The sequence below is a fragment of the Rosa rugosa genome, chromosome 4 (assembly GCF_958449725.1).
Source record: "Rosa rugosa chromosome 4, drRosRugo1.1, whole genome shotgun sequence".
NCBI classification, from domain to species: domain Eukaryota; kingdom Viridiplantae; phylum Streptophyta; class Magnoliopsida; order Rosales; family Rosaceae; genus Rosa; species Rosa rugosa.
Window position 1 is genome coordinate 8,932,567 of NC_084823.1, and position 128,433 is coordinate 9,060,999.

The following is a 128,433-nucleotide window of genomic DNA, read 5'->3' on the forward strand; positions in this document are numbered from 1 at the left end:
AATGACTTATTGTATTAACTTTTTCCCTCTAGGCGTACTCAAGAGTACTTGTGATGTCTAGGCAAGGTTTGATCTGAGAGAACGGTTTTAAAAGTGAGCAACGCTCCACCAAAATCTCGCCTTACCTTACCTGGTCACAACTAAATTGAAATTACCGAACGGATTGAGTGACTACGATTTGTCTACGGTTTGATTTTTATATTGGATTAGATTTTGGTCAAGAAACTTTGATGTAATCATTGGCTATTTTAATAAAGTTTTCGATTTGTTCTATACAATGTCTTGGACATATTTTTAATTCGAACTTTATTATTTTTCAGTATGTTTCCTGGAGAGCTAGAATGCCTCGTGGATAGTGCAACTACACATACTATCCTTCGAAATAGACAGCTATTTCTATGGATGACACCATCTCGATCTTCCGTGACTACGATGGCTGGATCATCTCGATTGATCCATGGTCGAGGACCAGCCCAATTTATGTTACCAAATGGCACGACTTTAAATGTCACCGAAGCTCTTTACGCTCCTAGGGCAGGAAGAACCCTATTAAGCTTCAAAGATATAAGAGCCAATGGTTTTCATGTGGAAACACATTGTGAGAATGGACAAGAGTTCCTTTGCATCACCTCTAATGACTACGGACATAAACGAGTCTTAGAGAAACTTATGTGTCGCTCTAGTGGGTTGTACGCAACCACTATTCGAGTCATTGAATCCAACCATGTCATGAGAGATGATTTATGGGATTCCGACACATATAGGCTTTGGCACGACCGTTTGGGACACCCAGGTCGTGACATGATGATCCGTATATTAAAGACTTCACACGGACATCCCTTTTTCAGAACGAAAGGAAGTAAAACTCGAAATTTGGATCAAGGAGGAGCACCTGCGCCTCACGGCGCCTTTCCCCCTCAAGTCCGGCCATCACCGGTCGGCGCCGCCATCCCCCTGCGGCCCAAGGGTGGCTTTGACGCCACCCCTGCTCCCTTGCCTCCAATTTTTACTTCTAAGGTCCATTGTGACTTCATGGCTCAACCAAAATCCTCATTGGTTGTTTCCAAAGCCCATCATTCGTTCTGCAAAGCCTGCTCTTTAGCAAAATTAGGATCGAGACCATCCTATGCAAAGGACACTAAAGAAAATATACCATTCTTGCAAAGAATCCAAGGTGATATTTGTGGACCTATTCAACCATCATGCGGACCATTTCGATATTTTATGGTATTGGTTGATGCATCGACACGCTGGTCACATGTCATGCTATTGTCCACAAGGAACGCTGCATTCGCTAAACTCCTAGCACAAATCATTAAGTTAAGGGCTCACCACCCTGATCATCCTATTAAGTCTATAAGATTAGACAATGCTGGAGAGTTTACATCAAAGACTTTTGATGATTATTGCATGTCCATTGGGATTGATGTTGAACATCCTGTTCCTCATGTTCACACCCAAAATGGTCTCGCAGAAGCCGCCATTAAACGACTACAAATGGTCGCTAGGGCATTGGTAATGCGCACCAATCTCCCTATTTCTGCTTGGGGCTATGCAATATTGCATGCAGCTGTGCTTATTCGTCTGAGGCCCACTGCCACTCAACCCTTTTCTGCGTCCCAGATGGTGACTGGGTATGAGCCTAATGTCTCACACTTACGCATATTTGGGTGCGCCGTTTATGTGCCAATTGCGCCTCCACAGCGCACCAAAATGGGTCCTCAACGACGATTAGGCGTTTACGTTGGTTATGATTCTCCAACGATTATCCGCTACATAGAACCCTTGACAGGCGATCTCTTTACCGCTAGATTTGCGGATTGTCACTTCGATGAGACAGTCTTCCCGTCGTTAGGGGGAGATAAGAACATCAATGTTCAACAGGAACGACAGGAATTGTCGTGGTCTGTCCCCACTCTGTCTCATCTTGATCCCCGAACCGCACAGTCCGAAATTGAAGTGCGGAGAATTCTCGATCTTCAGAACGTAGCAGAATCGATGCCTGATGCGTTTTCTGATATCGCAAAAGTGACGAGATCACATATACCTGCTGCAAACGTGCCTGCAAGGATTGATGTCCCTAAAAGTAGAGGACATGACGCCAACTCAAGAATGCATGAGCATGGCGCCAACGTCCCATCTCTCAATGATGGTGACGTTATGGCTAGGCCCACGGCTCCCGCCAGGAAGCGCGGGAGGCCCATAGGTTCGATGGATTCTCGCCCAAGAAAGAAAGTGAGTTTGGCACAAAATAATCCATTAATCATCGATGTGAATAATCCATCTCATGAGAATGTTCCGGATTATGGTTATGTCCAAGAGACATCATTGGGGGACGCTCCAATGTCAGAACCAACTCCAGAGAATAGAGAGATCTCCATAAATTACACTAGTGTACATGAGATGATGGATAGAAATTCTATGGCGATTGATGATGCATTCGCATATCATATTGCAAAAGGAATTATAGAATATGATGATATCGAACCTCGCTCTGTTGAAGAATGTCAACGAAGAGCAGATTGGCCTAAATGGAAAGATGCGATCCAGGTTGAATTGGATTCACTAACAAAGAGACAGGTATTTGGGCCTGTAACGCAGACACCCCCAAGTGTAAAGCCTGTTGGCCATAAATGGGTCTTTGTTAGAAAGCGTAATGAGAAAAATGAGGTGGTAAGATATAAAGCCCGCCTTGTGGCGCAAGGTTTCTCACAACGCCCTGGAATCGACTACGAGGAGACATATTCTCCCGTAATGGACGTTATAACGTTCCGCTACCTTGTCAGTTTGGTAGTTTCCGAAAAACTTGACATGCAGCTTATGGATGTGGTTACAGCATATCTCTATGGGGATCTAGATTCAGAGATATATATGAAGGTTCCAGATGGACTTCAATTACCCAAATCAAGTGGCTCTAAACCACGGAGCGCGTTTTCAATAAGATTAAAACGCTCACTATATGGATTAAAACAATCTGGACGGATGTGGTATAACCGTCTAAGTGACTACTTGATTGGGAAGGGATATATTAACAATGAAATATGCCCATGCGTGTTCATTAAAAGAACAAGTTCCGGATTTGCAATAGTAGCAGTTTATGTCGATGACATGAACCTAATTGGAACTCTAGATGAGTTGAAGGAAACTGCTAAATACTTGAAATCCGAATTTGAGATGAAAGATCTTGGGAAAACACGGTTTTGTCTCGGTTTAGAACTCGAGCACCGTAGTGATGGGATTTTGATCCATCAGTCTGCATATACTCAGAAAATTCTAAGGCGCTTTAATGAAGATAAAGCGAAGCCTGCGAGTACTCCCATGATCGGCCGTAGTCTTGAGCCCGGAAAAGATCCGTTTCGTCCAAGGGATGAGGACGAAGAACCCTTAGAGGCCGAAGTGCCCTATTTAAGTGCAATAGGCGCATTATTGTACTTAGCTCAATGCACAAGACCGGATATCTCATTCGCAGTGAACTTGTTAGCTCGACACAGCTCTGCGCCAACACGCCGCCATTGGATTGGTGTAAAGACCATCTTTCGATACCTAAGAGGTACGATTGATATGGGCCTATTCTATCCCTACAGAGAGAAAATGAATGACGGAAAATTGGGATCAGACCCCAAAAGGCAAAACGCCCCCGTCCATGGAATGGCCGCCGGCCATGTTGCCGCCGCCGCCGCTCATGGTGGCCGGCGTCCTCCTATCTCCCTCCATCAAAACGACAATGATGTCTTGATGGGTTTTGCTAATGCAGGGTACCTCTCTGACCCTCACAAAGGTCGCTCCCAAACAGGTTATGTCTTTACCATGGGAAGCACTGCGATATCTTGGAGGTCTACGAAACAGACCCTTGTTGCTACTTCCTCAAATCATGCAGAGATTATTGCTCTACATGAAGCTGTACGTGAATGTGTATGGCTAAGGTCTGTAATTCGACACATTCAAGGAAGTTGTGGTTTGAAGTCTACCACAGATGAACCTACATGAATTTATGAGGATAATGCAGCTTGTATTGAACAAATGAAGTTAGGTTTCATCAAGGGCGACAACACCAAGCATATATCGCCTAAGTTCTTTTATAATCAGCAACAACAATCACTTCTAAAGATTGAAGTGAATCAAATCCGATCAGAGGATAATGTAGCAGACTTATTCACTAAGTCGTTACCTAAATCCACCTTCGAGAAACATGTGAAGAGTATCGGATTAAGAAGGTTATCCGAACTCCCATGATTGTAGCAATCAGGGGGAGATTTCGACATCAGGGGGAGTTACTCAGTCTCGAAGGATCAAGGACGTGTTGCACTCTTTTCTCCTCCTCGAGTTCATTTTTATCCCACAGGGTTTTTCACTTGAGCAAGGTTTTTAACGAGGCAACGGATGAAGCGTCACCACCAAGTTTGAGCGGCACAAGGGGGAGTGTTGAAGGATATTGACACTTAGTGTGCCTAGTCAAACTAGGATAAGTTCTATAGTTGTAATAGGAGAGGTTTCCTACTCCAAGTTAGATAAGGAATCCTTGTACTCTTAGATTATGCACTTTGTAATCCCTATATATAGGGCTCCTATTCTCTATAATGAAATACACTTCTCTCATCAATCTCTCTCAATACCAATATACTTAAACAGAGGTTATAATTTTACCAATTATCACCAGCGTGCCCTTTAGTTTCGCCACTAACTGGCAGTGCTCCAGGTCCAGAGGTCCTAAACCAACAACGCCGTGAGGCTCTTGGAGCAAACAAAGAATGAAGACACAGGCAACAACTCAGTTCTTATAATTTAATTTTACGAAAACTATGTCATTTTGTGAGAAGTATATTGCGTCCTCAAACAAATGTGCAAATATTGTGAAAATAATTCCTGCAGTCTTTTATGACCATAAAAAATCTAGATCCATAACGAGAGTGAGTTGCTTTGCTTGTATCCAATTTGGACCTCTAGTAAGTAGACTGGTTCTGTTTATTGCCATAAGAGCATCATGGTGACAGCAACTTCTGCAGTAATACCTCTGAAAAAGAACGCCTTTTGAAACAGAGAGTATCTCTAGATATGCTACTTTGTTACAGGGGCATTTTTCTTTGATGGAACTGAAGCTAAGTGGTCACCAATCGTAAAGATTTGCATCTATGAATTCTGCCCCATCGGCTTAGGGACATTAAGTTCTGCCTTCTTCTTTAAGCACTTGTAATCCGTTAAAGAAAATCTCGTTATCATCAAACCCTGTACATTGACCAACATTCTAGTTAAAATAAAAAAAGAAAATAAATGAAATAATATAATTCACAATTCATACAATCTCAGTTACCTGAACCCAAGTCTTCAGCTTCATCCACTGAAAGTTCTAAAAGCCTCGAATTATAAGAGGGCGGATCAAGTGCCTTCCAATCAGTATTTTCATTGTCTTCTAGGTACATTTTGGTCTCTGTTACCCAGTCTTCAACAATGCTAGTGTTGTCAAATGATATAGGATCCACATACTCATGCTCTTTGTTCTTATGAACCCTGTAAGAAAATCGATTAGCAAAAGATTAACATTTACAAAACACATATATAGAGCCTATTGGTTTCTACTTACATCTGTCTTAGTTGCAAGTTGTACTGAACAAAGACAAAATTACTAAGCCATATATTGATGCTCTAAGCTGTTTCTCGTCTTGTGCAACTGGTCAAAAGGAATCTGATTCTCCTTGCACTGAATTAAGCTGCAAGTTTGACTGAGAATACGAACTGCAAAACATGCCATATTTGAGCAACCACCGCCATATGTAGACCACCATTCAGCTGTTTAAACAAACAGAAGTTTTAAAGAAATAAGCCCAAAGATGAAATACCTACAGTCAAACTACAATGACATAGGCAATGGTCTGGCTACAGTTAAGTATCTATCATTCTATCGATTAAAATTATATTAGCACACGGTTCGTGAAACTATTTTCTTGAAAAAATACATATGCTTCTTTAGATATCTGCTGTACAGTCCAGCAAATACAGAAGCCATGTTTTGGAAATAGCGATGCAATCTAACTAGAGATCCTCACCGGGAAGCAGAGTGTCTCTAGCTCTAATGGCCAAATTCCTCCCCAGATCTCCAACAGCATTTTTGTACAAGTTTATCTCTTTGCTAATCTCATCTTGAACTTTTAAATCTGGAACCAATTTCTCTATGCAGTCAAGCATCTTTGACATAATCACCTTGTGCATTTCTCCCTTGATGCTATAGAAAAACTTGGGATTAAGGTAAAAACCAGCAGCATGAAGAGGAAGATCCCATAATTTTTGCCTCCTGTAATCCATAATATTAATATTCCAGTAAGCCATATATTCTTCTTTCTTGACAAGTTCTCTCTTGATTGTTTCTTTTGCTCGATACATTCCTCCAAATACATATCCCGTTGCTGCCTCCTTCTGGCTACCAACAATTCTCAAAATTCGCAAGAGTGGATTTGTTAATCGAGTAATCATAATGCACGAAGACCAAAATGTGTGATTACTTAATACATCCAGCATTGCTGATCCTTCTGATGTTTGAGAATAAGGGCAACCTTCCCATTCTTTTGAAGTAACCATAGTCTGCAAATTAAATTTAAGGTCAGCCATTTGTTTCAAAGTCATAAAGTCTGTAGCAAACCGAGTTACTCCCAGCTTCACAATGTCATTTCCAAAAGTATACCTCCGCATCATTTTCAGAATGATGACGTGTTTATAGATAAATCTTGTAACAGATCTAGCCTGTTCTATAATAGATTTTATCCACTCAACTTTTCCAAAATCCTCAAGTATCAAATTTATGCAAGCAGCAGCACAGGGAGACCAGTACAGCGTAGGGAATGTATCCATCAACCTCTTCCCAGCTACAACATAGTGCTCTTCACTATTTGTAATTACTTGCAAAACACGCCCAACTCCAACTTCTTCCAACACTTGCTTAAGAATCTCATTCAAAGCATCTGGAGAATTTATAAATGAGGAAGCATCCACAGATTTCAAATATGTTGTTCATTCAGGACTGTACACTGAGAAATATAGCAATATTCTACCCTTTTCGGAGTTCAATTGGTTTACTAGAAGAAAGCAACCATTCCATTCCCAAGTATTCGTGTGCTGATGAATATCATTCTTTACTTCTTCAACCACATTATTTCATATCCAACCCTGAAGATCATGATACGAGGGTGGTTTACTCTCCATTCCCGGAAGCAATTGCATCAATCATTGGCTGAAAATAAACAAAGTTCTTCACGGCATCCAGAGGAGCCTGAATTTCATATAGAAACCGTTTTTCAACTTCACCATTACTGCCAACAGTGCCAGCATTGGCAGCTATTGATCCATTTTCATCTCTTACCCTCTTCCGGTTTTTCCCGTTTGTATTACTTGTGCCAACTTCTGCTTCATTTTCAAACAAATCTGAATTGGGATGACCAACTGATCTTCCCTGCGTGTTTTCATAAAATGGATTGTCGACCTCTCTACGAATAGGAGCTGGGACATAACTCAGTTTAGTAGCATTAGCAGAACCAGAACCCAAACCAGCAGTAGTAGCTACAAAAGAAGTTCCACCCCTCCACCCTACTCGTCTATCAACGCCCTCCTCTCGATTTTCCAAAAAACTGAAATTCGGTACTCCAACTTTTCTCCCTACAGCATTACCCTTATACGAGTCAGCTACTGCAAGAGGCACAGCAGTCAATCCCTCTAGAACATCACTCCTAAAACAATCATCAATCTCAAGAGGCACATCAGTCAGATTATCACCAACCCTAATCCCATTATCAACACTCATTCCCACATCTTCCTCTTGATTTATCAAATTGGGCCCTCCAACTTCATTTTCAGCAAACACATTGTCTAGTTCACTAAAACTACGACTCGGGTTCGCACCCATTTGACTCTTTCTGTGCCTAAAAGATGCAATTTTTTTTCATCTAAGCACTGCAACATGGAAGCTCGAACATCAGGAGGGACCTGATCACAAATGGGACCATTTCCTTTTCTACCGGCAAGGTGAGATTTAAACCTATTAATCCCTCCACCCTGAAACACTTTGCCACAATATAAACACTTGTTTAACTCAATTTTTGGGTCCCCAGTTTTAATGTAGATTTGACAGTGTTTCCATCCTGGGTCTTGTTTCTGTGGGGAAATAGCTATGGGCTCAAAACCCTCCAAAGATGTCATCTTTAACAGACTAAATGATCAATATCAAACACTACCCAGAAAATGCTGCATGCATCAAATAAGCTGATAAAGGTTCTGAACTGTGAGATGGATTCAAAGGAGAAGATGACTTACTTGTCTTTGGTCACTGCTCTCTCAGTCTTTGAGTGCGTTTGGGAAACAGAGAAATGGTGAGGGGTTTGTACACAAAGTAAGACTTGGTGTGTTTTTATATGTGAACCCTTTATAGGACTTGGTGTGTTTTTATATGTGGGTTTTTATTTATTTTTTTAGAAGGGTTGTTTTCTTGGGTTAGATACGTGTAATGGGCACCAATTTTCTGTAAGGCCCAGGTTGGCCCGATGGCACAGGTTGTAAGGGCGTTTTGCATTTTCCGAAACCACCAAGTTTTTTTCTCCAAGTTATAGAAGAATACTCGCTCATCGGAAAACAATTGAAAGTTTAATGCAAGAACTTTATATACTTGTGACGAAGTGTTACTGAACAAAAATATAAGCATTTTCATTTCAAATTGGTTTTGTAATCAGAAACTCAGATGTAATCCCTCGCTCAACTGGTTCTAAAAATATTAGTCATGTCACTGTTCCTATGGTTTTTTTTTTTTTTTGATGAAAATAAAATACTTAAATAAGGAAGTCTCTTGGGCAACCAATGTTTACAACGTCAAACAATAAGGCACTAGAAGCCTCACTAGGAACCCTATCATTTCAAGACATAGGAAAAGCAGCCCCATGTCCTAAATTTGCAATGGCATCAGCTACAAAGTTTGATTCCCTAAAGATATGTTTAAAGGAAATTTGAGAAAAGGAAGTTGCAATAGTTCTAGTGTCTTCAATTAATTTGAGCAGCCTCCAAGGTGGGGTCACCCCTCCATTAACTGCATCGATAACCAGCTTCGAGTCTCCTTCAACTTCAACTCTTGTGAAACCTTTGTCTTTGGCCGCAACCAGGCTATCCCTGAGAGCAGTAGTTTCTGCGACAGGGGTAGTAGAGTTGCCACTGTTCCTATGGTTGAAGGAAGAGCTCTAAAGTAAGAGATGACCTATTCTATGCTTTGGAGAATAATGTTTCCAACATCCAAGTTGAAGGCGACTGCAAACTTGTTATTGAATATATCAACAAGTGTGTAACACCCTGCAATCTAAAAATGATTATCAATGGCATCAAAGTGATCACCTCGTTGAATCATCGTAATCTGTCTGCCTAATTTTAGATCAATGGTCTTTCTCTCAATGCTTTACCCAGTTCATTTCAAATTGGAATGACACAATACTGAGTATGAGTGATTTTTTTTTTTTTTTTTTTTGTGAGATATAAATGAAAGGGAAAATTGTCCAAACAGTGTCTAAACTTTTCCAGACTATTAATTTTCATACCTATACTTTGAAAAACATCAAAATGGTACCTGACGATTTAAGCCCGACCCAATTTATGTACCTAGCAACAGTAAAGCCGTCAACTCCGTTAAATTTTGAGGGGTAAAATTGGTACTTCCGATTTTTTTTTTTTTTTTTTTTGGAGTTGACCCCCTTCTTCCAGCTGCCTTCGAATTCTTTTCTCTCTCTTTCTTTGATTGATTGATTCGCTTCACAATAGTGCTCTTTTCTCCATCTTCCCTTCAATTCTAGATGTGAAGACGGGTCTTGGTGTTGAAGAACAACCTCCTTGCTCTCGCTTTCACCTTCTTCATCTTCGTCATCTATCTCTTCGCTCTCGGCTCAATCACCTACAGCGTCTATGGCCGCCGGGTCAAGTTCATAGCAACTGTCCAATCCGTCAAGGTTTCGTTCTGGCCAGTATTGGGTACTGCTCTTGCTTTCCAGATCGTGTTTTTAATGGTTGTTCTTGTTGCTGGGATGTTCTTGTTCTTGGTGGTTAGAGGTCTTTGGTGGTGTTTTTCGGGGCATTGACTGGGATTCTGGGGTTCTGCAGCTCGGTTTCGGAGCTGGGTTTGGATGGGGCCACTAATGGGCGGAAGAATTGGAAGAGTTTGGCATTTACTCCTTCAGCTCCTGCTTTGGTTGTGTAGGTGGTGGATGCGTTGAAGCAAAATTACAAGTTCTATGGAGCTTGGCACCACCGTAAATGGGTACTGAGCAAGGGGCATTGTTCTTTAGACCATGAACTGGGTACTGAGCAAGGGTCAAACTCAACACAAGCCCAGATTTTATAGAACCTAATTAGCAAAATCAAATCGAACTTTTAAACCTCCTAGCTCTAATAACTTATAAACCTCCTACAAATTTTTTTTATTTTTTTATTATCACTTTTCTGGGTTTGGAATTTTGAATGATGTGGAAACATTTGGTTGTTGTGATTTTCAGTTTATGAGCATGAAGAGAGGAAGAAGAAGATAAGAAAGGAGGAAGATTCTGATGCTTCTTGGTACAACTTGGATTTTGTAAACTTTTTGGGTATGGTTAGATCAATGAAGAGTTTTGGGTTTTTGTTGAAGAATCCAATTGTCAAGGATTTGTTATTGTTGTTGGTTTATGGTGTTGAAATTGTGGCTGGGAATCTGGAATGAAGAAGGAGGAGAGAGAGAGAGAGACGAGAAGGAAGATGACAGAATGGTCAAAGAAAAAGTGTTTTTAAACTAAATGATATATATAATTTTTGTTTGCCACATACTAATACCATGCAAGTATTCTGGTGGTTGGGGCTTTCATTCCCATATGTGCTGGGATGGGTTCGAGTCTCCCCAACCTCAAAGTTGGGGGTTTATTTTGGATTTTCATTGTTTTAAAATTGATTTACTGTATCAAAATACATGAAGTACCGTTTTTACCCCTCAAAATTTAACGGAGTTGACGGCTTTACTGTTGCTAGGTACATAAGTTGGGTCGGGCTTAAATCGTCAGGTACCATTTTGATGTTTTTCAAAGTATAGGTATGAAAATTAATAGTCTGGAAAAGTTCAGACACTGTTTGGACAATTTTCCCTAAATGAAAAAAGAAAAATTATGGATTGGAAATTGTTGCTAGTCTCTTTCTCTTTATCTGAACGGAAATGTGTAGCATGTGAAAGGAATGTTTTAGAGTGTGTTTGGATGAGGGAAAAAATGATGGAATTTAATTGAAAGTGAGGATTTCATAATTCCTACAAGCTAATTCTCTCGTTTGGCATTATCATATTGGAAATTTTAAATTTCTCTGTGGAAAAAAACGAAGGAATTCATTGTTTAAATTCCCCACTTCAATTTCCACCAAAATAGGTGTCATTTACGAATTCCTTTGCAATATTCAATTTTCATTTCCAAAACAAGGTTTTTTTCTATTTTATTTATTTATTTATTTTAAACTTTCTTAATTTATTACACATTTCAAATCCTAAATAGATACAACCAAACAATAGAAATTGCAATTAATGGAATTTTAGATTGATGGAGTTAAAGATTCCATTATTTATAAATTCCTACGGATTTCATAATTTTCTCATCCAAACGCACCATTAGCTTTGCCCTTTTATGCATTGTCATTAACATTGGTGTTTAGGTTTGCATAAGTATATATGAACAGAACAACAGATCATCTGTTACAGGTGCCCTATTTCATTGCAAATGAGGAACTCTTTGTCTCTGAGAGTGGGATTGCTTGGATAGAGAAGGAGCAGCAGGATATCTGAACACCAGACATAATAGGATAAGCTTTCGTTTTCTTTAGTACAGCTACATGTGCACTCTTTTGTCTCCACTGTTGGACTGACTATGCAATCATCCAATTATTTAAGGTACACCATGGAATCAGTTGTACAATCACATAATCACCCATCTTAACCTCTTAACTTCCACCGTAATTTTTTTTTTTTACTTATATGTAGAAATCAAGTTTAACAGCCTTTCACACAAAGTACACACCAAGTCTCCCATTTCAATTTCACCGAAAACGCTCCCGACCTGCACACGTGTCTCTTACAGGAGCTTGCAGCACGAAAATAGTCCATGCACCATGCGCCATTTTATCACACTCTTTCTCAAACTCTGCAATGTTGTGGCGCCTGAGAAATAGAGAGAATCAAACTCACTCTATAAATTAGGCCTCCTCCTCTTCTTCTTCTTCTTCTTCTTCTTCGGCCCTGAAACTCTCTCTTTCCATTTTTCCGGTGAGCTTCGAAAATTGCAACAGACTTGGAATCTTCAGATAAAAACTATCAGAGAAAGGTGCTGTGTTCTCCACTCAAGCACCACATAGTTTCTGCAGAGAAAGGTGAGTAGCTTCTCTTCTTCGGTTACCTCATCGTCTTCTTTTGGAAACCCTAGCACAGCTTATTGATCTAAATTTCAAACCCTAGTTACTAGTCAATTGGATTTGTTTCTAATACAAAAAGACCTAAATTCAATTTCAAGCTCTGATTACCGGTTTAAATCAATGACTGAACTAGTCCCCCCAATTCTTGTGCCGAAGACCTCAAGAAACATGTAATGAAGGTTTTTGAAGATGTGACCAAACACTGTGAGGACAAGATGTTGAGAATTCAATTTGACATGGTTGGGGACTACGACTCCTCAATCAAATTGCAATTCGAGTGTTCAGTTTTGTGGTAGATGCCGGCTTCCTTGATAAAGCGAGAGAGCTCCTTAAGCCTCTCTCTAATCAGGCAATGCTGCCGGAAGTGGCGGTCTTCACCATGGTCATTATGGCCTACGCTGGTGCTGGCAGACCAAGGATGCTCACAAGGTCTACCAGCACATGTTTGGTACCGGTGTTACCCCCACCTCCTACACTTACACTGCATTCATCACCGCTGGTGATGGGGTTGTCCCCAACTCCTATACTTACTCAGTTTTAATCAAGGGACTCGCTGCTGACCCAACTTTTTTGGAGATGCTAAGAAGTACTTGCTTGAGACGATGGACAAGGGGAAGCGGCCCAATGCTGCTACATACACTGCTGTGATAGAGACCTTTACAAGGCAGCTGAGGATGAAGGCAAACAGTTTGTGGAAGTGATGATTTTAAAGGGCAGACCGACACCTGTTATTCGAAGGATCATGATTATTGTCCTTTCCAAGTTGAAGGGCTGAATCTTTCCTTCATTGAGGTTATGCTAGAAGTCTTCAGGATTGGGTGGTTTCATATAGGGGGAGGTAGTGAGATTCGGTTATCTTGTAGGATTGGATTTCAATTAGGGATTTGATGCTGTTTTGTATCATTTTGAATGTGACATTGGAGTAGTGAAACTGTGGATGCTGAAATTGAAGTATATACTCATATTCAATATCAAATATGGTGATGTTCTTTCTGTTTGTTAGTGTTGACATTGAAAGTAATCTATGGTGTTAGTTCCTTTAGTTTCTGTTTCTTTTATTCTGGTGTTCTGCATCAATGCTTATTTTATATATAGTTCAAGCGGAGGAATGAATCTTTCTATAAAATACTTTGACTAACTTTGAAGACTATGGTTTTTACATCCATTATGTGTGTTTAAGTATCACATTTCTATTGAAGCATGACGCTTTAGGGTTACCAAAGTTCAGGCATTCTAGTTGGGAGAATTATGAAATGCATCCCTCATATATTTGGTCTATAAATGCACAACTAATTTATTTATTTATTTTTGTCTATAAATGCTCTAATAATTTCACCTGTAGAAAGAACAAAATAATCTTCAAAACAGAAACAAAGGCGTTGATAAGAGGAAAAAAATATCTTGAATGGGATGAAGCTTAGATTCATAATTTAGAGCGACAGAAATACAAATTAATATTTTTCGGTGGGCAATGTTATTTGGTTGTGGCCGGGCCCTATTCCACCGGAAAGGTCTTTCATTTTATTATATCCTCTTAGACCAGAAGGTAGTTGTTAGTTGATCTTTTTGTCAGTTAGTTCATCTCATGTTGGTTTCTTCTTTTATCTTTTGGTTGAGGTTTCTTCATGTATTGTAGGGATTCTTCTTATTTTTCTACTGGTGTAGACTGCTTCTCCACAGATTTGCATTTTCTTTTTATGGAGTAAAACTTTGGTCCTTCGTGAGGAAAGAATAAATGCTAATCAAGTCTCTATTTATATATACAGATGTAGCACTAGGATGAAGGCATAACAACACTGATTCATCTGGCTTCGGCTTGATGGAAGGGGTTGTCATATGGCCCAGACGTATTACCAAGAAAGGCCTATCGAAGCAGACATTGACTATGTATAAGCATGGTTTTTCTGACCCAGTGGACATTTCACTATTGGTATTCATATACCGTCTTGAAGGAATGTCATTTAACGGTAGTGGTATTTTACCCTCAATCACTAATTTCACTGTCTCTAAGCACTTAATTGTGATGTCTTGCTGTACATAAATGGAGCTCATTTTCTCAGGGCTTTTTTGCCGAGGAATTTTTTTTTTTTTTTTTTTTTTTCAGAAGATATATAAGCTTTAAGACTGATCACTGTGGGATTCCACACCTGTACATTGATTGACTCTTTAACTGTTCCTAGTTCCTAGATTCAAACATGAGGACATGCTTTTTTCCTCATACCAAAGATTTGTTTCTTATACATTAGCTTGTCAGGTACACCAGATGATGGGCATTTACTCAATAACTAGTTTGCCTCCACATGATGTTCTTTTTGCCTTTGTTCCACATGATAGTCATTTATCCAATCACCAGCTAGGTTTTTGTTGCAAATCAAATCATGAATATGTTATTGTTCTTATTTACTAAACTTTTTAGTATGTACTTTTTAGGTAATGATCCTTACTTTTGTTTGTTCTCATTGAAACGTCTAACAGGCACCCATTTAAGGCAACAAAGAAGTTGAATTCCAAGCTCTTGAAGAACGTGGCCATCTCATACTATGCAATGTTCCCCAATCTGGATCGATGAGTTACTTTTCATTGGTCAGTGCTTCCATGTCTGAGGTACCTATATTTGGTCTAAAGGATTCGTTCATCTAGTTACTTTGGACTCTTTGGCTGCTGAATATTCAGAGTGTTTCAATGACTAGAGCTCGGACTCCTGGATCAAATCATTTTTCCTCAACTCAAGTTTGGCTCAATTTTTTAACAACTTCAAGCTTCACTCATTTTGGTTTTTGCCTCTCATACTTCAGCTTAACTCGTACAAAATGTTAAGCAATAACAAAAGTTCGAACAAAAATACCAAAGATACTAATAGCAACAGTATTGGTGACTTGGTGAGTGATCTTTTTAAACATAGAAATACAAAATAAACTAAAAACTACCTATTACAATACATGTCAAGGTCGAGCATAAGCTTTTCTAGAATTTACGAGCTATATGTATTGTAGTTTAGCTCTGCTCGGTTATTTTTATTGAGCTCATGCTCGACTCATTTTTATCTGGATTCCAACCCTAACCTCTCAGCATCCACTGTAAGAAAAAAAAAGTTTTACTTGTATGTAGACAGTAAGTTTAGGTAGGTGCTGGTTAAGCCTAGCCCTATAGGCCTCGAAAAGTCTTCACTCTTCACAGGCTTCATCCGGCAATTAAGTGCAAAACGGAGAATGGTAATAAAGTGAAGCAGATGCTCCCGTGGGTCCCATTCCAATTAAAACATCACCAGTAGTTACAGTTTTACTCCAACCATTTTCACCCAAAACAAAACCTCCCAACCTGCCTCGTACAAGAACTGGTAGCACGCAGATATTACATGCACCCACGGCCATTGTATCACTCCACAGGGTCACACGCCTTTCTCACTCTCTCCCTCTCTCTCTCTCTCTCTGCTGTGGCGCTCATAAAGCAACACTCCCTCACTCCTTCTTCTTCTTCTTCTCTCTCTCTCTCTCTCGATTTCATTTTCCGGTGAGCAGTGGTGGTGCCGTACACACTCTCACCGACTTGACTTGCGAGTTGGGAAGATGTTCTACTCTCACAGCCTCCTTGCTCGCAAAGAGCCGCTCGGCCAAATCTGGTATAAAAGTACTCGATCCTTCTCTGTTTACATGCAACGTCATTTTTCTTTCTTTATAGATAGACTCTGCATCTTCTCTCTTCGAAAATGCAATGCTCTCTCTCTCTCTTTGTTTCAATTATTTCTTCATAGATTCTCTCTCTGTTTTTATGTATGCTAATTAAGGATGGCCGCCACCATGCACGCTAAGATGAACCGCAGGAATCTCAACCAGATCGACCTCATCAGAATCTGGTATACCAACTCCCTCCCTCTAACTCTTCGTTTTCATTTTTCAATTTCGACCGTACATATCTGGTGTTGATGCAATTTTGATTTTGCAGCGAAGAGATTCTGAATCCAAGAGCTCCTATGGCTCTCCGACTCTCCAGTATTCTCATGGGTATACAACTTCCACTTATTTACAGTACTCACTCTCTTTAATCTCAATTTGCCTCTCTCTGCTTCCATCATCCTATAACCACCTCTGTTTTCAGGTGGAGTCGTCATCGTCTACGAACGTAAAGTGAAGCTCCTATTCGGTACTCTTCTCCTTCTTCCTTTTTTTGTTGTTGAAATTTTTACAAAATCAATCTTGTGTTCCAACGATTTCTGACGTTTGTTTTGAATTTCCACACAGATGATGTGCACCGTCTTCTGGTAATTTCAATTTTTCTCAACCATTTTTGGTTTCCCTTATTATTCTGTGTTAACTTAATTTAATCGATTCCAATTTTGTGTTCCAAGGATGAATTAAACGAAGCATGGAAGAAGGTGAAATCCAACACAGACTCCACTATCCTCCCCAAACGGAGAGCTCAGGCCAAGTCAGTACAACGCTGCGTTTCTTTGTGTTTAGGGAGGAGAGGGGTAGAATTGTCAATTCCTGAATTTCACTGTGGGTTTTTGCAGGAAAGAAGCAATAACTCTGCCTGAGGCTGAGCATCAAGATACTGATCTTGTTGGTGACATCGAGCAGTCTCTTGATTTCTCTCACCATGCCACGCTTTTCCAGCAGCAAACCGGCTATTTTCTCATGGTAAATGACCTTAATGGGCTCTACTTTCCTGGAGATTCCTCTAGTTCTGTAAAGGGTATTTTTGTGAATCAGTAGCAGCTACGGCTAGTATGTGTTTGTTTGCTTTTAATATTGAACTGAAACACACCATCGGTGGGTTAATTGTCCCCCAACACCTCTTTAACTCCCATTTTGTTTTATCTTAATGAATGCCTGAGAAAGTTTTCCGGCCGGCTATAGTGAGATTAGCCTGGTAATGGAGCTGTTTATATTTTTTTAACTCGTCGATGGTGCATCAAAGATGTTTGATGAAATGCCCGAATGAGCGCATTTAGACTTTAAAACGACTCGTAGTTTGTTTTTTTAATAATTTGCCATGATTACTCTTAATAAGAGATTACTTTGAAACTCTATAGTGAAGAAAAGTAGTTGAATAGAAGCACGTCTCCCTCTCTCTTAGATTTACCCACTCGGTAGTCCTTTTATTACAAGTTCTGATGCACCATGGCTCACCCTTATGCTGACCTAGCTACTACAGAAAGAATAAATAAACTTGTTTCCACTATTGTGCCTAGTATGAAATGCATACAGAAACTTGATGAAATCATTGCAATATCTCATGGCTACCCTATCTCTTTCTGTGCTTGCAGCAACTGGATAGTGTAGATGTGGGAGAACCACTTAACGATAATGCAGCAGAGGGAGATCAACCTCAGAACTTACATCAAGGTCCTTCCTTTCTTATTCATTTAGTCTGCCTTCTTCAGTTACCTTTAATTGTGACCACACATATCCATAATCTGTTCATCTGCTAACTTACCCCACCCCTCTCTCTCGCATTCAGCTGATCCTGAGGATATCACATTGCCTAAATGTTATGATCCATCAGATGCACATGCAGATTTGTTCAACCCTCGCTTTGAGAGGTGAATCATTACCACAATACAGTATAGATAAACTTTTGATTTTTGATTACCATTCCTGAAGGTTGAGGAAAACAAAGTGTTCATGCTTTTGTGTTTCCATGTGCCTTTTTCATTGGAGTTTGCAAACTCTGCGCCCAGCTAATTTTATGCCCTTTCATTCCTGTTATAACAGATACTTAATCAGTCTGTTGCAAGAATTATTCTTATTTATCTCTTTGGATGATATGGCAGATTTGAAATTGAGGGATATGACGTAGACCTCACATCAGGAGAGCCCACACATATTCGACCACCTTCTCCAAATTATCTAATACCTTCTCCACCTCGTCAAGACCAGCGTCAGGAAGGACAGCAGGCTAATAATGTGTTTGATGAAATGGTGCAGATGCAGGATGTTCAAGAGAATGCTCAACCGAGGCAGAGGCCTATAAGGAGGAGAAAGAGAAAAACACCTGCCTCTGTAATGGATAATGATCAACCAATCCATCCTGGACATGTGTACCAATCTTGGCTTCAAGATACTTCAGATATAGTTTCAAGAAGAAGAAGAAACCAAAAGGTTTGTCCTGAATTCCAAGTATATCCTTCAGTGGAGGAGTTAAGCATACTCATATGTACATTCCATGCACTGTCCTCATTATGTTCTTTTTTTGCAGCCCAAGAACATAATGTCTACTATGAAGATTGGTAAACTCATGGAGCAGCCAGCTAGTGTTCTCATGGGTCGTTTATTTAAACCTGGAAGTGGAGAAACATATTACCCAGCTCCTCTCTTAGAGCTATTCAAGGAAAAACATACCCATGACTCACCTTCTGGTCAGTATCATAGTTCGTAATTCGAGAACTTTGACATGAATAATTCAAGTAACAGAAAGAGGGCCTCAATTATGGTTTTGTTTGCAGCATTCACCTCGCCACCTCTGCCTCCAGAACCATCATCATGGTCACCACCTGGAAGACAAACTTATCAAGACCTGGTGACATATTTAAGCCAATACAGCTACTTTTACTTTTCTTATTTTTCAGGAAATTATAACAAGTTTATGTCTGACAAGTTATAATATTTTAAATGTGAAGCCTGTTGAAGATTTTCTTAGTGGAGGTGGCTCCCAATCATTTGCAACTCCCACGGAACAGATACGAACAAATTTAGTTAACAATGACCGACAACATGAAGTGCTGGATGATCTGCGAGCCAATCTTATTGGCAAGAGAGGAGCTGATGCCAACCTGGCAACACCAAGGAATTCTGGTATATATATAATCTCTCTTGATCTCACATCTCTAATATTAAAGCATTTATGTTAAAAGTATGTACAGTAATGGCTAACTCATTTTTGCTTACAGGAGATGAAAGAAGATCCGTCCTGAGCTCCTTGTCTGGGAAGGGAGTTGACAAAAACAGTTCAGAAGTCAATTCAGGACGGTTAGCAAATCTTTTACCCGAATCTATAAGAACTTTTTATTTATTAATTTAATTTTTTCTTCAGTGTACTTGTGGTTGGAGTACTGATGGTCACAGATCCAACAGGAAAAGGCGTTATTCATCTAAACATAGCAACGATGGACTTGAACCAGTGTCGGAGGATAATGGATATCATCACTCTGATCCAAACTTCAAGGTATCAAGGTTATCTGGAAATGGCCCAACACCTGAGCAAGGTAAAATTTACCTGTTGATGCAGCATAGTAGCTATGGGTTTATAACTGCAATCTTTATTTTTGGAGATTTCAATGACCGTCATGTCTATTTTTGCAGAACTATTGATGGAAACTGGACCGACACAGACACAACAACCTATCATCAATCAGCCACTGGAAAAAGTGACTGATGCAATTCGAATGTATGTTTGTCTTGCACGTCTGCTAGATTGTCTGGTGAATAAGTAGCTTTGATCTGATTGCATTATGTCCTTCTCAAATGTATGCTTGTCTCAAAGATCTGTTAGATTGCCTGGTTCTTAAGTAGCTTTGATCTGACTGCATTTTTTCCTTGTACTGGAATTCTTTCAGGGAACTGAAATGCCATTTTGAAATACCGGGTGGCCCTCAAGTAGAATCCCTGAACAACCTGACTGCTGGAATGAATCGAAGAGGAGCGGCTTTGCTTTTCTATCAAACTTGTGGTAGGAATCCATACTTTCTTCCCTTCCTGCTTATGTTATGCGCCTGTTTTTACACCTAATATGCTTACGTTCTGCTTATGTTCTGGCATCTGCAGTTCTTGCTACTCGTGATTTTGTAAAAGTTAAACAAAATGCCCCTTACGAGGATATTCTCATGACTAGAGGACCAAAGATGTGATAGAGGTAAGATTACCTACACTTGTGTATCCTTACCGCCTTGTGTCATTGACATGTTAAAGACACTACGCTGACCTAACTGTACTATTCTATAACAGAACTCGTGCTGGAATGAGCTAGGAAAGTGATGCTAGTTAATGAAGAAAGTTGACATTGCTCCTTTTGTGGAAGCTGATGCTAGTTTTAATCTAAATATCCTTTTTCGAGTTCTAATTTTGATAGATTAGATATACCTAATCTAATTACTATTTATGGTGTATTAAATAATTAAGAACTGCTATTTATGGTGATTGAGTTATGTGTTAGATATTCAGAAGGAGTTTTAATGATCTTGTTTGATATAGTTTGGTATAATGGATTGGTGGGTGCACAACTGAAACAAGCTTGGGCTGGCTCAGCCACCTTTGCTATATTGTAGTTTCTTTTCGCACTAATTCTTTATCTATTTGTTCTTGTATAGAACTGTGTCTGAAATCACTGTAAATTCCATGAACAGTTTTCCCCCCTGTTTTTTTTTTTTGGTAATAATTATTCCGATAAAAGAAGTCGAGAATAGATGGTTTGGAAGACAAGGGAAACTTGATTCTGTGCTTTAGTTCACCAAATATTAGTTATTATCGAGTCATTTGGTATGATTAATTCAATGGGACCACAATTTTGACTAATCTTCAGTACAAATGCAAAATGACACGAGGTGACTAACACAAAATACAAATCCCTCTTGGCTCATTTTATTGTTACCAATTGGCCCTTACAGAGATGACAATACATATTGAAATATTTACACGAGAGATAAATAGACAAAATTTAATTGATGCTAACAAAAGAGTACTAGCAATTTCAAATTTGAGAGTAAATTGATAATTTATTACCTAGTTCAACAGGTGATTTAGCATTGAAGCCATTTGTCAAATTCATTAATCACCGGATCAATAATTTGACCCTTCCATTGTAAGAAGAAAAAAAAATTGTGAAAATTTGGACAATGTGGAATTCATAAGCCTGGCCATTGTAATTGCTGCAGATAGAAATGATCGAATAAAAACTGCAACAAGAGATTTTATACACCATAAATCTATTGTCCTTTTAATTTTCAAGTACCATCGTGTAATAACCTCGTTAGAGGAATTGTACGAAACTCGTCGGAGGAATAATACGAACCTCGATAGAGGAATAATCCCATCTCGTGAAAGAATCAAAGACAAACATTTCACCCTTCCTTTAGTTTTCTCACCCCTCCCTTTAGCTGTAACGGTCCTCCTCTTGTCGGAGAGCCATCATTCTGTTTCTTTTTTTCGTTTCTCTATCGACCTCTCTCTCTCACTCTCTCTCGTCCGAAAGATACCGAAACAAAGCAAAAATTTCTCCAAGCTCTCTTTTCCTCCACAGGCCATCATTCAATGCCGGACAACCTCCAGTGGCATCATCTCAACCTTGCGAAGCTACCTGCAGCGGTTTTGGGTCACGGCACAGTCGGAAACGGCGGCGAAGAGACCGGGTACGTCCAGCCCCGATTTCTTTCCAATTGTGATAACTCGAGCTACAGGCCATCAATCCTCACCAAACTTCATCCTCGAGCTCGCCTCAACTTCCTGAAGCTCCCAGAAGCAGCCTCACACGGCGGCGTGGCCCGAAGCAGTGGCTGCAAGTCAAACCCAATCAAGAACGAAACCGGAGCTATCGATCCAAATATCTTGAGCTACAGGACGTCGTTTTGAGTGATTCTTGAACCAGTGAGCTCGCCTTGAAGTTCTGAACAACTCTTCAGAAGGGATCGAAGCGAGTAGTGGAAGTTTTTACGTCGAACGGGAGCTCGCCGGATTCTGGAAATTTTCCGGCCACCGACGCTTTCGATCAAGATATCTCGAGCTGTAGAGCTTCGTTTTGAGTGATTCTTGAACCAGTGAGTTCGTCTTTAAGTTATGAACAAGTCTCCTGAAGGAATCGAAGCGAAAGGAGGACATTTTTACGTTGATCGGAGCTTCGCCGGTTTCTGCAAATTCTCGCCGGTTTCTGGAAAAATTCCGGCCACCTCGACTGTTTTAGGTAATTTCAACCACTTCCGGTCATTTTCAGCTTACATGGTAGTTATGAAAGTTGTTAAGCATGATGCGAGGAAGAAGAGCAGCCCGGCCCCGACACCATTGGTGGTGGTCGGCGGCGGCTCTGCCACTAACTCCGGCGGCCCTTTCCGGCCACCTCCGGGGATCAAAAATATGGTTTCTGTACATTTTCAGATTCTATATTTCAATACGATCATTTTGATATATTATACGCAATTTTTGGATATCGTATGATTAAGTTATGAATTTTTAAGTTTAGATCGATTTCGATCGTTAGATTTGTGATCTGTGAAGTTAGGACCGTCAGATGGACTTGTAGTTTTGATATGATGATCTTATGACTGTCCCAGTGGCTTTGTGTGGTCATGGGCGAAGATCCGACCGTTGGATCTTCGTATAAATGCAAAACAGTGATTAGGGAGGCGATTCGTGAGAATCCGTCCGTCGGATTTTCGTATAAATTTGTGAAGATGTTAGTAAGGACGATTCAGGAAGATCCGACCGTTGGATCTTCGTGATGATTTTTGGGGGGTGATCCTAAAGGCGATCCGTGAGGATCCGACCGTTGGATCATCATTTAATTTTGATCCGACCGTTGGATTGTCGTTTGAGTATGTTTTTTTGAGCTATTGGCTAAGTTAAGGTCATGTGTGATTAGGTGATTGACGGTCTCCCTTGGGTGAACGATTTCGGTGTGTATTGTGTTGAATTGAAGACGCAGCGGGAATATCGAGGTGAGTAAATCGCACATGGTTCATTCACGAACCGAAATTCGGTGATTTTATTTAATTGAGAAATTGTGGAAATTGTTTTATGAAAATAAATATTTGTTTTAAATTATATGGACTTGATCGACTACGGTCCATAGGTAAGTAAAATGTATTTAAACTATAAAAATGAATTTCTAGATTTTATTGCATGTGAACTATAGTTGGTATTAGTGGTCACTCTTGTGTGGGTGACTACGTATATATATATTTACGTGGAATATATATTGGATGGTGTAATTTACTGAGTTATATTTTGAGCATTACCCTTTGGAATATGTGATTTATCTTAGATGTTGTGTTGTCTATGATAATGGGTAATTGAGTAAAGTGCGATAGTTGAGTCGTTGAGATGAATTAAATGAGGAGTCGAGTGAATTGAGAAAAGCAGTCATTCGTAAGGTGAACCTTGGCCCAGGTGACACTTTACGATACAGTTAGAGCTCTAGTCTGTCTGCCATCATACTGCTTGGGGGATAAACGAGTTATCATATGCCCTTGGGTATGACATGACATACTGAATGGGGTGATTAATATAATTAATCATAAGCCTGTAAGTATGATATACTGAATGGGGTGATTAATCTAATTAATCATAAGCCTGTAAGTATAATATACTGCATGGGATGATTTATATAAATAAATCATAAGCCTGTGAGTATATATTGAGTAAACAGTTGTTTGTTTTTGAGTAGTCATGTTGAGATGTGAGTTGATTGATGCTTGAAGTGACGTTGTACACTTCAATTATTATGCAAAGAAAATACTTGAGTTAAATTTATGCTTGAGTTGATTTGGTTACTTTAAATCGTGCAATCCTTTCATTTACTCATACGAGCTGTCAAAAGCTTACCGGGTTTGTGTTGTTGCAATCCCGGTACACTATTCAAATTGTGTAGCGGGTAATCCTACAGGTCAGGAGAATCAGGACGGTGATCGTGCGGGTTAGAGTATTTGTTATAGTTTTACAGCATTTGTAATAGTGAGGTGAGTTAAGCTCATTGAGCCTTACAATTTGATTTGGTGAGAGTGTGTTGTAATAATTAACTTGAGGATTTGATTTATTGTAATATTGAGAGGTGTGAAGTGTGGTTGTTTGTGAGAAAAAAATTCAGGACGTTAATTGTAATTGTTATTATTCATGTTTCGGATTTGAATTGATTATTCAAAATTCGGGGCGTGACACATCGAATGCTATACCATCCAGATATTATACACCATAACAGAGCATCAAAAAAAGCTCTACAAGTATAGTTGGCAACGAGTTTTCCTCAATTTAATCCCAATCAACACACTAGAATATGAGCAGCATGACAAATCTACATTATACCTTTTGTCTGATGTAATGCAAGTATATAACCCGAATCTAACAGGACGAATGTGCAGTGCGGTATCTATTTTGTCTGAAATCGAGGTTCTCTAGACCATACACATCAGAATCACTACTCTGGGCAAATTTCAGCAAACAGTGGCAATCTCCTTCTTGTAGTAGGACCATAGACAAGACTCAGCCCAGCAGTGCTGGATGCATCCACATCTTCGTTCGATGAAGGTAATTCAGTTGGAGGCAAGATAACCTCAATGCCATCATCTTGGGGTGACCAGTCCTTGCAGCTGATGACAGTAATTGGGGTCTCGCTGGTGTTATTTGGCTTTGGCGATGAGGTTAACGCTGCTGCTGCTGCTTCTGTAACAGCTGATGCCATGACCTGATGGGCGACGTGGGACTTTGGGCTGGGTGTGCATAATCCTGAGCTAGTTGTAGACTTGCACATCTGTGCCTGGGAAACAATAACAGAACAAACGTACAATGGCAGTTTCAGTAGTTGAATATTTCAAAATTTGACAGCTAATTGTAGCTATCCAACTGCTAACCTCGGATTTGTTCTTGGCAGGGAAAGAAGTTGGACGCAGATTTTCTTTACCATGCACAAACTGTAAGAAAATTAAAGTTTGGTCAAGTCCTCACCATCAAAGGGCAATTTGCTATTATGAGTCCAACAATTTGCTTGGGCAACTGAACAAATCATCTCAAAAACCAATGAGATTTAAGGAAATTATAGAGGCAGCATAACCAATGTATTAAACACACTCACAAAACTATCAAAGGCACCATAACAGAAACCCAAATTCTTACAAAATTGTGAGATCAACATATTCAGCATTTAGAGAAGGTTCTAATATTTCAGAGTGAACATTAGGTTCGTGTACAGAACAGACAAACAACTGCACTGACTACTAAAATAATACAATCACAGTACCTCATTGACTTACGTACACTACAATTTAACCTCCTAATGACTAACTAAATTTGGCAGAACACTATTAGTTTCTTTCCTATTATGAAGCTCATGGACGGATGGCACATAAGCTGTTACTTGCTTACTTCAGTGAAAGCAGGTTAACTTTCCCTGACTTCCTTATCAACTCTAGAATTAACTCAAGGTACAAAAACATGACTTCAAAATCTGAGCACCAAGCCAACAACTTATTGTCAGACTGTGACCTAATAGACATTACTTCAGGAGTAATAGCTTTCATCTTCTATTAGCTTTTGTTTAATTTCAAAATTCCCATTCAGTCAATCCCAGAACCGTAGGATGACAAAAGGTGGTGAATCATTTTCTACAGAAGCAACCTAATTTTACATAAGAACAAGTTACATATAATGAATCGTAGTACTGCAACATTCATATAAAAGAACAAGTAAATAACTCGAATATGATAATAGGCTACGAGCAATTTGATTGGGCAGTGACAGTAAGGCAAGACTTACAGTATTGCCTCATCTAATGCAATTTGGTGCAATTAACCCAACCAAGTCCTTGTTCACAGTTTTAATATAAAAATCCAGCACTTAGTATTTACAGTTCAAAGTTCAAACGCATACTGAGTGATCAATGTGCAACATAAAACAATAAATAGCTAAACTTGATTGTTACAAGTCTCTAACTTGAACCTTGTCTTTTTCCAAACCAATCTCAAACATTAACCACCTATTTGTAAGTTGTAACTACCCTCTACCCGTCTTCTTGAAATGTTAATGAAGTAATGATGGAAAAAACTTTTCTCATGCATTCATTTTACATGTCAAAACCATCAACTTGACTAAACACAGCATTGTCAGAGATCTCGAGGAATAGTAATGTATGTTATGATCTTTGATACACAGCAAGCAAAAATATTTTCTGCCTTGTGCTTGTGTATAACCAAGCAAACATTACTGTTCAGTAAGCTTAAGAAGCAGAGGAGTTTAAGAACACTAGGGAAATCAAAATGCAAAAGATAAAGAGGTCCAATGGAAACACTTGGCCCTCATTTGTAACTACCTCTTCTTTGATGTTAACAAACAAGTGGTAAAACCTAAGATTCATACATAATTCATTTAGCATGTCAAAATAAGTCTCTAATGGACCATCATTTGGACCAACCATGGCATCATCAGAAATCTAAATGAATTCCAAATATCAATGTTGTTTACTCATATCTAATGCCCTCTAGAGGCAGCAAGCAACAACATTTTCTGCTTGACTGTGTTTTTACTGACCATAGCATCTTTATGTAAGTATACTCTTCCTAAAATGTTAGTGAACTAGTGGTAAAATACTGGTGTTGTTCCTCGAAATCTCATTTCACAAGTCAAAAAGCTCTTAATAGACTGTCATTTTCGCTGACGATAGCAGCAGCTGAAATCTCAAGGAATTGTGAATGTCATCAGTTCAAGTGCAAGATCCTTAAACTAACTCAAGTTTGCATCTTTTCAGATCTAAAAATCTCACACCAAGTGTACTTAAGCAATATCCTAGATTCCCAACCAAAACAAAACAGAAAATCACAGAAAGACTAATCAACTTGCACCAATTGTTAAAAGAAGCAATGAAAATCCTATTACGATTTCATGACAATACTATTACTTGAACCAGAGAGAGAGAGAGATGGAGACCTGGCCTTTGGAGCCGTAGCTTCCGGCAGCCGAAACGCCGTCCTCCGTCTGCGGCGCGATCAGATTCTGCAGGGGCGCGAGCGGCGACAGTCGACGACGGCGGTACTTGAAGACGTCGATCGGCGACTGAGAACCTCGCAAGTGCTGTTCCATCACTCACTCACTGCGCAAAAAAACAAGCACATCGTCACCACATTGAAATCAATTTTCCCGCCAAAACTCGGATTTTCCTGAGAAAATCTAACGAAGAAGATAGAAATGGCTTGTGATTAGGGATTCGTACCAAACGTAGACGACAGAATTAGGTTTCCGACGAAAATCGTTGACCACGAAGAGAGCCGAGAGGGGGCCAGAAATGAGTGACCGCCTTGCTCAATTGCTCGTCTTTAGAAGTTTAGAGTAGACGAATATAATACTGCTGGTATTTATATGCTCTTTTTAATTAGCGCACGTGAGAATTGAGAAGCCTCACAAGCAAACAGCCTAGAAGCTTCTCACTTCTAAGTTCTAATCTTTTTGCTCTTACCAACTTGAGGACCCTAGAGGCCTCCTTTTTTTTTTTTCCTTTGGTTTCGGTTTTGATATGATGAGGTTGTTTTTGTAGCTATATTGTCCTATTGATTCCATTTTGCAAGGTGACGAAGGGATGACTAGAAATAACAATGGTGGAGAGGTAATAAGAGTCCAAGGAAAGCTAAAAATGAGTCACCTGGATTACTCAATTGTCCATCTCTTCTACCAAATACGTGAAATAGACAAAAAAAAAAAAAAAATCGACCCAAACAAAGATGATAAGGTCAACGATGAGGAGGTGATCAGTGATTTCGGCCAAGAGGTTTGTTGGAATTGGCCGGAGAAATCTGGGGTCTGCAAGTAACGGCTGGATTTGATTAGGATTGGTCACGGGATATAGGAAGATGATACAAGGCCGGTGGTTGTATTTTTGGTTGAAGAATGATGGTTGTCTTTGGTCAAAATACAAGGATGATCATAGTTATAATCTTGCTCTGCTATGCTGCCTATGCATATCCCACCTCTCTAACAGGATTTGATATCCTACCCTGACAAGATATAGATTTCCAAACCTAGAGCAATCTGAACCACCAAACACCAGCTTAGATAATTTTGGATGCCTTAACGATCATCAATTTGGCTAAAATTTTGTAGAGATGATCTATACATTAAGACCTAAAAACTGAACGGTTAATATGTGAATATGTGATCGAACAGTGACCAAAAATAAAAATCCGTACCTAAGCTTAGGTAAGGATGTCCTTAGCCAAGAATGACTGTATATATATATATATATATATATATATATATGTGTGTGTGTGTGTGTGTGTGTGTGTGTGTGTGTGTGGTTCAGATGTAGATGTCAAAATTTGGGTTCTTAAAAAACATTAGGGCTAAATACTGTTTACCACCCTGTGGTATGGACCTCGCATCAATTCAGTCCCTCGACTTTCAATTTCATCAAAAACACCCCTGCGGTATTATTTTCTTGTCCAATAGGTCATTCCGATTCAATTCCGTCAGTTTCTAACGTTAACTGCTGACGTGGCATTCCAACTCAGCAAAAGTGGGACCCACACGCATGTGAAATTCCCAAAATGACCCTGGGCAACAGAATATGGAAAAATCCAAAATTAATTCCAGTTTTGAGGTTGAGGAGATTCGAACCCCTCCCAAAGCATATGCAAATGAATTGCCCAACCACCCGACCACTTGCATAGTTTTGATATATTGCAAACAAAAATAGTATATATCTACATAATAGTATTTTTTTAAAAAAGGGGTCTTGACCCAAAGCACAAAAATAACATAACATTAGCCCATTCACCCCAGCAACAAATTTTCATTCCCACTAACCCATTTAGTTGCGAAATGTCACTTTTAACCTTTAAAGAATTATAAAATTATCAATTGTTCATAAAACCAGACTCTCTCTCTTCTCTCTCCCTCCCACCCTCCCACCCTCCCCTCTCTGATCTCTTTAAAGAAACATTTCGCCGTCGAGCAAGTCGCCCTTACCTTTCCGGTCACCGATTACCAATAGGATTGGAAATTTTAGGTCGAAGAGCACTGGTGGTCAGTGCTGTCGGCGATAGGTCGCCGATTTGGTCTGGGCTGTCGGCGCCGGGAATGCAGAACATGGCTCCAATGGAAGAGACGACGAATCCGACGGTGGTGCTTCAGAAATTTCAGCGATTTCGAGGAGTGGGTATTGGCGGAGACATGAGGGTATGGAGGAGGAGAGTTTGGAAGAGTAGTGCTTGCAGATCTCCATTACTAGAAATAGATGGCCTTGACCGAAAAAGGGAACGATCCATGTCTCATTCACCATTTTTGCAGAATTGAGTTTGTCTTAGAGGTTTGCAGTAGGGCTAGGGAATATAAAGATAGTGTAATGGAAGAATGGAGCAGAAGAAACAGGAAAAAAGCTTAAAGAGAGAAGGAATGGATAATGAAAAGAGAGGTAGGACGTAGCCACTACCTGTGGGAGAATGGTGATTAAATGTTAGGTATGGGACACGGGTGCTATTATTTATTCTTCTTTTGTCTGTTTTTTTTTTAAGTAACAGGACATAAGGAAAGAAAAAAAAAGGGTCCTTGAATGTCTATTGCCCTCTAATAGACGTCTATTACCCCTCTATTGGAGGGCAATAGAGAGCTATTGGGGGGCAATAGACGTTTTGAATTTATGTAATCTCCTTGTTTTTTTTCTGTAATCAAAGTTTTATTTATCTAAATTTATGGAGATTAGTTCTCATTTTGGCAACTGAAAGTCCTATTGGGGGGCAATACATGGTTGATAGTCGTCTATTGGGGGGCAATACATGGTTGATAGTCGTCTATTGGGGGCAATAGACGTCTATTGGGGGCAAAAAAACTTTCCGGTGAGATTTTCAGCAAATTCCGGTGGGCGATAGCCGGTGACCGGAATCCGGCGACCGGTGACCGGAATCCGGCGAAAGTTGGCCGGAATCCGGCGGCCGGTGACGGGCTCCGGCGAAGTCTCCTATGGTTTCTCTCTCTTCCATTTTCTCTCTCTCTCTCTCTAAGTAACAAAGGGGTTAGGGGTAGAATGGTATTAAAAAAAAATTAAAAACAAAAAAAAAATCTTAATGGGGTATTAGGGAAGACTCCCTTAGAGTGTATTGGGTAAGAGAGAATTAAAAAAATTTAATGGGGTTAGTGGGAAAAAAATCCCTAGAAATGGGGTAAATGGACAAAAACCCTTTAAAAAAAAATATCCACCCACCTCTCTCCTCCTCTTCTTTCTCTTGGGGAAGTTGCAGTTGGCCACCATTGGGGAAGCTTCTCCCCGAAGCGAACCCAATTCTTAAACACTCTCTCCATCCCAACCACCATTGAGCTCTTCCTCACCGACGATAGCTCTTCCTCATCATCTGGGTACCCATCATTTTCTTTACTTTTAATTGGTTGGATCAGGGTGGGAGTTAAAAACAGAGGAGAAAAGAGAGAGAGAGAGAGAGAGAGAGACCCATGAATCCTCTTGTTCTTGTTTTTGCTGTGCTGCTCATATTTCCATTTTCGACCCAACACTGAGAGAGTAAGTTTGTGTTTGTGTTTATTGGTTCAAAGTTCGAAACTTGATAATGGAAACTCCGCCGCCGCCGGAGGAGCTACTGAAGAAGATCCAGGTACTGGAGGAGGGTCAGGAGCACCTAAAGGAGGAGATGTCCAAGCTCCGGAACAACTCCGATGCTAAGTCCGAGCAGCACCCGAGGGCCCACTCGGTCTCGCCGCAGCGGTCCAGATTCTCGTCTTTGCCCAAGAGGAGAGTCGCCGGGGGCGGCGCCGGCGCCGGAGCCGGAGCCGACGCAGTGGGTTGGAAGAGAGGGTCTACTTCGTTTCGGCATTCTTCGCCGCTGCAGAGGCCCTGGGACGAGAAAGAAGAGGAGGAGAGAGGTGGGTGGATATTTTTTTTAAAAAAAACACTATTATGTAGATATATACTATTTTTGTTTGCAATATATCAAAACTATGCAAGTGGTCGGGTGGTTGGGCAATTCATTTGCATATGCTTTGGGAGGGGTTTGAATCTCCTCAACCTCAAAACTGGAATTAATTTTGGATTTTTCCATATTCTGTTGAAGTTGGATTTTTCCATAATCAAGTTGAAGAATTATGGCTATGGCATCGGAGATTGGGACATCCTTCCTTTAGTGTCATGAAGAAATCTATGCCATCCTTGTTTCTGGGCATTGATGAGTCTAAGCTGCATTGTGAGTCATGTGTCTTAGCTAAAAGTCATCGTACTAGTTATCCTTTGAGTACTACTAGGAGTTCTTTTCCTTTTGAGCTTATTCATTCTGATGTCTGGGGACCTTCCCGTGAGTCAACCTTGTCTGGCAAACATTGGTTTGTTTTGTTTATTGATGATTATACCTGTCTTACTTGGGTTGCTTTATTGAAACACAAATATGAAGTCTTCTCTGCTTTCCAAGAATTTTTTGCTCTTGTTCAAAATCAATTTGGAGCCAATATTAGAGTCTTTCGTTCTGATAATGGGGGGAAGTTTGTCAATTCTCAGTTTCACCAATTCTTTCATTCTCATGGGATTATTCATCAAACTACTTGCCCTCAAACCCCTGAACAAAATGGGGTGTCAGAAAGAAAGAATCGTCATGTTCTTGACATAGCTCGGTCTCTTTTATTTAGTGTTCATATGCCTAAGTATCTTTGGGGAGATGCAATTCTCACTGCTTGTCATCTCATCAATAGGCTACCTTCCTCTGTTCTCAATGGTCAAACCCTCTATGCTGCCCTTTCAAATCATGTGTCTGTCCCTTCATTTCCTAATCTCCCTGCTCGTGTCTTTGGGTGTGTTGTGTTCGTCCATGTTCCTAAGAATCAACGGTCCAAACTCGATGCCAGGGCATTAAAGTGTGTATTTGTGGGCTATGGTGTTCATTAGAAGGGCTACAAGTGTTTTCATCCTCCTACACAGAAAGTTTTTGTTACCATGGATGTCACCTTTTATGAGGATGCATGTTATTTTTCTCCCATCAATCCTTCACTTCAGGGGGAGAAACACACTTTTTTGGAAGAGAAGTCTTGTGGGATTAAAATTCAGCCAATTGAAGCCAATGACACTCCTGCAGAAACAGAAAAGGCAATTGATGAATCGTCTACCCTTCATCATGCAACTGCCGAACAGAGCGTTGCAAGTTCCGAACCAAAAAATACAATTGTCGAATCGTCTACCCTTCAAGAAGAAGCTCCTAATCACTCAGTCTCTCCCTCTCCATCAGTGATCTCCCTTGTTCAATATTCATCTGAGAATGCCTGCGAACACGACGTCCAAAATTTAGCAGTTCAAGAAGGCCAAGCTCCTCCACCCCTCTTAGATACAGATAATCCTTATCAACAATCCCTGAGGAGCGTCCCAATCTTGAGGTTAGTGGTGTTTCTTCTAACTCTGATAATTGTGATAGTGTGTATGTTTTGCCTCCTAGGTCCACCCGTGGTAAACCACCTCGTCAATATGAACCAAGTTTAGATGTTAAGTCTAAGTATGCCATAGCTAACTTTGTATCCACCCACCGGTTATCCAAATCCCATGCTTCTTTTGTGAATCAAATATCCTCTGTATGTGTTCCCAGTAAAGTGAAAGATGCTCTCAAGGATCCCAAACGGTCTCAAGCGATGAATGAAGAGATGGAGGCATTGGAGAAGAATAATACTTGGGAGTTGGTGCCACCTCCACAAGGAAAGAGAGTTGTTGGATGTAGATGGGTGTTCACTATCAAACACAATGCAGATGGTTCAGTGAAAAGGTATAAGGCAAGACTTGTTGCAAAGGGATATACTCAAACATATGACGTGGATTATGAGGAGACCTTTGCTCCAGTAGCAAAGATTAATACTGTTTGAGTGTTGATGTCTCTAGCAGCTAATCTAGATTGGCCTTTGCAACAGTTTGATGTAAAGAATGCCTTTTTACATGGAGAACTATCTGAAGAAGTCTATATGGATCTACCACCAGGATATGAGGCAAGCACAAGAGATAGATTTGTGTGTAAGTTAAATAAGTCCTTGTATGGACTCAAACAATCACCACGAGCTTGGTTTGGAAGATTCTCTCAAGCTATGCGTCGTTTTGGGTACAAGCAGAGCAACTCTGACCATACATTGTTTCTGAAACGCAGTGAAGGTAAATTAACTGCCTTGATTATTTATGTTGATGATATGATAATTACTAGTGATAATTCAGAGGAGGTTGAAAGATTAAAAGATCTGCTTGCATCAGAGTTTGAGATGAAAGATCTTGGTTCTCTTAAATATTTTTTGGGGATTGAGGTCGCCAGGGGGAGTTCAGGAATTTTCTTGTGCCAGAGAAAATATGTGCTTGATTTGTTGACAGAGACAGGAATGCTAGGGTGTAGACCTGCTGATACTCCTATTGAGCAGAATCATAAACTGGCTGAGTACCCTAATCAAACTCTTACAAAGAAGGCTCGCTATCAAAGATTAGTTGGCAGATTAATTTATCTCTCACATACTCGGCCAGACATTGCATATGCAGTTAGTGTTGTGAGTCAATTCATGCATAATCCAAGTGAAACTCATATGGAAGCTGTGATCCGTATTCTGAGGTATTTAAAGTCTGCACCTGGAAAAGGCTTGATGTTTTCAAAGCATAATCATCTGGATATTAGTGGTTATACAAATGCAGACTGGGCAGGTTGTGTTACAGATAGAAAATCCACTTCTGGTTACTTTACTTTTGTAGGTGGTAATCTTGTTACTTGGAGAAGTAAGAAACAAAAGGTTGTGGCAAGGTCAAGTGCTGAAGCAGAGTATAGAGGTATGACTCATGGAGTTTGTGAATTACTTTGGTTGAGAAATTTACTTCGTGATTTGGGATTTAAACCCAAAAGAGCCATGGATTTGTATTGTGATAATAAGGCAGCGGTGGATATTGCTCACAACCCAGTTCAACATGACAGAACTAAGCATGTTGAGGTTGACAGACATTTCATTAAAGAGAAGCTTGATGCTAAGCTTATCTCTTTTCCGTTTGTCCACTCAGAAGAACAGTTAGCTGATGTTCTCACGAAGGCAGTATCGAGCAAGGCATTTCATGACTTACTTGACAAGTTGGGCATTCGTGATCTGTATGCGCCAACTTGAGGGGGAGTGTTGGCGTGAGTCATACTTACCTTATTTATGTAGATATTCTGTAATATTATGTGATCTGTAATATTCTGTAATATCTGTAGTATTATTAGATTTACTACTTGCCTTAGAAGTAGTACTTGTCTTATTAGGCACAATTGTAATTTGTATATAATTCCTTCTTGTAAGGTGAATGAGATATCGAAGTTATTCAGCCAAAATTATCTCTTGTTTTTCGTTATATCTGACTATAGTTTGCTGTAAGTCTTCTGTTTGTCTGAAAGGAAAATGATCTCTTCCATATTGCCACCGTACGTGTAGTTCTGTCAATTTTTTGCCGTCTGAACTTCATGATCAGTTGAGTTGACTGCTTTTGCTTTTGATTTTTTTTTTTTTTACACACAAAGAGGATCAAAGGATTTCACTCCTGCCCCCATGATGACTCGAACCCATGACTTCGTACATAGGTAGTGGGTGCTCTAACCACTTAGCTAACACCACTTCGTCTGCTTTTGCTTTTGATTGGTTTTGAAGGTATATGAGAAGAGGTACGAGAGCATGGAGAAGATGGAGTGTCAAGGCTAATTTGGGAATTTTTGCTTGCATGTGGGGCCCACAGAAGCTGAGTTGGCATGCTATGTCAGCAAGTTAACGCCTCCAATTAACAGGCTATTGACGAAATGATCAATTGGATGAAAAATAAGAGTGCAGGGGTATTTTTGATGAAATTAGAAGCCAGAGACTGAATTTATTTTGGACCTAAAGTACAAGGTAGTAACCAGTATTTAGCCCTTTAGAAAATATAAAGTCATTCCTCTACAAAGTCTACTATCATCTTACAAAAAGCTATTGCTAGTAAAAAGAAACCGAACCACTGAGTAAGTTACAGACATCCCCAAAGCTAAATCGAGTCTCACCATTGTCGTACCACTCTATTATCCTCAAATCGAGTCTCACCAAAATTGATTATCGCCAAGATGACCACCGCCTAAGGCCCGGATGAACACTACTCCTGTCCCATCTTTCAAAGCCAAAGGGAAAGGAAATCACTACCACCATTGCCATCGTAGTTGCAATGCTAATTCTTTTTTCTTTTCTTTTTTGTAAGGTTAGGCTCATATCCATTGAAGAAAAAAAAACCAACCACCATTGCCAAAGTCACCAAAACAAGCCAAGATCACCACCTTCAACACTCAAAGGAAGCCGAAAACCAAAACTAGACAAATGAAGAGCTATGAGCCGATCAACCCAATTATGAACAATAACACCATGAAACAAAGCCAAGGAGAGAGATTCTAGAAATGATGCTAGAACCCACCCGATTGCGTTAACTAACTGTGTGTCTGGTACGCGGCTACAAACACATCACCGAGCTTCCCTAATAAACCCTAACAAAAATCTTTATAGTTAATGAGAGGGGGAATGATTTGTCCCTTCATTGTAACATAGGATTTTCTTTTTATTTAGCTAGTATCAAATAAATTCTCCTTTCAAACTTTGCAGATTAGAGTAACTTCAAAGTCGGTTGCGCGTCGGAGAAAAAATAAGACAAACTTCGGTCACACGAATTGGCCCACAACTTGTGCAACATGTCAGACTAATTCAAAGATGGTGTTCGTTAGAGAGAAAAGAAGGAAAATCTCGGTCACGCCTCACAACTCTTGCAGTGTGTCAGACCAATCCAGAAATTGGTCACCAGAGAGAAAAAAGAAAAAAAAAAAAACAAAATTCTGTCACACAAACCGGTCCTACAACTTGTGCAACATGTCAGTTAAGGCTCACAGTGCCAACAAGGACTTGAACGACTAATGTTTGAGTCATTTGGCGATCAATCTATCAACCAGATTCTATTAGCGTTAAGAAGACGACCTTTTTAAATATTAATGAGAATTGAATATATGTGGCTATAAATGCAGCCAAACGAAACCAATTAAGTTAGTAAGAATTGACGATTGTCCTGTCCACCAAACTCTATTATCACTAAGAAGACTAGCTTTTTTTTATTATTAATGAGAATTAAATTTTGGGTGGCTACCCCTCAAGGTTTAATTATAACAAGTCATGAATTGCTAAATTTTTTGGACAACCACGAATTGAAGTTTGTGTTAGGCACATTAAAGTACCATTTTGAAAGATAAGTGGTACCTTAAAAAGTTAATGCAACAATTGATGGCTACAAAGAAAGAAAGAAAAAATATTGTGTATGGCTATGTCAAGTTGTCAACAATGTATCTCTCTCCTATTCACATGAAAACGAACCGTGCACTTGTATGGTCCTATTTGGAAAGAAATTCTACTCTTACTCGGAAACCATAGATATGAAATAAGAGACCACACAGCCGTGACACTAGTCCCTCAAATAAATAACGCTCTCTCCTCAATTCTTCAGGCAACCCCAACTAATACCAGTTATGGGTACAAGTATGAAGTATGAAGTATGAAGTATGAAGTATGAAGTATGTATATGACTGATCTTTTATTTTTTGTTTTATATTATTTTTGTTTTGTAGAAGAAGAGCCCTGGGTGGATGTAATTCCCAATACATATATGCGTGTTCAATAGGTTTTCCTTTTTTCTTTATTGCTGATTTACTTGCTCCGGCTCAAAGTAATCATGATGTGAGACTGAGACTAAGTACGTTTCCCAGCCCCCATTTACAGCAAACGATATGACAGGTGAAAGAAGTTGATTGATTAGGAGAGTCAGTCAGAGATGGGGATTATAATAAGCGCCAACATGGCTTGCTCTAATTGCCGCAAGCGTAGGTGTCACAGTGGCAATCACCAAAAGAAACAGTCCCTCCCCACTACCCTATTTGGTTCTGTAATCGAAACAGACAATCTGAAGGTATAGACAGTTGGAACAGTAGTGGTGAAGATGAGTTGGGAAAAGTGAGGGAATGTCATATCTTGGACCTCAAATTTAAGGGTAAGGGTTATAATTGCAATTAGTATGAAATTTGGGGTAATTAAAATTAGTGTTCTACCTACCCCAGATATAAGTCCTTATATGGAAGAAAGAGATCTTCATCTTTTCGAGGATGAACACTTGTGAGTATGTTTTTTACTGGTCTTCTCTTGTTCTTCTTCTTGCATGTTTGGGTTGTAGAAGTTTGAGGTGTCTTCTTGCAACAGAGCTAGCTTGATTGCTTTGCATTGCATCTGCATGGTATGAAGGTAACACTAATATTTCATTCACAAAGAATTTAGATTGTTTCACGTATGTTTTGGGTTAGATCTTGTTGTAGAAGTTGACTGATTAGTGAGTTGTTTTGCTGGCTTGTGGGTTTTTAGGGTCTAGATAAAGGAAGAGAAGGGATCATGAAGAACAAGAAGAAGAAGAGGGTGGAGGAGGAAGACAAGGATTCAGAGGATTGGTGCTTCTGCTGCTATGATGGTGGAGATCTTATGATTTGCGACCACAAGTGAGTTCCTCTTTTTTCTTCTCCTCAATTTGGGTCTATAATATCCATGTAATTTTTGGAATGAATTGCTTAAGCTAATCCTGGCCATCCATGAAGCTACTACAAGAAAGAACAGAGTCAAAGAATATCCTTCTCTCTGACTCCGACTCTGACTCTGTTCTGGTCAAACAAAGATACACAAACCTCTACTTGGGCCCTTTTGACTAAGCCAGGCCTAACCAGGCTGGCCCAAGTGCTAGAGATACCTTGTTTTTGAAGGAATCTTAGATATTTATATTACCTAAAATAGTTGCCAAAGAGAATTGCATATCTCTTTGGGTTGAATTGCGCTCCAAAACTACAGAGCAAATTACTGAGATGACATTGATCCACTTTTTCATGATATGATTACTACTATCATGGTATCATTAGTGTTTTGTGTTTCCAAAACTAAATGCCTAACAATGTCTGTATTATAAACATTATAATTTTTCAAATATCTGAGGTAAATACATTGCATCATTTAGCAACGCATCATATTTAATAGAAGCTTCATTATCATCAGCACTGCCACTATTGTATCTTTTGTTATTTTTCAACCTATTGTATTTATTCTTTGATGACAATCATGCACCATCTGTTGTATTTTCTGTTTCTTTTTTAATGCTTATTAACACATTTACTTATATCAGGAGTTGCTTAAAAGTGTATCATCCAGGATGCGTAGGAAAAAAGAAAAACTCCATGTACTCTGGAAAGCGCTGGACTTGTAGTAAGAAACTTAACTTGCTGAAGATTAGTATTTATGTTGACTCACCATTTGTTTAATATTCCAAAATGCTCATATGTTGACTCACCATTTGATTTTCAGGTAGGCATTCTTGTGTAGTGTGCTCTGGTACCTCAAGGTTTTATTGCCTTTGTTGTCCACATGCATTATGTAGAGATTGCATAGGTGCTTCTGAACTTGCACTACTAAGGGGGAAGAATGGCTTGTGCAAGAGCTGTGTAAAGCGTATTCTGCTGGCAAAAGAAAACTCAGAATATGGTTTAGAGGGAGTAAGTTAAATAATCCTACTTTTTATCAATTTTTAGCAATGTTGTTTACTTGTGCCATTGAGCAGTGAATTCATGCTCATTTGATCATTACTTTTTCTTCATCTTTTATTCATTTGGAATTTCCACATAAATAAAGTCCTGTTTGGGTTAGCTCGGTACTCATATAGATGGTTGTATCCTTTAAGATCTCTCTCATTGGTATAGTACCAGTTCCCACCAAGATGGACAGTTTTTGAGTATCACTTTTTGGTCAGCTAGCTTTTATTATGTATTATTTTATTAAATATAGGGTCATTGTTACCGTTTCGTTAGAGTTATTTTTGATAATAACTTGACTAAAAAGGTAACAAAAGTTATTGAATCTTGCTGTTGTTACTATCGAGAGGGCACACAGATACTCAATTCATTATTATAGGTAATGAAACTAGGAAAAGCGGACAGCAAACCAGTAATAATCACACTTGGGCTGTAGCTATTCAAACTCAAATACATATTTCGGAAAATAATGATAATTTCGAGTGATACAGGATGTACTAGAAATGTACAGTGACGTCAGATACAGATGTACATGGTATAATGAGTTATACAGCGTGTACTACAGATGAAAAAGAAGCCAGATAAGGATAAAGAATCACCTACCTACCGAAAATCTCTATGACTTGTGAATGCAATTTGAAAGGGTTTCTAGATCTTCTCTCATCGGAAAGTTCTAGGTGAGCAGGAGAGACCTTGTATTGTCTTGTCTTGTCTGCAACCCATAAATTTTACCTCTTTATAAACCCAGGTAATTATTTTCAATGGATCTGAACTTTAATTTACTTCATTAGAGTTTTCCTCGGATTTCCTTACGGATATTGAAATCTATTACAGATATGTTTTTCATGAAAAGAATAGATTCTTACAATTAGGAATTGTTCTACTTGATATAGGTTACAGAATCTAAATTATTGATTTATTTTTTAGCTCAGAGTGGAAGATAAGGCATCTGTTTTGATTCAGATTTGGTCTCTTCGTTGTATTATATATCATGGGTGTGGTAGCTTGCGTTATCCTAATTTCTGATTCTATAGCATGTAGATTTCCTGGTTAATGTTCTTTTTGTGGTTTTATGTTGTTGAATTTCAGGAGAAAATAGACTTAGAGGATCAAGATGAATGGCTATTCAAAGAATATTGGGAGATCGTAAAGGAAAAGGAAGGATTGACTTCAGGCGATGTTTATTCAGCAAATGCCGATTTAAAGAAGAGAGAAAATCAAAGCTGCAGATTCTTACCTATAAATATTAGTGAGAGTGACAAAAGTAAGGACTTGACAATGTCAGATAGCGACACTAGTGGCACTGGTGTTACAGAAATTCAGAAGCCAATGAGATTAAGAAAGGGATCTAAGCGACTAGAGTTTATAGGATGGGGTTCTAAACCTCTCATTGAGTTTCTAAGATCCATTGGGAAGGATACAACTGAGAAGATATCCCAGCTTGATTTGGACAATATTATCTGTAACTACATCAGAGATAAAGAGCTTTATGTGACCAAAGACAAGAGAAAGGCTCTATGTGATCAAAGTCTGCGATCCATTTTCAGAACGAAATTTGTATTCCTGGTAAGGATATATGGTCTTCTAGGGGAACATCTTGTCGAGAACATAACAGAGGATAGTGGAAGCGAGGATGAGGAAGAAATCAAATTGGAAGATAAGAACAATGGTACTACGCATGAACGCAAGAAGAGAAGAGTGAGCTCTGATACAACCATAGCATCTGATGAAAAGAAAGCAAGTCCTAGATTCCAAAAGAGCTGTTTCGCATCTATTATCCCTGAGAATATGAAGCTTGTTTACATAAAGAGGAGCTTACTGGAAAAGCTACTGAAGGAGCCTGATCATTCGGAAAGCAAGGTACTAGGGAGTTTTGTGAGAGTGAAAAATAACCCCCTAGACTACCTTCAGAGAAATACTCACCAATTTTCACAAGTTAAAGGTATTGTGTACTATGCAGTCAATATCATATGATGCATTCTGTTACTAATGTTAGATTGAATAAATGTCAGCCTTGTACTTTGAATGTTTGGATGCTTTGCCAATGAAAACTTGGTGATGTATCTATGATTGAATTATTAGCCAAAAGCCATCTTTGATTGGATATGACCCTAATGAGAATATCACAAAAATATTGATCTTCAGTAAAGGAGATGTAATCTTGATACCTCCATTGGCCTTTTTTTTTTTTTTTGGCCAATACCTCCATTGGCTTTTAAGTGCACTGAGAGTCTTTGGTTTGCTCTGTACTATTTTCTTGCAGGCATAAAGGAAATCTCAGCAACCAATGGTGAGGGCAATAAAATTCTCCTGCAACTTTCCTATTTTGGAAACGATATTCCCCTTTCTCTGCTTTCAGATTCTAACTTCAGTCAGGTAATTGGTGTGTTGGAAGTCTTCACTTTTCCAAATTACAAAGCTGACACTATTAATTTTAATGTCTACATAATCTCCATAGAAAGCTGGGAATGCAACTTTTCAAGCATCAGTATGTTAGATATTTGGTTCTTGATATGAAATTCTTAGAGCACTTGTGACAAATGCAATCTTATGTTTAATTATCTTGAGTAAGGATTAACCTTAAAAAAACATTTGGTGAGTGGTTATGCATACATGGACATGTATGTTGTCTTTATTGCACTTTATTTGCAATTTTTCATGTAATCTTTCTCACCATCCTCCTGCATCTATATAAATTACATACTTAGATTGGGAGACAGTTAATATTTCATACTTTCTCCAAATTTTCTTGTGCTTACTATACTTACATTATTTATTAATGTATAAATATCTTATAATTTCTGAAAACATAAAAATTGTTTTGCTGCTTTGGTAATAAAAATATTGATCGGAAATTTCCCTCCATTCATGGAATTCCACCTTACTTTTTGCAGGAAGAGTGTGAAGATTTGTGCCAAAACGTGGCAAATGGCTATCTAAAGAAACCTACAGTTGTAAGTTCCAGTTTCTCTTGTTACAGATTTTATTGGTTTGAATATATAGTGAGCATCCTTTCAGTTTTCTTTTGTTTTCCTTCTATATAGTTTTCCTTTTCGGGTTTTTGGCAAATAACTTGTAATGGTTTATCATGAAGATTTCACTTCTGAGCTTGTTCTGTGGAAAAAACTCCACGGTGGTTTATCAACTTTTTACTGTGTCAAGACCTTGACCCGAGTGACTTCCAGCTTTTATTTGGAAAAAACGTATGTACCATATATTCATAGTTATTTCTCACAATCTTGACCCAAGTTCATTGTTTAATAGGTTGAGTTTGAAAAGAAGGCAAGAGAACTGCATCAGGACATAACTAAGCATGTAGGTGTTTCTAATTGATATTAGCTTCTTGCGTCTTTCACCTATCTTATGCTTAATTCTTTGGACTATCTTGCCAACCTTAATGCGAATGTATTGCACTTCACCTTTTCTGATCCTTTTTGCATCTTATGGAAATATTGCTGTCAGTGGATTGAAAAGGAGTTGGTGAGATTGCAGAATTGTGTTGATTGGGCAAATGAGAAGGGATGGAGAAGAGAATATCCTTCCATAGTATTTATGATTTCTTTTTTCATCATTTTGATGCTAATTAATTTTGATGTTTTATAATGATGAATAGACACATTACACTTGCAGTCAACAGTAAATGAGCACCATAACTTTCTTGCTATTTTTGCAACTGTTTCATTCAGTCCAAGGTTTTTGAATTTTGCATTGTTATTAGGAAGAATATGGTAAGCTTGATATAAATTGGTAATCGAATCCCTCAAACCTAAAGCTCTCTGGAGAGTTAGCTTACCAACAAATTAGGACAGTGTGGAAATGTTTAGTGTAAATTGTAGATACACTATCTTATCCCCATTTCGTCAAGCTTAATATATATATGGATTGTGTGATGTTAGTTTTCAAGTATTTCATTTTTTTTTTTTTGAAAAAATCTGGCTTAGTTATTGATGCATCTTTTTTATGTAAAATATCTGGTTTCTATCTCTATGTCTGAAAAAATGATAGTGAACCTGAACCTTAACCAATTTGTGTTAAACGCTGGATGAATATCTGGACCAGAGAGAGCTACTAAAGAAACCATCTGAACAGGAGCGACTATTAAAGCAGATGCCAGAGGTCATTGCTGAGGTTATAGATCTTGAATCCGGTTCTGGGTCTACGGACTCATTGGTGATCAACAAGGCATAAAGTGTTGGATTCAATCTATATTGTTGTACTGGAAATGTTACTAATGTGGTGAATGAGGCTGCAAGTTCAGTTTTGGTTCTTGGCTATAACTTGACTTGAGCAATTTATAGGCCCAAGATTTTCTTTTTTAATTTTTCTTTTTTCTTTTAGTGAGCTTGGTATGGTTCATGGATGTTTCATTGACTATATGTTTGCTATGATTTATGAGCGGGTTGTTATAGTATCTTTTGGTATGAGTTTAGGGTACAATGTGTTTCGCTGATTCTGCTTTTAGAAAACAGATTTGGACTTGCCTTGAATGGTTGATTTTCATTTATGAGCGACTTGTAACCAAATTAGAAATAGTGAAACACAGAATAAGTTATGTGCAAGATTGAATTATAGAAAGTATCTATCATTTGAATTGCAGTAGTGGTTTCAGGTGATAGGTAATGGCACATGAGACATGTCAGAAATACTTTTATCACGGACTCATTTGCTCATATTGGCATGCATCAGCAGAACTTGGATTTCACCCAAGCCATTCAACATCTTCTCACTGTGAGGAAGTGCAAGTGTTTGCACAAGGTTTGGAGTTTGAGAGGACAAGGAGCTGGTCCAAAAAATGCTACACCATTCTTGGGGTTAGGACACAACAATAAATTTGGGTTATAGCAAGAACATCAATATAATTTCTGACATTCTTGCATGGCAAGAGTGGATGATGACTCCACACACATCAACCACCTATTCTTATTTTTTTTCGCTAATATGTTTAGACCATGAGTTTCTTTGCAGGCATTATGTTTACATCAAACAAATATAAGTAATTATTTTCATGTAGTAATAATATTCATCTTATATTCAGTAACATTTGAAATGCGTCTAAAAGTGAATTCATATAGCAATAATGTTTTGCTTGGATTAGTATTACCAAGCTACTGATGATCCTTCTTAATGAGAAGATGGTGAATGGCTTGGTTAAAAACTAAAAAGTGATTTTTTTTTTTTGTTAAGATTGATGCATATAAGTTGAACATGAATTTTGTGTATTGTATATCTTGACTGTTATAAAAATTAAGCAACTCAGATAAAACTGTAGACCAAATTTGCGTCGCTAATTTATCGCTTGCAAAAATATTTACTTAAGAACAAAATTGGGTTTCGTTTTCAATTTTTTGTGGTATACAATGATATATAGTTATGAAAATACATAATTATTTTCGTAAAAAAAATTAATATTTAAATAATCTTCCAAATAGTAAGTAACTTGTTGATTGGGTGTGTGTGTTTGGTGGGGTAGTAAGGCTTTGGTCTCATATATAAGAGGTCAGGAGTTCGAGTCCCATCAAGGGTGGGAATGAGGTGGGGTTTTTTTTTTTTAAAAAAAGTAACTTGTTGATTAGCCGGCTTAATTAACACTATGAAAAGACATGCTCACCTAAGAGATAGTTTTTAAGGGTCTGTAGACAAGTGAATCTGACGGCTGAAAATAAATGCACAGTTTTAAGTTATTATAATTTCTGCTTTTATATTTAATACATGTGGTTAAAATGCATTTGTCCCTCACAGTCGCTTAAAACTGTCTCTTCGGTGAGCAAATCTGACACTATGAATGTGATGAGTATAAATTTTTCTCACATCAAAGATGAATTTGGTAGGGATAGGACGTGGCTAAAAGAGAAAATTGGTTAAGAGGGAACAAAAATAGAAACTTTTCTTTTCCCTTCAAATTTAAATTTCTGTTTTTTTTTTTTGAAATTCTAATTTTGAGTTTGAAAAAGTTCCCTAACGTTCGTTTTGTGTGACGTGGCAAAATTGAATCAGATGCTTCCCTCCTGGTAGAGGTATTGTAATAAAGCCTCTCTGACTCTCTCTCAGTCCATGTAAACGAATCCAAAGCTCACTCTTCTTCACTTCAACCTTCAGATCCGGTCCATTACAGCCTTCGCCGACTCCATTAGGGTTTCAACTTTCGCTTCCTTCTCACTAATCGATCCAATTTCCAACAACAGATGATGAAGAAGGCCAACCGCCGCTCCAAGCAGACCGCCGACGCGTCCGCCGCCGCCGACGATTGCGAGAACCGAGTTCGCCAACTCGAAATCGAAAACAAAGCCTTTCAGGTCACTACTTCGATCTCTTCGTTTTCGTTTTTCGTTTCAATTTGGAGAATCTGTTTGGTTTCGGAGAAAATTTGGGGGAAAATTGAGCTGATTTCGTTCTGGATGAGCTTGATCTGGTACGGTTTAGTTTCGGAATCAGTGTTATGCATGTGGATTGTGTTTAGCTTGTGAGAAATGTAGTAAAAGAGTTGGATTTGAGTATCTCAGTCTATATCTGAGTGATGTTGATCTTAAACATGTAAGAATTTGGTTTTGGTTTTGGTTAACTGTGAAAGTTTCTTAATTTTCTACGGTGAAAATTAGCAGAAGGAGGTTGAGGAGCTGAGATACAAGCTTGCAAATGTTTCATCTACTAGTGGTGTGGAGAACAGTGCTCAGAAACTCAGAGAAAACTACCTGCAGAAGTTGACTTTCCTCGAAGATCAGGTGGATTTTGTGTTAGATGTTGTGAGGGTTTGTTTGGTGCTAGTATTGCACGTTCTGTGTCTGATAAAATACATTGGTGCAGGTTACGGTGTTGACGAGGAAGCTAGATGCTCAATCTCAACTCTCAACCCAAAGAAGAAGAGGGGACGAGTCAGCAAAGCCGTTCCAGTTTGAGATTCAGAGATTGAAGGCTCAGAAGGTGACACTTATCTTATCAATTGTGCTTGTTTCTGTGAAATATAGTTAAGTTTTGTGCTTCCGCTGTTAACAAAATTTGTGATGATTAGGTTCAAATGCAATGTAAGATGAAACTAGAATCTGTGCAGTTCAGATTGCATAAAGCTTTGTTGGACAAGGAAGTTCTTCAGGTATATGCATGCTGGTTTACAATTGCCTTTTTCATGCTCTTTCACTTATATATCTAGGAGTGTAAACTATGGTTCAGACATCTTGAATCAGTAGCATTGCATAAATAGGGCTAAGAAATGACCTATAAACCTATCTTCATGGTGTCCATATTCACATAGAAAGCTATGAATCAGCATTACTGTATTTTGTTCCTGACAAATTTACTTATCCACATTTGCACAGCTTAATTGGGAAATGCATTCTTAAGCCTATTTAGCCCTGCATTCAGTTCATTCTAGTATTGAGAGGCATATCACACTGAAGGCAGTTTTTTTGGAGCATGACTGTTTCTATTGTCGTCAGTGGGACTATATGTTTGGATTAAGTGGTGATGCAACGGAGATGTATTGCTCTATTGCACAATTCACCTTTTCATGTAAAGTAATAGCATATACTAAGACTTTGTGAAGCTCAAATGCTCCATACAGATCGAGTTCAGATATGCAGATGCAGCTGACTTTTGTAGCATAGCTTCTGTCTAATATAAAACTTAAGCTATTAATTTGGTATTTTTCTGGAAAAGTCTTAGCTAGTCTATGCTTAACTTATATTATGATGCCAAACTATGAATTTTGTTTTCATTATTCTTTTTCTGGATACGTTTATGCTCCAACAGCTCAAGAAAGAGAGTAGGAAGAATAAACATGAGATGCACAAGCTATTGGCCTCCAATCAAAGACTGAAGACTGTGAGTATATGTTTCCTTTAAGATTAAGATGCTAGATAAAGTTACAGAATGAAATGTTTTGCATCTGAGATTCATCTACAGTATTACTCTGACATTTGGTTCTTCTGCATCAGGTTTTGCGTCGAAAGACTGAAGAAGCATCTGTGGCTACTAAACAGCTGAGACGGCTCTTAGAATCTCGCAAGGCTTTGTTGCTAAAAAGAGGTCAGAACCTACTTGTTGAGTTGGCTTTTGCTTCCTGATAAATTAGTTGTCTTACATTCCTCTGTTGCTTACATAAAAGTTGATATTATTCCCTCATTTTCTTGGTATACAAATGTAGGTGGCAAAAATGGGAATAATACAGCAACTCAGGTACTTGACAACTGAACTGTGGTTAATATTTGTGTGTGTTTTGATGTGTTTGTTGCATACACCCATACGTAGTGTATATTCCTATGGGTAAGTTGATTCACTAATATATTTGTTGTCTTGCATTTTTAACATTTTGTTTACTTTGTTCTTTTCTTTTCTTTTTTTGGGTGTAGTTCATGACTTCCACTTTCTATGAGTCATGGGATTTCATACTGTTCTGGGCTCAAACACGTTAATAGAAATCTTTTATTAAGGGTACTTTAAAATCTATTATAAACTAGAAAAGAGGCAAGAGCATTTTTGAATAATTATATTTTCTTTATAGAGTTACATTCTTCCATTGATTTTATATTGGTTTTTAATAATTTGGTATACAAACAATTTCAAACAGCTGGTGCAGGAAATTGACCATGAGGCTGAAGTCACAGAGCAGTTGAATGACCTATGTGCTATATATGAACGTCAAATAGAAGAGTGAGTATGCTGTTTTCTTCCATGTTTCTCCAACTAGTCTAGTAATAGTTTTCTCATCTCTTCTTGCTATGCAATTGTCTGAAAGGTTTAGTACTTTAGTTCTTGGCTTGGATCAGCACGGATTTTGTTTAATTAAAACAGAAATCAAGTTTATAATATCTGGCATTATGTTTACCAAACATAAAAGGAGTAATTTTCATCTGGTTCATTTAATTTTAAAGTTGACTTGGGTTAAAGAGGACTGTATCGGTTTGATACTTTGGATGGTGCAGTCTTTCCAATCTGTAGTTGTGACTTGTGACTAGTATCTAAAACCAAAATACTTGTGCAGTTCTGAGTAGTGACTAGTATCTAAAACCAAAATACTTGTGCAGTTCTGAGTAGTGTGGTAACACCAAACTGTATTCTTGAAAATTTTATCTTTTCTGATTGCAATCAATCATCAAAACATAACATGTTTGGTTATGAAGAAAATTATAGGCACTAGACATCATCACTGATTCTGGAACTTAGTACTTCTGGTCACTTCCTGACTTGTACTTTAATTTAACTTATATGTTTAAAGGAGACCAGGCCAGTGGGATTAACAAGATTCCTAGAACTAAAAATATACTTTAGATGCAAAATCTAAAGAAGAAGAATCTATCAGTAGATAAATCTCAGGTTTTCTACACCAGAAGAAATTGAGTGCCATTTTTAAAAGTGTAATCAATGGGTCCACTAACATTCTTTCTAAGGTATAAGTGGATTACATTCATGGATCATGCTTTTTTTCTTCATGTAAACAAATTTTAAATATCAACAGACACTTACACTTGGCTTGCTATTTGTTTTAGTTATCTCACTGCATGAAAGATCAAACTTATATTCCTCTCTTTTTTGAAGCATCAATATCATTCATATTCTAAAATGACTGGATGAATAAGCTAGGTTTTGACATTCCAGATATGCATTGTCTATAGGTTTATAGTTTTTGATTCTACAGTTCAGGAATGAGTTGTTCAAATGAAGTTTTTGAAAATATGATGTCAGTTACTTTTGTTTGTTTTATTTATTTTTGGTTTAAACTTTTGTCTTCAGAAGACCTTGAAGTATTCTATTGTTATATGAAGCTTTATGCATGGCTTTAGCATCTAGTAGTGAATTTATTGTGATCTGTTCTTAAGTCTTAGAGTTCATTTGAATGGTTCTGCAGTCTGCTGAACATTTCTTGCTAATTAAGAAAATGCATGTCTCATTTTGGAATGTCTAGGATGTCTGTGAAGTTAATATAAGTGAGAAGCACATGGATAAGAATAACTAGGTTATGACATTGCATAGATGCTAGTAGGTTTTGATTTTATAGTTCAAGAATGCATTGTTCAAATGAAGTTTTCAAAATTTTGCAAGTTCAACCTTAAAAGTATTCTAGTGTGCCATGAACTTTTATGTATGAATGTAGTAGGAGTTATTTGGTTGTGATCTATTCTAAAGTCTTAGAGTATATTTTAATGGCTCTGCTTAAGATTTCTCACTAATAAAGATCATCTCTTGTTTTGGAATGTCTAGGATGGTGGAGGAGGCTGAAAAGCTTAAAGATGAAGTAGAGGCACTGCAACAAGAAAAGTCAAGGTAAGAAGCTATTCTATGAACTTTGTTCCTGCAAGTTCGTCGTAAAACTTGTTCTTAATGGTACTATGTACCATTCTATGCATATGCATTCTGACTGCCATTTTCCCTCTTTCCATCTTAAGGTGCTCATGCCAGGAGAAAGAGGTTGACAGCTTTGAGAAGGATTTAGATATAACAGACCTGAAGGCTCAAGTAGTCAGCCTCAGTAGTATGGTTGAACAATTAAGATTGCACAAGGCTGAGCTTGATCATGGGAAGTCACAGGTTAGCAGAGTTGGATTTGGGCCATGCTTTTATAATTTGAATTTTAACTTATCCTACAGGATTTATGAGTTATTCTAAGCCTCTCAGTTATGTTGTCTGCTAATCAGGGCGTTAGGAGTCAGCATACTGCATCTGTTGGGAGCAGTTACAAGTTAGTGGAGGACATTAGTCCATCTGCATCAGAAAATTCCACAGTTGGAACATCTAAAACGGCAGCTCCAGTTTGCTGCTCATGCACTAAGAATTCTTTGTGCAAGACGATGAAATGCAAATGTCGATCCAAGGGTGGAAGCTGTGGTGCCTCATGTGGCTGTGCAGCATCCAAGTGCAGCAATAGGAAAGCAGTCCCAATCAAGTCGAGTGACTCGCCACTATCAGAGATTGCTAATGGCGTTCTGAATAGTTCAAACACCAGTGAAACAGTGAAGAGTAGCATAGAGGCTTCTGAAGGTGCAATGCTACTTCAGAGTGCACTAGTTCAGAAGCCTGCGAAACCCTTAACTGAAATTGGGAACATATTGGTATGCTTCATTAACCTTTTCGAGGTCCACTTTTTATTCTTAAGAAGCTTAAAATTTTGTAGTATCTGATAAATTAACTTAATTTTCTCTATTGAGAACTTTGCTTCCTGCTCTCTAATGGTGTTCTTACTAATTACTATATGGCCGGGATCTCTCTCGGTTCCTATTTTGACAAACTTTCAGAATTTTTGCTTTAAGGTACCTCTGACCCCTAATAGCTACTTTGTGCTTGCTGGGGTTCATTATCTTTTTTTTTCCTTGCTATAACTGAAAGTTCTAAATCCTACAGGTGAGTACAAATGCTGCAAAACCTGGCCCAAGAAAAAAGGGGAGAAAGCCAGCGATTCAGCTTGTTACTGTAGACCCAATTTCCTCAGTGCCAGTAAATATGGAAGGAAATAACAAATAACAGAAGGTTGGTCCTTTGCGAGTAAATGTCCCTTTTGGATAGTGAATTGATTGAGAAAGTTTTCACACAACAGTGGCTAGAAATTCCCCATTGTCCTTTGATCGTGAAGGCAAACAAAACAGAGCGAGAAATTAACTTTTTGATTTTACAAAATTCAGTGTAAACAATGACATCAAAGCAACTTCAAAAAAATTGGTTGTCTCTTTGGTGTATTTTAATATATGATATATCCATGCATTGTTATGTTTCTTTCTTTCTCTTCTTTATCACAAAGGTTTTGTATGGGCCTCATCGACTATACTTTGGCTGTGAATTTGGTCGACCATATAACCATTAGAAGTTGTCTAATTGTTTACTGCCTCTGAGGTTATTTTCAGCCTAGTGAAATATGGAAATGGTGCTTATGTAAAGCTTCCTACATTGATGAGGTTATAAATGGTGCTGTTTCTATTGAAGAATACGGTAACTAAGAAGTATGATGGGGAGAGAGAGAGAGAGAGATAACACCGCATGTATAGTGGTTCACCTTGCCCTTGAGGCAAGGCTACGTCCACTTAGAGATTTCTACTATGAGTGAGGCCAAGTGACCTTTGTAGTGATACAAGTATAGGGATCATGGATCCATCCTTTCTAAGGAGGGGAGGACTTCCCTTTATAGCTAAAGGAAGTCCCCATCTAGTTTACATTTCCGATGTGGGACAGAATACATATATTTACTTCTCTTGAAGGCCTCTTGGAGAGCATGGGAGGGTGGCCTCCCTACGAGGTACCGGCCGACCTCCACCATGACAACGTAGCTCGGGTGTCGGCCTACCGGATGCATGCCATAGGCGGGGCTAGCCATGTCGTGGGGCCCACCTATGAGGTCGTTGATTATGCTTGGCGGTATGTAATATAAGTGATATCAACAAGTCCCCCAAGTCCCCGAGTAAGAGGCGCTTCTTGGTTGGGGAGTTAAAATGTGATGCCGCCAAGTATAAGTGATGACCTTGTTGAGCGCTATACCCATACTAGTCCCCCAACTCCGTAAGTAAGAAGGGACTCTACGGGTATGTTGGTGCCCCGGGGCCCTCATCAAGCTAGTACCTGCAAATAAGATGAGTGCACACAAAGCATATTGATTGCGCTAGGGCAATCTAAGTGACATTTAAGTCAAATGCATCGAGGTGCATGAATGTTTATGTGAGATGCATGTTACACATGGTGTGGATGCTCATATTATGTAATGTTGACAAACGACGTATAAGTCAAAAATGTATGTGGTTGTGATAGCATACAAAGTGTGTATGATGCATAGATATGTGATGAACGTGATGACGCGTACATAGTGATATGTATATGTTGTATGCACGTGATACATATATGTTAGGATCGGGAGTGTTATTACTCGCCGAGTCCCCCAAGTCACGTAGTTAGTACAATCGAAGTTTAGGACTTGAGTTATGTTCGACGATACCGGTGAGGTTGAGCAAATAGCTCCGGCATCGTAGTATATATTGACAATACTAGCGAGACTATGGCGTGACCATGATAGTCCCCCAAGTATAGGTTAGAGGAAGGATCTCTGACTTACTTAACCCGAACGTATAAGCCATAACCCGATTGTTTGGCTTATGTGCAAAGGGAACGTAAGAGTTGAGCTCGCTCATGTTGAGTGGGTGTGAGTTTTGTCCTATGGTCTTATTAATGGGATGTAAAAGAAATTTAATTGTTGCGATCAACAATAGGTGAAAAATTTCAATATTTCCATTAATAGACCGTAGCACGAAAAGTATGAGCGTGAAGCTCAATGATAGTCCCGGTCGGGAACTACCTCCACTTGTAATAAGTGGTATGAATAAGTCCCCCAAGTATAGAGAATGCTCGGGAGGTGAGGGCTTGAGCCTATGGTTCCCGATGGGGTAGAATGAGGATTTGGGTCTCTGATACCCGGAAGGGTAGATTGAGGACTTGAGCCTCTGATACCCGGAAGGGTAGAATGAGGACTTGGGCCTCTGATACCCGGAAGGGTAGAATGAGGAGTTGAGCCTCTGATACCCGGAAAGGTAGAATGAGGACTTGAGCCTCTGATACCCGGAAGGGTAGAATGAGGACTTGGGCCTCTGATACCCGAAAGGGTAGAATGAGGAGTTGAGCCTCTGATACCCGGAAAGGTAGAATGAGGACTTGGGCCTCTGATACCCGGAAGGGTAGAATGAGGGCTTGATGCCTCTAGTACCCGATAGGGTAGCATGAGGGCTTGATGCCTCTAGTACCCGATAGGGTAGCGTGAGGGCTTGATGCCTCTCGTACCCGATGGGGTAGCGTGAGGGCTTGATGCCTCTAGTACCCGATAGGGTAGCATGAGGGCTTGATGCCTCTCGTACCCGATGGGGTAGCATGAGGGCTTGTACAGCGTGGCCCGGTGGGGTCACGTGAGGGCTTGAGCCTCCTTAGCCCAATGGGGTTGAATGAGGGCCTGTAGGCCTCCTTTACCCGGCGGCGTGGCCCCGGGTAGAATCAGAGATCGAGCCTTGTAACCCCGTTGGGGTATCCGGTAGCTTTCGCCTCCGGTACCTGGTGGCATGGCCCCGGGAAGAATGATGGCATTGGCCTTGTAACCCCGTTGGGGTATCCGGTAGCTTTCGCCTCCGGTACCTGGTGGCATGGCCCCGGGAAGAATGATGGCATTGGCCTTGTAACCCCGTTGGGGTACCTCGCCGATTGGAGAGGATTTGTGTAATGATATGACCTTGACTTACCCCTTGGGGGTACCGCGCTCGGGGCGAGGATTTATGAGATGCATGTTGCATTTATTTTAGTGAGTGTCACATGTGTATATGTAGCAATTTAATTGGATTGCAATTAAATTAAAGCTTGACATTAATACATAGTCGTAATAGATATGATATCGAGACTATCACATATCGTAGGCATGCTTAGATTATAGAAACCGTTATTTGAAGCATGTAAATAATTGCATTAGCTCAAATGTAAAAGTGTAAATGAGAACTTATCTTTTGCCGATTGGGGAGGTTGAAAATTTGGGATTGACCCAAATATCAAACCATGTTGGAGTCGTCCAAGTATAACGCTCCATGTAATCGACAAATGATCGTCGATAGTTTGTTTGGCTTTGTATGCACAAGAAGATGCCTGATTTAGAATGATTTTGCTTCCTCCGAAGGCGAAACAAAATAAGTGATTAGCAAGCTATTCATATGATTGAATTGATGAAGCACATATAATTTGCTTGTATGCTTTGATATAGTTTGAGAGATATAGTGACAATTTAAATCCATTTAAATAGCATGAAGGATCAAATTGCCCATGTAATTATGAAAATATATGATTAATCTTACGTGAGGAGATTAAATAAGGATGCTAAAAAGAAATTAGGAATTGATTGTATAACAATGATCATGGTTGGTGCATGACAAGTATGGCAACAGTAATCATGGGTAGCCATGGTAGGTAATTTAGTAACAATTTTCAAAGTGAAACCTAAAGAAGTAAAATATAGAAATAAAGTGAAGGTGCTGAATTTGAATTTGTGTTTGCATAGTGTGGCCAGACCACATATAAATAAAACAAAGTGTATGCTTGATTGTTGTGCCACAGATGAGTTATGCAAATGTATGTGTGACTGTGTGCATGTGTGGGATCATGCTTGACAAGTGTATCGTTGAGAACTTGAGATAGTTGACATGTGTGACTTGTGCCATAGAGTCGGTCATGCCTTACATGTGTGTCTTGAAGTTGATAATCATGCATGAATTGAATCTGTGCTCTGAACTTGGTCAGCGAGCAAGTGAATGGCAGCCATGTGTTTAGTGAGAGAAATAGAGTGAGCTGTGCAAGTATATTTCAGTGGCAAAAGCTCAATCCTTTATATACTACAAAAATAGATTGATAGATATATAAATATAAGTTCATGATTCAAGGTGGCACATTGAATCATATGCATACCTCTATAAGAGATTGGATGAAGTAATGGAATGACTTGTGCATGGGAAGACAAGTGTGATAATGCTATTGCTACGTGGGAACACATTAGTAGACTAGCAAATCGTGTCTGTAAGGAATACATGACAAGTATCTGTAGTAGAACTGTATTGTTTGCATGCATATATATGTCTGGAAGTTATCGTATGCTTTAGTAAGCTTGTGTATCAGAAATTCAGAATCGAAGTGAACATGCTGAGAGACATCATATATAACTGAAGCATGTTTTGAGCTTTTTATAAAGGATAGCAGAATGAAAGACTTATCTCCAGGAAAGTGGCCGAGCAGGTGCACAGAGTAGATATCTCGGTGCCCAGAATTTTTTTGTTCAGATGAGTGAAGACCTCATTACCGATGGGATCAGTAATTTCCATGATGATGGATTTCAAGGTTCCCATTATGAGAGAGACCGGGAAGACATCCCTGGGAGTGGACTGTAGATGAGTCCGACCTCCACTGGTGCCCGAAGCAAATATATATGATTTTTTTTTTTTTTTTTTTTGAACCCCGGACGAGTGGCTGATACATTCCCGGAGACTAAGAGTTGGAGAGGGTCAGCGGGTTCCGGAAGCAAGTTCCGGGTTGGGTTACCGGGGGGTGCAGGCTGCCGGGTTCCGGGTTTGTCACCGAGACATGATGAAGAGATTACCGGTGAGGTAACCAGGATGAGCTTCCGGGGAGCGAAGTAGCTGGCTAGGAGAGCTGTCGTTGAAGATGATCTGGGATTCCTGGGTGCCCAGAGAAGTTCGTTTCTTTTTTTGTGAACGGTACTTGGCCAAATTGAATACCGGCTTCATGAGTTTCATATGCTGAAGACTGGTCAGCGAGACCAAGACAGAGCACCGAGAGCAAAGGGTACCGATAAGGGCAGCTGGTAGTACCGGTGAGGGCAGGGGGTATCGGAGACAGCGGTAGCTGTGTTGCTAGCGGTACCGGAATCGCAATTGAGTTCGGGAACTGACTATGCCGGCCGGTCCAGATAGGATCGGGGTCTTGCCTGTCGAGCGAGTTGAGCGAAAGTCCCGGCCATGGAGATTTCTCAAGCACGTATGGGTGCCCAGAGAAGATTTTTGGGTGCCGGAAGCACGTTGAGTTCCCGGAAGCAGAGATATCAATAGGGGTATCGGTGGCTTGAAGCCTGAGACTGCCGGTGAGCAAGCTGCTAAGTTCTTACCGGTGTGCATGAGGCAGGAGGCTGTTCGAGGATCGTCGAGGTGAAGTTCCCGGTGGGGTACCAGAGTTCGTGCATCTGGACGGAGGTTTCTCAGAGACTGGAAGAGGCACCGAGACCGAATATGAAGGCAACGTTGCCTCCCTCAAGGCACCACAGCTGTGAGCCTCGAAGCTTTGGGTGTACTGAGTAAATGTTCATGCGGCCCTCCCTTTTTTTTTTTTTTGGAATCGGTACTCGGTGAGAGATACCGCTGAGTTTGCAATAAGCAAGGTACCGCTGCAGATGCATGGGCAACTGGGGAGATGAAGTGCTGGGGAGAGAAGCTCTCTTCTCCCCCTTGTTTTTTTGTGTCTGTTGCCCGAAGTGAAGGAGACCAGCGAGTACCGGTGATGACAGCGGGTACCGGTGAGGCAGCAGGTACCGGTGATGGCAGGGGGTACCGATGATGACAACGGGTACCGATAAGGGCAGCTGGTACCGGTGATGGCAGGGGGTATCATGAGGCAGACCAGAGCGGGTGGGTTGACGTATGGGACTATATGGCTAGACCTTGATTCTTTAATTGGTAGCGGGGTGTTGTATGGCAGCATGATATATTTTATTCTATGATAACTTGCATGGCAGCATGTATGTAGTGATTGCAGTTGTGCACATAGTGACCGAGTAGATCAATTATAGACATGTACCTGAGGTTGCTCAAGTTGCTGCAAGGTTGCATGCATGTGTGAGAGCTGCTCGTGCAAGCAGCTACACGGCTACTCGTTTGAGGCCCAAAGAGTTGAGGGTGTGGGGTGTGTGCATACCCGCTGGCTTGTGAAAGTACCGGAGGCTTAGGGATGGAGGTACCGCTGACTTATGAAAGTACCGGAGGCTTAGGGAGGGCGAGGGGTGTCCGGCATGTACCCATGTATCCGATGACCTTTGGTACCCGTACATGACTCGTTGTACCCATCCATGACTCTTGCTCAAGGTCGGAGGCTCGTTACCCAAACTTAGGGACCCTCCTTCTAGCGCCAATGTTTCTACTGAAGAATACGGTAACTAAGAAGTATGATGGGGAGAGAGAGAGAGATAACACCGCATGTATAGTGGTTCACCTTGCCCTTGAGGCAAGGCTACGTCCACTTAGAGATTTCTACTATGAGTGAGGCCAAGTGACCTTTGTAGTGATACAAGTATAGGGATCATGGATCCATCCTTTCTAAGGAGGGGAGGACTTCCCTTTATAGCTAAAGGAAGTCCCCATCTAGTTTACATTTCCGATGTGGGACAGAATACATATATTTACTTCTCTTGAAGGCCTCTTGGAGAGCATGGGAGGGTGGCCTCCCTACGAGGTACCGGCCGACCTCCACCATGACAACGTAGCTCGGGTGTCGGCCTACCGGATGCATGCCATAGGCGGGGCTAGCCATGTCGTGGGGCCCACCTATGAGGTCGTTGATTATGCTTGGCGGTATGTAATATAAGTGATATCAACAGGTGCATATACATTTGATATGCTTTTCTGATCTCATTTTGACAAGCTAACATACAAGCTAGCTTGGTTTCCGGTGACATTCATTTATTTTCTTTGTTTTTAATCCTTGATCAGATTAGTTCTATTGCTTGCGTTTTTTTGTTTTTGGGTTGAATGGTGATAGCTAGGTGTGGTGTTCAATTGCTAATTATACTTCCAGAAAAAAAAGAAAAAAAAAAGAACAAAATAAGAGTTAGCTAGAATTGATTGGGTTAAAGGGTAGGTTGATTCTGTTACAATGTTAAGGTTAGGGAGTTGATGGTGACAATGTAAACAAGCACAGATATTCTGCTAGTGTACGATGTTAATCAAAAACCAAAACATATGCGCAAGTACCGAAATTAAAAGAATGGAATTGTATTAGAAGCCAATGTCTAAATTACAACAGAAGTTTTACACTTGCATAATCTACTAGAAAGAATAAAAGAAGAAAAAAAAATGAGAAAGGTCAAGCAGAGCAGCTTTTGATCTGGAGCAGCTAGAGTCCCTCTACAAGAAAATTCTGAACACTGGTGTTTCACAAAGGCTTGTCCTGCGTACTGGAATAGTGATAAAGACTCGGTGAAACCAAAAGGGACTGTGGTCTGACTTCAGTCTAAGGAACTGTTGAACAACACATCAGGAAACTCCTGCCACCATGAAATATATTGCATACATGATTTGTCAAACCTCGCTTTCTTACAGCTCCCATTAACCATACGTCTTCTTAAACCAGGCAGTCTGAGATGATGCAATAAACCCTAGGTGAATTAAGCAGTTCGAATCCATCCAGCAAGCAAGTCCAAATCAACACCTCCATATTTTACAGACGCATAATTGTTGATGTTTCCTACCAGCATTGAAGGAAGACTATGAAGAGAAAGAATATCATCCAAATATACCCAAAGACCGTTCCTGACCATAAACAGAAGTATCCAATCCAAACCCTGATCATTAGAAACTACACCAGTGATAGCCTGATAAAAGGAGCAAGTGCTAGCAGTTTGACTCCACGAGAATCCCAAAGGATCCAAATACGTTCAGAGAATCCCAAAAGCATCAAAAATTCTATATATTGCCACCAATTCTCTGCTCAAATAGACCTAACATATCAATTAAATAGAACTTCTGAAAATCACTAATAATACTAGAGGAAGTTTTAGCACCAGCATTCCAACATTCAGACTGGGAACGTCCAAGAGAAGACATGATTTCTACTTGAGTAAGAAAACTCCTTCAAAGCATCATCATTAGCATAAGCAGCTACACTGGCCTGATTATGAGGCACAAATGACTCTCACAATCACAAGAAATCACCTTAACATATCTTCATCCTCATTTTTACCATCAGATTGGGAGGGCAGTGGCCCACTAGTAAGGGAATAAGATGAAGGAAAAATATCAATCACCATACTGCTACTTTTAGGCGAATAGCCTATCTACCTATGGCACTTGTAGGGTTGCAGAGGTTGCAATAGTTTTTTTCAAGGCCTTCCCACCTTCTTCTTACCACCAGTGGTCTTGAGCATTAGACACAGGAGCAACAGTAGCTGAAGTAACGAAGTTGCCTTAGAGCCAACGAATAGCCTATCTACCTATGGCACTTGTAGGGTTGCAGAGGTTGCAATAGTTTTTTTCAAGGCCTTCCCACCTTCTTCTTACCACCAGTGGTCTTGAGCATTAGACACAGGAGCAACAGTAGCTGAAGTAACGAAGTTGCCTTTAGACCCAACTGGATCAGGAAGAGAACTCTTATGGTTCCTTTTAAGCAGAACATTCCATGATCCGACTACCTCAGAATCCTTACAAGATTGAAGCACATGAAATCTGGATCCAATAGCAATATTCGCTGCAGATGAAAGAGGCTTTTTTTTTTTTTTTTTCGCATAAAGGAGATGGTAGGTTGAATTGAAGTAGGGTGAACTCTGTAGCTTCCCAGGCATGGGAACAATAGAAGCAACATTCTTCTTAATGCTTTTCCTTTTAATCAGAACATTCCATGATCCCAAAGCCCCAAACCAACCATATTAGCATCCTTCAGAATCTTCCCAACAGTAGTATAAGGTAAAGAGCTAGAGCTAGTAGGCGTAGGAACATCAACAACATTATCCATAGGAGTCACAGGTATCTCGGAATCATCATTCTCAACACACCATCTCTAACATGCCCAATTGACCAACATTTATAGCAAACTGGTGGAAGATTCTCATACTCAAGTTGGGTGTAATAATCCTCAACACACAAAATTCAGATTGTTTAGATCACTTTCAACACAGAAACTTGCATATTTACCTGGAACCTGTGAAGCCATATGACTGTCCAACCTCGCATGTTTCAGAGAATGAGCCCCTACGGAACGTATCCACATTGGCTTTGCACTAACTGTCAATATCTTCACAATACTAAACAAAGATATTTTTTGTTTTGTTTTTTTTTCTCTTTTGATTTTTCTAACAGTGCTAATAGAGAAGGAAAAGATAAAGTGAAATGACAGCAATGTATAACTTTCTAACTATTTGTTTGTAAGGTTCAAATCGAAAGCTAGTGTGATGAAAAAGAGAACAACTAATGATGTAGTAAATACTAATCTAGATTCTTATTCAATCTCTTCTGGTTGTCTCAAGAATGTACCCCAGCTTTGAAAACCATGATCTCTTGTTTGCTGGAAGTCTCTGCTGAAAGACAAGAGAGGGTACAGAGCTCGAGAAAAAGGAAACAAAAAGAGGAAGATTTTGTCATCAATTTGGTATAAGAAACCACACATGAATGTTTAATTTGGTTAGACTAAAGGGACTACAATAACCCAATTCAATCAATGAGTATCTAAAATTAAATTTGCCTAAAAATGTGCACTAACTAGAGATTGGTTTCATAGCAAGAAACCCAATCAGAGAATAAAATACCTCAGAATGTGCGCACTAACTAACCGCAGTTGTCCTGGCGGCAGATAGATGAAGCTTGATGAGGGAAAATCGAAGCGGGGATTTCCTTTGGAATGACCAGAGTGGGACGTGGCTGCTAATCTTGTTGTTCATTTCTTGAGAACGAGAGGGAGAACCCAAGTCATCTCCAGTAATAGTTCTCCGCCTCTTTAGTCTTGGAATTTGACCAGATCTCTTCCTTTTCATCATCACATCAGAAACAAGATTAGATCTTTTCTTTTTGGGTATACAGAAAGCCAACAAGTCAGTCCTCCTCTTAGAAATAGAAAGATTGGACCTTTTCTTCTTGGGAATGAAGAAGGCCTTCTCCAGATGAGCGGCCAGCAAGCCTTTCTTTTTCAAAACCCTAAACTCCATCAACATCTGAATCGCAACAACTTCGCAAGATTTCACAGAAGAAGAAGAAGAAGCCCTTGTGTAGGAATCAGAGGCAGCAAGATCTGCAACCTCCGAGAGGAGATTCAACCCAGAATTGCCCATTGTTTCCGTCACAAATTCCAACGCAGATCAATCCCTAAATTCCTTGTGGGTTGGGAATTAGGGTTTTCTGGGTTGGGGGAAATTGAAGCAGAGAGTCTGGGTTGGGGGAAATTGAAGCAGAGAGAGAGAAATGGGAATTAGGGTTTTCTGGGTTGGGGGAAATTGAAGCAGAGAGAGAGTGAAGTGGGGAGTTAATATACAGGGAGAGAAATATGACCGTTATTTTGCCGCGTAAGGCAATTGACACGTTTTCTCGGCCAACTATCCCAGAAGTCAAACGGTCAACAATGAGTAAGGTAGTAAGGTTTTTTTAATTCCTCAACTCGTTGATGAGGATGATGATGATTTTAACACTAATGAAGTACCCAAGTGATCGCTCTTTGAACTTGATCATCTTGCTATCCAGATTTATAATAAATTAAAGCCTCTTCCTTTCATGTTATTTTCCTTGTTCCGATGAGAAGCAAGCATAGACATTTTCTTCTTAGGTATAATGAAGCTCAACAAGTTCGTCCTCTGATTGGAGCATAAAATGCGACAATTTATATTGTTTATTTTCACATATTTTTGTTATGCTAATTTTCTTATTATATAGTTTTAACTTTGTTTTATTATTTTAGATGTCTTATGGAGCAAAGAACAAAATAAAGGAGATAAGCATGTGAGAAGCATATGCAATGTAACAAGAAGTTTATCCTAGGCATGTGCAAGGCACATGTGGTGCTGAAGATGGAAAACTAAAACCATGATTCAATATGAAAACTTGATTGAAGAAATGAGAACTCAAGAAGCAATTCCTGATGCAACTAGGGAATGATTTCGTGAATAATGGAGGAACCTAGAAGTTTGCTTCAATAATCCTACAAGTCCTATTAGGCTTATGTTTCAGGCTTTTATGATGCAATTAGATAAGGTGGTATGCTTCCATTGGTCTTACTTATGCATCAATCAGAATACTTAAAGGAGACTTGGAATTCAAGAAGAATTCATGGAAGGAAAGCATATAAAAAGAACGTCTTTGTGCCATTGAAGTTTGCCAAGAAAGGTTCATATATACCTTTGCCAAGAAGGGGTCTCGACTTAGAAGAGTAATAGTATGTGGCTCGTTTGATTGATTCGACCCGAGTGTTTCAGCCGTGCTTAGTGGCTAATCTCTCTTAACAAGCAGTCGTCGTACCCTCAACGACTCTTCAACCTAACCCTCGACGGCTCTGTGTGATCTTCTCTCTCTCTTTCTACAACATACACTTGTGCCCTAGCTCATCTGATAGGACCCGCCCCGGAATTCACCCTGAAATCCGAAGTAGTCTTACGGGGCCCACCTTTACTGAAAATTCAGCAGCACTTCCCCTAAAAATGGACTACCCAATCCTGCAGAAAACAACTGAACACTTCTAATCATACAAATTGAGTTTCAACCCCTGGAGCCTAGCTACCTGCTCTTCATAACCACAACCGCCCACCCACTGAAACATAACAGGGGTCACAGCCTCTCGGGTCTCTGTGAATTATAAATATAACAAATCATAACACATATTCAACACAAATTCATTATACATGAATATAATTCTCATCCTGCCATAGCATTAGTCGACCTCGATAATTCAAACCATACTTAGATATACACTTGATAAGTGGTCAAAAATGCAGTTATATCTTCATAATTGCTTAGCTATTGAGTATTTTGTTGGTCTAAATTAATTTAATTATATCATATTCTTGATTTATTACGTTTGGGATTTGGATGATGGAATTGGACAATTAAAGGCCCAAAGGAGTTGCTGTACTTGGAGGTGGACATGTTGACTTTATTGGTTAATTGCCTTGTATAATTATCTTTAAGGAGGGGATAAGTGTTCCACGTGACCTGTTCTCCATCCTTTCTTCTAATCATTTGAAGGCACCTCCCCTTTGCCTTGCCGCAGCCTAAGCTCTCCAAATACTCAGATTCAATTGCCTTCTAATTAAGGGGGATTGAAGGGGTACCTAGCAATTATGAAGAGCCCAACTCCTACAAGCTCCTTGAAGTCAGCAGAAAGAAGAGTTCAATTACAATTTAATCTCTTCATGAATTGGGGGATTTTGGCCTACGTGAAATCAGGAAGTTCATTCAAAAGAGGATGTCTTCAGGCATTAGATGTCGACAAAGGGTTGGGCAATCAACAACATATAAGAAAAGGTTTGGGTAGATTGGTTTCCTCTCTCTCCTTTTCCTCCTACGTACCTCAGTTCATTTGCTACGTTGTACTCCTCCAAACTCATGGATCATTTTGTGGCTTTCATTTTTCTCATGAAGAACTAATCTCCTAGCTAAGGCTAGGGGAGAAACCTTGGATTCCCTATGTAGTTTTTATTAGTTCGATTCGACAAGAACTTCAATGCAAATTCAGTTTTTGGATATGTTCAAGTTTAATTTCTGTGTTTACTTTTTGATTGATTGATGGGTATTTGATAATCTATTTCATAGGATCAGCCATGTTTTTCCTATTGTGTAGTAAAAATATCCATGCTTTTGAGACTAAGTAGAGTTGCAGGTTGATAAACAATTCCAACGAAATTGTTTCTTGATAGGTTGTTGCCATAGGTACAGTTTATACTTGAACTATTCCTAGAGAAATTGATTGGGCCTTGTGTATTTGAACGACCTTAAATTGAATTCATCTTTAGTGTCAGTTTTCTTGAATAAGTTATAAGGAAAAGAGTTGAATTGATATGATTGCATAGGAGATTTAAGGTGGAACCTCGAAACCTTAGTGTCCGTCATTATTGAATTCAATTCTCTTCAACTAAACTCACTTAAATTGTTTTATTTTTAGTTTATTCATAATTCTGTGTATTCTCTCACTGCTCTCGGTGGAACGACACTCATACTTTTGAGTCTATACTACTACGCGACTCCTGCACTTGGGATTAGCAAGCAATTTTTGGCGCTGGTCGCCGGGGAGCGTTTGACGAAGCACGCAGAATATTTCTACATTTGGTACATTCGTTCCATTTTCTTTTTAATTTTGTTAGTGTTAGTTAAATTAGTTAATTTGTTTTCATTCTTATGCATTATAGAGACCAGTTAGGTAGATTTGCTAAAAAGCCCGAATCTGAAACTTTGTTTGGAAATTTGTTTGAGTCTTCGAGTTCATCTGCATCATCTGTAAACATGGAAGAAGATGAAAATAATAATGTAAACAATGACCAAAACAATGTTCTGAATAATGTGCTCAACAATAATCTGCTTCCCCCACCTCCTCCACCTAGAACTTTGCAGACTTACTTGCATCCTGCACATAATGCTCAGCCTTCTTGCATCATGTTACCACCTAACATGCCCAACATTGATTTTAGACCTGGCATTGTTCAACTCTTTCCTGCATTTCATGGAGTGGAAAATGAAAATCCATATGTGCATGTGGGATCAAGAATCAAGAATCATGTCAAGAATCATCACGGCCACCAGTTCATCCCCTCTCTCCTAGTGCTACTACGACAACCATGACCACCAGTACATCCTCTCTCTCCTAGTGTCTCCCTATGGATGGTCACCAGTACATCCCCTCTCTCCTGGTACCACAATAACAATCTCAGTCATCAGTTCATCCCCTCTGTTCTGGTGCCACTGATCGACACCACTAATCCATCCCCTCTCTTCTAATGTCTCCAACAACATAAGTCATTCAATCAATTTACGAACAACAATCTCAACAAACGATCATCACAACCAACTGAAACAATTATTACAATCACAATATAATACTACTCGATCAATAATTAATACATCCACGATCATACAATAAACCCAAAAATCATAACAATTACTCAGATTCATAATATTCATCAGAAATTAAAGATCACTATCAACACATAAATTCAATTAATCATCGACAATCATAAATCACAAGTAATATAATCTGAATATTTATAAAAGATCATCAACCACATGCGAAATTGAGTTCAAGAGATCGCAAGTCATGGTTAACATTCAAATCCGAGACTCTCGTTGGAAATGAATTAGTATTAACTAATTACGAATTCAAACGAAACAGAAATTCCGATCGATCTTGAAATTCGACGTATTCCTATCAAACTATGTCCACACGATTGTAACATCGTGCTTTGCACAGTGGAATAACATGGAAGGTCAGAAGCAGCGGCACGCACCCCTACGCGCCGCCACCAGCAGCGGTACCTGGGGCCCACGCACCACTGACCAACCCCGACCCGGGTCACAATACCTATGTCAAAATCATCATCTCAACAAGCACAACAACTTTCATAACTGCAACAAAGTCCATTTTCTAGTTTAGAGACCTGAATTTACCTCGAGAAGAATGAGGCTGAAATCGCTCAAATCCAAAATTCGTCTTCCTCGGGTTGAATTGAGATGTGAAACTTGGAAGGTTAGTAGAGGATCTCCATACGAACAAGCCCAGTTGATCTCCCCTCCTAATTGGGCCACAGTTGGCCAGAATTTGAAGAAAACACTGAAAAAGGGGTCTGACTTTCTTTGCTTCGATTCATCGTCTATGGTGAATCATAGGATGCAAGACATATATGGATGGAAAGCTTATTTCAAGACGAAGAGAATTGTACCAATTTCATGGCCATAGGTGGCCGGAGGAAGCGGCTGCGACGCTGGGAAGCTACGCCGGCGAGAGAGGAAAATTCTGAAAATTTTAGGGGCCTCCCCGAAATGGAAAGTCAGCTTGCTATTTATAGAACATGATTTCAGCATAATTATAAAACTGCCACTGTGAAACCCTTATAACTTCTTCGTTACAACTCTGATTTTAGCGTGCCACGTGTCTATGAACTCAGTTTAACGTCTTCTACAACTTTCATGAATGAAGCTTCCTAAAAAACTGAGTTGAACAAAAAGTCAACTTTTAGAGCCACTAAATGATCAAAATGAAGGTGAAAAGTAAAGATTTTATTTGTTTGCCTTACGAATGACCTGTAAACGTGTAAATTGAGGTACGAGACGTAACATCATCCTTGGAGCTTTTGAGAATCACAAAAATCCTGAAACATAACATCTTGGCGTCATCATCACCATTTGGAGTTACTTGTGTTCAAGTGCTTCACGGCTACTTCATGGCTACCATCTCCATCCATCTCTGTTTTTGATTTTGTGGTAAACATTCAATTATGTTTTTCTTTGTGATTTCAAAAACCATGTTGAACTAAATCCATTGTAGTTAGGGGTTGTTTTGATGCCCCAATTATATGAAAGTCAGACTTTTATTTTCTTAAATGATTCACTATCTTTTGTGAATGATTGATTAATTGGTTTTGGTTGATTGATATCTTTTATGGTTTCAAACATGAAGTGTATGCATGTAATTGAAGCTAGACTTAAACTAATAACTCACCTAATATTTTTCTGAACTTAAGTCGAGTGCATCATGCTTCTAGGATTTGCACTTTTCAAAGTCCTCCTAATTTAGTTGTGGAAGCCTTGCTTGATGATACTTTAGGTGTTTCTAGACCTAGGCATGTAAAAGCCATCTTGGCTAGTTTGTCTGTTCTTGTTTGGGATTTTTGCCTCCATTTTACCAAATATATATATATATATATATATATATATATATATATATACACACACACACACACACACAAGTCTATTAAATAAAAGAAAATAATATGACAACTCATATATATCATACGGTGGATGATGCTCGTAGAGGAGTGTCACCCCATCAACCTAAAGATATAAAGGGAATTACAATCACTACTCTCACTCTCACTCGGTGTTTCTTAATTTTTCAAACGAATCCGATCAAAAAAAAATCCTACCCTACCCAATGGATCCGAATCCGTCACGCTTCCCTATCCTCTCCTACATCCTGGCCCATCTTCCCTTCTTGGGATCCAAGCCATCCACCGCCGTTATCTCGACCTCGTGTCCATTTACATATGCAATCCAGCCACTGCTCAAAGCGAGATCGCTGACCAGATGCCTCTTTTCTCTGACCGGAAAGTTATTGTCGCTGCTCATGGATGTCATCATTGGTGACGGGTCCATGATTGGTTTAGGTTGTAGGGAGGAGAGTGGAGAATTTATGTTCACCACTGGTCATTCCAATATTTTGTAATTTGGCCTTTTTTGAATAAATGAATCACTCATTCTATAAATATATATATATATATATGTGCACCTTCAAATGGATTATGTTCAATAAACGACTTAACAATAACCAATGTGGATGTTACGAGATTTTCTCTCCTCTCCAAAACCCTAGCAAACGGCGACCTCATCGTTTTTCCCCTACCAACCTCTCGTCTCCCTCCTCTGTGGCCTCCATTAACGATGTCACTGCTAGCTTTGCTGCCTCATTGGCCCTCACTGATGGAGGTCAAGCCCCAGACCAAGGAAAGATTGGTGGAGGCCCTGTACGCAAATCCTCCTAATCTTTTCTCCTTGGAAAATCCCTCACTTTGCAAGCCTGTGGACTCTGCAGCCTTCAAGTCTCACTTACTCCAAACATGGATGGTGGTAAGGGACTTTAGGGTGCAGGAAAGAGATGACAACCTTTTCTTGTTCTCATTTGAATCAACCCAGGAATGGAATAAGGTTCTTAGAGGAGGAGTTTGGTGCTTTGATCGTGCTCCAATTTGTCTGAAGGAGTACGACGGGGTACTCCCTATTGCTGAGGTTCCGATGAAACATGTTCATATCTGGGTTAGGGTTTCGGATATTCCTCTGCAGTATAAAGAACCTGACAACTTTATTCTCATTGGGAATCTCTTGGGAGTTTTCTAGATTATGATAAGAAAGAGTTTCAGAAAGGAATTATTCATATTTTCTTCTCACATGATATCTCAAAACCTATTATGCTTAAGCGTAAGATCTTCTTGACTGCAGGGGTTGAACCTGTATTGAAGTTTCAGTTTGAACATCTCAAGGGAAGATGCTTACAATATGGCCTTATTACTAATTCAGGGACCAAGTGTGAGGAACCTAATGCGGCAATCTCCGCTTCTAGGGTTTTGCACTTTGGTGGTCCTTCTACATCTGGAGGATCCTTCTCATTCTCGGCCCAGAATAGCCGAGAATTACCCAAGCCTTCCTCTACTTTGTGGAAGAAAAAGAAACATGTTATTAAGAGGTTGGAGAGATCAACATCAGGTTTGGACCCATCTGTTGATACCGTGCAAGGCACGGTAGAGGAGGAGGCTGCAGCAGGCCTTGGCTGCTGTGCATGGTGTGGAGGCCTCGGGTTCTGCATCTATGGATGTTGCTTCTGACTCCACTACTCCCGCACAAGTTATGCAGATGGAGACTAGGTTTACAAGAAAAGAAAGAGGAATGGAGATTGTACTCCCTCCCCAAAGAAGTTCAAAACAATTATGGGTGGTAAACTTCTTACTTTTCAAGTAGATGCTTTTGGTCTGGTTGAAGTTGCAGACAATGAGAGTGAGCAGGGAATTTTAAAGAAGAAGGTAGGTAGACCTCTTGGGAGCAAGAACAAGAACCTCGCCCACAAAAGAAGGTGAATGGGGATCCATTGCGTCTCACTTATCCTACTGCTGCTGCTATTCAGGAGGTTAGCCCTATGGATAAGGGCAAAGTGAAGTTCTAAGCCTTATGTTTCTCAGTACCTAGCATTTGGATTCTAGTCTTTTGCTATTTATGTTTAGCTTATCTAGTTGTACATCAATTGAGGTCTCTAGGCGAGTAGAATTGCTCTAGCAAGGATTTAGGTAAGTGTTAGATTTGTGTTCATATGGCTATGTCTTAAAATTGTGCTAATTTGGTTTACAATGAGAGTTACTTGTCATTTGCTTGGCAGCTTGTGTCATCTAGGTTTTATTTTGTATAAAACAACATATGATGTGCGTGCGTGCCTCCTGGCCATGAATAAATAACGATATTATCTATACTATTATTAAGAGAACCCACTTTGTTATCCAAAGTGGCTGTGAATTTACGTAAATATCCTTAGACTATAGGTTTAATTTAAAATATTTTTTAATATATGAGAGGTGTTATGGTAAATAGCAAAATATAAATATAAATAAAAATTCAGAAAAAAAAAGAAATTCATCCCACTTTCTATAGATATAACTTATCACATCTTACAGTTGTAACTTCCTACTTTTTTTTTCTCTAAAAAGTAAAAATAAAAATAAAACTGTTTAACACATGCATCGCATGTGCCAATAAAGACTAGTCTATTTCTTAAAAAAAGAAAAAACAAAAAAATCCATATGAGAAGTCTATCCAATAAATAAATTCATATGACGAGTCATATATTTACCATACAGTGAGTGATGCCCGTAGAGGAGTGTCACCCTCTCAACCTGAAGGTATTTAAAGAATTTTTATCACTATTCTCTCTCTCACACTCTGTTTCTAAAGAAAACGATGTGGTGAAGAAAAACTATTCTTTATTGATTTTTTCTTCAATACAGTTGCCTACAACTTATACACACTTTGCTGATACTCGATCCACAATTCTAGGGAATCAGTATGGTAATACAACTCAGACTATCAATCTAGGATACCAGAATGACTACAATCCTAATCTAGGATATTGCAATTATTTCATTCCTAATTACACGGGATTCTTTCCCTCAATACTCCCCCTCAAGTTGGAGTGTATGTTGATCACTCTCAACTTGCTCAGCAGCATAGTAAACTGGTTTGAGCTCAACGGTTTGGTAAACAAGTCAGCTGGTTGCTCCTTGGTTCGGATGTGCATTGTTTTGATTAGTCCTCTTTGCACCTTCTCACGCACAACATGACAATCTATTTCAATGTGTTTTGTACGCTCGTGGAACACTGGATTGGAAGCAATGTGGATGGCAGCTTGGTTATCACAGAATAGCTTGACCGGTTGTGTATGTCCAACATTCAAATCCTTGAGTATGTTTCTCAGCCACGTTACTTCACAGCAAGTGGTGGCCATGGATCGATATTCTGCTTCTGCACTTGATCTTGATACGGTGCTTTGCTTCTTGGTTTTCCATGAAATGGGTGCTTGTCCAAGAAAAATACAGTAACCGGTTGTGGACCTTCTTGTATCTTTACATCGAGCCCAATCTGCATCACAATATGCCTTAAGCTCTAATGTTCCCGTCGAAGGCAGGAGTATGCCTTGTCCTGGTGTGTGTTTAATATATCTCAGCACCCTATGCGCTGCCTCAAGATGGGGCTGCCTCGGTGTGCCCATGTATTGACTCAAGATATGAACAGGATACACAAGATCAGGCCTTGTAATGGTGAGATAGATGAGCCTCCCTACTAGCCTTCGGTACTGCGCTGGATCCTTCAATAAGCTTCCGTCTCCTTGTGTAAGAACTAGGTTTTGTTCAAGTGGGAATCGGGAAGGCTTAGCCCCTAAGAATCCAGTATCTTCAAGAATTTCCAGAGCATATTTTCTTTGACACAAGGCAATCCCTTGTTTAGATCTTGCTACCTCTATTCCAAGAAATTACCGAAGCTGCCCCAGGTCCTTGAGTTTAAATTGCTTCGAAAGAAACTCTTTTGTCTCTATGATGGCTTTCAAGCTGCTTCCGGCCAAAATAACATCATCCACATAAACCAACAAGGCTATGAAGTGACCTGGTGTGTTTCGGACGAAGAGAGAATAATCTGACCAAGACTGTTGAAAACCGGCAGACTTGAGAGCTGTAGAGAGCTTCAAAAACCATTGTCTTGAGGCTTGCTTCAAGCCGTATAAGGACTTATGAAGTTTACAGACACGAGACTCCCCCTTTCGTCCGAAACCAGGTGGAATGTGCATGTAGACATCTTCATAGAGATCACCATTCAGGAAAGCGTTGTTGACATCTAATTGATGGAGATGCCAACCTCGTAGAGCTGCAAGACTTAACAGAACACGGACCGTAGTTAGCTTAGCAACTGGAGCGAAGGTTTCTCTATAATCAACACCCTCAACTTGACTAAACCCTTTAGCAACGAGGCGTGCCTTATATCTCTCAACTGTGCCATCAGGATTGTATTTGATTTTGTACACCCATTTACATCCAATGGGTTTCTTGTGAGCCGGGAGAGGGACCAAACTCCATGTTCGATTTGCTATAAGTGCTTTAATCTCATTCTGCATGGCCTCTCGCCATTTTGGTTCTTGAACAGCCTGTGAAAAGGAAGTGGGTTCTCGCTGCAGAGTAAGCTTGACAGTGAAGGCTTTGTGAGCAGGGGAAAGCTTATCATAAGCAAGTACAGTGGAGAGAGGATGGATAGTACCTGAGGAAGGAGTCATGACCTCGCTCGAAGAAGACGACGGGACAGGACGTGAGGGAAGAGCTGCCTCAATATGGAAGTCCTGCAACTTTGTGGAAGGCTTGGTTGGACGAGAAGAGCGTCGTGGCAGGAGTTGGACTCTGAGGCATAATCTGAAAACAAGAAAACCAAAACCAATTCCTCAATGGCAGGAGATGACGTTTTGAAGATAGAGCAGAACAAGAATTCAACCTCTGCTTCACAGAGAAACCCCGAACCATGGGAGAACCCAAATCACCCCCTCTTTCTCCATCATTCAGATCAACCTGGCGCAACTCTTGTGTCCCAACCACTGATGGAAGATAATTACACCACATGGGTCCAGTCTATGAGCATGGCCCTGACTATCAAGAATAAGAAAGGCTTCATTGATGGGACTCTCAAGAGACCAACACATAATCCTACTGAGCAGCAACAATGGGATCGATGCAATACCCTTGTCAAGACTTGGCTACTTGGAGCAATGTCAAAGGAGATCTCAAGCAGTGTTATTCACTGCAAAGAAGCGAGAGATATGTGGACTGAGATTCAGGAGCGGTTCTCTCATACGAATACAGTTCAACTATTTAATATAGAGAATGCTATTCATGACTGCGAACAAGGTGCAAATTCAGTTACAGCATTTTTCACAAAACTTAAAAGTCTTTGGGATGAAAAGGATGCCCTTTGTACTTTTCCACCATGCCAATGTGAAGCAGCTGCTGAAGTCAAAGCCTCTCTAGAAACACAGAAGACTATGAAGTTTCTGATGGGACTTGGTGAGAGCTATGCAACCATTCGAAGTAATGTAATTGGAATGGATCCACTTCCAAATGTAAACAAGGCTTATGCCATGGCCTTGCGTCATGAGAAACAGGCAGAGGTCTCTAATGGGAAGACATCTGCACCACCTGAAGCGTCCGCTTTTTCTGTGAAAAAGTTCCATCGTGCTACTAATTCAACAGAAGGAGAGAAGAAATGTGAAAAGTGCAACATGACAAACCATAGCACGAAAAATTGCAGGGCACATCTCAAATGCACCTATTGTAATGGCAAGGGGCATACCTACGAATATTGTCGTAGGAGGAAAAATGCAATGGAAGGAGGGCAACGAGCAAGGGCCAACCATGTAGCTTCTTCAAGTGACAACAAAGAAGGGATGACAACCTTTCCCTTTTCCCAAGAGGAGTGTAATCAAATGCTTGGTCTTCTGAGCAAATTTAAGACCGTTGCTAGCAACCAAGATGATTATCACCAAATGCTAGGAGCCTTGAACAAGCCTAACTCATCTGCAGTCAATCTTGTTGGTAATGTTCCTAATTATGAGGAACTTTCAGGTAAAAGTTTCAATGTTTCTCGTGCTAATAATGGACCAACCTGGATATTAGATAGTGGTGCCAGCGATCATATCGTTTGCCATCCTCATTTTCTTACATCACTCAAGCCTGTTCATAATCATCTTGTAAAATTACCTGATGGAAAATCTGCTCATGTTACTCACATTGGGACTGTTGTTTTTTCCCAACACTTCATCCTCCATAATGTTCTTTGTGTACCATTGTTTTACCTGAATCTCATCTCTGTCAGCAAACTTGCATTCGATTCTTTTTATATCACCATTTTTCTTAGACAAGTTTGCTTCATACAGGACCTACGATCGGGGAAGACGATTGGGACGGGAACTGAGAGTGAAGGACTTTACTGCCTTAATCTACCACAGAAAGGAGCCTGTAATATGGTGCGCAGCAAACCTCAAAATTTATGGCACCAAAGACTAGGGCACCCCTCCATCAAAGTATTTCCATTATTTCCTTTCCTTGCAAATAAAACTTGCGATGCAAGTACTTGTTCCGTTTGTCCTTTGGCCAAACTAACCAGACAACCTTTTCCATTAAGTGTTACATTGAGTGACTCTTGTTTTGATCTCATCCATGTTGATATCTGGGGTGGCTATCATGTCCCAACATTTTCTGGTGCACAATATTTTTTAACTATTGTTGATGATCACTCCAGAAGCACATGGGTTTATCTCATGAAACACAAGTCAGATACACGCACTCTTCTTGTACACTTTGTTCATTTAGCCGAAACTCAATTTGGAAAAAGAGTGAAGGTTATTAGGAGTGACAATGGGCCAGAGTTTAAACTCACAGAATTTTACTCCTCCAAGGGCATTTTGCATCAAACTAGTTGTATCAACACGCCACAACAAAATGGCGTCGTTGAGCGCAAACATAGACACTTGCTAAATATGGCTCGAGCGCTGCTCTTCCAAGCCCATTTACCTAAGCCCTTTTGGGGGGAAGCTATCCTCACAGCTGCTTATTTAATTAACCGAACACCAACCCCACTTCTTCAAGGCAAATCACCTTTTGAAAAACTCTTTCACAAAGAGCCAACCTATTCACATTTACGAGTTTTTGGGTGTCGGTGTTTTGTGTCAACTCATTCTCTTCGTCCTTCCAAGTTTGATCCTAGATCCACTGAGTGTATATTCATCGGATACCCACATGGGCAAAAGGGGTACAAAGTTTACAACTTGATCAGTAAGAAAATTCTTGTATCAAGAGACGTGATTTTCTTTGAAGATGACTTTCCTTTTCAAAACAATTCTCCACGATTTTCTCTTTCCAATCCTATCCATAATAATCCTTCCCCAATCTCACCAATTTTTCCTAGGGGTGGGCATTTCAGACCGGATAACCGGTTTTCGAACCGTTCGAACCGACAAAACCGGTTCGGTTCCCGGACCGATTGAGAAAAAGGAAAGAAAACGGGGTTAGGCCACCGAACCGTGAACAACCGGGTCGGAAGCGGTCTGCATCCCTAAACCGACCGACATACACCGAACCGCACCGGTTTTAATTTTAAATGTTAATTTTTTTAATTATTAATTAGGTGTTAAACTCTCATTGGGTGAAATCCGAGTCTATGTAAACTCGACCACACCAAATCTTAAAATCTAACCCTAAACTCGACCTCAGTCCCTCATTTGAGTCATTTCCTCCTCTTTCACTCCGCCGTTTTCTCCCATTTCTCACTTTCTGAATTCTCTCTTCTCTCGTGAAAATCGATCTCGTCCTCAAACGGTCAAACCCAGAAAACGACCCCGTCGGCCCTTCCTAGGAGGCTCAAAGGCTAAAACTCCTAAAAGCCTGAGGTAGTATTTGTTTTTTGATTCGAAAATGAGCTGGGTTTTCACTGAAATTGGGGTTTAGGACTGATTCAATTTGGGATTATGTTTGCAGATTATGGAAGGGACATCGGACACTCCCATGTTTGCAGGAACTCCTCCGACTGGTGATTCGAGCATTGGAACCACTCCGACACCCACTCCTCCTAATCAGACGGTTAATCAACCCCATCCACCCCTTCCACCATCTGTAGAAGAGCCTGAAGGAGCAAACAGGTATTTGTTCGATTCTCTTTCAGTCTTTCGTCTGCTTTTATTTTCATGTGTTCGAAAATAGGATCTATTTGCTTCGTACTCGATCTATTTGATTCTGTGAACTATTTGGTATTTTATGTTTTATGTTTTATAATGGAAAGAGCAGGAAATATTTGTGAAATAAATGGATGTTTATAATGAAATATGCTGATTGTCTTTGTTGGTGACTTGGTGATTTGAACAGGTTTAGTGGTAGGAAGAACAAGTCAAAGGCCTGGGAGCACTTTGAGAGGGTGAAGAATCCGGATGGGACGTTGATGCTACCAGCTCGATCTAAATGCAAGTACTGTCCCCAAACATATGCGTGCGACTCTAGATCAAATGGGACCACTTCAATGAGGAACCACATGCTGTTCCAGTGCAAGAAGTGTCCTCTGTTTGTCCCCAACAAAAAACAAAGGTACCTCACTTTTGAATCTGCGGAAAAGGGTGGGAATCTTGTTGCTCTGGGTTTTGATGACAAAGTCTCTAGGTTAGCTTGTGCAAAAATGGTAATGAGGGATGAACTTGCATTTAGTTTCGTTGAGGGTCAGGGCTTCATTGATTTTATGAAAGTCACACAGCCCCTATTTAAGTGCCCTTCTCGGAGGACACTAGCTAGAGATATTTGGAAACTTTATCTAGCTGAGAGGGAGAGGATTAAGGGGTTTCTGTCTAATAGTGACCAGAGGGTGTCACTAACAACCGACACTTGGACTTCGATCCAAAATATCAACTACATGGTCTTAACAGCCCATTTTATAGATTTAAATTGGAAATTGCATAAGAGAATTTTAAATTTCTGTGTGATTCCCAATCATAAGGGCAAGACCATAGGGAAATTAGTCGAGACTTGTTTGATTAAGTGGGGTATTGAGAAGGTTTTCTGCATTGTTGTTGATAATGCCTCTCCGAATGAAGTTGCCCTTGATTATATGAGAGAGAAAATAGGAAATTGGCATGAATTGTTGTTGGGGGGTAGTTTCTTACATTTGCGTTGCTGCTGCCACATTCTAAACCTCATTGTGAGGGATGGAATGGAGGAGCTAGGTCAGTCAATTGAGGGGATTAGGAACTGTGTGAAATATATTAGATCATCCCCGGCAAGGCTTGATAAGTTTAGGAAGTGTGCACTACAAGAGAAGGTGGAACACCAGGGAGGAATCGTCCCTTTGGATGTATGCACAAGGTGGAACTCCACCTATTTCATGTTAGATGTTGCAGTTAAGTACAAGAAGGCTTTTGAGAGGTTAGAGGATGAAGATCAGCAGTTTGAGGGGTATTTTCAAGAGAGAGTAAGTGGGAAAAAAAGAGAGGGGCCTCCAAGGGGTGCTGATTGGGAGAAAGCAGCTAGGCTAGTTAAATTTCTGAAAATTTTTTATGATGCTACGTTGAAATTCAGTGCTGTTAAGTCGGTGACTGCAAATGAACCATTGTTGTGGATGTGTACTATTATCCAAGAGGTGGATAAGTGCATAAACTGTGCTGATCCACTCATGGTGAGTATTGGGACGTCGATGAAAAAAAAATTCTGGAAGTACTGGGGGCAGGTTGAAGACCTCAATAAGATTTTGTTGATTGCTGTTCTCTTAGATCCAAGATACAAGTTCCTGTATCTTGAGTATTTTTTTCCAAACTTGCAATCGGACAAGGCACTAATTGAAGTCATGATTGAAGAAGTGAAGAGCATCCTCATGCAGCTGTACACTCATTATGGAAAAGAAGATCCAGCGGCTGCAGAGGCTTCATATCATGCTACTCAGCCAAGGATAGAGGCTTCAAGTGCTGGTCCCGGTGATGAGGACAGCCATGCGCAGAATCTGCGTCAATTTAAGTTGCTGAGGCAAGAAAAAGTTGTAGTCGAGATAAAAAACGAGGTTGACAAGTACTTGCTGGAAGCTTTAGAAGATCTATGCAATGACAAGTTTGATGTTCTTTGCTGGTGGAAGGAGAATGCTCCGAGGTACCCCATACTTTCCCAAGTTGCCAAAGATGTCTTCGCTGTCCCTGCATCAACAGTTGCTAGTGAATCTGCATTTAGCCTCGGCAAAAGGGTAGTTGACCCTTTTAGGTCATCCCTCACTCCAAGAATGGTTGAAGCTTTGGTCTGCATGAGTGACTGGTTAAAGGCTGCAGGCTTTAATGCTTACAAGGAGCCTAGTAAGGATGAACTAGAACTGTACGATGAGTTGGAGAAGATGGAGAGTGGTAAGATTCAATCTGCTCCATACTTAGCTCTATGTTTCAGTTTTTATTTTAGACTTTAAATTCCATACTTAACTATATATTTTAATCTGCATTTTTCTATTTTTTTTGTGTTATGATCATTAATCAGGGGTTACTCAAGCATCTGATGATGAGGACTGATTGGTCTCGTTGTGGAAGCAAGCAAGCATTGAAGAGGTTCTGAACTTGAAGAGTTGCATATTTGAACTTGCTTGTTTTTTTCTTTATTTTACTTTGTTGTTGGTTTCATTTGTTGGAAGTCTAGAACTACGGAACTTTGGTTGAACTTTGTTGTTAGTTTAATTTGCTGGATCTTTGCTGATGAAACTTAATTTGTTGTTGACTTGTTGGTTTGTAATAGTTAATTAAGTTCCAACTGTGTCGAAATAGGGAGAAGCTTGTGTTTGGAAATGAGGAAATCATTGCAGCTAGTTTGGGCCTGATCTGAAAAAAAAAAAAAAAAAAATTCAGCCCGCAAAATTAGGCCTGATTTTGAGGATAAATAGTAAAACCGGCCCACACCGAAACCGGCCCGCACCGAACCGGATTTCGGTGCAACCGAAAATATCGGTCCTTCCACAAAAAAAACGGTTGCGGTGTGAACAAAGGGAAAACCGTTTAATCCGGTTTCAATGCGGGTTGGGCCTCAAACCGACCCGTACCGAACCGTGCCCAGGCCTAATTTTTCCTTCTTCGGGTCCCTCATCACCTTTTGACTCTGACATTATTCCCACAAATCTCCTACCTAATCCCTCAAATCTCTCTCCACCACATTCTGAGACTTTCCCTTCTACGGGTCCCTCACATACCCCATCTAATCCCTTAAATTTCTCCCCATGTGAATCTGACACTCTTCCTTCCAATCTCTCACCTCCACCCTCTGCGTCACACGGGCCCCCATCACCATGTGAATCTGCCACTCTCCCCACTCATTTCTCACCTATTCCTTCTCACCCATCCTCCTCTTCCGCTGACATGAATCGCATGGTCCCATCGTCTCCACCAGATCACGCCCTTGTTACATCACCAGACAAAACTCTTCACAACCCATCCTCATTCCCACACCGTACAGAAGCTTCACATTTCAATACCTCACCACCACCTCCACGACGCTCTGATACCATAAAGAAAACGATGTGGTGAAGAAAAACTATTCTTTATTGATTTTTTCTTCAATACAGTTGCCTACAACTTATACACACTTTGCTGATACTCGATCCACAATTCTAGGGAATCAGTATGGTAATACAACTCAGACTATCAATCTAGGATACCAAATGACTACAATCCTAATCTAGGATATTGCAATTATTTCATTCCTAATTACACGGGATTCTTTCCCTCAATAGTTTCATTCTTTCTCAATTTCTCAAACGAATCCCATCAAAACAAACCCCCCGTCCCGATGGATCCGAACCGCTTCCCGATGCTCTCCTACGTCCTGGACCGGCTTCCCTCCTTGGGATCCAAGCCAACCACCCCCCCCGTCGTCTCCGACCTCATGTCCATCCACATCGGCGATCCAGCCGCTGCTCAAAGCGAGATCGCTGACCGGATGCCCCACCTCTCCGACCCGAAAGTCATCGCCGCGATGAGACGCGCCGTGGCCGACGTGGCTCAGGCCCGATCCGTCCTCACCGCGCTCGGCGACCGACCCGATCACGAGACCGTTGACTCCGCCAAGGCTAAGCTCGCCGCCATCGATGCCGGCCGTGCTGACGTGGCGGAGACGGAGCAGCGTGAATCGGCGGGGAGAGAAGAGCAAGAGTGCATGGCGATCCTCCAGCTGGAGGAGTTGCACGTCGCCTACGAGAAGCTTCTCAAGGACGCCGAGGAGAGGCTCGTCAAGATTTACCGGTCGGCGGAGGCCGGAGTGGTGGAGGAGGAGGAGGAGGAGAAGGTCGATGGCGTCAGCGACCAAGTCGATGAGGAGGTCGTCCAGATTCTGCAGCAGGCGTCGTCCGGGACAGGGCCGGACCGGGTCGACCTCTCGGATCGAGGCTTGCGTTTCTTGCCCGAGGAGTTTGGCCGGATCAGTGGATTGCTTCAGCTTGATCTTTCCAACAACGAGCTGCAGGTTTGGTTTGATTTCATTTTGTGGTGGATGCTTATTTGGTTGATTTAGTTATTATTATGATCAGAGATTGAAAATTTTGATTGTGAAACAGGCCATTCCTGATACAATAGCCGGATTAGAGAAGCTAGAAATGCTGAATTTGTCTACCAATCTCTTGGAGTCACTGCCCGAGACGATTGGGCTGCTGCAAAATTTGAAGCTCCTCACTGTCTCCGGCAACAAGCTAACTGCCCTTCCTGACTCTATCTGCCACTGCAGGTAAATCACACAATTCTGAAGCTTGTATTTTAGTATGTTTCAGAATTATTACAATACGGTACTGAGTTCTAAATGAAAAATGTCTCGACTAGATGAGTAAAATAAATGGAATGGATCAATAGAATGACTAGTTGTTTTCTATTTTGGAATATTTTAGGTCATTGGTGGAGTTGGATGTGAGTTTCAACCAGCTCACGTACTTGCCAACCAACATTGGTTATGAGTTGGTTAATCTGCAGAAGCTTTCGGTGCAATTGAACAAAATCCGTACCTTTCCTACCTCTATTTGTGAGTTGAGGTCTTTGCTGTCTTTGGATGCTCACTTCAATGAGCTACGTGGTCTTCCACTAGCTTTTGGCCGATTGACTAGTCTTCAAAGTCTCAACCTTGCCAGTAATTTTACTGATCTCACTGAGCTCCCGGATACTTTTGGTGATCTAACCAATCTCAAGGAACTTGATCTCAGCAACAATCAGGTTCATGCTCTTCCAGATACATTTGGCCGCCTTGAAAATCTGGTTAAACTTAACCTGGATGGAAACCCTCTTGTGGTTCCGCCTCCTGATGTAGCTCAACAAGGTGTTAAAGCCATCAAGGTCTTTATGAGCAATAGGTGGTTAGAGATACTGGCGGAAGAAGAAAAGAAGAGCATGCTTCAAGTACAAGAACAAGAAGAAGCAGGATGGTTGACACGCAGCACTTCTTGGGTGAAGGGTTACGTTTCAGGTGTTTCTGAATATCTATCCCCAAAAGCTCCCGAAGACCCTATTCTTAATCAGCAGCTATGATTTTAAGGAACATAACACCTGAAGAGCCCAAGGATTATGCAGATGGTTGGTAATTTCTTCTGACCTTTTTAATTTTGAATTTTGCCTGTAACTTTGGAAACAAATTCATCATATTTGGCTGAGGTATGAGTTCCTCAGGTTTGTACTTATTTTGAAATCATGCATGGTTGCACCTGGGACTAGGCTAGAAATTGAGGTATATGATTGATGAATGTGGTTTATCTTTTTGATATATGCTATTAGTTTTTGTATTACAATGTCAAATGCTTTTGATTGTTTTTTTCTTCTTTTTTCCAGTCTAATATTGATGAGTATTCTATATGAATCTATCATTCCCTTGTTGTCACTCTGTGTTTTATTGATTCTGCAATCCAGTTATTTTATAAGATGCACCACACCCCTAATCATGACTCTGTCTCCTCTATGAGTATGAGTTTAGTACATAACCATCTTTAAAGGCTTCAGATATCCCAATTTACCCCATACAGCCATTTGCATTCTTACCCCATATACATTTTCTGGGCATAACTTATTTTTTCTGGTATCCTTGGATAAAGGGGATTAAATATATTACAGAAAAAGAAAGAAATGTTTAGTTGAAAAATATAGCTAAAACCCTTAATAAAAAATAAAATAAATAGAGGTTAAACTAGATTATTTCAGCAATCGAAACTAATTTTACAAGGCATGATGTGCAGGTGGAGATTCTAGACTTGAAGTCTCTGAGTGCTATTTAGGCCTTTATACTATAATAGAGTGTAACTTACCAGTTAAAATCCCAAGCCTGGACCGAATTTTTTATTAGAGCAGTTGCTGAAGCTATTGAATTTTCCATCTTCTGTCTTGAGTGATTTCCAACTTCCTCTTGATATCTGCAAGGAAATTTATGATTTTCTTGCTTGTTTCTGGTGGATAATTGGTTAGGAGAATTCTGAAACCAAAAGCATTCATTGGAAAAAGTGAGTCCTAAAGTCAGCTCAAACTCTTAATTTATCTATTTTATGGGGTAAAACAATTCTACAACTCAGTAGGCGATGTTGTGTCGTATTGGAAATATTCTAGTGTTTAGTCGTTTATGAGGACAATTAGCTGGTTAATCCTCACAATTTTAACATGTAGTCCCTTCCCAATTTTGCATTCCCAAGCATTGGATTGTACAGTGAGGTCATTATTCTTTTCATTAGGTAACTGGGATGCGGGGAAAGTTCAAGATAAACATCAACCCCGTTGGTTTTCTGTGACAGGCTTGATATGGCTACTTGGCTTTTACACTGCAGGGGATGGTTATTGGGTTGATTTATTGTAGAGTTCATGATAATGCTGCTGGTACTATTGGAAATCCAAAGCTCTGGGACACATTCACACTTTTGGAACTATCTTTGGAGCTCAGGTTGGCTCAATGCTGCATTCTCATATGTGACTTTCACAAATTGTGCAGCATAAGTGATTTTCCGGTTGTTGCTGGGCAGCATCATCATTCCTTGATGGTACTCTCCTACACTTTTTATTTGTTAAAGCTAAGCACTGTACATGATGTGAAGCTAACAGTGGTTGTACGATGGCTGGTCTATGCTGAAGTAATGAAGTTTTACATGATATGGTGTCTCAGGCAGTAGTGTTGATAATTCGTATGGAGACCAAGGCAAGCTTTCCTCTGGCATTTCACAGGGCATCTAGTATTTTGAAAGCTACCGTTTCCATCTTAGAATCCAGAATGTTCTGTTTCAATCTTTACTGTTTTAGTTTCCTTGTAATCTGACATTTGGTTTAGGACATGACTTGTGTACATGAGTACTTGTGCTACCGCTACTTTCTTCTATATCACCACTATCATTTTGTTGCCGTTTTGACAAGACTAGTTGCTTATGGTTTAGTATCACATTTTGTTAATCCTGTAATTTACAAAGGAATCTAGTTATCCCAGTTATTCGTTACCATTGAAACCAAAAAGGGCAAACGGGGGTACAATGAAGCTCAGGTGGCTGTTCCCCTGCTTACATCTCCTCTACAAGACTGCCGGATTCTAGCAATCTCTATCCGATGATAAGTTGCATTAGAGCTTAGCCGCTCCATCCTGCATCATGTAACCTAAGGGTTTATGTTTGTGTTTATGACCTCTTTGATTCGTGTATTTTCTAATTGAAAAAAATAAAAATAAAAGGGTAGAAGCACAATTTTCCAACAACGTTGTTGTCTATGTTTCTCTGAATCGCAATTACGTGAAATTGCTTGTTTTTTGAGCGTAAAGTGCTAACAAATATCCGTAATTTAGTTTCATTAACTTGGAGAATACACACATTTGTCATACGAAGATACACACATGCATCATATGAAGATTGTGCGCTCAGTTTTAGGGTTCCATTCGGTGTTTCCTCTTTCCAAGGAAATCGTAAGCATCACTAAGTTTCTCCGACTTTTTCTCGCCCCTATGATTATACAATACTAAAACAAAAGAGAGACGTGTTGGTTGGGCGTACCACGTGGCTGGTGCGTTTGCTATACCTAAAAATTTCTTAACAAAAGAACACAAAAGAAATTATTGACCTTAAGTTGGTTAGAGCTTGAAAAGTTAGATGAATGTTTTAACTTGGGCTACAAATGCTCACAAAAAACATAGGTGGAAACTTCGAACCTTCTAGACCAACAAAAAAAAAAAAAAAGGGTCTTAATTTAACGGATATATATAATAGGCGGGTAGATATTTCTTATTTTTCGACTTTCGAAATTTGAATACCCATTTCTCGGCACTATTCCTCTCCTCAAGCACAAAGCAGAGCCACCGCCACAGATCGTCAGAGAAAGGTGAGTGAGCTTTCTTCCGATATCATCATCGTCTTCTTGTTGGGAACCCTAGCACATTTTACTGATCTAAATCTCGCACAGTAGCTACTGTTTAACTTAAATTTGTTTCTAATAGGTACCTGAAAACCTAACTTCATTTCACTGATTTTTCCTCTCCTTTCTGCACTCGGTTTTCTGTAAATTTCTGATCTTTACACTCCGGTGATGGCATAATGTTTAGTTTAATTTAGAATAGAAAACCCTAATTTCCACTTCGCTTAGACCTGACTAATTTGGGTCTCTTACCCTAATTTCCTAAAGCTCTGACCTTTGTTGTTTCTAATTTTATTGTCTCTGCTACAACTAAGCTACAGTGAATAATCAAATCAATGGAGGACACTAGTTTCCCCAATTCTTGTGCCGATGACCTCAAGAACCATGTAATGAAGGTTTTCGAGGAGGCCACCAAAGACTGTGAGGACAAGGTCTTGAAAGAAATTCGGGACTACGACTCCCTTAACAAGTATGCCATTCAACTCTTCAATATATTGGCAAATAACACCCTCGCTGAGGAAGCCAAAGAGCTCTTTAAGCCTTGCTCTGACTCTGCCGTGCTGCCTGATGTTGCCGTCTTCACTATTGTCATTCGGGCCTACGCCTGTGCCGGCAAGACCAACGCTGCCCTCAAGGTCTACCAGCAGATGATAGCCACCGGTGTCGCCCCCACTTCCTGCACTTACACTATACTCATCACCTCACTTGCAACAGACTCATCTTCTGATGTTAATTTCGTTGGGTATGCCAAGAAGTATTTTTTGGAAATGTTAGATAAGGGGATGAAGCCACATTCTGCCTCCTACATGACTGTGTTCAACGCCATTGCCTGTCGGGAGTCGGTGGAGAAGGCCAGGGAGTTCCTTGAGCAGATACAAGCAAAGGGGTTTACCCCTGGGTCCAAAGTTCATCACTTTGAAGAAGGCCACCTCACTGAAGCAATGAATGCGATGAAGTTGTATGATGATCTTGTCAACAAGACCACTGACAAGAAGATGCAAAAAGTCTTCCGCAAGTGGCGTACAGCCGGCGGCCTTGCCAAGAAAGAGTCATTGGAGATGTTTGGTGCTTTGATAGATGATGGCTATGTAGACGAGGCCAACGAGCTATGTAAGTGCATTTGTGAGACGGGTGTATATCCCATGGTCACAAATCACACCAGCGTTATTCAAGCCTACCTCAAGTTTGGCAAGACCAAGGGTGCTCTGGAGGCATACCGGGGCATGTTAGCTGCAGGGGTTGCTCCAAACTCCTACACTTACACTGTTTTAATCAAGGGACTCACCGTTGACCCCAATTTCTGTGGAGATGCCAAGAAGTGCATTCTTGATATGATGGACAGGGGGATAAGGCCCAATCCTGCTACCTACACTGCGGTGATAGAGGGATTTGCGAAGCAGGAGGACAAGGCAGCTGAGGAGGAGGCCAAAGACTTGGTGGAGGTAATGATGAGTAAGGGATTTGTGCCAAACGCAAAGGCGTTGGCCTTCCCTTCAGAACCTCCATCATTGCCTTTGCGTTTGGCACAAATCCCTTACTCAAGGGAAGGCCAACTCCTCTTATAAGAAGGGTCATAAGCATTGTCCTTTCCAAGTTGAAGGGCTAATGGGTTTGCTTCATCAATGTTGTGCCTGCAGCTTTAAGATTAGGGTGTTACAAATATGGGGAAGCTTTTGAGTGTAGGAAGTCATGTAGGATTTAGTTTCAATAGGTAACTGGTGCTGTTTTCTATCATTGTTCATGTGACATTGGAATAGTTTGAATGCTGACATGGAAGTAGAAAATCCATGTAGGAATGATTTACAATGTGGGATTTGGTGCTGTTCTCTCTGATTCTGAATGATGACATCAAAGTATTTTGTAGTGCGAATTCCTTTAAGATCATTATCTTTTATTCTGCATTCAGTTTTTTGAATATTTTACCACATGGAATTATCTTTAATATCATGACAAAATGCTTCTCCTTTGTTTACCTATGTGAAGTTGTAGTTATGCACTTATGCTAGACTTACAGTTAAAAAGATTGAAACTTGGATTGCAGTATAACAGTTCCTGTCGTTATGGATTCTCCTGCAGTATGTAATTTTTATTCCATGGAAACTAATTAACGACTTTATCCTTGTTATTTATGCAATTATTTTAAGGGTTGCATTGCTTCATTTAGTTGTTGCTTTACTCATTTTTGTCAAAGGAATAATACTCCAGTATTTGACGTGAAATTTTCTACTGATCGTGTTTTTTTGCTTTACTTAAAAATGAGAGGGACGAGTATAGTGTTCTGCTTCTGTCTCCTTTTATATTCAGTCCATACAAGGTAACATTCATTAATTTTCTTCCTCTCTTATTTGACACCTACATACATGTATACATAGAGAGAGAGAGAGAGAGAGAGAGAGAGACTAATGAGGACCTTTAAAATATATACCTACATATATGTTTTGCAAATTTCTGCTTGACGACATGACAATCTCTTGGTATTAAATTATCAATCATTCAAAATGCATCTTCTTTTTTGAATCTTACAGACATGACTATGAAATTACACTAAAGGCAGCTAAGCATTTCCTTCATCCATTATGGTTTTGAATTCAAAATTTTTTTGCTGGAGATTTACCTCTGCCTGAGCCCCCATATATATGCTGATATATGATAAATATAGTTCCGAAACATAACGTAGATTCTAGGATTTTGTTGCTTACTGGAATTGGAAAGGCCCTAATAAACCAACGTTTGTTAAGTAACATTTGGCTATCTGACTAAATCCAAAGTACCAATCTTGTGTTTGTAAATGAGCAAGTATTCAATATCTTCCAAGAAGATTCTGGTTTGATGCAAGCTTTTCATCATGATTATTTAAATTGAGGATGTGATTCAGGTATCTATACTTCTATAGGACTCTAAATTGAGTCCTAATGGTACTGAGACCCGGGTACCAACATAGTTAGATGGCTTTATTGGTAACTCTGCCGAATGACCTGTGTTTTGAGGAAATGCCCTGGTGCTCGAGCACCAGAGACAGTCAGACAACATCAAGGAAACCAAGGATGGTGCGTAAGACCTTGGCACCTTGCAAGAGTCACAAACTCTGTAAAACAGTGATAACAGTCCCTCAGGAACATTGTAGTCTAACCACAATATAGTGGATTCCATTTCCATCAAGATTCTGAAGTTTCAAGCAATTCACAAGCGTTGATGCCTCAATATCAGCCTTTGAGTAATCACGTCTTTTATTGTTTGGCAGCATAGTCTGGCAATCTATTTTGTTCTAGACCTTTATGGGTTCCTTTATTTCATTTCCTTCAGTTCAATCTTCTCAAAGCTCCAAGTTTGTCGCTTCCCTTGTAGGGGAATCCAAAATCCTGTCCAGTCCCTTCTACACCTAATATTCACATTGAATATGAGGGAAGTATCGAAAGGTGCCAGATTTCAGGTCTCTTCAACCCACAAACGGAAGGAACCCAAAAACCTGAATATGCTTGTGGAAGAAAGGGTACCACGGAAGATTAGTGCCTGTGGAGGTGGAGATCAAGCTATAGAAGAAGGAAATGGATGTAAAGAACAAAGTAGAGGAGAAGTGGATGAGGAATTATTATGTGGTTCCGGAGTATCACGTGACATTGTTATGTTGTGGTTCAAGTTAATGATATCATTCGAATTTGGTGGGGACCATACGGGGCGTGAAAAAAAAAATTATATTAATAGACCAATCAAAAATAATTATAGGTCATATGGGCCAATAACATCAACTCAGACTTCGGGACCATGTTATAATTTCCCATTAGAAGCAAGTTGCTTAAGACAGAATGATTGCTCCTTCATTTTTTTTTAGTCGAATAAGTTATCCATTATACAGTTCAGCAAGCAGTACAATAATGACATGTCCTTAAGGAGCCGGTCAGAAAGAGTCAATACTTAAAATGCACTCGATACAAGTACAGACTCAGTAGCCCTACTTTTTGTATGAAGCACAGAACAAAAAAATAAAAATAAAATAAAACTAGAGAAACTCGAAAATGAATAAATTGTTTATTGGATTTACAATTGAATATAGGATCCCCCTCTGGCCAATATTTTATCTTTCTATCACAACAAAATCTTTATTTTTTAATTAAAGAGTTCAGCCAGATTTTATAATTCAGCAAGTAGTACAAAAAAAGACACACCCCAATGGGGCTGTCAGAAAGAGCCATCATTTAGAGCAAGTTCACCCGTTGAGTCACCATGTCACCTACTATTCACTGCTTTTTAGTGTATATTTTCATTCTCTGTGTCACGAAATACACTGTGCCCGTGACCCAGGGCACGAAATACACTGTGCAGGTCACCATGGTGACCCAGAACACTGTACAGGGCGACCCAGGACACGAAATACACTGTGCTCGTGACCCAGAGGGTGAAATTAACACTAAAAAGTAGTGAATAGTGGGTGACCTGGTGACCTAACGGGTGAACTTGCTCTTAGGACATACAAACATCCTATTCTAAAAAATAGAATCCCGCATACCCTGAGTACACTTACATTTTAGGAAGTCCACGCACTCTTATTCTAACAAAACCTAAGTACTCAGAAGTGGTTTAAATAAAAGATACAACCGAGCACTAGAATCTCCATAAAAGAAGGAGAAGGTACAAGGTCGAGGAACAAAATATAGAAACCCTAGGGATCAAATGAATACAAGTGCATTCACTGGATATGATTGCTCCTTTCATATCCTAAAAGCTACTTAGGATGCAAAACGATTGCTTCTTCATATCCCAAAGCTATGTAGTACTACACAAAATGCTTCAGAAGATGGTGGAAAATCGTTGTCGCATGTTCATCATTACCATCGTAGCGTCGTATATCTCGGCGTTGTTTGATGAATATGGTATTCCATAATGGTGAATCATCGTTGTATGATCATATGGTCGACAAAATTTCTTATAAGCGTTGTCCCAATTCATGGCATGTGCATGTGCATGTGCATGTGCAGAATGACAAGCATAGCCTTTGTTTAATGTTTCTTATTAGTGTTGTCCCACTTATATGACATATTATTATCTTTGTCGTTGTATGATTTAGTATAGGACAATAGAATTATATTCATTTTGTTGTGTAAGCAAAAACTAGACAACATAACTTTTTAACAACTATTGTATATATTAAGAAGTTTGTTGTGTGAATAGCTACTTGATCATTATGTAATCCATTTCCTAGAATTGTGTAGAATCAATACTCCAATTTGTTACCTAGCCTAAATAACAATACTAATCAATTCAAAAAAGAAATCTAAATGCAACTTATCAATTGAATTACTCCATTTTTTTTTTTTAGGTGAAGAGTTCATAAATTAATATGACCCTTGATCATGGTCAAAGAATAGTACAAAACAGACTACTATAAATAGACAATGTAAGCTCCGAGTAGTCTATGTTAACAAAATCAACTCGCCTTGTAGGCAACTATTTTATCTAACCCTACTATGCCAAGCACACCATTGTGGTACAAGAGAGCCATATACTTCTACAGACGCTTCTAGAGAAGCTTCTACTAGCATAGACTTAAAATCTAACTAAACAACTAAACAACTACGAAATCCTGCCCTTTAGAAGGGTTGGAGCTCGCAATCATACAAGAATAAAGAAATTCAAATACACTATCAATAGCTTTAGCAATCCAAGAATCAGGCCCAAAGCTCAAGGAAGGGCCCAAGTCCAAAATGCAAACCCTAGCTACAACATAGTCTCGTGACATAGCCCAAAACCATAAACTGATTGGGGTTGCCAGGTCTGCAGTGCTGTTACTCTCCGCCTGAAACCTCGGTCAACCTCGACTGCACCGCTGCACTCGGGTGAGATCTCCTTAGCACCAACAGCCATGCACCCAAGCCACAAAGGATTCATCGACTCCTTCAATAGCACCGACGTCTCCAACTTCACCGGATACACTGACCTGTCAGGTTCGAAAAGCACCAGAGAACCAAATCGGTGCCTAGCGCATCGATCGCTATAAAAGTTCGCCAACATAGAGCTACCACCACCCAACGCTCTGAGACCAAGCACCGCCACCAACCTCTTCCAACCACCATCTGGTCTAGGAACAAGAAGAGGCAGATTGATTCCACCCTCCAAGGTCGTCCGCTGCCAAATTAAACCGTCGGGAGACCACTAAGAGTGGGTCGAGGTTGTCCCACCGTTCTCATCCCAAGAGGGTAAACACGCTCCAAACGAAGCAGTCTCTATCTAGAGCAGATTTGCAGCAAAGGATCTGAGGGATCCAATCGAAGTCGGAGCCAAGGGTTGAAAAATCAACTAGATAGCCAACACCTAGCATGGTTGGGTCGACCCTTACTGGGCATGCGAGGACGAAAGCTCACCCCTACAACAGTGTGCAGGTCTCGAGCATGTGGTCGGGGAGCGTACAGAGGAGGCACATGGCCTGGCTTGGCGCATTCCTCTTTGACTTTATCAAAAGAAGGTTTTGGTCCTTTATCAGATTTTGAAGTCACTTATTTATTTACTTTTTATTTGAATTCTACCACTTCCTTATATGATATTTCGACATTGGTATAAACTCATCACTTTACGAACTTTACATGCTCATAATACAATAAAAAATGCAGCAGATACAATGCTTGTGTCACTAATTTACTTCTGAAAACTAATTCAATCTCAATTACCAAACTGTGTAAGCATTTGACCCAAAATGTCATCTTAAATTAACCTTCGTTTAATCCATTTTCCAACCATTCAACATCATGCTCAAATCACCATCATAATTTGTTCAACTAAACCATAACAATTACAAGATCACCAAACCTGGCCCTTACTAATCTTCTTTTCCGATTAAGAGTTTAATTCCGTCGTGGCTGCAATTCCAACATCACCAATCATTCAAATCCCTAGCAGACAATATACCATCAATAAACAACCCTCAACCAATTTTTGTAATCTAAAACAGAAACTGCATAATATCCTTACCATAACCGATTTCAACCAAAGCTACCCCAGTAGCTCATCTTCTCCGATACTGCAAATTGCAGAAATCCAAGAACCTCAAGTCTCCATCTCCATGAGTCGAGCTCTAAGCTCCGTGCGTGGACTACAACCGCCGTTATAAAGCTCAGCACCTCTGTTCGGCACCGCTAGGGTTTTATGAGGGAGGAACAGATGTGCACGAGTCATTGGAAATTGATATATATTCTGTAAGCTAGTCCGGTCTTCTAAAATGATTAAAAACAAAGGAAACGGCATAACGTAATTAGAAGACCATAATAAAATAGAATGTCCATCACCAACTTGAATTACTCCAATATATTAAAGCATCAAATGTACAAATAAGAGTGTATTTATAATCATTCATGTACTAAAATACACAAGACTATTATTAATGTAGTTGATGTGATAATGTAGGGAGCCGATCTGATAATGTAATTGACAAACTTGACTTTTTGCGAGCACAGTACCACTGGTACAAATAATGATTGTCGATGGGAAAGAATGACGACACAAATACTTGGTTATGTGGCAATCAATTCCACCAACACAAGTCTGTGGTTAGTTAGGCTAGGCGAAGAGCTATGTCATTTTATTTGGTTAAAGTTATATAATGTATTTAGCTTCGCCTTCACTTAATTCTTTAGTTATATTAATTGTTTGTTTGTTTTATTAATAAAATGAAAAAGGAACACCTAGTTAGAGAACACAAATACATTATTATTGGAAAGCAAGTTCACTAAACAAAATAAAACACAACCCTCGAAAACTTCCGAAAATTATATAGAAATCCAACACATGTACATAGAAGCTTATAGATAGTTGCCAATACGAGAATAAAACAAATTACAATAAAATAAAAACATACACCAAACAATAAGATAAAGAAAAATTTTATTTGCACATTGCTATGTGTTAGATACACATGCCGACTTTTTTTTTTTTGGTACTTTTACCTCAAAGATCTTGTTTTCCCCTGCTAATTGGGCACCTCCTCGATCATCCTCTCCCCTACATCGCTACCTTATTTCTATAGCAGCTCATCTCTAGTTGCTGCATCTCCTCAGGCAATAACAGTTGCTCTGTCTCTGTCTGTCTCTCCCCCCCCCCCCCCCCCCCCCCCCCCCCTCTCTCTTTCTGTATGTATAACAGATAGAAGAAAACAAGATAGAGAGAGGGGAATGAAACTAAAATGAAAGAATGAATGTATGAATGATCATTATCAGCTCCTTGTGAAGTTCAAAGACAAAATTCTTGGTAGCTAGCTTTCTTGATTGAACTGCTCCCACAAAAAACACAAGTCTTAGCTGGCGTTGACCATACGGTGCCTTCCCCATCGAGCTGCTTCACCGCCCTACCCCTTCGTCTAAGTGATTTCCACATCCCTTTGCTTCATGTCAACCTAGATAGCGAGAACTTTTGTTCATTTTCTTTCTTTACAATTGTTGTGAAGGCTGTTATGGAAATATAATTTAAAAAAAAAAAAAAAACTAGAGAAATGGAGGTTTGTAAACAGAAAAACGAGATGTGTTAATAAAAGAACTCTAAGATAAATAGGAAATAAGCAAGTTGAAAATGTGAAATCCGCATCATCTTGTGATGTCGATTTATTTGTCTTTCACAAGAGTACTTGTAATTATGTAGGGAGCCGACGTGATAATGTAGTTGACAAACTCGACTTTTCGCGAGCACAGCACTGCTGGTACAAATAGTGATCGTCAATGGGAAAGAATGACGACACAAATACTTGGTTATGTGACTATCAATTCCACCAACACAAATATGTGGTTAGTTAGGCTACGGAAAGATAGGTTATATGAAAAAAGCTATGTTATATTTTTGTGTTTTGTTTTATTAATAAAATCAAAAGGAATACCTGGTTAGAGCGGAAAGTTTTTTAGACTCGAGAGCGAGAAACCCTAGGGTTTAGCAGAGGGCGGCGGCGGAAGTCTTTTCCGGTTGCTGTCTGATCAAGCAGCGACGAGGTTTCTCGTCGTGGGTCGTGGCAACACAAGGGACCGGTGAGTCTGGAGGGGGAACGAGTTCTGATTGAGCGGAAGTTGATTCAATCGGTGGTATCTTTGACCTCCGCTTGGATCTGATTTGTTTGGAGCAGTTCTCGGCGGCGGGATTTGCGGTGTCGGATCGCATAGGCGGCTGTCCAGGCTCCAGGGAGGCAGAGGGAGGCTGCCTTGGGGAATCCGGGGTAGATTACCAGGTTGTCGTTTCGCTCCGGCTCAGTATTTCGGCCTTGTTCGGGTGACTTTGCAGGGGGTTGAGGGTCTGGTCTGCAGGTGGGATTTGGCCGGTGCGGTGTTTGGCTGCCAGGAGGCTTTGACGATCTGATGGCCGGTTGGAAGGGTCGCCCGCCGGAAAGCTGGCCGGCGGCGGTGTTGAAACTCAATATACTAAATGCAGACAACGTACTGCACTCTCACTCTGTTCAAGGAAACCATAAGGTATGGCTTATAAAGCCTTACAAAGAAAACTGAAAAGCAAACAGCCTTACATAGAAAACTGAAAAGCAAACAGCACTCTAGAAACATGGAGCATGAAACAAGGAAAAGCAAACAGCACATGGAATGAAAAAGTTCAAACCCACCGCACTACCCTATTTAAGGGAATATTGACATAAAGCAATAACACAAAACATATTTTAATAACCTTGACAGCTCCAACAAATCCTCCCTTAAACTGATGTTCATTGCATCGCATCAGTTTATACCTGGCACCAGACACATTCCAAGCAAGTCTCGAATTTTTTCGAACACCTCTAGCTTCAGTGGTTTAGTCATAGCATCTGCAATTTGATCTTGTGTGTTGCAATAAACCAGCTCCACAGTTCCATCCTTGGTAAGCTGTCGAAGAAAGTGAAAACGTACATCAATGTGTTTACTTCTCCCATGCATTACTGGGTTCTTCGAAAGTTTTATGGTTGAGCTATTGTCGCAATACACTGTAGTACACCCTCTTTGTGCATGACCAAGCCTTTCAAAAATTCTGCGCATCCACACTCCTTGACAAGCACAGTAAGCAGCAGCAATGAACTCTGCTTCGGTGGTAGATAAAGTAACCACAGGTTGCTTTTTGGAAGACCATGAGACTGCTCCATCACTAAACATGAAAATATACCCTGATGTACTTTTTCGATCATCCACATCACCTGCATAATCACTATCAGTGAATGCCTCAAGCTTCTCTTCACCATTCCTTCTATATAGAACTCCCAAATTGATAGTGCCTTTAAGATACCTGAGCACCCTCTTAGCAGCTTGCATATGTAACTCAGTTGGACTTGACATAAACCTACTAATTAAGCTTACCACATACATGAGGTCAGGCCTAGTTGCGGTCAAGTACATGAGACTCCCCACTATTTGCTTGTACATGGTGGCATCTACCTTCACACCCCCTTCATCCTTCATTAATTTGAACCCAGGAACAATTGGATTCCGCACTGAGTTGGCTTTCTCCATTCCGAACCTTTCCAAAATCTCACTTGCATATTTCTTTTGGCAGATATAAATACCAGCTTCATTTTGAACAACTTCAACACCAAGAAAATAACGCATCATTCCAAGATCAGACATATCAAATTCGTCCTTCATCGACTTCTTGAATTCCTCAAACATATATTCATCATTGCCAGTAAATATAAGATCATCAACATATAAACTAACAATGAGAATTTTACCTCCTTCACTCGACTTCACAAATAGAGTGTGCTCATGAGGACATCTTTCAAACCCTTCTTTGATGAAATATGCTTCAATACGACTGTACCATGCACGTGGAGCCTGCTTGAGTCCGTACAGGGCTTTATTTAGCTTGTATACCTTTAATTCATCTCCTTCCTTCACATAGCCTTGCGGTTGATCAATGAATACTGCCTCAGTAAGCTCTCCATGTAAAAACGCACTCTTGACATCTAGTTGATATACCTTCCAATCTTTTTGAGCAGCAAGAGCAATTACCATTCTAATGGTGTCCCATCTAGCCACTGGTGCAAAAACTTCAGTGTAGTCAATCCCATATTGTTGTGCATACCCTTTTGCCACAAGTCTGGCCTTACATTTATCAACTTCACCATTTTCATTCAACTTAGTCTTAAAGATCCACTTCACCCCAATTGTTTTTGCTCCAGCCGGCAAGATTGTTAACTCCCAAGTATGATTCCTTTCAATTGCCTCAATCTCTTGATCCATTGCAGCCTTCCACTTAGCACTCTTGAAAGCTTCTTCAAATGTGGTTGGATCAGTGACAGAAGTAAACATGACAACGTTGTTTGTTTCTTCCTCTTCAGATAACCCTTCTCCGCTCACATAATCTTGCATCCACACAGGTTGCATTCTTGTCCTCCCTTCTTCTAGAATTTCTTCTTCTTCTGCATCATCATTATTCACATTTTCCTCTTCACTTTGAGCAGACTCATTTTCTTCTTCACTTTGAGCAGACTCATATTCTTCTTCTTCACCATCACTCCAATCTAACACATCAAGCCTCACCTCTTCAGCAGTCCTTCCCCAATTCCAACTTTCATCCTCTTCGAAAACCACATCTCTACTTACCACAATACGTTCAGATATAGGATCATAAAGCCTGTAAGCTTTTGATTCTTTGCTCACACCCAACAACACACACTTGTAGCTCTTATCATCCAGCTTCTTTCTCTTAGCCTCTGGAATGTGAACATGTACAATGCAACCAAAAACCTTGAAATAGTGAACAGCTGGTTTGATCCCACTCCATGCCTCTTCAGGGGTCATATCCTTCACTGCCAAGGTAGGGCTCCTGTTGAGAATGTGGATTGACCAATTTACTGCTTCGGGCCAGAATACTTTTGGAACTTGTTTCTCCGACAACATGCTCCGAACCATATTCATAATGGTTCGATTTTTCCTCTCGGCTACCCCGTTTTGTTGAGGGGTGTAGGCTGCAGTCAATTGCCTACTAATGCCATGTGTGCTACAGAAAGTGTTAAACTCTTGAGAGGTGAACTCTCCTCCTCTATCAGTTCGTAAACATTGAATATAATCTCCTGTTTCCTTCTCAACGAGGCACTTAAAACTCTTGAATGTTGTAAAAGCTTGGGACTTCTCATACAAGAAATATACCCAGGTTTTTCGACTATAATCATCTATAAAACTGATTAGGTACCTTTTTCTGCTATTTGACAATGGCTTGATAGGTCCGCATATATCTGAGTGTATGAGCTGAAGTCTGTGTGAGGCTCTCCACATGCTCTTCCTTGGAATTGATTCCCTGTGCTGCTTCCCTACCATACAATCTTTGCATAGCTTGGATGGCATCTTGAAGTCTGGTAAACCCTTCACCATCTTTCTGTATTGAAGAGTTCTTAGCCCTTTGAAGCTTAGATGGCCATATCGACAATGCCACAAGTGAGTGTTGTCTTCAGACACTGTTTGGAAGCAAGCTGAGGCTTGAGGCAACATGTTTGCACGTATTACGAACATCCTGTTAGCTGACATCTTAGTTTGCATGATCAAACCTTTTCTTGGATGATAAATCTGGCACATTCCATTTTGGATTAGAATTGTAACTCCCTTTTCTTGCAATTGTCCAATGCTAAGCAAGTTATTCTTCAGCTCCGGGATGTAGTACACATCTGTGAATACTTGTGTGACTCCATTGGCTTGTAGTCTTACATTACCCTTCCCCATGACTGCCATTTTGGAGTTGTTGCCTAGTTTTACAGATTGTCGAAATTGCTCATTTAGATCAGTGAACCATTGCTTGTTGCCACTCATGTGGTTGCTGCAGCCGGAATCAAGAAACCAAACCTCCTCCATCTTAGAATTGTTGAGCTCAACGTATGCCATAAGTAACATCTCCTCATTCTCATCGTGCTCTGCATAGTTTGCACCTTTCTCCCATTCAGGGCACTCATGCTGAAAGTGCCCTAATTTGTGACATTTGTAACATTCAACCAATGCCTTATTAAACTGTTGTCTGCCCCTTCCTCTTCCTCTTCCTCTAAAGCCTCCTCTTCCTCTTCCTCTTCCACCAGTTCTGTCTTCATATGTGACTTTCAATGCTTGTTCCTCTCCTCCATGGCTTCGCATTCTCTGCTCGTGTACAAGAAGGCTGCTTTGCAGTTCATCGATGGTCATTGTAGATAGATTATTGGATTCTTCAATGGAGCACACCACATAATCAAACTTGGCAGTCATCGATCTCAGGATCTTCTCAACAATAACCAGCTCTGTCATATTTTCACCGTGAGCCTTCATCTTATTTGCAATTGTGAGGGTACGAGCAAAGTATTCATCGACTATTTCTCCTTCTTTCATTTGAAGCACCTCGAACTCCCTTCGAAGTGCTTGCAATTGAGCACGTTTCACCTTTGTAGAGCCCTGGTACTTCTGCCTCATTGAATCCCATATGTGCTTTGCTGTTTCTTTGTTGAGAATTGTCTCCATAATTGTTCTGTCAATGGCTTGAAATAAATAATTTTTCACCTTCAAGTCTTTCAGCTTTGCATCTTCAATTTGCTTGCGTTGGCCCTCTGTAAGTTCAGCTCCTTCTGCTGTAGCAGGTATCCCATTCTCCACTAAACTCCAGTACTCTTTCGATCTCAGAAAGTTCTCCATGAGCATAGACCAGTGGTCATAATGCCCATCAAATCTTGGTATGGCAGGTTGCACAAAGTTGCTCTCAGTTGCCATGTTTCACTCACTCTCTATCTCTAAGAAAACTGCGGTTTCTTAGCTTTGAAACTCTCAATCAGGCCCCGTGAAGGGCTCTGATACCAAATTTGTTGAAACTCAATATACTAAATGCAGACAACGTACTGCACTCTCACTCTGTTCAAGGAAACCATAAGGTATGGCTTATAAAGCCTTACAAAGAAAACTGAAAAGCAAACAGCCTTACATAGAAAACTGAAAAGCAAACAGCACTCTAGAAACATGGAGCATGAAACAAGGAAAAGCAAACAGCACATGGAATGAAAAAGTTCAAACCCACCGCACTACCCTATTTAAGGGAATATTGACATAAAGCAATAACACAAAACATATTTTAATAACCTTGACAGCTCCAACAGGCGGCGATGGCATGGCAGAGGACATGTAGGGCTTCTGCTCTCTTGGCTTGGGTTTGGGCTTGGGCCTTTAGGTTTGGGCTCAAACTTGAGCTAATGGGCTCTATGTTTTGGGCCAGTAGGGAGGGTGTCTTGTCACCCTCACTGATCACCTAGGGATGGGAGTGGCCTAGCCTAAGAGGTGGACATTCTTGGGCATTTGGGCCGGCATATGGTCCATGACCAATCATTTTCGGATCATGACTGCTACTGGAGTTGGTAACTATCTGGAATAAGATTGGCTTTTTTTCAAGCGGCTTATGGATAAGGAATTGCTCCTATTTGTTTGCTAGGAAGTGGCTCTCTGTTGGTACCGCAATTGCGCGCCTGGCTAATGGGGATGCTAGTCACTGATTTTGCCCTAGAAGACACGGAGTTGTTCTTTGTTTATGGGTTCGCTTACAAAGCGGGCTCAAAATTGACTTGTAATGAGTTTACATTACTTAGATAGGAGCGTGGTTGTTATCCCGCCATTTTTCTGTCTTCAAGTGTATGTTTAGACTCTGGCTTTTTGGCTGGTCATCTAATGCAATGAACCTTTGTTTCAAAAAAAAAAAAAAAAAGGAATACCTGGTTAGAGAACACAAATACATTATTATTGAATAGCTAGTTCATGGAACAAAATAAAACACAACCCTTGAAAACTTTCGAGAACTTTATTTAAAATACAACACTTTTTTTTTTTTTTTTTTGAATCAGGGAACATTTATATTCATCACAAGTCAGAATAGGCAGTTACATACCATTCCACTGTCATTTAAGGCCATAGACAAACAAAAAGATAGTGGTAGTACCCACAAGTGGTACATACAAATGTCCTACTCATTATACATTCAAATACGTAGAGGTAGCGGAGACCCTCATTTGGTACTACTCCAGAGGCGCTAGAGGTACATAGAGTGCACTAAAAAGTGCATTAGTTTCCTAAGAGGAATTTATTGTAAAAGACAAGCTAAAACATTAGAGGACCAAGGCAAGAAGCTAGCCTAAGTTATTAAGCCCAAGAGCCACAAAGGAAGAGTGCCAGTTAGAACCCATCAAGCTTGGCACGGTCCAGGCCCACATCTCCCACACGCCATGTCGTTTGCACCAACCTCATCAACTTCACTTGACCCGCTCCGCCTGGCTCGTGCCGCCAACGTCGCGCACCACGCCACCACAAATCAAACAGGACCTCGATCCAATGGCCCACAATCCTCACCGTTGTCGATGTGAAATCCATGCTACCACTGATCCAAGCCGCTACCACCAAGGCCGGCTAGTCTTGGTCAGCACGACCGCCGCTCAGAGATGCAGTCCCCAACAATGATGCTAGAGCCGTCGGTTACCCTGAGCACTGGCAATCACTCAATGAGCCCCGTTGAACAATAGAAATCGAGAACCCATCCGGCAGTAGCCTGCAAGACATCAGCGCGGCCCAGATTCTAGCCCAGACTCTAGGGGCGCCACAGGACGAGCACGAACATGCAGTTGGATAGAACCGGCTTTTAGGGTTTCGTCTTTAGGGTTTCAAAGTTAAGTGAGTTGTTTTAAAAATACGACACTTGTACATAATAAAAAGTAGCTTATAGATAGTTGCCAATACGAGAACAAAATATATTACAATGTAAGAAAAACAAACAACAAAACAATAAGATAAATAGGAAATAAGCAAGTTGTAAATGTGAAGTCCTCATCATCTTGTGATGTTTGTTTATTTGTCTTTCACAAGAGTACTTGTAATCATTTGGGAGATGTGCCATCCAGGCGGAGTGATAAAAGTGTTTTGTTGTTAAATTTTGCCTTGATGCCAAGGTACTCTTTCCAAGTTACTGAGGGATAGAGGGGAGGATGACTTGGTCCTACCAATTTTGAAAGTGGTGAGATTTCTGCACTTATCGGTGGTCCGTATAGGTAAGCAACTGATACACGATGATGAGTACGATTTACCACAGCACGGTGGAAGACATTGTGGTACAACCCATTAGACAAAATATGAATTAAATCACCAATGTTGATCACCAAAGCACCCGGGATTGGTGGAATCATGATCCAACTCCCGTCTCGGAGAACTTGCAAACCACTAATGTTGCCTTGGTGGACAATTGAGAGGAGATTTGAATCAGTATGATCAACCAAACCCATGGCTCGATCTGGATCTGGACAAGCTGGGTAAGAATTCAATTGTAAGGCAGCAGATGCAGCTTCAAGTTCACTATTTGGGTTAGCCCATTTGACATCTTCCTTGAATACGCCTAATGACCCAAGCATTAGCCACATCAGCCTCTCCGCAAGCTTTTTCATTTCTTTCTCATATTCTTCAAAAATAGAACTGCAATAATCAAGACATTCCTTACTGCATATTGAAGATGTTATATGTAATATCATAAAAAAAATTAATGAAGTAAGCACATAATTACTATCGTTGCTAGTTGCATTACGCTAAGAAAATTTGAGCTTCATCTAGCAATTGAACATATAAGTACTCTTTGAAAAAGAAGAAAAAAAAAAATCAACACCAACTAGGATTTAAAACTAGGATTTAATTTTTTTCTCTCACCACCCCACCCACATCCATGTGCAAGTAAGATTCACATCTAGGACTCCCCCATCATTAATCAACAAACCATAGCTTAGTTTTATTTTGGATTTAATATTTACAAATCAATAATAGTTTGAAATTAAGACCAAAAAATTTAGGGGCCGTGACCACTTACCCAATTTCAACTTAAAAATTGCCCACTTACTCCACTAAGAGTTTTTTTTACCCCATTTACCCAATCTAACATCTATTGACAGTATTGCCTTCATTTTAATTAATGAATTACAATTATCTCTCTCTCTCTCTCAGACTCTCTCTCTCCCCCCACCGATTTCTCTCTCCTCGTCGACTCTCTCTCCCCCCCCCCCACTGATTTCTCTCTTCCATCCCTCGAATCCGGCAACGCCGTCATTCCGCCATCCCCGTCGCGCTAAATAAAAGTGCCGCCTCCTCCAAGCAAATCGATCCCCAGCTTGGATCTGTGAACCCAGTCCAGATCGGATCAATCCGATCCGATGCGATCCAGGCCGCCACAGATTCGACGTCGCCCGGCAAAACTCGAACCTGCACCTTCAAGCCATTCCGCTGATGAGTACAGTGAGGCATCTGTGAAACCCAGTCCAGATCGGATCAGTCCGATCCGATTCGATCAAGGCCTACGACGTCGCCCCGCCACCCTCGATCCTGCACCTCCGATGCGCTTCGGCTCCGCCTCGTTCCAATCGAACTAGGTGAGCGGCAGTTCTTGTTGCGTTCAGGACCGACTTGAGCTCCACGGAGGAGGAGTTTTCAGTGACCCAATTGAGAAAAGCGTTGTTTGGTAAATAACCAAATAGGGGTTTTGATTGTTTTCAACGAATTCAAAGGTTTTGAGGCTAATTGGGTACTGGGTAGAAGATGATGTGGATGGAATTGAACTGAAGTTGACCAAAGTAGAAGATGATGATGAACGATGGAGATGGTCAGTGGAGATGGTATCTGTAATGTATTCATTTTGGTTCATTTGAGGGCAATAATATGATTATTGGGAGTCAATAATATGATTATAAATTGATCAATTGTGCATGTAGTGTATTCATTTTGGTTTTGGGAGTTCATACAATTCACTGGACGGCAATAATATGATTATTGGAGGCAATAATATGATTTTTGGGAGGCAATAATATGATTATTGGGGGGACAATAATATGATTACTGGGGGGCAATAATATGGTTACTGGGTATTATTAAGGACCGATTGCCGGATTCCGGTCACCGGTCGCCGGATTCCGGTCACCGGAGTCCGCGGCCGGCCACTAGTCACCGGAGTCCGGCAAGGTATCCAACGACTTCTCTCTCTAAGTGAGAAAGAAGGAGAGGGCAAAAAAATCCCAAAAATAAATAAAAAGAATAAAAAAAGAATTAATTGGATAATAGGGAAATAATCTCTTAGAGTGTTTTGGGTAAATGAGGTTAAAAAACTCTTGGTGGAGCAAGTGGGCAATTTTTAAGCTGAAATTGGGTAAATGATCATTTCCCCAAAAATTTAACCTCAACAAAAAATAATGAGGTACAAGAATGTGATCAAGTACCAGAACTTAAGGTAATCTTCAGGCCAAAGTTGGTGGAAATGTTCAAGTGGTGACCCAACAATAGTAAAGCCCTCAGACCACATGAGCTTTTCACAGAAGGCAGATATACGATGAAACCCATAACCTGAAAAACCAGTCGGGGGACGCGCTGCTTTGAGCTTTAGCTCCATAGGTAGGGTGAAAAGGCATCGAGTAGCAGATTCGATGTCATCAACAAGTTTTTGCGGTACTCCATGGTTTGTAACTTGGAAAATACCCCAAGTTTTACATGCATGACCTATGAGTTGAAGGGCATTTGGGTCGTTCAAATCGATGATGGCCACAGACTCTAAAGTAGGTGAATCAATAGAAGGATACTCATCGACTCGTGCCCATTTGTACTGATCTGGTAATTCATGTAATGATTTAAAGTCATCAGGGTGATCCTGGTGGAGATAGAGAGGGTGGGATTCAAAGACATCAGTGAGTTTTGATGACATGGTGAAAGCAATATGTTACTGACAAGAAATTAGAGAGATATGAGAGATGGTGGGTGAGTGAGTATTATATAGGGGGTTAATGAGGCTCTTTTGTACATGAATTCTGGACAAAGTTTCAAGCCAACTCATAAATTGTTGTATCCAATGTATTCAAACAAATATTTGCTTACAGTTCATGTGATGTTTGCATTACCAAAAACGTGGTTTTACACTTCATTATTTGTCTTTTATTAAAGAAACGGTCCTGTACAATAGCAAAATGACAAAAATATAACCATATATACATGATACATAATTTCCTTGTATGCCTTATATTTTGAATGTCAAAATATTTCCTTATGTATAATTATGTGAATTTCTTTTGTGTTCATTTTTGTAATAATTTGCTAGCTAAGAATTAATTTGAAATATTAATGCTCAAATATTGAGTAACTAGTAGATTTACTCATTATAGTGCTCGAACGTTGTGTGCTATTAATTTGTGACAATGGTTTAGTATGCTAGTTTTTGAACAGTATATTCATTGACAGTCAACTCTTATGTTACAAACTACAACATATTTATTATAGCGCTCAACATATGAAAGTCTTTTATTCATTTTGTTGGTGAAATGGTATAGTTTTTTTGAAAGGATTTGATTTAATTAGATATCAAAGCCATGAAAACAGGCCAGAGTCTAACAGAACTTACATAAGAAGAGCCGGAACAAACCGGATGTCCTATCTAAGTCACACATAAACTCATTAAAGTCTAAATGGTCGCTCGCTGAAACAGCAAGCCAACAAACTAAGTAAGAATAATCTCACTTCCTAAGGCAAAATCATTCATCTAGTCTAATCTGCCAGCACTCAATTGTGGTACACATATCAACTAGAAACATCTTAGAAAATATATAGAAATCACTCCCACTTGAGAAGGCTTGAAGTTCAGAATGTCTTGAAATTTGGTACCTTAAGCAAGTACCATCTCTTTCCCCTTAGGGTTAGAGCTAGTACTAGTTTCAGGCTCCTCAGCAGCTAACAACCTCGGCATCAGGTTGGTCTTGTTGCTCTTTGTCTTGTCAGGTTCACCGTCTTTCTTTTTTCCTTTTCCTGCTGTTCCATAAGGCAGCTTATTCACACTTCCAATAGGGCGTCCTCTTTTTCTCTTTGGTTGATCACTGTTTTTGGAAGGCCCTTCCAATAAACCCATAGTCACTGCATCCAGATTTTTCTTCCCAATAGCAAGACTTAAGCGTAATTTTTTTGGAGAAATAACTACCTCATCATTTTCCCTGCTTCGCCTTTGTCCTGTAATTGGATCGCCATTGAGTCTTGGCTCTCTCAGTGCTCTAATTTGCACCTGTCTTTGACGACGCATGGCCACCACGGATTGGGGAAGTAAAGCTTCAGGTATGCTAGTTGGTATCTGAGCCTTGAAGATCAAGGTTTGATTGTTTACCACCACCCTATTGTTATTAGGGTTTTCCTGTCCCTGTAGTATTGCCAAGGCCGTGGGCTGTGCCACCGCTCCAACTGGTGTATCACTATCTTCTTCCAGATCCGGCCCTGAACAAGGAAGGCCAACGTGGGTAACTAGGCCACAGGTACCGCATCTGCCAAACAACTTATCATACCGAAACTGCACCATGAATTGAACTTCATCTTCCACCCAGAAGCGGCGACGAAATAAGAGAGGCTTTGCATAGTCGATCTCGACCCTGATGCGCAGGACTCGGGTCCGGAAAGCCGGACGATCAAATTCCTTGAACTCTCCCAGCGTACTTCCGATCAGGCGCATAATACGCTCAGACCTGAACGCCGGCGGTACCCCTTGCAGCGTCATCCAGTAGGATGATTTCTTCAGTGGTATCTCGCTTGCCGGACTGATACCGTCGTACGGCGCTAGTGCTACAGGAGCCCTGTTGTAGCCCCACGGTCCACCCTTCCAAACCCTATCCACATCAGAGGGATCTGTGAAAGTGAACAGAACCCTGTCATCTTCTCCAACTTCTTCAACGCTCAGTCTGTCATTGATTCGCCATGCAGATCGGAACATGCCAAGGAAAGAGCGACGAGAGTATTCCCGCGCCGTGAGCAGCTTTCCCACCATGAAAGCTTCGGGTTGTCGCAGTCCTTTGGATGGACGCAGGTCCACCGGTTTCTTGCCATCAGCCAACGCTAGGGAGGAGGCCAAGCGGGCTGCCATTGCATCAATTGCCATTGACGTGAGAAAGAGGCTACGTAGTCAAAAACCCTAACCCTAGTTTAGAGAGAAGAGGGCGGCTACGTCTTCATTGTAATTTGAACCCTTGGTGAAATGGTTTAGTTACATGCAAAGATCTTGAAATATTGATTATCTTCCTAACATTTTGTTTATCTTTGAAAAATTAACTTTGAGACTATATAATGGGCTATACTGTATTTCAATAGTGGATAAAGTTTTAGGCCAGTTCATACATAGTTGTCTCCAATGCATCAAAACAAATTCTTTGCTTGCAACTCATGTCATGTTTGCATTACCAAAAACGTGAATTTCCACTTTATCATTACATGTCGTTTATATATTCCAGAAAATGTCTTTTATAGCATAAAAATGGGTAGATATATAGCCATATATATGCATGAGATGTAACTTTTTTTTTTTTTTGAAATAGGACGTCAAGCCTTCATATATTCGAATATAAGTGATTACACAACATGACCTGCCCCCGTGAGGGCCACGTCAAAATCAAGCCATGCAGATTACCCTAAAGCAACCTAATGAAATCACTATGGTAATACGACCCAGAATCAAACCTAGACAGTGTTGGGGCAGGAAAAGAAAACAAAAAACCCCAACTTATTCGACGGAACCCAGGACCCCCCTACGCAGAGGAGGCATCCCCAGGATCCACAGTAACCACACTCATAGGAGTAGCCTCCCCCACGGCGGTTTCCTCCGCCACCGTGGTCTTCTCAGAATTAACTGTCGCCATTGGAGCAATCTCCTCCACAACAGTCTTCCCCGCAGGAACCTCCCACACTGCCATATCTTCCTCCATAACCAGAGCTTTCTTGGCAGTATGAAATTGACGCTGCTTAACTTTCTTAGTTGAAACAGTCCCCAACTTCCAAGGGTAAATCTCCTCCACCCGGAGCTTATTCTTGGCACCTAAAGGCCTACCCACCTTACGCTTCTTTGGGGGAGAGACAATTAAGGTCCCCGCCTGGTGAGGTAAAGCTAACTCAGGGACAAAACCAATACTCACCTGTTCAGTGATTGGAACAGGAACCACTGCTCGGGCTTTCTTACTGTACTTCACCAACTCCCTAGCCTCAGCCGGCCTTTTAGTCCCATTGACCAAAGGTTTCTCCACCGGTTTCCGACTTATTATGCATGAGATGTAACTTATTTGTATACACTGCACATTAGCCATGTGAACTAACTATTTTGAATGGCAGAATATTTCCTTATATTTTATGAGATTTTTTTTCCCATATATATTGTTAGAGAAATTTTATTAACACATTCTTAAATACTTAATACACATCTCAGTTTTCCTACATCTAAAATAAGATTTTGGATGAAATGGCTGAAAAAAACATCTATATTACAAAAGAAAATATAGTTGGAATATGTTTAATAGCTATAATTTTGTTATTCAAGTTGAAATCTTTCTGTTGAGTTCACGACAAGCTTGATTATTAGGTATTATGCATTACAAAATTCCTATGATTGTTCATATTGTTTCATGTTAATTAATGGAGAGAAACTAGAGACCATTCTTATATATATAAACCCTAATCAGAATCTTCTTTTGATAGCTTGACTACTAGTAATTAATTTTGCATTACAAATTTCTTATGATTGTATATGTTGTTTCATGATAACTGATGGAGAGAAAATAAAAACATGTTGTTATAAATCCTAGTTGGGATCTTCTTCATGTGTTATTGATTATTTTTCAACAAACTTGACTACTAACAAATTTGCATCACAAAATTCTTAAGATTGTACATGTTTCATGATAATTAATGGAAAGAAAATAAAAAATTATTCTTATGATTCTGATAATTAAATGCATTTAAATCCATTATGATATATATATATATATAGAATTTTGTGATTCTGATATAGCTTAGCTTGATGATTTTGATATATATATATATATATATATATATATATATATATATATATATATATATATATATATATATATATATATATAGATTTTACATAGAATTTTGAAATTTGAGGATAATTTAGGTAGTTTTAGTGGTGTATTAAATAAAATTATAGAATAAGAAATCAAATGGGTAGTGTATTAAGTAAGAGGTGTGTATTAAGTATTAATGGATGTGCAATTAAAATTTAGAAAATTACATAGTAGCACATGACCAAAGATGTAAACACAAAAAACCTACTTGCAAAAAGATTTATACAAATAAGGACATGAGCCCAGGCCCAAAAGCCAAATGAATCAAGCCTGATTCCCAATTTTAATGACAAATGACTAAAATACTCGAGTTTCATCATAATTTACGACACTGCCACTGTCCTAAATCGAGTTTCATCAATTTCCAAACTCACCGATTTGGAAATCCTTCAAATTCTCCTTCCACAGTGAGAATTTCAGCTAGAAGCTTTGAGGGAAGATGATCAGTGACTCGAGGCGCTCCTAATAGGATCAATTTCACTTCTGGAAGTGGCCGGAAAATGGAGAATTTTGCTGGAGAACACAACTGCTACAGTGACGGTTTTGGTCAAAATTGATGGTTTTCTGGCCAAATCGCCGTGACCCACGGGTACCAACGTGTAGAGGAGAAAGAGACGGTTCTTTTATGGGTGGTGGCGCGCCGTTTGGTTGCCGGATGCCGGAGAAATCAAGGAAAAACGGGAGAGGGCCGACGCGGGGGAGAGAGAGGAAGAGTGAGAGATCGGGGAAGAAGAGAGAGAAAAGTGGCTGGGTAGGTTTCTGACCTACCCACAGTAACTTTCTAAATTACCATAAACAGTAACTTTCGTATTTCGCTTATAACTTTTGCATATGAAGTCCGATTTTTACGAACCAAATATGCACGCGCTCGGTTTAACGTCCTCTACGACTTTCATGAAGAAAAAATTTTCAAATTTTGACCCGGTCAAAAAGTAAACTTTCAGGGCCCCCTAAAATATCGAAACTTAAATAAATTGTATAGAAAATCGTCATTCCTCGTTTAATAACAACTAAACATGAAAAATTTGATTCCGGGCGCGCGTAACAAAGGTTCTGTAGTTTACTTTGATATACATGAGGAGCAGATTCATGAATTTAGTATCACTAAGGTTCTGTGGTTTACTTTGATATGATCAGCTACTGTCAATGATATGATCTGCTAATGTTCAAATTGAATTGATCGGCTACTTTATAGTTTATGGTTTATGTTAATGATATGATTTTCATTGTTTATGGTTCAAATTGGCTATTGTGTGGAGGTGCAAAAGGGTGATAACACAAGAAATAATCGAACAAAACCAGTGAGAAAAAAAGCTCCGGCACGTAGGAAAAAGTGCAGTATCAGAACTGGACGAGTATGAGTACAGTAGCAGGATTGGACGAGTGCAGTAGCAGGATTAGGTGATGACGAGTGCAGTAGCAGAACTGGACGAGTATGAGTACAGTAGCAGGATTGGACGAGTGCAGTAGCAGGATTAGGTGATGACGAGTGCAGTAGCAGAACTGGACGAGTATGAGTACAGTAGCAGGATTGGACGAGTGCAGTAGCAGGATTAGGCGATGACGAGTGCAGTAGCAGAACTGGACAAGTATGAGTGCAGCGAGTGCAGTAGCAGGCTTAGACGAGTGCAGTAGCAGAACTGGACGAGTATGAGTGCAGCGAGTGCAGTAGCAGGATTGGACGAGTGCAGTAGCAGGATTAGGCGATGATGAGTGCAGTAGCAGAACTGGACAAGTATGAGTGCAGCGAGTGCAGTAGCAGGATTGGACGAGTGCAGTAGCAGAACTGGACGAGTATGAGTGCAGCGAGTGCAGTAGCAGGATTGGACGAGTGCAGTAGCAGGATTAGGCGATGAGATAAGAGTAGTAGGAGAGTGAAGTTTTGTGAAGTAACGTAAAGAGATTATTCTCAAGAACTGGACGAGTATGAGTGCAGCGAGTGCAGTAGCACGATTAGACGAGTGCAGTAGCAGAATTGGACGAGTATGAGTACAGTAGCAGGATTGGACAAGTGCAGTAGCAGGATTAGGAGATGACGAGTACAGTAGCAGAACTGGACGAGTATGAGTGCAGTAGCAGGATTAGGCGATCACAAGTGCAGTAGTAGAACACGAGTACAAGTGCAGTAGCAGAATTGGACGAGTATGAGTGCAGTAGCAGGATTAGGCGATGAGATAAGAGTAGTAGGAGAGTGAAGTTTTGTGAAGTAACATAAAGAAATTATTCTCAAGAAAAAAAAAGAGTAACATAAACGGATTGTTCTCAGAAAAAAAAAAAAAAAAAAAAAAAAAAGTAACATAAACGGATTGTTCTTACAAAAAAAAAACATAAATGGATTGTTCTCAGAAGAAAAAAAAAATAAAAAGTAACATAAATGAATTATTCTCAGAAAAAAAAGTAACATAAATTGATTATTCTAAAAAAAAAAAAGTTACATAAAGGGATTAAAAGTCAAAAGAAGTAGTTAAAAATAAAAAAAATAAATTAAATCATGACATGTGGCAAATGGAGAGCATATTGTCCTTATTTGTAAGATTTAATCCTTGTAAAGAGATTAGAAGTCAAAAGAAGTAGTTAAGGGTAAAAAAGTAAATTAGCTCATAACATGTGGCAAGTGGAGAGCACATTGTCCTTATTTGTAAGATTTAGTCCTTATATGTTTAATTCAATCTTTAATGGATGTATTTGTTAAGTCATCTTTTGTCAATAACTTATATGTAATTTGTTATTTTATTTTCTTGTTTCATAACAGATTCTTTTGTAACTCCTAATGATAATTAATATTTCAAACGGCTAATACTTGACCAAGGCCCTGAACGCCAATAAAGACGTTCCATATGAGGTTGATACTTGAAGGCTGTGGAAAATTGTCATAGGTTCACCCAACAATTGGGGGTCTCCAACATATGGAATTTTGAAGGTTCTGAAAGGCTGGAGAGATTTGCCCATTCCATCATCAAGATTTTTTTTTTTTTTTTGAAAAGACCATCATCAAGATTTTATTTGTTCAAGGATGTTGTATTAGGAATGGCTCTCTCTGTCCGAGGTGCTTGTTTAGTCTGAATCTTTGCACCGGTTGCAACCCTTCGAGCCATATCTGGTGTTGACCCCGTAAATTTTGCCAACTCAATTTCTCTCATTTAAGTTTATGAACTGGCTTCAGTTAGATCTCAAAGATAGATATCCTCTGCACCAGTCTAGGATGTGGCATTATATGTATCTTCCTGTTGCTTTGTGAAAATAAATGTGGGGGGATGTAATCAGATCCTCCATTGGTACTTGTTTGGAGGCTGATGTATGGGATTTGTTCCACGGCCTTAGACTTGCCTCTGATCTTGGTTACAGAGCGGTAGACCGTAGAGCTGGAGCCTGACTCTAGTTCTATTGCTCAAATTCAGTTGGAAGAGTTGCATCCTCTCTAAAGCCCTCTATACAGTTGCAAAGAGTTGTTAGGAAGGAATTAAACTTGCGTCCTCCACTGATATATATATATATATATATATATATATATATATACACACACACACACACACCTATGGGCAGGAAAGTTGTATTGCTGGCTCTGCTGCATTCCATTTTGTTTGAGCCTTGTGGAATGCCACTGCTACTCTGCACCAGCAAGATAAAAACGTATTGCATTTTTGATAGTTAGGTAAGCCAGATATGCCATTGGTACACCTAAAATCATTGCTGGTGCAGAAAGTGCATTTAGTATTTAGGATTGACTACTTGTACACGTCTTTGTGTTTCCCAAGTTCTCTAAAATTACCGGCATTCTTTTGGTGCTACAGATGGCATGATTACTCCTAGTAATTGAATAGCCGCATGTGGCATTGTATCTATATCTACAATGCTCAAAAGAACAAAAAAGTTACTGGTACTGTGATTTGATCAGCTGACCAAAATGTGATTTGATCGACATACATGATTTGGTGTTCATGCTTCCTCTCACGTACTTAGGATTATGGCATTTTTGCTGATTTTGAAGGTCCATTTGGATCATCACTTTTGGACTCTTTTGTCTATATGTATATGGGTTTGTGAAAAAAAAAAAAACCAAAGTGATTAAGTATCAATGTGACATGAAGTCCATGCATATTTTGCACAATCACAGGTGAAATGAAAAAAGAATCAACTTTGTTGATATATATATATATATAACAAAACTACAAAATGAATTGGTTTGAGAAGCAACCAATTAAACCAATAGGTTTAGATCAATGTTTTCAAATGCGAAAGTGAAGGCGAAGGCGTCTTATTAGTGCCTCGCGAGGCGAGTGCCTCAAGGCGATGAGGCGACCGCTTTTCCCGCAAATATTATTCTAATATATTACATTTATAAATGGGCTAAATACTGTTTAGTACCCTGTGGTTTGTGCCCAACATCAATTCAGTCCCTCGACTTTCAATTTCATAAAAAACACCCTTGCATTTATCAAATCTCATCAAATAGATCCTTCCGTCAACTACAGCTGTTAACTCGCTGACATGGCATGCCATGTCAGCTCCTGTGGGCCCCATCTCTAAGGCAAAGATGGGTATTTCGGTCATTTCATTATTCAGATACAAATCCCTTCTTCTTCCTCTCGTTTCTTTCATCTGGCGAGAAGATGTGCAGCGGCTGTGCTCCGGCGAGGAAAAGCTCGCAGATCTCTGGGACCAAGTCGAAGTCACATCGGCGTCGTTAGCTTCCTCGCAGCGGTGTGAAGCGGAGCCCGGTCCTCCCTTCTCCGAACTAGCAGCGATGACAGCAGGACGAAGCCCGAATGCTTCTCGAGTTTTCCGACATATTTTCCGACTCCGGCCATGGCTGCAAGAGAGACCCGTGGCGGTAGCTTCGTCTTGGCGAGGTGAAGAAGCCTATGGTACCTTCTTATCCATCTGTTAACTTGGGAGAAAGAATCGAATAGGAGAAGATATTTGAGTTTTCTGACGAATTTCCATGTTTTCCCGCGACGTTTGGTTTCAATTCAGGTCTCAAACTTTGTTTCCCTTGCCAAGCTCTACCTTGCTATATACTTGAATTTAAGTTTGGAAGAGATTAGCAAAAATTGGAATTTTGGATTTACTGATCCACCGTGGTTCACTGTTCACGGTGGTGGTTTTGGTCTTCCTTGACCAATTTCCGACCATGACATGAAACAGTGAGCATAAATTGATGATTTGATGTTTCTGGAATCGTTGAAGTTGTAGAATTGTCTTTCTTTTCTTGTTTTGATTGAATGAGTTTCTAATTTTTTAGGATTGTTTGATTGGATTTTTGGTTCATTCTGTTTCTTGGAATGAAATCATAGTTGCTGCTTTGATTCTTTGGGAAAGATGAGTCCTTGCTCTGATTTTTTTGGGAAATGGCACTTTGGTATGTGATTTATGAGGTTATGATCTATAAATCGGATGCTTTTGTCATTAAAAAGATTGATCTTTTGAAGTTTTGATTTATGAGCTGCTCGTTCAATTCCTTCTCTGTCAGTCAGTCGTAGTGCTTTTATTTTTTATTTTCTTTTGACTCTACTGTCTGGTAGCTGGGCTTCACTTTTGTACATGAAGGAAACGAGGGGAAGAAGAAGGGGTGATTTGTATCTGGATAATGAAATGACCAAAATACCCATCTTTGCCTTAGAGATGGGGCCCACAAGAGGTGACGTGGCATGCCATGTCAGCAAGTTAACAGCTGCAGTTAACGGAGGAATGACGGAAGGATCTATTTGACGGGATTTGATAAATGCAGGGGTGTTTTTGATGAAATTGAAAGTCGAGGGACTGAATTGATGTTGGACACAAACCACAGGGTACTAAACAGTATTTAGCCCTTTATAAATTATATTCAAACACATAAAAATATAAACAAATAAATATATTATCAGATTATTGAACTCTTTGGGCTTTTGGCTTTGAATATGTAAATGGGCCATTATCTTTTGCATGTTACCTACCTATATTGGATTGGCCCAAAGAAATTTTCAGAAAAGGGACCTGTATAAAACGACGTCGTTTTGGCTGAAGGAAAGTAGAAACAAAAATACACGTTATTCCATCTTCTTCCTTCCGCCTCCCGCCGCATCAGACCTCGCCTTCGGCAAAAATGGCCGCCCCGATGCCTGGGCCGACGCTTTTCCAGCAGCAAGCCTCAGTTTAGACCGACGAGGCGTTTTCCGGTCGCCTCACACCGGAGCGTGCCCCGGGCTCGCCTCAAAATCGCCTTTGAAAACATTGGTTTAGATACAAGAGTCACTGAAACAGCTCCTACCTACAACTGGGTTACACTAAAATCCTAAAAGTGGTAGTACAACTCTCCAACCAGTTCAATCACTAATCAAAAATGTTGATGGAACAACTTGGGTATTGCCTTCCGAAAAGTCAAAAAATGGCTCTATTCATTAGTTGGATCATCATTGGCCACCCATTGATCAACATAAGCCATGAACATGTTAATACACTCTTCCTCCTCCACCTCCTTGTGAAGCTGGTCATCATCAATTGCTGGGTTATCAGTATCATCACCGAAAGCCATGAGAGCACTAGTATTTTCCTCTGCCTCCTGAAACGTCTGATCACGCAGCAACTCATCCACAGAGAAGAATAACTCCAGATCCAATTGCTGATCATCAAGCAGAAAATCATCGAGAGAAAACATTTCGCGTTCAATCTGAAGAGCCCTCTTCTTCTTCTTCTTTTCAAGATCCACTTTTTGCTTCTTCAAAGATTTCATCTTTCTCACACTAATAGCCCCATTGCGCACCAGTCTCATCCTTATTGGTCTCACTACTCTCACCAATTAATGGAAAGAGAACGACTTTGGAACAAAAATCGCACTATTTTAGGGTTGGGTGGTTCTCTGAATCTGCAATTTCAGAAAGAAATTTACAGAGGAAAACAATTAGGGTTTCCTGGTTTTGAGAATTTGAAGCAATTTCAGGGCGCAATTGCAGAAAACGAGAATTAGGGTTTCGTGGGAGGGTATGTAGAGAGCAAAACGATGAACAGAGCAAGTCTATTTGTGATGGTAATGGTGATTGTGAAGTGGGTACCGACCGGGAAGGTTTGTTTTATATAGACACGCGCCTTAGGTCGGTGGTTGCTCGTAAACTCAACCGCGTTGCAACGGTAACAAAGACTTTGGGCCGTTTGACTTAAGGCCCAAAACCCACGACCTGTAGGATTTCCTAAAGAGAAAAGGGATTAAGATACTTGATCAGTAATTCAATTTTCAAATAAACCAAATGGAATAGGAAAGTTTCCCCCTTTTTTTTCCTGCCAGTACAGAAATTTTCTTTTTATTAAAACTAGTTTCTTAATACACACTCAATTGAATTTTTTTTATTATCTTCCATTTTTGGTGTATAAAATTTAATTTTGATAAGAAACAAAATTGAGTGAATAACATATAAAAAAATGTTCTGTTAAAGGAAAAGCACATTATGTGCCTTCGTCAAAGAAACTGACGAAAGAGGGAATCAAGGAATTGCAATCACATCACAATCAGCATTTACTATTATTATTGTAATTGATGTTAATCGATGTTTCCATTGTAATTCTATCCCTATATAAAAGGACTATGAAATGAAATGAGTAGACCAATTCTGATTCCATTTTACTTTTACACATTATCATCATGCTCATAGCCAATAACCAAGAAAAAAAACCCTAATTTTCTAGTTTATTTCTGTCGAAAAAAAAAAAAACAAAAACCCTAGAAGAAAAAAACTTTTTCTTCTCTTCTGCTGCCACAACAAAAAAAAAAAATATATATATATATATATATATATATATTTCCTTCTTCCTCGACCAGACCGGCCTCACCTTCACCGGCCAGACAGCAGCACCCATCTAGGTTCTCTCCACCGTCGCAGCACAGGCCTCCGCCTCGCTGCTGCACCTGCTGCCCAGCCCCCGGTGCCCCGATCCCAGCCACGGTGCCTCTACCCAGCCCCGGCGTCCGAAACCTACAGCGCAGCCCCGAAAACCTGCAGCACAGCCGCGCCTAGCCCACCCGCCTCCCCCCATCGCTGCTGCCTCCCACCTGCAGATCCTAGCCTTGCAGCAGCGATCCTCCTCAACAGTGCCGATCCCTGCAACTCAGCATCGATCCCTGCAACCCAGCCCCAGCACCGATCGTAGCGCTGCTCCCGCGTCCACCTGCTGCTGCGCCGAGCACTGACACACAACAACCTATCCCCCCCCGCGCCACCGACCTCCAGCCCAGCGCCTTCGTCCAGACCGGCATCTGCAGCCACCCCTCTAAAAACCAGAAGGGAAAGGAGGAGAAAAAAAAGAAGACCCGGCCCAAAATAAAAAATAAAAAAAAGCAGGCCTCTACAACGCAGAACAGAAAAGAGCAGGCCTGCGGCCCGGAAAAAAAAAAGGCCCTGAGGCCCACAAGAAAAAAAGTGAGAAAAAAAGGGTCCACAGAAAAGACCAGGCCCAGAGAAAAAAAAAAAAGATTAAGCCCACTGCTGACAAAAAAAAGAAAAGAGAAAGAAAGCGGCCCAGTTTTTCTCAAGCCCAAAAACATCGCTACGCACGCCTGCATCAACACGCGCGTGCGCTAGGATTGTTTTATTCTCTCGAAATCAAGTATGTTTTCTTTATTAGTTTTTGGTTGTCTCTGCTACCCATTACTGAAACCTTAAAATGATAACAAACTACAAGCGAAGACTACTCCTTGTGTGTTTATTGGTTAAGCATTGGGATATAAGGGCTTCATATGTTATAATCCTGTAACCAGCAAGTGTATAATTTCCAGAAATGTTATCTTTGATGAAGATCAGTTCTACTATAAGCGTACTTCCTCTCAGACTTCTCTGGCTTCAGTGGTGCCTTCAGTTTCAGCTTCGTGTTCTTTGCCTTGTCACACACAGTCCACAGTGCCTCACTTTGTCCAAGAACCACAAGAGCCTGCAGCGACAACTACTACATCTATGTCCACACCAGGCACATCTTTATCATCTCAGTTTGAGAATCTGAATACACATTGTGCAGACATTTCATCTCAGGTTATTCCTATCATCCCTAATAATTTGAATCATATCTCAGATACATCAAATCATAATCTACATATTAATGATGCTTCCAATACTACTCATATATCATCTGGGACTGTGTACATAGATGAACCCTATATTCCTATCTCAGATATTGTGATTGATATATATTAATCCACCGAGTCTAGCTTCTTTTGACAGAATGAGATCTTTTATTCCACCTTCAAACTTGACTGTGAATGACCATCCCATGATCACCAGAAGCAAGCATGGAATTTACAAGAAAAAGGTATTCTTTGTAGCTGCATCTTCAAAACCAGCTTCTTCTGATATTGAACCAGTTTCCTATAAGCAAGGTATGAAGGTTCCTGAGTGGAAAATGGCTATGCAAGAAGAGTATGATGCTCTCCTGCATCAACATACTTGGATTTTGGTACCTCTTCCACCACAGAAGAATCTAGTAAGTTGCAAATGGGTTTTCAAGTTGAAGAAAAATGTAGATGGATCTATTGCCAGACACAAGGCCCGGTTGGTTGCACGGGGCTTTAGTCAAGAAGAGGGTGTCAACTATGATGAAACATTCAGTCCGGTAGTTCGACATACTACAGTGCGACCTTTTCTTGCTCTTGCTGCTCAGTTTAACTAGAAATTGCATCAGCTAGACGTGAAAAATGCATTTCTGCATGGAGTATTAAAAGAAGAGGTTTATATGTCCCAACCCCCTGGTTTTGAAGATTCATCATGTCCCACTCATGTGTGCAAACTCATTAAGTCTCTCTATGGTTTAAAACAGGCACCAAGGGCCTGGAATGAAAGGTTTGTCACTTTTCTTCTCTCTCTACAGTTTAGAAGTTCTCATTCTGACCCATCTTTGTTTATAAGATCTGAGAAAGGTACAATGGTTTATTTGCTGCTTTATGTTGACGATATAATCATAACTGGTAATAATGAAGATGAGATTCAATATGTTAAGCATTCTCTCAAACAAGAGTTTGAAATGAAGGATTTGAGGCTTCTGCATTATTTTCTTGGGTTGCAGATTCAATATATGTCATCTGGTGGTATCTTTATCTCACAGTCTAAGTATGCAAAGGAAATTATTGAGAAGGCAGGAAGGCAGGTATGCATGGCAGCAAGTCTTGCTCCACATCCTGCTTACCTTATGCTAAATTGCTTCGAGATGAAGGTCTTCCATATTATGATATTACACACTACAGAAGTATTGTTGGTTGTTTACAATATTTGACCTTTACAAGACCAGATTTGGCTTATAGCGTAAATACAGTGTGTCAGTTTATGCAAGCTCCAATTGAGGCTCATTATGCTGCTGTGAAAAGGATTCTGAGGTATCTCATTCATACCACCAACTTTGGTCTTACTTATAGGTCTGCCTCTCTTGAGTTGAGGGCTTTTTCAGATGCCGATTGGGCAGGGGACCCAAATGAGAGGAGGTCAACCACCAGATTTGTGATTTATTTTGGTAATTGTCCAATTTCTTGGTGTTCTAAGAAGCAATATTCAGTTTCTCGGTCCTCAACTAAGGCCGAGTATCGCGCCATGAATGATACAGCCTCTGAGATCTTTTGGCTTCGGCATTTACTGCAAGATATCAACATTCAGCTTCCTAATGTTCCCATTCTTCACTGTGATAACAATCCAGTCCATAAGTCCAAATGCAAGCATGTGGAAGTGGATGTGCATTTTACCAGAGAAAAGGTACTACAAGGAGATTTAACATTACAGTTTGTGCCTTCCCTTGATCAATTCGCTGATATATTTACCAAGGGGCTTAGTACTGCTCAGTTTTCATACATGTGCTGCAACCTAGTGCTTGGGAATCCTACCACTAGTTTAAGGGGGGGGGGATGTAGAGACTATAGTACAAAATCAAGTAGATCAAGTTGTACAGGTCAATGAAGGTCAAAGAAGTTCTCAGACCTGTGAAAGTCAAATATTACTGCAAGACCAATTTACTTCAGGTGAAAGTGAAAGATCAGACTGTAATTGATGCAAAGAATAACCAATTAACAGCTGGAAGGGTTAGAAGATTCAAGTACAGTGTTTGTTACAAGTCTGTTCATTAGTTGTTAGAGTTGTTGTGATAATGCACAGATTCATGACATGTGTCATTGATCTGATGGTCAGTATGGAGTTAGTTAAGGCATAATCACTATAAGTAGTAGGTTAAGTACGATTAGTCTTTTTTAGTGTGTTCTAGCTCATTGTAAACATTCAGAGAAATATACCAGTAGCTCTTCTTTGCTTTCTTCTTTACCTTTCTTCTTCGTCTTCTACCTTTCTTCATTTCCATCAAAACCTTAGCATGGTGGCAACGCCGCTGATGTGCGACATATTGAAGATTAGTACGGAAGAGCTGCGGGAGACGATGGCGGCAGTTTATTCAGGAAGGGATGAACCGCTGACGGAGAAGCACGTGGTAGATGAGATGGTGTTTTTGGCTTGTGAGGACTCGGCGTTCGTCACCGGCCATAATTTGGTTATTGATGGTGGACTCGGCACCAAGTCCATAGCTGTATTGAAACAATGATGATACTACAGGACTCTGATTTGTCGCAAGTCGCAACAGTATCGAAGTACTTGTGTTGTGAGCTGATGTGAGCTCAATAAGTCAAATAGTGAATAAACATGGTTGTGTGTTCTTAATTTCTCATGAATCTCTCTCCAACTCCCTTTTTTTCCCCTTCTTTTCTGAGTTATTTTTTTTTTGTTTTTCTCTTCCAACCCTAAATAAGAGGCAGAACCTAATTCTAATACAATTTTTCATTCAGCACTTGAGCAATACAATTGGCAAACACCACTGCAGCTAGCTCTAGATCATGAGTGGGGTAGTTCCGATCGTGTACCTTCAGCTGTCTAGAACCATAAGCAACAACGCTACCATTCTGCATCAACACACACCCCAAACCCTGATGAGATGCATCACTGTAGATAACTAACCCACCACCACTAGTAGGAATAGTTAACACTGGAGCTGTAGTCAACCTAGTCTTCAACTCATTGAAGGCTTTCTCACACTCATCCGTCCATACAAACTGAGTGTCCTTCCTTGTTAACTTGGTCAAAGCCGAAGCAATACCAGAAAACCCCTCAATGAATCGCCTGTAATACCCTGCCAATCGGAGGAAGCTACGGATCTCTGTAACAGTAGTGGGCCGACTCCAACTCATCACCGCTTCAACCTTCGAAGGATCCACATAAACTCCATCATTCGAAACTACATGACCAAGGAACTTGACTTCCTTCTGCCAAAAATCACACTTCTCAAAGTTGGCAAACAATTTCTTCTCTCTCAATGTCTGTAGCACAATCCGCAAATGCTTCTCATGCTCATCAGACGACCTTGAATAAATCAAGATGTCGTCAACGAACACCACAACAAACTGATCCAAGTAAGGACTGAACATGCGGTTCATCAAGTCCATGAATGCTGCAGGTGCATTAGTGAGACCAAAAGGCATGACAAGGAACTCAAAATGTCCATACCTGGTCCTGAACGCCGTCTTTGGAATATCCTCATCCTTCACCCTTAACTGGTGATATCCAGATCTCAAATCAATCTTTGAGAACACAGTAGCCTCCCTAAGCTGATCGAACAAGTCATCAATCCTAGGTAAAGGGTACCTGTTCTTGATGGTCACCTTGTTCAGCTGCCGATAATCCACACATAATCGAAGTGAATTATCCTTCTTCTTCACAAACAGCACTGGTGCACCCCAAGGAGATACACTAGCCTGTATGAACCCTTGTGCAAGTAATCCCTCAATCTGAACCTTCAACTCCTGAAGTTCAGCTGGAGTCAACCGATAGGGTGCTTTCGATACAGGGGCAGTACCTGGTATAACATCAATGGAGAAGTCCATTACCCTTTTCGGAGGCAACCCTGATATCTCCTGAAACACATCAGCATACTCCGAAACTACAGGAATCCCTGTAATCACTAAAGTACTACTCACTGATTCAATATGAGCCAAAATCCCTGTTCTCATGGCAATGTCGGACTTCAGACAACGGTAATGAAACACTCACTATGCCAATAACTCAATCATACAACAGACGTCAGACGACAGAAAGCTAATTTTCTGTTGTCTGAAATTTTCAGACAACAGACAAACCTAACTCTGTTGTTTGAATACCCACTGAAACACAGTTTTTTCATTTTGAGTAAATGGGTGACATTCAGACAACATTTTAATGTTGTTACTTGCAGATAGAGATGTACCTATAATTTCATTCCTCTGAAGGCTCTTATTGAAACAACATTTTTATGTTGTTGGCTCCAGGTAGAGAATTCATTCCTCTGAAGCCTCAAGCCTTGACTTATTCAAACAACAGTGATAAGAAAATTCTGTTGTCTGAATGAGTTGGACTGAAATTTTAGAAATCTCCCTCCCAATCGATTAAGGTATTTCCCTCTAAAAATTGGTCAAAACCCTAGTTGAGTCAAAGAGTGGTAAGCATCAGACAACGTAATTGTGTTGTCTGATTACATGTGAGAGTCAACTCATTTAACTTCTGTTTTTTATTTTTTGTCTAAAGGCAAAAATGCAAAATTGCCTTCTGCCTTTCATTTGTGTAAGCCCGACCTCATTCACGTCTCTCAATAAGTCTGCCTTTTTCTCTCAAGTTTCTCAGCTCAACTGATCTCAAACTGGGCAATGGGCATCTCTCAAGTCTCTATCGAAACTGCGGCCAGCGACCACAGGGCATCCACGACCGATTATCGGACCCTAATCTCAAATTCAGCAGCCATTCGAGGTGCATTTGAAGAAAACGCCCATCTAACAATCGTTTGAGAAGAACCCATTGAAGGAAGTAGAGGACGAGTTGATCTAGAGGAAGGTCCGACAGATCCTAGATCCAAAATTTGGGGGATTAATTTGAAGAAGAAATTGGGGCCGATTTTCCAGAAGGCTTGAAGTTGAAATCGAAGTTGATCGACGCGTAAGTACTCTTTCATCGTCACTCCGTATTTTCTTAAACATCAACGTCATCCTTCCTTTTGGGGTTTTTGCAGGGTTGCAAAGTTTGGTGCCTTGGTGGGAAATATGGACGTGCACCCCTGTCTGCTAGTTGTTTCATTCACTACGGCCTCAGATTCTTCTGCTCAAGGTGTAACAACCGGGAAAAGAAAAAAAAAAAAAAGGGTTTGTTTAAGGGCTTTTTGGTATTTGGCCACTAGGTAGGAGGGTTTTATTGCCATCGTGCTTTTCTGATTTCACCGTGGGTTTTGATAGAGACAGAAGACGGAGTTAGCGAATTGGGGGAAAGAAGAGGAACTTCAAGATTGGATGCCCAAGGTAAATTCGTGCTCTAAACTCCTTAGTAAGGCTTCATTGTGTATTTTAGACGCATTCGATTAATTCTAGGTTTGGATTTATGGAATTGCCATCATTTTAAGGCCTTTCAACGAGATCCAACTTTGGGTATTCTAGTGATGAATTCTAGTGATGAATTCTGGGAGATGACACTAAGTACTCATGGATTTCATATAATTGTCTTAGGCTGAGAAGGTTGGTGGGGATTTGAGGGGGTGCTTAGCCTACTTTACAGGTAAGTGATCCTTATCTTAGCTGGTGTTTCCTTCCAGTTGCTAAATTTGGGTTTATTGAAATGCTTTCTCTCAGCTTGAGGTAGGGAATCAAGTTAATTGTTTGATTTCTGGAAGTGTGGGATATTTGAGTTATGCTGGAAATTCTAATATGGATCAAGCATGCCGTTTTTTTTTCCCTGACGCAAGTCATGGTATATAGTTTTCAATTTGTTTTCTATTGAATTTTCAGACTACTGTCTTCTGGGCAATGAAGCACTGTTCTGCATAATTACAAGTATAGAGGTGTTAAAGTTCCTTTATTTTATAGGCACTGCACTATACTATAATCATAGCTATCACTCATGTATAATCAGATAATTATCATAAGGAAGCATGCCGTTAGCTAAACTTCTATGCACTGCACAATTTACTTATATATATATATACACACACATGTATTTATTTACATGGAGTCATAGACACACACATATTTGTACGCAAGCACATAGACGCACGCCTACTCCATACATGTTTTTATTTATATTCAATAATTGCAGCTCGGCAAGACCCCTATTGTTCTTTTTCTTGAAGTACTGTTAAGGTTGACTATGTTGTTTTAGGAACCTAACCACAGGGTTAAGTGTGGGTTAAGGTTGACTATGTTGTTTCTGGTAGCTGCGTCTTTGTATTATATTTCAGAAAAGCTCTATCTTTGTTATATTTAGTATTTCTTACACACCTCAGGTTCTGTAATCACCATTTGAGTTGAATGACCATGCCACTGAAAAAATTCTTCCGTATTGTAAAATGTTTATAGAATTTGCTGTGTAACAACATTTTAATGTATGCCTGTTTTTGTTTATTGTGAGCTAGAATCTAGGTATAAACATTTCTGCTGACCCCAATTATCTGTAGCCATTATAGCTAGAATCTAGGTATAAATCCTTTTGCTGGCCCCATTATGATCATTCCACAACTTTTTGGCTGGTACTTGACATTTTCATATGTTGCAGGGCATTCCGGAGCAGCAAGGTGATAAAACCTGTGGGTTTTGGATTATGCATTACATGAAGGACATAGTGGAGGACAAGAACCAAGAGTGGAGTGCTAAGGTAATATATGTTAATGTATTTCAGTTCTTCAAAATGGCTTACATTCCAACTAATATTAACTTTCATATTTTCTATTGTTGCAGTGGGACAGAAAGGGAAGCAATATGTACACACAAAATGATATTGATAAGGTTCGGGCCGAGTGGGCACAATATGTTGCCCAATTTCAAGAAAGCTAGTGCCTAACTCTTATATATATCTGCTTTTGGACATGCATCACCTATATAACCCAGTTTAGGAAGCTATAGGTACTAGTTTTTTGCTTTACATGCTCGATACTGTGATGTTTGTTGCATTGCCTTTATCGATCATGTCTTTTGTTTCATGGATGGGGTTGTATTGAACTGATGCATAGCAGGTTGTGTAATATACTAAATGATTTGCCAGTTTGATGAAATGACATTTTCTGGATTTCCAGATTACCTAATGAACAGTACAGATTTCAAAAAAGTGTGTTGTTGGATCAAACAGAAAACAATAGAAATGGGAAAATTCTATTGTTGTATACCAACTCAGACGACAAAAAGTTGTAGTTTCAATATTACCATGTAGACAGATATATGAGAAATTATGTTGTCCATTCAATTAAACAACAACAGGACTAGGAAAATTCATGTGATCTTAGTTGCTTAATATCAACACAATCATATGGCTCTAATTGATATCAGACGACAGATAATTGTGGTTCAAAGGTACATACAACCACAAATAATATGGTTCTAATTGATATCAGATGACAAATAATTGTCGTTCAAAGATACGTACAACCACAAATAATTGTCTTTGAAATAGCTATTAAACGATAGAAGATAAAGATTGCTGATGTCTATTTATATATAAGATAACACATTTCTGTTGTCTGAAATATTCATAACACACACCTATACATGTGAGGAATCAATCAGACAACAGAAGACCAAAAACATGTCTGTCGTCTGATTGCACTCAGACGACAGAGTTTATTTGTCGTCTGCTTGGAGAAGAGACGGCAGCGCCTCAGACGTCAGAAAATCATGCAATCAGACGACAGATATACTCTGTCGTCTGATTAACTTTTTGGCATAGTGACTGGTTATCCAGGAACACGGAAGGACACAATCATCCTAAAGCAATCAATCACTGCATGGTTCTGGCTCAACCAATCCATACCCAAAATCACATCATACGTGTGATCCGGAATCACAATCAAAGATGCAGAGAATTCTCTACTACATATCCCAATAGGGCAATCATCACAAAACATATCAAGTTCAAGGGATACACCGAGAGGTGATGTAACACATAAAGATCTAGTAAGAGGCATGGCAATCAAACCCAACACATCTACCACAGAACTAGATATGAAAGATTGGGAAGCTCCAGTATCAAACAGTACTCTAGCAAGATAGCTATAAACAGATATAGTACCTTCCACCCCGGTGCCTCCCTGTCCAATGGCGAAGACTCTAGCCTGACGTTCGAAACCCCTCTCCTCATACAACGACATACGAAGCAAGCTCAAAATTCATAATTCATATTATTGAACAAATATTGAATTACATAAATTTATTTAAATGAAATTTCGGGTCTTCACAATCACACCCAATGATCAATTGGATCACCTCATCAGTCATGACCTTGCACGAAATTGATAGTACAAGTCCATCAGCAACTTCCCACTTCATATAATCTTCAGCCTTCTCATTCACCCGTGCCTTGATAATACCAGTGATATGGCCCATCCTGTGGTAGAACAAAAGTGAAAAGTGATAGAACAAAAGTCAATCCTCTGAATAAGAGGAAAGAACAATGAACAAACAAAGAGACAATGTCCTTACACATATTTACTCTGATACCAAGTCAAATATTGAGTTGGAAAAGAGAAATGTTTATGAGAAAATTTTCTGATCTATATTAGGTTGTACAACCCTAGACTAAAGTACTACAAAACCAATTGTACCACAAGTTAGTACAACCTAATATAGGAAACCTATTCCTATAAGGTAACTACTAAATACATATATATTTTCTTAATAATTCAAATAATGACTCACAAGTCAACAAGAGGACGCTGGAAATTCTGTTTTTACTGGGTGCATCGATTGGTACTTTGGAAATTTTGTTGGGTTTAATTATAAATATATAAAATACTTAAATATAAACAATTTATTGGGTGCACTACAAGTTTTGCTCAATGCATTTAGAAACACCTCATTTTTTTTTAATAATGTTTATATATATAATTCTTGTCGCTTATTCCAAAAAAAAAAAAAAAATCTTGTCGCATCAAATTTAAATTAGCACTTACGTACAGAAGTGATTATAAATTCTTATTGGGTGCACCACGTAGGATAAGTCCCTTGCATTCATTTAATATGCGTTATGCGTTAGGCCATCTGAATTTTGGCGCGATTAATATTCATTTAAAAATAAGGTGCTCTCTGCATGTGCATGTATATTAATAGTTTAATACAATTACGCTTATGTTTGCAGGACCTTAGCAGATGAACTTGTCCAAATCCCTTAGTAGATGAACTTGTCCAAATCCATTGATGTACGCTTATGTTTGCAGGACCTTAGCAGACGAACTTGTCCAAATCCCTTAGTAGATGAACTTGTCCAAATCCATTGATGTACGCTTATGTTTGCAGGACCTTAGCAGACGAACTTGTCCAAATCCATTGATGTACGTCGGTACTGAATTACTGACTAGGAAATTAAATAGCCCTAGCCGCCCAACAAGACCTCATTAAGAGAGGCCAATTAGACTGGCCTAAAAGCGCGCATCTCGATGTATATATTGAGCCATTCTACACTTCAGAGTTCAGACTCGATCAGTTCCCTTATTTCTTTCTCTGAAAATGGTGTCATCCACTGAAACCATCCACTGCCTCAAGTCCAGCATGAGGCTGTCTACGGTTGTCCCAGCCACGGTGACCGCCCAAGAGCACAAGGTCCATGAGCTGACCAACATGGACTTGGCTATGAAGCTTCACTACATTAAAGGGATCTACTTTTTCAAAAGTGATGCAGTTGAGGGGCTTACGGTGCAGGACTTAAAGAAGCCTATGTTCCAACTGCTCCAACTCTACTTCGCCACCTCTGGGAGGATCCGGAGATCCGGAACAGGCCGTCCTTTCATTGTGTGTAACGACGGCGGTGTGAGAACTGTGGAGGCATGTTGTGACAAAACCATTGATGAATGGTTGGCCACGGCTGTGGAGGATAATTCTGTGTTTGATGACCTGGCTTATAATCGAGCACTTGGTGATCCTGATCTTGGTTTCTCTGCTTTGGTCTTTGTACAGGTAAAATCACTAGCTCATGACTCTTGTCAATCATGGAAATGGCCTCTACGATATCGGTACAATAATAATCTGGTCGAGTATCACAAAGAAAAATAATTGCAGGTTATAGATAGTAAGAGATGAGCCTACTCCGGCATGATCGAGTACTTTAAAGATACTTAACTTTTTCGATAGTAAAGCTACATCTAATTCCATGGTATTTGTTGTTTGATGTCGTACTTCTAAGCAGTTCACATGGTTCAAATGTGGAGGAATATCAGTGGGACTTAGCTGGGCAAATGTTCTTGGAGATGCATTTTCAGCCTCTGAATTCCTCAACCTGTGGGGGAAGATCATGGCGGGTCACATGCCACTTAAGTCTCAGCACATGCCAGATCCTGCAAAATATGAGTTTCCACTTCTAGTACTTCCCAAGCTAACACCAAATGCCCTTAAAAGGGTTGATTCAGTTGGTGATTCATGGGTCACACCAAGCAGCTGCAAAATGAAGACACACACTTTTCATGTTCCTACAGACAAAGTGGACCATTTCCTCTCAAACCAAACAGCTAAGGTCTCAGCTTTTGAAGTACTTTCTGCAATCATATGGAAATCCTTATCCAAGAGTAGGGAAAGCCCAGAACAGTCAAGGATGGTGACTATTGTTTATACAAACAAATCCCTTAGAGGAATGAAATTTCTAAGTAATGGGATGGTGTGGAGCACAGTTGAAGCAGATTTCTTAGTTGCAGAAGCTGAGGTCTCAGAACTAGTGGAGCTGATTTTGAACAAAAGGGTAGATGAGAATGGCATGATTAATGAAATGATGGGGAATAACGGAAGTGGGGAGTTATCTTCAGACTTCATAGCATATGGAGCAAACTTGACATTTGTGAATTTGGAAGAGGCAGAGATTTATGGGCTTGAATTGAAGGGGCAAAAGCCAGTTTATGCAAATTATTCCATTAATGGAGTTGGTGATGAAGGGGTTGTTTTGGTGCTTCCTGCTGGGCCAAAATGTGGTAAGGATAGAGATGATGTTAATGGTGATCGAACTGTGACTGTGGTTTTGCCTGAAAATCAACTTGCACAGCTGAAAGTTGATCTAAAAAAGAATTGGAATATTGCTTGAAATCGAATTGCTTTAGTAATATGATACTAAAAATTCGTCAAGTATGGGCTAGTATGAAATTTGTATGACCTAATAAAAATCCAAATAATACTCAATAGCTATGAGTGTATTTTTTTTTCCCCTCTGAATGGGAAGATGAGTGATCATATCAGGCAAGGTTTTAAATATCTGCGATATTTCCGATATATCCCCCAATATCTCACTTTTTTGACGGACCGATATATCTTGTGTTGTTACAATCCCGGTACACTATTCAAACGGTGTAGCGGATAATCCTGCAGGTCAGGAGAACCAGAGCGGTGATCGAGCTGTTTAGTGTAGCAGTATTTGATTTATCGCATTTGTTTTTGTGAGGTTTGTTATGCTCATTGAGCTTTACTATTTTAAGTTGGTGAGAGTGTGCTGTAATAAATAATTTGAAGATTCGGTTTTCGTATTGTTGAGTGGGTGAGGTGCGGTTGTTTATGAAAAAAATTCAGGACGTTTATTTGATTAAGTTGTTTAATTCATGTTTCGGATTTGAATTTGTTATTCAAAATTCGGGGCATGACAGTGATAATGTTGTAGAAGTTTGGAAGACGCTCAATGGTGTTTACATGAATAAATCTGATTTCTCTTAAATCTATGAGTTTTTGTGCAAGGTAATAAGGATGAAGCAGGATGGGCAGGCAGTTTCGGTGTTCTACACCCAGCTGAAGAATGTTTAGGCCGATATTGATCAGCGACGACCGAACAAATTGAAGAATGTTGAGGATATTTCTTGGGTGAGAAGGAGTTGGAGCGAGTGCACCATTTTCTGAGTGAAATGGATGCTAGGCATGACAGGCTAAGGGAGAACTACTTCGTAGGTAAGAGCCTTATTCTCTTATTGAGGGTTTTATCTACATCCTAAAGGATGACTCTCAGAAGGATAGCGAAAAGGCAGTCCATTCAGAGATCTCTAGCTTGACCATCCAAGACAAGCCCCCACGAGCTCAAGGTCCACCGCCTGGCTTCTCTACACCACCATCTGGACTTATTCCTATGACTCAGGGTTCTTCATTAGGAGCCAATTCTAGTGGGTCTGTATGCTAACACTGCAATCCGGTTGGACACACAAAGGAGAACTTCTATTAGCTGGTTGCGTATTCTGTTGGATATTTCAGTAGACCCAAGCCAACTAGGCCCCAATGGAGAGGGAAGACAGTTGCCAATCTTGTTCGGAACTCGGGGTACTTTGGTGTTGTAGGGCAAGATCATACCACACGCAAAGATGGTAATTATTCAGGCTCAATGGTTGATAGAGGTACTAGTAAGATTGGTATAACTTTGAAATTTTTTAACTTTGTAGGTTCAAATACATGGATTATTGATTCATGTGCTTCAGACCATATGACCTATGATAGAAAATACTTTATCAGCTTATCCACCTCAAATGTTACCAATGCTAATGGTGAATCGCTTCCTGTTCTAGGTATTAGGTCTATAAGAATCACACCCACCTTAGTATTGCATGATATCTTATATGTGCCTGACAATTCCCATCACTTAATTTATGTTCCTCAACTAAATACTCAATCCTTGTGCACTGTAACATTCTTTCCCATGTATATTCTTTTGCAAGATCTTCTGACCAGGGAGGTAATCGGCATAGGGTATTTGAGGGGGAGATTATTTAATCTAGATCAAGCATATGCAGGATAGAAGCCGAGGAAGAATGACCTAATCGCTTTGACTTTGAATTCTAGAGAGCTGAATGAAGTTTGTTTATGGCATAGATGTTTAGGGCATCATTCTTTTAGTGTAATGCGCAAAAGGCCCTCTTTATTTGTTGTCATTGATAAGTCTTCTTTACATTGTGAAACATGTGTTTTGGCGAAAAGCTATAGACTCAGTTATCCATTGAGTCTCTCTAATAAAAATTGCATTCTTTTTTAAATTGTTCACTCTAATGTGTGGGGCCCTTTCAGAGAACCCACTGTGTCCGAAATGCAATATTTTGTTCTCTTTATGGATGATTATATTAGATTGTCTTGGGTTGCATTGCTTAAATCTAAGGATACTGTGTTTTATGCATTTCAAGATTTTAAGAAAATGATTCAAACACAATTCAATGGTCTTGTAAAAGTTTTTCGTTCTGATAATTGGAAGGGGGGGGGGGGGGGGGGTTGGTGGGGGACGGAGTTTGTCAATCATGATTTTCAAAAACTTTTTCAAGAACAAGGCATAATTCATCAAACCACTTGTCCCCAAATACCAGGGCAAAATGGTATCTCTGAGCATAAAAATCGTCATCTCTTAGACATAGGTAGAGCGGTTATTATTTGGTGCTCTTATGCCCAAGTATCTATGGGTTGAGCCCGTCCAAACAACATCCTATCTTATCAACCATCTTCCTTCTAGTATCCTTCAGGGGTACTATTATTTGGTGCTCATATGCGTAAGTATCTGTGGGGTGAGGCAATCCAAACAACATCCCATCTTATCAAATGTCTTTCTTCTAGTATCCTTCAAGGCCGTATTTCCTTTGAAGTCTTGTCAATCCATGTCTGACAGGATCCACTTGGCCATGCAGGGCCCATTTTAGGAATCACTCAACCGAAAATTCGGTAGAATCATTCCTAAATATGGACTACCCAAAACCTAGAAAAAAATTTAACACTTCTCATATCAATAACCGCCCTCAACTCGTAGAGCATAGCTGCTTCCCACAATTCACAACAAAACTCCACAACTGGACATAACACAATATAATACTGAATGATCTCAAGTTACAATTGCACTAGAGTTTGGTAATCAGAGAAAACTAATACTTTCTCAGGATATATACCACATATAAGGGTACATAAATCCTACAATGGGGAAGCAATGACAACTAACAACTGTGCTCGACTCCAAGGACACCCGACCTCAACAAAACTAGTCTGCCAAACTGGGCATTTGAAACCGCAGGACCTAGGAAAAAGTATTTGGAAAAGATGTTACAGTGAGTGGACGAAAATAATAATATTAAATAAAAGAACTTTAAATACTTTCCCGCTTTACTTTTTCAAAATCTTCGATGCATGCAAACATTTATGAAACACTTTTCTTTAAAACCAAAAATCCAGTAAAAATGAACCAGCCTTGCTGGTTAAGCATCAAAGTATAGTATGGGGAAGGAAAAGTTATCATACAATAAAGAGAGCCTCCCAGCTCTAGTAATAGCCTTCCAGGCTAAAGGCTCAACTGCGACCTACAAAGTATTATGAGAAGGAGCAATAAGCTAGCTAGCAATAAAATATAACAACCTAAGTATGGTGAAGAAGATAAATTCAAAAACCAAGAGAAAACATGTGGTGACCCGAGAGAGGGTTCCCACAGCACCGTGACTCCGAGCCAATGAGAAGCTGACACATCACGAATGACATCCCGATTACTCATCAACCCGAAATCGCAAAGCCTTTTGGGTTTAGGTTGTTGGTTTACAATACATTTTCTTTGGGCAAATCATTCTAGCAACCGAACAGCATATTTTCAAAAGTGGAATTTAAAATGGG

The 128,433-nt window shown here is 40.0% G+C and overlaps 11 protein-coding genes, 3 long non-coding RNA genes and 1 pseudogene across 23 annotated transcripts; 10 read left to right on the top strand and 5 right to left on the bottom strand.

Annotated features, from left to right (window-relative positions):
* Positions 1-4,852: 4,852 nt before the first annotated feature.
* On the bottom strand, positions 4,853-8,353 carry LOC133745987 (uncharacterized; annotated as a pseudogene).
* A 3,883-nt stretch (positions 8,354-12,236) lies between these two features.
* Positions 12,237-15,177, top strand: LOC133745993 (uncharacterized). The gene is made up of 3 exons (XR_009863893.1): positions 12,237-12,387; positions 14,196-14,396; positions 14,905-15,177. It is a non-coding gene; the product is annotated as an uncharacterized LOC133745993 (long non-coding RNA).
* A 656-nt stretch (positions 15,178-15,833) lies between these two features.
* Positions 15,834-20,603, top strand: LOC133745988 (sister chromatid cohesion 1 protein 1-like). The gene is made up of 19 exons (XM_062174143.1): positions 15,834-16,048; positions 16,214-16,282; positions 16,372-16,430; positions 16,525-16,569; positions 16,668-16,687; positions 16,775-16,854; positions 16,940-17,066; positions 17,696-17,774; positions 17,890-17,971; positions 18,203-18,530; positions 18,628-18,787; positions 18,875-18,948; positions 19,049-19,223; positions 19,319-19,397; positions 19,503-19,633; positions 19,731-19,815; positions 19,985-20,097; positions 20,193-20,280; positions 20,373-20,603. Exons 1-18 carry the CDS (start codon positions 15,996-15,998, stop codon positions 20,273-20,275), a joined length of 1,842 nt encoding a protein of 613 aa, XP_062030127.1. The 5' UTR covers positions 15,834-15,995; the 3' UTR covers positions 20,276-20,280; positions 20,373-20,603.
* Positions 20,604-21,464: 861 nt separating this feature from the next.
* Positions 21,465-24,233, top strand: LOC133745992 (uncharacterized). The gene is made up of 3 exons (XR_009863892.1): positions 21,465-22,320; positions 22,996-23,071; positions 24,004-24,233. It is a non-coding gene; the product is annotated as an uncharacterized LOC133745992 (long non-coding RNA).
* Positions 24,234-24,293: 60 nt separating this feature from the next.
* LOC133745991 (uncharacterized) lies at positions 24,294-27,456 on the bottom strand. Its single transcript, XM_062174148.1, has 4 exons — positions 27,331-27,456; positions 27,048-27,210; positions 24,980-25,039; positions 24,294-24,885 (listed from the first exon to the last, which is right to left on the bottom strand). The coding sequence occupies exons 2-4, from the start codon at positions 27,198-27,200 to the stop codon at positions 24,547-24,549; spliced, it is 552 nt and encodes a 183-aa protein (XP_062030132.1). The 5' UTR covers positions 27,201-27,210; positions 27,331-27,456; the 3' UTR covers positions 24,294-24,546.
* A 9,178-nt stretch (positions 27,457-36,634) lies between these two features.
* LOC133745989 (uncharacterized protein At5g08430-like) lies at positions 36,635-43,103 on the top strand. Of its 2 annotated transcripts, none has more exons than XM_062174144.1 (11): positions 36,635-37,122; positions 37,303-37,370; positions 37,488-37,618; positions 38,290-38,369; positions 38,469-38,656; positions 39,782-40,634; positions 40,956-41,068; positions 41,587-41,646; positions 41,957-42,007; positions 42,155-42,225; positions 42,730-43,103. In XM_062174144.1, the coding sequence occupies exons 2-11, from the start codon at positions 37,365-37,367 to the stop codon at positions 42,878-42,880; spliced, it is 1,704 nt and encodes a 567-aa protein (XP_062030128.1). In that variant the 5' UTR covers positions 36,635-37,122; positions 37,303-37,364; the 3' UTR covers positions 42,881-43,103. The 2 variants fall into 2 exon arrangements, with proteins under 2 accessions (XP_062030128.1, XP_062030130.1); XM_062174146.1 differs by having other exon boundaries at positions 37,303-37,362.
* A 1,627-nt stretch (positions 43,104-44,730) lies between these two features.
* LOC133745990 (kinesin-like protein KIN-4C) lies at positions 44,731-50,389 on the top strand. The gene is made up of 12 exons (XM_062174147.1): positions 44,731-44,985; positions 45,292-45,411; positions 45,494-45,610; positions 45,699-45,779; positions 46,436-46,507; positions 46,621-46,711; positions 46,830-46,861; positions 47,253-47,335; positions 48,884-48,946; positions 49,069-49,210; positions 49,318-49,731; positions 50,021-50,389. The coding sequence occupies exons 1-12, from the start codon at positions 44,875-44,877 to the stop codon at positions 50,138-50,140; spliced, it is 1,446 nt and encodes a 481-aa protein (XP_062030131.1). The 5' UTR covers positions 44,731-44,874; the 3' UTR covers positions 50,141-50,389.
* A 20,219-nt stretch (positions 50,390-70,608) lies between these two features.
* Positions 70,609-72,376, top strand: LOC133742537 (uncharacterized). The gene is made up of 2 exons (XM_062170228.1): positions 70,609-71,774; positions 72,086-72,376. The coding sequence occupies exons 1-2, from the start codon at positions 70,754-70,756 to the stop codon at positions 72,121-72,123; spliced, it is 1,059 nt and encodes a 352-aa protein (XP_062026212.1). The 5' UTR covers positions 70,609-70,753; the 3' UTR covers positions 72,124-72,376.
* A 4,629-nt stretch (positions 72,377-77,005) lies between these two features.
* LOC133742435 (plant intracellular Ras-group-related LRR protein 9-like) lies at positions 77,006-81,066 on the top strand. 7 transcript variants are annotated; one of them, XR_009862584.1, is made up of 5 exons: positions 77,007-78,167; positions 78,259-78,425; positions 78,583-79,258; positions 80,458-80,700; positions 80,823-81,066. XR_009862584.1 is itself a non-coding variant. In XM_062170089.1 (4 exons), the coding sequence occupies exons 1-3, from the start codon at positions 77,496-77,498 to the stop codon at positions 79,211-79,213; spliced, it is 1,470 nt and encodes a 489-aa protein (XP_062026073.1). In that variant the 5' UTR covers positions 77,006-77,495; the 3' UTR covers positions 79,214-79,262; positions 80,398-81,066. The 7 variants fall into 7 exon arrangements, 6 of the variants coding, with proteins under 6 accessions (XP_062026073.1, XP_062026070.1, XP_062026068.1 ...); XM_062170089.1 differs by having other exon boundaries at positions 77,006-78,167; positions 78,583-79,262; positions 80,398-81,066; XM_062170086.1 differs by having other exon boundaries at positions 77,006-78,167; positions 78,583-79,262; positions 80,458-81,066.
* Positions 81,067-81,937: 871 nt separating this feature from the next.
* LOC133706483 (pentatricopeptide repeat-containing protein At1g06710, mitochondrial-like) lies at positions 81,938-83,912 on the top strand. Its single transcript, XM_062132021.1, has 2 exons — positions 81,938-82,015; positions 82,369-83,912. Exon 2 carries the CDS (start codon positions 82,384-82,386, stop codon positions 83,611-83,613), a length of 1,230 nt encoding a protein of 409 aa, XP_061988005.1. The 5' UTR covers positions 81,938-82,015; positions 82,369-82,383; the 3' UTR covers positions 83,614-83,912.
* A 3,634-nt stretch (positions 83,913-87,546) lies between these two features.
* Positions 87,547-89,202, bottom strand: LOC133746081 (uncharacterized). The gene is made up of 2 exons (XR_009863934.1): positions 89,009-89,202; positions 87,547-88,929 (listed from the first exon to the last, which is right to left on the bottom strand). It is a non-coding gene; the product is annotated as an uncharacterized LOC133746081 (long non-coding RNA).
* Positions 89,203-97,726: 8,524 nt separating this feature from the next.
* On the bottom strand, positions 97,727-100,696 carry LOC133707393 (gibberellin 3-beta-dioxygenase 1-like). Its single transcript, XM_062132958.1, has 2 exons — positions 100,218-100,696; positions 97,727-98,436 (listed from the first exon to the last, which is right to left on the bottom strand). The coding sequence occupies exons 1-2, from the start codon at positions 100,694-100,696 to the stop codon at positions 97,848-97,850; spliced, it is 1,068 nt and encodes a 355-aa protein (XP_061988942.1). The 3' UTR covers positions 97,727-97,847.
* Positions 100,697-119,039: 18,343 nt separating this feature from the next.
* On the top strand, positions 119,040-120,939 carry LOC133706686 (uncharacterized). Of its 3 annotated transcripts, XM_062132230.1 has the most exons (5): positions 119,040-119,172; positions 119,377-119,425; positions 119,656-119,708; positions 120,419-120,517; positions 120,601-120,939. In XM_062132230.1, the coding sequence occupies exons 1-5, from the start codon at positions 119,164-119,166 to the stop codon at positions 120,694-120,696; spliced, it is 306 nt and encodes a 101-aa protein (XP_061988214.1). In that variant the 5' UTR covers positions 119,040-119,163; the 3' UTR covers positions 120,697-120,939. The 3 variants fall into 3 exon arrangements, 1 of the variants encoding a protein (XP_061988214.1); XR_009844671.1 differs by lacking the exon at positions 119,656-119,708 and having other exon boundaries at positions 119,041-119,172; XR_009844672.1 differs by lacking the exons at positions 119,377-119,425; positions 119,656-119,708 and having other exon boundaries at positions 119,071-119,172.
* A 650-nt stretch (positions 120,940-121,589) lies between these two features.
* LOC133744279 (uncharacterized) lies at positions 121,590-122,238 on the bottom strand. Its single transcript, XM_062172414.1, has 2 exons — positions 122,099-122,238; positions 121,590-122,013 (listed from the first exon to the last, which is right to left on the bottom strand). Exons 1-2 carry the CDS (start codon positions 122,236-122,238, stop codon positions 121,590-121,592), a joined length of 564 nt encoding a protein of 187 aa, XP_062028398.1.
* An 867-nt stretch (positions 122,239-123,105) lies between these two features.
* On the top strand, positions 123,106-125,035 carry LOC133706630 (protein ECERIFERUM 2-like). Its single transcript, XM_062132166.1, has 2 exons — positions 123,106-123,804; positions 124,034-125,035. Exons 1-2 carry the CDS (start codon positions 123,358-123,360, stop codon positions 124,913-124,915), a joined length of 1,329 nt encoding a protein of 442 aa, XP_061988150.1. The 5' UTR covers positions 123,106-123,357; the 3' UTR covers positions 124,916-125,035.
* The last annotated feature ends 3,398 nt before the right edge of the window (positions 125,036-128,433 follow it).

What these genes read in the sequence shown, in the direction of transcription:
- LOC133745991 (XM_062174148.1), bottom strand. Translation starts at nt 27,200, where the DNA reads ATGGAACAGCACTTGCGAGGTTCTCAGTCGCCGATCGACGTCTTCAAG. An exon ending in GCTACGGCTCCAAAGGCCAG is followed by an intron (nt 25,040 to 27,047) that starts GTCTCCATCTCT and finishes ATTTTCTTACAG; the next exon opens with TTTGTGCATGGTAAAGAAAA. An exon ending in CTGCCAAGAACAAATCCGAG is followed by an intron (nt 24,886 to 24,979) that starts GTTAGCAGTTGG and finishes ATTGTTTCCCAG; the next exon opens with GCACAGATGTGCAAGTCTAC.
- LOC133745990 (XM_062174147.1), top strand. Translation starts at nt 44,875, where the DNA reads ATGATGAAGAAGGCCAACCGCCGCTCCAAGCAGACCGCCGACGCGTCC. An exon ending in GGAATAATACAGCAACTCAG is followed by an intron (nt 46,862 to 47,252) that starts GTACTTGACAAC and finishes AATTTCAAACAG; the next exon opens with CTGGTGCAGGAAATTGACCA. An exon ending in CTGAAATTGGGAACATATTG is followed by an intron (nt 49,732 to 50,020) that starts GTATGCTTCATT and finishes TAAATCCTACAG; the next exon opens with GTGAGTACAAATGCTGCAAA.
- LOC133707393 (XM_062132958.1), bottom strand. Translation starts at nt 100,696, where the DNA reads ATGTCATCAAAACTCACTGATGTCTTTGAATCCCACCCTCTCTATCTC. An exon ending in GAAGATTACCTTAAGTTCTG is followed by an intron (nt 98,437 to 100,217) that starts GTACTTGATCAC and finishes TGATTATTGCAG; the next exon opens with TTCTATTTTTGAAGAATATG.
- LOC133745988 (XM_062174143.1), top strand. Translation starts at nt 15,996, where the DNA reads ATGTTCTACTCTCACAGCCTCCTTGCTCGCAAAGAGCCGCTCGGCCAA. An exon ending in GAGCCGCTCGGCCAAATCTG is followed by an intron (nt 16,049 to 16,213) that starts GTATAAAAGTAC and finishes ATGCTAATTAAG; the next exon opens with GATGGCCGCCACCATGCACG. An exon ending in TACCCATGACTCACCTTCTG is followed by an intron (nt 18,788 to 18,874) that starts GTCAGTATCATA and finishes TTTTGTTTGCAG; the next exon opens with CATTCACCTCGCCACCTCTG.
- LOC133744279 (XM_062172414.1), bottom strand. Translation starts at nt 122,238, where the DNA reads ATGGGCCATATCACTGGTATTATCAAGGCACGGGTGAATGAGAAGGCT. An exon ending in GTGATCCAATTGATCATTGG is followed by an intron (nt 122,014 to 122,098) that starts GTGTGATTGTGA and finishes ATGAATTTTGAG; the next exon opens with CTTGCTTCGTATGTCGTTGT.
- LOC133742435 (XM_062170089.1), top strand. Translation starts at nt 77,496, where the DNA reads ATGGATCCGAACCGCTTCCCGATGCTCTCCTACGTCCTGGACCGGCTT. An exon ending in TTTCCAACAACGAGCTGCAG is followed by an intron (nt 78,168 to 78,258) that starts GTTTGGTTTGAT and finishes ATTGTGAAACAG; the next exon opens with GCCATTCCTGATACAATAGC. An exon ending in GACTCTATCTGCCACTGCAG is followed by an intron (nt 78,426 to 78,582) that starts GTAAATCACACA and finishes GGAATATTTTAG; the next exon opens with GTCATTGGTGGAGTTGGATG.
- LOC133706483 (XM_062132021.1), top strand. Translation starts at nt 82,384, where the DNA reads ATGGAGGACACTAGTTTCCCCAATTCTTGTGCCGATGACCTCAAGAAC.
- LOC133742537 (XM_062170228.1), top strand. Translation starts at nt 70,754, where the DNA reads ATGGAAGATAATTACACCACATGGGTCCAGTCTATGAGCATGGCCCTG. An exon ending in TAATTATGAGGAACTTTCAG is followed by an intron (nt 71,775 to 72,085) that starts GTAAAAGTTTCA and finishes TGCTTCATACAG; the next exon opens with GACCTACGATCGGGGAAGAC.
- LOC133706630 (XM_062132166.1), top strand. Translation starts at nt 123,358, where the DNA reads ATGGTGTCATCCACTGAAACCATCCACTGCCTCAAGTCCAGCATGAGG. An exon ending in CTGCTTTGGTCTTTGTACAG is followed by an intron (nt 123,805 to 124,033) that starts GTAAAATCACTA and finishes ACTTCTAAGCAG; the next exon opens with TTCACATGGTTCAAATGTGG.
- LOC133745989 (XM_062174144.1), top strand. An exon ending in CAGATTCTAACTTCAGTCAG is followed by an intron (nt 41,069 to 41,586) that starts GTAATTGGTGTG and finishes TACTTTTTGCAG; the next exon opens with GAAGAGTGTGAAGATTTGTG. An exon ending in ATCTAAAGAAACCTACAGTT is followed by an intron (nt 41,647 to 41,956) that starts GTAAGTTCCAGT and finishes ATTGTTTAATAG; the next exon opens with GTTGAGTTTGAAAAGAAGGC.
- LOC133706686 (XM_062132230.1), top strand. An exon ending in GTGCTTAGCCTACTTTACAG is followed by an intron (nt 119,426 to 119,655) that starts GTAAGTGATCCT and finishes TTGAATTTTCAG; the next exon opens with ACTACTGTCTTCTGGGCAAT. An exon ending in GCATAATTACAAGTATAGAG is followed by an intron (nt 119,709 to 120,418) that starts GTGTTAAAGTTC and finishes CATATGTTGCAG; the next exon opens with GGCATTCCGGAGCAGCAAGG.